Source organism: Oncorhynchus tshawytscha, linkage group LG03 (genome assembly GCF_018296145.1).
Source record: "Oncorhynchus tshawytscha isolate Ot180627B linkage group LG03, Otsh_v2.0, whole genome shotgun sequence".
Taxonomy (NCBI): Eukaryota; Metazoa; Chordata; class Actinopteri; order Salmoniformes; family Salmonidae; genus Oncorhynchus; species Oncorhynchus tshawytscha.
Window position 1 is genome coordinate 6,081,761 of NC_056431.1, and position 140,039 is coordinate 6,221,799.

General features: G+C 43.4%; 11 protein-coding genes and 1 long non-coding RNA gene across 20 annotated transcripts; 4 read left to right on the forward strand and 8 right to left on the reverse strand.

Annotated features, from left to right (window-relative positions):
• Positions 1–785: 785 nt before the first annotated feature.
• LOC112243964 (transient receptor potential cation channel subfamily V member 6) lies at positions 786–11,985 on the forward strand. The gene is given in 14 exon segments (XM_042306450.1): positions 786–1,078; positions 1,252–1,321; positions 7,471–7,732; positions 9,842–9,982; positions 10,068–10,166; positions 10,259–10,376; positions 10,378–10,432; positions 10,521–10,673; positions 10,754–10,833; positions 10,933–11,068; positions 11,179–11,265; positions 11,373–11,449; positions 11,565–11,730; positions 11,875–11,985. Coding segments are annotated over 14 exon segments (1,848 nt in total).
• Positions 11,986–15,957: 3,972 nt separating this feature from the next.
• LOC112225859 (CD209 antigen-like protein E) lies at positions 15,958–21,246 on the reverse strand. The gene is made up of 6 exons (XM_024389958.2): positions 21,075–21,246; positions 18,093–18,197; positions 17,551–17,718; positions 17,180–17,331; positions 16,913–17,010; positions 15,958–16,780 (listed from the first exon to the last, which is right to left on the reverse strand). The coding sequence occupies exons 1-6, from the start codon at positions 21,178–21,180 to the stop codon at positions 16,654–16,656; spliced, it is 756 nt and encodes a 251-aa protein (XP_024245726.1). The 5' UTR covers positions 21,181–21,246; the 3' UTR covers positions 15,958–16,653.
• Positions 21,247–24,311: 3,065 nt separating this feature from the next.
• LOC112225868 (gamma-aminobutyric acid receptor-associated protein-like 1) lies at positions 24,312–27,044 on the reverse strand. The gene is made up of 5 exons (XM_024389970.2): positions 26,834–27,044; positions 25,740–25,829; positions 25,343–25,421; positions 25,001–25,119; positions 24,312–24,763 (listed from the first exon to the last, which is right to left on the reverse strand). The coding sequence occupies exons 2-5, from the start codon at positions 25,827–25,829 to the stop codon at positions 24,698–24,700; spliced, it is 354 nt and encodes a 117-aa protein (XP_024245738.1). The 5' UTR covers positions 26,834–27,044; the 3' UTR covers positions 24,312–24,697.
• Positions 27,045–29,456: 2,412 nt separating this feature from the next.
• On the reverse strand, positions 29,457–33,866 carry LOC112243977 (rho guanine nucleotide exchange factor 5-like; the record flags this gene model as incomplete). The annotated part of the gene is made up of 11 exons (XM_042306456.1): positions 29,457–31,200; positions 31,368–31,472; positions 31,577–31,647; positions 31,775–31,918; positions 32,083–32,225; positions 32,352–32,441; positions 32,543–32,617; positions 32,694–32,823; positions 32,948–33,100; positions 33,242–33,402; positions 33,573–33,866. Coding segments are annotated over 11 exons (1,509 nt in total), but the record flags the coding sequence as incomplete, so codon positions are not given.
• An 18,017-nt stretch (positions 33,867–51,883) lies between these two features.
• On the reverse strand, positions 51,884–59,083 carry LOC121841294. Its single transcript, XR_006080267.1, has 2 exons — positions 58,221–59,083; positions 51,884–54,583 (listed from the first exon to the last, which is right to left on the reverse strand). It is a non-coding gene; the product is annotated as an uncharacterized LOC121841294 (long non-coding RNA).
• On the forward strand, positions 58,596–69,160 carry m6pr (mannose-6-phosphate receptor (cation dependent)). 4 transcript variants are annotated; one of them, XM_024390088.2, is made up of 7 exons: positions 58,596–58,661; positions 63,606–63,784; positions 64,142–64,308; positions 64,498–64,607; positions 64,762–64,892; positions 65,291–65,417; positions 66,805–69,160. In XM_024390088.2, exons 1-7 carry the CDS (start codon positions 58,611–58,613, stop codon positions 66,925–66,927), a joined length of 888 nt encoding a protein of 295 aa, XP_024245856.1. In that variant the 5' UTR covers positions 58,596–58,610; the 3' UTR covers positions 66,928–69,160. The 4 variants fall into 4 exon arrangements, with proteins under 4 accessions (XP_024245856.1, XP_024245879.1, XP_024245863.1 ...); XM_024390111.2 differs by lacking the exon at positions 58,596–58,661 and adding an exon at positions 60,214–60,310; XM_024390095.1 differs by lacking the exon at positions 58,596–58,661 and adding an exon at positions 61,681–62,047.
• An 896-nt stretch (positions 69,161–70,056) lies between these two features.
• On the reverse strand, positions 70,057–72,584 carry LOC121841295. Its single transcript, XM_042308432.1, has 2 exons — positions 72,405–72,584; positions 70,057–71,934 (listed from the first exon to the last, which is right to left on the reverse strand). Exon 2 carries the CDS (start codon positions 70,758–70,760, stop codon positions 70,212–70,214), a length of 549 nt encoding a protein of 182 aa, XP_042164366.1. The 5' UTR covers positions 70,761–71,934; positions 72,405–72,584; the 3' UTR covers positions 70,057–70,211.
• Positions 72,585–76,037: 3,453 nt separating this feature from the next.
• On the forward strand, positions 76,038–84,496 carry phc1 (polyhomeotic homolog 1). The gene is made up of 15 exons (XM_024389981.2): positions 76,038–76,218; positions 76,835–76,956; positions 77,369–77,482; positions 78,274–78,339; positions 78,467–78,610; positions 78,699–78,863; positions 78,998–79,079; positions 79,207–79,916; positions 80,006–80,144; positions 80,393–80,565; positions 80,707–80,773; positions 81,355–81,442; positions 81,605–81,776; positions 82,813–83,050; positions 83,457–84,496. Exons 2-15 carry the CDS (start codon positions 76,840–76,842, stop codon positions 83,606–83,608), a joined length of 2,427 nt encoding a protein of 808 aa, XP_024245749.2. The 5' UTR covers positions 76,038–76,218; positions 76,835–76,839; the 3' UTR covers positions 83,609–84,496.
• Positions 84,497–88,501: 4,005 nt separating this feature from the next.
• styk1b (serine/threonine/tyrosine kinase 1b) lies at positions 88,502–96,612 on the reverse strand. 2 transcript variants are annotated; one of them, XM_024390016.2, is made up of 10 exons: positions 96,152–96,612; positions 93,918–93,973; positions 93,352–93,537; positions 92,701–93,072; positions 91,988–92,169; positions 91,794–91,874; positions 90,367–90,575; positions 90,235–90,275; positions 89,967–90,063; positions 88,502–88,798 (listed from the first exon to the last, which is right to left on the reverse strand). In XM_024390016.2, exons 2-10 carry the CDS (start codon positions 93,970–93,972, stop codon positions 88,606–88,608), a joined length of 1,416 nt encoding a protein of 471 aa, XP_024245784.1. In that variant the 5' UTR covers position 93,973; positions 96,152–96,612; the 3' UTR covers positions 88,502–88,605. The 2 variants fall into 2 exon arrangements, with proteins under 2 accessions (XP_024245784.1, XP_024245795.1); XM_024390027.2 differs by lacking the exon at positions 96,152–96,612 and adding an exon at positions 94,357–94,381.
• A 299-nt stretch (positions 96,613–96,911) lies between these two features.
• Positions 96,912–100,805, reverse strand: LOC112225920 (glutathione S-transferase kappa 1). 3 transcript variants are annotated; one of them, XM_024390059.2, is made up of 9 exons: positions 100,679–100,805; positions 100,189–100,213; positions 99,847–99,910; positions 99,674–99,755; positions 99,386–99,514; positions 98,608–98,753; positions 98,192–98,308; positions 97,924–98,017; positions 96,912–97,030 (listed from the first exon to the last, which is right to left on the reverse strand). In XM_024390059.2, the coding sequence occupies exons 1-9, from the start codon at positions 100,788–100,790 to the stop codon at positions 96,987–96,989; spliced, it is 813 nt and encodes a 270-aa protein (XP_024245827.2). In that variant the 5' UTR covers positions 100,791–100,805; the 3' UTR covers positions 96,912–96,986. The 3 variants fall into 3 exon arrangements, with proteins under 3 accessions (XP_024245827.2, XP_024245834.2, XP_024245843.2); XM_024390066.2 differs by lacking the exon at positions 100,679–100,805 and adding an exon at positions 100,335–100,487 and having other exon boundaries at positions 99,847–99,942; XM_024390075.2 differs by lacking the exon at positions 100,679–100,805 and adding an exon at positions 100,335–100,487 and having other exon boundaries at positions 99,847–99,942; positions 100,088–100,213.
• Positions 100,806–107,727: 6,922 nt separating this feature from the next.
• On the reverse strand, positions 107,728–112,457 carry LOC112244008 (rap1 GTPase-activating protein 2). Its single transcript, XM_024411782.2, has 19 exons — positions 112,284–112,457; positions 112,100–112,132; positions 111,841–111,934; positions 111,287–111,322; positions 111,126–111,173; positions 110,647–110,844; positions 110,427–110,524; positions 110,251–110,329; positions 110,082–110,135; positions 109,800–109,883; positions 109,602–109,702; positions 109,313–109,442; positions 109,071–109,211; positions 108,865–108,936; positions 108,694–108,780; positions 108,318–108,473; positions 108,142–108,228; positions 108,008–108,033; positions 107,728–107,925 (listed from the first exon to the last, which is right to left on the reverse strand). Exons 1-19 carry the CDS (start codon positions 112,352–112,354, stop codon positions 107,826–107,828), a joined length of 1,695 nt encoding a protein of 564 aa, XP_024267550.2. The 5' UTR covers positions 112,355–112,457; the 3' UTR covers positions 107,728–107,825.
• A 13,379-nt stretch (positions 112,458–125,836) lies between these two features.
• On the forward strand, positions 125,837–135,533 carry casp2 (caspase 2, apoptosis-related cysteine peptidase). Of its 3 annotated transcripts, none has more exons than XM_042308467.1 (12): positions 125,837–125,919; positions 126,622–126,778; positions 127,199–127,360; positions 127,485–127,625; positions 129,485–129,557; positions 130,083–130,174; positions 131,395–131,577; positions 132,878–133,006; positions 133,090–133,180; positions 133,289–133,477; positions 134,244–134,353; positions 134,460–135,532. In XM_042308467.1, exons 2-12 carry the CDS (start codon positions 126,626–126,628, stop codon positions 134,592–134,594), a joined length of 1,458 nt encoding a protein of 485 aa, XP_042164401.1. In that variant the 5' UTR covers positions 125,837–125,919; positions 126,622–126,625; the 3' UTR covers positions 134,595–135,532. The 3 variants fall into 3 exon arrangements, with proteins under 3 accessions (XP_042164401.1, XP_042164398.1, XP_024245802.2); XM_042308464.1 differs by having other exon boundaries at positions 125,865–125,919; positions 126,625–126,778; XM_024390034.2 differs by lacking the exon at positions 127,485–127,625 and having other exon boundaries at positions 125,865–125,919; positions 126,625–126,778; positions 134,460–135,533.
• The last annotated feature ends 4,506 nt before the right edge of the window (positions 135,534–140,039 follow it).

The following is a 140,039-nucleotide window of genomic DNA, read 5'->3' on the forward strand; positions in this document are numbered from 1 at the left end:
TCCTCATCTTCTCGAAGGAGCTTTCTAGCCACGTTCAGCATGTCAAGCAGGTCCTGCAGCGGTTATTGGAGAACCGTCTGTTCGTGAAGGCTGAGAAGTGCGATTTTCACGCCCACACGACGTCCTTCCTCGGGTACATCATCTCCAGGGGAGAGATCAAGATGGACCAAGAGAAGGTTCGGGCGGTTCGGGATTAGGTCCAGCCCGGTACGAGATTGCAGCTCCAGAGATTCCTGGGGTTTGCACATTTTTATCGGAGGTTTATCCGTGATTACAGCCGGGTGGCCGCCCCTTTAACTGTACTGATGTCTTGCACCAGAAAGTTCTGTTGGTCTCCTGAGGCAGACCGAGCATTTCTAGATTTGAAGAGCCGATTCACCAACGCCCCGATTCTCTCTCAACCTGACACTTCCCGTCAGTTCGTTGTGGAGGTGGATGCGTCTGATGTGGGGGTGGGCGCCATCCTGTCCCAGCGTAGCTCCACTGACGGTAAACTCCATCCCTGCGCCTTCTACTCTTGTCGTCTTTCTCCAGCTGAAAGAAACTACGATGTGGGTAACCGGGAGCTTCTCGCTGTGAAGCTTGCCTTGGAGGAGTGGCGTCACTGGTTGGAGGGAGCGGAGCAACCGTTTGTGGTCTGGACTGACCACAAGAATCTGGCTTACGTGCAATCGGCTAAACGTCTCAACTCCCGTCAGGCCCGGTGGGCTTTGTTTTTGGGCTTCAATTTTTCCCTGACGTTCCGACCTGGGTCGAAGAACGGGAAGGCGGACGCCCTGTCCCGGATGTTCTCCAAGACGGAGGAGAGTGGGGCCAAGACTGAGACGATTCTTCCCCAGAACGTTGTTGTGGGAGCCGTTACATGGAGGATTGAGGAGGAGGTGATGGCGGCTCTTCGGACACAGCCCGGGCCCGATAACGGTCCACCCGGTCGGTTGTTCGTGCCTGAGTCGGTTCGTTCTGCTGTCCTTCAGTGGTCCCACGCCAGCAAGATAGCTTGTCACCCTGGTGTTGCTCGGACTATGGCGCTACTGCGCAGACGATTTTGGTGGCCTGCCATGGGAGAAGATACCCGGAGGTTTGTTGCCGCTTGTCCTGTTTGTGCGCAGAATAAGAGTACCAATCGGGCCAGCTCTGGGCTTCTTCACCCCTACCTATTCCCCGGCGACCTTGGTCGCATCTGGCCCTGGATTTTGTCACGGGGTTGCCCTCTTCTGTTGGTAACACGGTTATTCTGACCATTGTGGATAGATTCAGCAAGTTTGCCCACTTTGTTCCCCTCTCCAAGCTGCCTTCTGCCACTGAGACGTCCGAGATCCTGGTTAGGGATGTGTTCAGGGTCCACGGGTTGCCCTGTGACATTGTTTCTGACCGTGGTCCTCAGTTTACCTCTGCTGTCTGGAAGTCCTTCTGTTTGGCCATTGGAGCTACAGTCAGTCTCACATCTGGATTTCACCCCCAATCTAATGGTCAGGCGGAGAGAGCCAACCAGAAGATGGAGTCCACGCTGCACTGTCTTGTTTCCTCTGATCCCACCTCTTGGTCCTCTCAATTACCCTGGGTCGAGTATGCTCATAATACTCTCCCTTCATCTGCCACTGGGATGTCTCCCTTCCAGTGCCTGTATGGTTACCAACCTCCCTTGTTTCCTTCTCAGGAGCGGGATCTCTCGGTTCCTTCTGTCCAGACCCACATTCATCGTTGCCACCGCACCTGGCATCGGGCCAGGAAGGCCTACCTTAAGGTTTCTGACCGGTATCAGATCCAGGCGAATCGTCGCCGTATTCCTGCGCCCGCTTATACCGTCGGAGATAGGGTTTGGTTGGCTACACGGGATCTTCCTCTACGGACTGAGTCGAGGAAACTGTCACCGAAGTTCATTGGTCCGTTTGTAGTGGAGAAGATCATTAATCCTGTTGTGGTCCAACTCAAGTTGCCTGCTACACTGAGAGTACATCCCACCTTTCATGTCTCCTCAAGCCGGTTCTCCTCAGTCCTCTGTTGCCCCCTCCTCCTCGTCCTCCTCCTCCTCGGATGATCGGAGGTGGTCCTGTCTACACGGTGCACCGCATCATGGACTCCAGACGGCGGGGTCGAGGTTTCCAGTATTTAGTGGATTGGGAAGGATATGGTCCTGAGGAGAGGAGTTGGATTCCTCGGCGTCAGATCCTTGACGATGACCTGCTTCGTGACTTTTACTGCCTCCACCCTGGCGCTCCGGATAGTCCGCCCGGTGGCGTTCGTCGGAGGGGGGTACTGTCACGAATCCCGTTTCCTGAGTCTGTTTTTTTGCCTGTGTTCTGTCCTGGAGTGTTTTTTCCGGCGTCCTGGAACGCACCCTGTCTGGTTGCCGGGCAATGTAGCCAGTTGGGAGTTCTGATTACCCGCACCTGTATCCCATCAGCTATCTGCACACCTGGTCCTGATCATCATCTCTCCTCTTCATAAGCCCGGACCTGACATCCATTCCCTGCCGGATCGTTAGCCATGAACAGTATGTTGTGCCAGAGTATCAGCCTCAAGTTGGATAGAATTTGTTTTGTTGTTTTTTACGTATTGCTTGCCTTAAACTTACCTCCGTTTGTTCTGTCTTCAGTTACTCACCCGGATCATTTACCACATTCCCGCCTGGTCGTCGGAGGATTCCGCTACCCCATTGGATCCACCTATTTACTCCCATCAACTCACCACCGCTGCCTGCTACGCCACCTGGATATATCTACCCATTCACATTCACTTGTAAATAAATACTCACCTTCGTCCTACTCTCCTTGTCCTGGTCTACTTCTGGGTTCGATTTTGAAAGAACGTGACAGTTATGTTAACTTTTGAATCAACACTAGAAATGTGACACTGAACAATCAACACTAGTTAACACTGGCCAATTTGCTGTGTGCTATGAAAGGGACACATCTGCAGGTTTCCATACATTTCAAGAACCTTTTAGAATTCTGAAGAACTGTAGATGCCATGTCAAGAACCCCACACTTAACTCAAAGGTTTTTTATCGGGCAAGAGTTCTCTAAAGAATCCTTAAGAGCTAAAGAAGAACCATTTAAGAACATTTATTTGTTTCAGTGTCGATTGAACTAGATCACAGCCAGTCAAAACTAGTTTCTATAGACCTGACAGGTAAGGTGTCTATAGGATCGTACAGCTGAATCAGCAGATACTTGTCCAGGTAGACAAGCTCACCTCAATATGAGCTTTTTGATTACACACCAGCATTGAGACAATTGAAAGGTGGACGACATTCGAAACAGTTATCTGAACGGTTCACTGAGAATAAAGACCAAAAAGTGTTGACTGTCATGATGTTGACATTTTTTACATGGGGGTGATGCAGGGGCTGAAAATGAGCCAAGGGGGAGACCTGTGGACCAGTCTCAGGACATCTGCCAGGTAAACTGAGTGTGGCGGTCAAGCGCAAGGCCAGAGCACTCTTTAGTGTTCGAGGGTTTTAGCAAAATGTCAAACGGCCTTGGTATACTGCAGTAAATTATGGATCTTTCCAAAAGATAATGCTCAATTTACCTACTACTCCTTTCCACCATTTGTCCCCTCCCTCTCTCCTCCCTCCTCTCTCATCCATCCATCCTCCTCTTGACCTCGTCTCCTTTATCTCCTCCCTCTCTTATCTGTCTTGTCTGCATATATATAGATCCCCACCTGTGAATCCCCCTTCTCTTTCTCAAATCAACATGTTGTCTGTGTACCTGACTGTCAATTAGGAGTAAAGGACTAACTGTTTTCTTTCATAAAGGTAAGTAGGTCGTTCCACCAATTCGGTGCCTTTTGAGAAGTGTAACTTGATAAAAAAATATATATATTTCACAAAATGTTAACATTCTGTCATCGTATTTTTCTCCCAACTCCAACAGGGAGTTGCAATTGAATACAAGCTTCACAATAAAAGTGTAATTGTTAAAACATTTCTAGCCTGTCTACCTATGGGTAATAGTGTTGGTGTGTTGAGCTTGACCCGCTTAGTTTTCCACCACAAAACAACATAAAATAGCCAAAAAGAGTAGAACCAGGTCACCTGCTTTTATACTATGATTTGACTATTAGATGTCAAATGTTTCTTCAGAAAAAAAACATTTAAAAGGAACAGTTCACAATTTTGAATTCAGTTCACACAACAGGGTGGACCTTAAAATGAGGGACAGACATTAAATAAATAATCATTTTCAGAAATGACTTTGTCATGACTGCAGTCATGGCGAAAACGTAGAGAAATGTTTGGGTTAAGTGGGTAGCAATCTAACTAGAAGTCACAGAGGGGGCACAGAGGGATATGTCAAAAATACTGAATTTGGGCACTTTAGCAAGTCTTTATTCATATAAAAAATCTGATTTATTGAATTCTCCATGTGGTATGTATTAAAGCGATAAGAGAAGGAGAGAATGGCCTTTCTAAGGCTGTGTCCCAGATGGCACCCTATTCCCTGTTAAAGAGCACCACTTTAGACCAGGGGCCATAGGGCTCTGGTCAGGAGTCGTGTATTACATAGGCTATGGGGTGACATTGGGACACAATCTTGGATATGTGAGTGGTTGTTTTCTCGAAGTGTGTCAGTTCATTTTGTGTGTTGCTCAGTTGGTAGTACATGGCGCTTGCAACGTCAGGGTTGCTGTGGGTTCGATTCCCATGGGGGGAATTCAGTACAAAATGTACGCACCGACTACTTTAATTTGCTCTGGATAAGAGTGTCTGCTAAAACTTCCGCCTCCAGAACAGGAAGGGGTGGAAAGAGACGCTGGATGAAACTTTTTTGCTGCAGAACAAAAGGTGAGTTTCCTATTGGTGAGTTTCCTATAGGTTCCACTTCATTTCAACCCAATAAATCTATGTGATGACATTGAATCCACATGAAAAACTTATTGGATTTGGAAAAAGTCATCAACATAAGGGCATTTCGTCTTTTAACCTAACTAAATCCAATGACATGGCAACATTTCTTGTTGATTTCACAATAGTTGACAACTAAACCAAATGAAAATCTAAATTAGACGTTGAACTGATGTCTGTGCCCACTGGAATGTGACATCAGAGCTCAGCATGTAGTAATTACCAGCTGGAGGGGCGTTCAAGTGGATTTTTCCCAGTCGTATGCTGATAATTACGACATCAAATCAAATCAAATTTATTTGTCACATACACATGGTTAGCAGATGTTAATGCGAGTGTAGCGAAATGCTTGTGCTTCTAGTTCCGACAATGTAGGTAATGTAGGTATGTAAATAAAGTGGCATAGTTTAAAGTGGCTAGTGATACATGTATTACATAAAGATGCAGTAGATGATATAGAGTACAGTATATACATATACATATGAGATGAGTAATGTAGGGTATGTAAACATTATATTAAGTAGCTGTAACGCTCGTCTTCTTCCTCTGAGGAGGAGTAGGAGAGATCGGACCAATGCGCAGCGTGGTAAGTGTCCATATTGATAATTTATTATTACGAGAACACTAAACAAAATAACAAAGGAGAATGAACGAAATGAAACAGTCCTATCTGGTGTAGACACAAAACAGAAAACAATCACCCACGAAACACAATAGAAAACAGGTTACCTAAACATAGTTCTCAATCAGGGACAAAGATTGACAGCTGCCTCTGATTGAGAACCATACCAGGTCAAACACAGAAATAACAAATCATAAAAAAACTAACATAGACAACCCACCCAACTCACGCCCTGACCATACTAAAACAAAGACATCACAAAAGAACTAAGGGCAGAACGTGACAGTACCCCCCCCCAAAGGTGCAGACTCCGGCCGCAAAACCTGAACCTGTAGGGGTGGGTCTGGGTGGGTGTCTGCCCGCGGTGGCGGCTATGGCGCGAGACGTGGACCCCACTCCACCATAGTCTTTGTCCGCCTCCTCAACCGCCTCCGTGGCCTCTTTCAAGCCGGACTGGGGACCCTAGGAATGGGTCCCAAATGAACGCGAGATTCCAGCAGCACCGAACAAACGGGAGATTCCGGCAGCACAGGCTGGAGACTCCGGTAGCTCCGGAGTGAAGGGCGGTTCCGGCAGCTCCTGGCTGACGGGCGGCTCCGGCAGCTCCTGGCTGACGGACAGCTCCGGCGGCTCCGGCAGCTCAGGACAGACGGGCGACTCTGGAAGCTCAGGACAGACTGGAGACTCTGGCTGCTCAGGACAGACGGAAGACTCTGACAGCTCAGGACAGACGGGAGACTCTGGCAGCTCAGGACAGACGGGAGACTCTGGCAGCTCAGGACAGATGGGAGACTCTGGCAGCTCAGGACAGACGGGAGACTCTGGCAGCTCAGGACAGATGGGAGACTCTGGCAGCGCTGGGCAGGAGGAAGACTCTGGCAGCGCTAGATAGGCGGGAGCACCTGTAGGAAGCCTGGTGCGGGGGGCTGCCACTGGAGGGCTGGTGCGTGGAGATGGCACCGGATAGACCGGACCGTGAAGGCGCACTGGAGGTCTCGAGCACTGAGCCTGCCCAACCCTACCTGGCTTGATGCTCCCCGTAGCCAGGCCAGTGCGGCGAGGTGGAATAGCCCGCAACCGGACTGTGCTGGCGAAACGGGGACACCATGCGTAGGGCTGGTGCCATGTACCCTGGCCCGAGGAGACGCACTGGAGACCAGATGCGCTGAGCCGGCTTCATGGCACCTGGCTCGATGCCCACTCTAGCCTGGCCAATACGAGGTACCGGGCTATGCCTGCGCACCGGGGACACCGTGCACCTCACGGCATAACACGGTGCCTGCCCGGTCCCCCTCTCTCCATGGTAAGCACGGGGGAGTTGGCTCAGGTCTCCTACCTGACTTAGCCACACTTCCCGTGTGCCCCCCTCAAGAAATGTTTGGGCTGCCTCTCGGGCTTCCAACCGCGCTGCCGTGCTGCCTCCTCATACCACCGCCTCTCGGCTTTCGCTGCCTCCAGCGGCGATATTCTCCCAGCTGTGCCCAGGGTCCCTTGCCATCCAAGATCTCCTCCCATGTCCAGGAGTCTGGAGATCGCTGCTGCTGCTGCTACTTGGTCCTTTGGTGGTGGGTGATTCTGTAATGCTCGTCTTCTTCCTCTGAGGAGGAGTAGGAGAGATCGGACCAATGTGCAGCGTGGTAAGTGTCCATAATTTATTATCACGAGAACACTAAACAAAATAACAAAGGAGAATGAACGAAACGAAACAGTCCTATCTGGTGTAGACACAAAACAGAAAACAATCACCCACGAAACACAATAGAAAACAGGCTACCTAAATATGGTTCTCAATCAGGGAACACGATTGACAGCTGCCTCTGATTGAGAACCATACCAGGCCAAACACAGAAATAGCTAATCATATAAAAACTGACATAGACAACCCACCCAACACACACCCTGACCATACTAAAACAAAGACATAACAAAAGAACTAAGGTCAGAACGTGACAGTAGCATTGTTTAAAGTGGCTAGTGATATATTTTATGAATGCAGTGTTTGAATTCTAACTTGCAAACACACTCTCTCTCCCATAGGACAAATGACATCCCTCTCTTCTTTGCCACCAAAGAGAACAGTGCAGGTTGCATTAAGAAACTTCTGGACTGTGCATCCACTAACATCTTTGAGAGAGGTGCTCTGGGGGAGACAGCGCTGCATGTGGCAGTTCTGAATGATAACATGGATGCTGCCATAGCTCTGATGGACGGAGCACCTGAACTCATCAATGAGCCCATGACCTCTGACCTCTTCCTTGGTACATATTAGAGGTCGACCGATTAGGATTTTTCAACGCTGATACCGATACTGATTATTGGAGGACAAAAAAAGCCAATACCGATTAATCGGCCGATTTTTACCATTTATTTGTAATAATGACAATTACAACAATACTGAATGAACACTTATTTTAACTTAATATAATACATCAATAAAATCAATTTAGCCTCAAATAAATAATGAATCATGAAAACAAAGTGTTGGAGAACAAAGTAAAGTGCAATATGTGCCATGTAAGAAAGCTAACGTTTCAGTTCCTTGCTCAGAACATGAGAACATATGAAAGCTGGTGGTTCCTTTAAACATGAGTCTACAATATTTCCAGGTAGGAAGTTTTAGGTTGTAATTATTATAGGAATTACAGGACTATTTCCCTCTATACCATTTGTATTTCATATACCTTTGACTACTGGATGTTCTTATAGGCACTTTACTATTGCCAGTGTAACAGTATAGCTTCCGTCCCTCCCTCGCTCCTCCCTGGGCTCGAAACAGGAACACAACGACAACAGCCACCCTCGAAGCAGCGTTACCCATGCAGAGCAAGGGGAACAACTACTCCTAAGTCTCAGAGCGAGTGACGTTTGAAACGCTATTAGCGCGCACCCCGCTAACTAGCTAGCCATTTCACATCGCATCGTTACACCAGCCTAATCTCGGGAGTTGATAGGCTTGAAGTCATAAACAGCAGAGCTGCTGGCGAAACGCACGAAAGTGCTGTTTGAATGAATGCTTATGAGCCTGCTGGTGCCTACCATCGCTCAGTCAGACTGCTCTATCAAATCATAGACTTAATTATAACATAATAACACACAGAAATGCGAGCCTTGGGTCATTAATATGGTCGAATCCGGAAACTATCATCTCGAAAACAAGACGTTTCATAATTATGTAAAATTCTGGCAAATTAATTCGCAATGAGCCAGACAGCCCAAACTGTTTGTAAGGGATTTCTTCCATCGACGGAGAGGCAGACCAAAGCGCAGCGTGGTTATTTTGATTCATGTTTTAATAAATCACTTCACATGAACAAACTAACAAACTAACAAAAACAAGAAACGTGAAAACCCAAAACAGCCCTATCTGGTGCAAAACACAGAGACAGGAACAATCATCCACCAACACACAGTGACACCCAGGCTACCTAAGTATGATTCTCAATCAGAGACAACTAATGACACCTGCCTCTGATTGAGAACCATACTAGGCCGAAACATAGAAATACCCAAATCATAGAAAAACAAACATAGACTGCCCACCCAACTCACGCCCTGACCATACTAAATAATGACAAAACAAAGGAAATAAAGGTCAGAACGTGACACTGTTGCATATAACCTGACTCTGCGTGCAATGAACGCAAGAGAAGTGACACAATTTCACCTGGTTAATATTGCCTGCTAACCTGGATTTCTTTAAGCTAAATATGCAGGTTTAAAAATATATACTTCTGTGTATTTAAGAACGGCATTGGTGTTTATGGTTAGGTACACGTTGGAGCAACGACTGTCCTTTTTCGCGAATGCGCACTGCATCAATTATATGCAACGCAGGACACGTTAGATAAACTAGTAATATCCTCAACCATGTGTAACTAGTGATTATGATTGATTAAGTTTAATGCTAGCTAGCAACTTACCTTGGCTTCTTACTGCATTCGCGTAACAGGCAGGCTCCTCGTGAGGCAGGTGGTTAGATCATTGGACTAGTTAACCGTAAGGTTGCAAGATTGAATCCCTGAGCTGACAAGGTAAAAATCTGTCGTTCTGCCCCTGAACAAGGCAGTTAACCCACCGTTCCTAGGCCGTCATTGAAAATAAGAATGTGTTCTTAACTGACTTGCCTAGTTAAATAAAGATTTAAAAAATATATAAAAATTGGCAAAATCGGCGTCCAAAATTACCGATTTCCAAATGTTATGAAAACTTGAAATCGTCCCTAATTAATCGGCCATTCCGATTAATCGGTCGACCTCTAGTACATATACTCTCACACACAATGGACAAATACACTATAATATCATAAAACTCACACAGATATTTAATCACACAATAATATATTCTCTCTCTTACTCACTCTCAATCAGGCATGACACCTCTCCACATTGCTGTGGTGAATCAGAACATTAACCTGGTCCGCAGTCTGATTGGTAAAGGGGCGGATGTGGTCACGCCCAGAGTCACAGGCCTGTACTTCAGGAAGAGAAGAGGAGGGCTGCTCTACTATGGTAAGATGACTGTTTGTGGTCTGTAAGGAGTAGAAAAATGCATTCTGGGAAATGTGGGTATTTTATTCCGTTTGCTTTACTTTAGGTGAGCACATCCTGGCATTTGCGGCCTGTGTGGGGAATCAGGACATCATCTCCATGGTGATCAACGCAGGAGCCAGCACCAGGGCCCAGGACTCCATTGGTATGAAACATTCCTCTTTCATCTCCTCCCCCTCCCCCTCTTCTCTCTTCTCCCATTTTCAACAGTTTAATATCTCCATCTCTCCCCCCTAGGTAACACAGTGCTCCATATTCTGGTCCTGCAGCCCAATAAGACTTTAGCATGCCTGGCGTTGGATCTGTTGTTGGCCCACGACGTTGAGCTGGACCAGACTGTGCCACTGGACATGGTGGCACAGTCATGGTGGCATGCCCTTCAAACTAGCTGCCAAGGAGGGCAACCTTGTGGTGAGGATGGATAGAGGGATAGAAAGAAGGGGACAGTGGGAGACATGGGAACAGTAAAAAATAAATAATAATAATCTGTCCCTCCCAGGCCTTTCAGCATCTGGTCAACCAGAGGCGAGTCGTCCAGTGGAACCTGGGACCACTGACCTCTAACCTCTATGACCTCACAGAGATCGACTCATTGGTCGCCGACGACGACCTCTCTGTGCTGGAGCTCATCGTGGGCAGCCAGAGGAGAGAGGTACATTACAGAACCCAAACATGATACGGTCTAATATACACTACAGGGAAACTGATGATGAGGGTGATCTCTTCCCTCAGGCAAGAAGGATACTGGAAGTGACTCCTGTTAGGCAATTGGTCAGTCTCAAGTGGAACCTCTATGGAAAACACTACTTTAGGTAACCACACATACAGTGGATCATGTTCTGATGTTGTGTTTGAGATGCTGTTATTTGTTTATGTCTACTATTGTAATTTTATTATTGTGTTGTGTACAGGTTGTTGCTGCTGCTGTACCTCCTGTACATTGGGACCTTCACACTGTGTTGTGTGTATCGCCCTCTAAAGGACGCTCCAGAGAATTACACTGTATCTGACATGGACAAAACCATCCGCGTGCAGAAAACTCTGAAGGTGGGGGAGACATGAAGGCATCTTCATATGACAGCCTGTGTGCAAACCTCAATCAGAGGTGTTCATATGAACCCTTTGTGATCCACGTGCCCTGTTCTCTGTCACTGTAGGAAAGTTATATGACCTATGGGGACAACTTGCGTCTGGCAGGAATTATGATCAGTGTCCTGGGTGCCCTGGTTATTCTGCTACTGGAGGTAAAACATACATCACCCAATAGTTTTACATGTCACTTATATTTACACTGTAGATTAGATCACATTATTGGCTGTCAATATAATCTGTGTTCTTCCCAATCCCTAAGATCCCAGATATGCTGAGAGTGGGGGCCAAGCAGTACTTTGGACAGACGGCTCTGGGGGGACCCTTCCATGTCATTCTGTAAGTCAACCTTGGTGCCTATGTAGCCTTTATTACCTGTCTAGTGATGTTGTTGTGTTATGGCATGTCTATGAAGCATTCATAACCTGTGTAATAATCTGTGTTTCCTCCCCAGTATTGCCTATGCGTTCCTGGTGGTGCTGCTGTGTGTGTTCAGGGTCAGTGGGGTGCAGGGGGAGGCAGTTGTCATGGCTGTGTGTCTGGTGCTGGGCTGGAGCAACGTGATGTTCTTCGCCCGAGGCTTTCAGATGCTGGGACCTTACGTCATCATGATACAGAAGATATGTAAGGGAAGCAGACACACACATGTGAATGCACACACACACACACACACGCATTAGCATGACGTTACTGTAGAATGTATGGTTTTGCTGTTTTGATTCCCATGTTAAACTGTTGTGGTGTTTTGTCTAATTTCCTCCTAGATTATATTTGGAGACCTGACCAAGTTCATGTGGCTGAGCTTCATCGTGCTCATGGGGTTTTCCACCTGTAAGTACATTCTGTTTAAGAGAAACTGCATTAGCAGATCTTGACGTTTCAAATAAGCAAATTGCCAACAAGTGTATAAATAAAAATCCTATTTTTATAACCTGGTTGTTGTTGTTAGGGTCAGGCCTCCTGGGACAGCCCTTTTTCGGCCCTTCCGAATAAAACCCCCACTCGGGTTTTCGATCAGCAGATGGAGCTTACCTCAGTTACGAGATGGCTAAAGGTTGCAGACCATGTTTTTCTCCATTAGGGGAGACAAAGGTTGTAGACCATTGCTGAATCTTTTAACCATACCACGTGGTTAAACTCTTAGACTATCGATACCAACAGAATAAGAATAAGTCTTTGATATTAATTACTAGTCTGTAGCTAGGAATTCGGTATCATTGAACGCGAAGAACGACAACCGCCGAAACATCCATCCATAACGAAACAAATTAATGTCACTCTGAACTATCCACTATAACCACGACACAGAGAGAGAGAGAGAGAGAGAGAGAGAGAGAGAGAGACGGACAACTCTACAAAAGAAACAAACTTTTCACCAACGATCAAGACGACACACTGAACGTAAATATATATATTGATTGCAATTGTTCCTGAATGAGTGAGCGTTCATGTGCAAAGGATTAGCATTTCAATTGTTATAATTATCACTCTGTAGTGACTTCTTAGTCGACCCCCACTTCCCTTTTGTCTAACAAGCCGCCATGCTGGTTTAGCCCACTAGGGCACATTCTCCTATCATTTCTTGTAACCATATTTACTGTTTGTTTATGCATTTCTGTGAATTACTTAGTTAATAATAAATAAATGATTTAAGACAATTGATGTATGGATGACTCATAGTGAAGACTGGGTTCGTGCAGATTTATGACGTTTTGAATGAGACTAACGTGAGGTAAAGTAAATAATTAATTAATCAGAAGACTATGGATCAGATATGAAAATATCTGAAAAGTTATTTTAGGAAATGATAACTTTGTAATCTGAAAAATATCAGAAAAATACCAGGTCAGAGAATGCCACCTTTTCCAACAAGTCAGTTCATCAAATGTCTGCCCTGCTAGAGCTGCCATGGTCAATTGGAAGTGGTGTTATTGTGAAGTGGGAACGTCTAGGAGCAACAATTGCTCAGCTGCGAAGTGATAGGCCACACAAGCTCACAGAACAGGACCGCTGAGTGCTGAAGCACGTAGCATGTAAAAATGGTCTTTCCTCGGTTGCAACACTCAATACCGAGTTCCAAACTGCCTCTGGAAGAAACATCATCACGATAACTGTTCGTCGGGAGCTTCATGAAATGGGTTTCCATGGCCGAGCAGCCGCACACAAGCCTAAGATCACCATGCACAGTAACAAGTGTCAGCTGGACTGGTGTAAAGTTCGCTGCCATTTGACTCTGGAGAAGTAGAAATGTGTTCTCTGGAGTGATAAATCATGCGTCACCATCTGGCAGTCTGACGGACGAATCTGGGTTTAGCGGATGCCAGGAGAACGCTACCTGCCCGAATGCATAGTGCCAACTGTAAAGTTGGTGGTCTGGGGCTGTTTTTCATGGTTCGGGCTAGGGCCCTTAGTTCCAGTGAAGGGAAATCTTAACACTACAGCATTCAATGACATTCTAGATGATTCTGTGCTTCCAACTTTGTGGCAACAGTTTGGGGAAGGCCCTTTCTTGTTTCCGCATGACAATGACCCTGTGCACAAAGCGAGGTTCATACAGAAATGGTTTGTCGAGATGGTGTAGAAGAACTTGACTGGCCTCCACAGAGCCCTGACCTCAACCCCATCGAACATCTTTGGGATGAATTGGAAAGCCGACTGCGAGCCAGACCTAATCGCCCAACATCAGTGCACGACCTCACTAAAGCGCTTGTGGCTGAATGGAAGCAAGTCCCTGCAGCAATGTTCCAACTTCTACTGGAAAACCTTCCCAGAAGAGTGGAGGCTGTTATAGCAGCAAAGGAGGGACCAACTTTAAATTAATGCCCCTGATTTTGGAATGAGATGTTCGACGAGCAGGTGTCCACATATTTTAGGTCATGTAGTGTACCAGTGTAGCAGTTGTACTAAACTCCTTAAGCATAAAAGTTTTTAAAGAATTAATGTGCATCATTAATTAAAATGTCAATTGAACAGGTAAAGAGGCATAATAACTATGGCTCTAGATCGCAGGAAAGCACTGTTTCAGGTGTAAAAAAAAAACGACATTCTCCGACTTCCGAAGGGGGGCTGACCCCCCACCCCTGCATCCTCACGTACTTCTTGTCCCTTCTAAAATAATGGGTGCATGGCGTCACTGCATGTAGAGTACCATTCAAAGGTTTGGATACACCTACTCATTCAAGGGTTTTTCTTTATTTTTACTATTTTCTACATTGTATAATGATAGTGAAGACATCAAAAATATGAAATAACACATATGGAATCATGTAGTAACCAAAAAGGTGTTCAAATCAAAATATCTGTTTGAGATTTTTCAAGTATTCACCCTTTGCCTTGATGACAGCATTGCACTCTTGTCATTTTCTCATCCAGCTTCATGGGATAGTCACCTGGAATGCATTTCAATTAACAGATGTGCCTTGTTGAAAATTTGAATTTGGAATTTCTTTACTTCTTAATGCGTATGAGCCTATCAGTTGTGTTGTGTTAAGGTAGGGGTGGTATACAGAAGATAGCCCTATTTGGTAAAAGACCAAGTCCATATTATGGCAAGAACAGCTCAAATAAGCAAAGAGAAACGACAGTCCATCATTAGTTGAAGATATGAAGGTTGGTCAATACGGAACATTTCAAGAACTTTGAAAGCTTCTTCAAGTGCCGTCGCAAAAACCATCAAGCGCTATATGAAACTGTCTCTCATGAGGACCGCCACAAGAAATGAAGACCAAGAGTTAGCACTGCTGCAAAGGATAAGGTCATTAGAGTTACCAGCCTCAGAAATTGCAGCCCAAATAAATGCTTCACAGGGTTCAAGTAACAGACACATCTCAACATCAACTGATCAGAGGAGACTGCATGCCTTCATTGTCGAATTGCTGCCAAGAAATCACTGCTAAAGGACACCAATAAGAAGAAGAGACTTGCTTGGGCCAAGAAACACAAACAGGAGGAAATCTGTCCTTGGTCTGATGAGTCCATATTTGAGATTATTGGTTCCAACCGCCTTGTCTTTGTGAGACGCAGAGTAGGTGAACAGATGATCTCCACATGTGTGGTTCCCATCGTGAAGCATGGAGATGGTGTGATGGTGCTTTGCTGGTGACACTGTATGTGATTTATTTTGAATTCAAGGCACACTTAACCAGCATGGCTACCACAGCATTCTGCAGCGATATGCCATTCCATCTGGTTTGCGCTTAGTGGGACTATCATTTGTTTTTCAACAGGACAATGACCCAACACACCTCCAGGCTGTGTAAGGGCTATTTGACCAAGGAGGAAAGTGATGGAGTACTGCATCGCATGATCTCGGCTCCACAATCACCCGACCTCAACCCAATTGAGATGGTTTGGGATGATTTGGACCGCAGGTGAAAGAAAAGCAGCCAACAAGTGCTCAGCATATGTGGGAAGTCATTCGAGACAGTTGGAAAAGCATTCCTCATGTTGCTGGTTGAGAAATGCCAAGAGTGTGCAAAGCTGTCATAAAGGCAAAGGGTGGCTACTTTGAAGAATATAAAATCTATTTTGATTTGTTTAACACTTTTTAGGTTACTACATGATTCCATATGTGTTATTTCATAGTTTTGATGTCTTCTCTACTATTCTACAATGTAGAAAAGAGTAAGAATAAAGAAAAACCCTTGGATGAGTAGGTGTGTCCAAACTTTTGACAGGTACTGTGTTTATGCAGTTTTACATGTCAAAAACAAAATATTTGTACAAGGGTATGACTGGGTTGAAATGTAGACTAGATCCATTTTCAATTTTCTTGGACCATATATGTTACTTTATCATTCCAAGTAAAGCACATGAGCACTTTTTATGAAAGATTTGATGAGACAGTATAATAACTGATTCTTTATTACATGGACAAATGATATTAAACATTTGTTTCTTTCAGGATTGTGAATCAGTACTTAAAACCTAATGATTGGTTAATGCACATAATCATGTCGGTCATTATCACATTCAAAGGCATTGAGAACACATATAGAAAACATCTCAGCAGAACAAGCAAAGGAGTGCAATATACAGTGTTAATCTTTTACATTTAGTGCAGACTCTAACTGAAACTGGCAGGCTGACTTGATTGTTCTTCACAAGGCATAACTAACTGTAATGTGATTATATTTACCATCATTGGTTATACCTGGATGTCTAATGAATTATGACATAGACTTAGGTCATACAGTGTATAATCAAGGTTTAAAAGGCTGTTGATAGAGATGTGTAATCATGGGATAAAAGGCTATGGAATAGCCTGAATGGAATAGGACTGAATGATAGGCTATGGTATAGGACTGAATGATAGAAGTCTAAAGAGAATCCGTATTGACAGGTTTCTTAGTTGGAATATGGCAGTGGCCACTAACCCTGCTGACCTACATGGTGTACAACACTTAAATGATTCAGCTAATCAAGGTGATTCATTGACTAGCTAAATCATGTGTCTTACTGCTGGGCTGGAACAAAAGCCTGTACATCGTATAGCTCTCCAGGACCAGGGTTGGTGACTGCTGGCAGATGGTGAAGTCTGTCCTTTAGCGCCCCCTCTGGCAGATGTAAAAGCTGTACTGGTCACATGATGTGGAGCTCCAGCTTCTCTCAGGAGGATCCCTTCCTGTCAGTAACCCACAATCCCCTTGTCTGTTGGATCCTGACCAGTAACTACCAATGAGAGGAAAGGGAACAACAGCTCAGTACTGTCCATACTAAAATATTACACTTGTTTTCATTTCTGTATAACAAAGTCTGTTTGCCATCTTGAAGGCCAATAAACATCATCATCGGTTGTCTCACCTCTGTCCCAGTGCAGTGTTGTTGACCCAAACCCAGTTCCTGGTTCTCTGTCTCAGGCCGATCCAGTACATCAGGTTTCCCTTCTTCGTTAGAAAGGTCTGGGAGAATACACCATTTTTATTGGACTATTTGTAACCTTCGTCAATCCAACTGTTATGTATGGTTGTCATACAATCACTGTTGCGTTGCTATCATCATTGTATGGTCACTGTTATACAAAGAAGAGAAACAAGAGGTAGAGAGGAGTAACAATTGTAGTAGAACCACCTGCACTGTTTTGTTTGTTATGACAGCCAGATCTGCCCCTCTCTTCTTACACTCGTCCCTGCTCTCGTCCCAGTTCATTCTGTCTCTGGAGAGGAAGTAGCAGGAGCTCTCAAAGTGCAGCCAGCCTTCATCACACATGTGGCAGGCAGGGACTGGAGGAAAGGAGGGAAATTGCTCTTCAAGTACAACATGTAGTTCAGTTAATATATGTAGGTTCAATTATTATTATTAGCATTATTATTAGCATTATTATTAGCATGGTATGAAGTCAAAGAGAAAACATTGTAGTGGTACAATACATCTCAAAGCATTAGATCGATACATCGACAATATGTAGAGCGATATAGTTTAACAGGTTACATTGGACTCACCCTGGCTCTGTTGTTGGAAGTATTGTGCTTGGCATGTCTGCAGGCTGCACACCTCAGTGGACTGGAACCTCTCCTCTTTAGCCTCAATCCCTTTTTCAGTCACACTCCCCTTCTCTTTAGCCTCAACCCCTTTTTCAGTCCCATGACAGACTTGAGGCTGGAATGGAACTAGAGAATAATGAAGAAAGAAAGAATAAGAGAATGGAATCATATTACACATTTGTTTTGTTCTTTCTTGCATAGAAGGCTGTTTAAACCAACATGCTGGATATTCTATCAAAATAAAATAAAACAATTTTATTTAACCAGGCAAGTCAGTTAAGAACAAATTCTTATTTACAATGACGGCCTAGGAACAGTGGTTTAACTGCCTTGTTCAAGGGCAGAACAACAGATTTTTACCTTGTCAGCTCAGGGAATTGATCTAGCAACTTTTTGGTTACTGGCCCAACGCTCTAACCACTAGGCTACCTGCCACCCCTAAAAGGAGTATTGCCTGTTTCTAAATCACTATTCTAGAATAGAATATCTATGATACTCACATTTGACACAGAGGATGATGATGACGAGCAGTAGAACCAGACAGATGACAGACAGTAGTAAACACACTGTGCGGTACAGACCGACGTTCCCCAGGACCTGCAGGTCTAGACAAGGAAAGAATAGTCTTAAGGGCCATCCACACCAAAGACGATAACTATAACGATAACAATAACATTATACACTGAGTGTACAAAGCATTAGGAACACCTTCCTAATATTGAGTTGGACCCCCTTTAAGCCCCCCTTTGTGAAGGGCCTGAATTCGTCGGGACATGGACTCTACAAGGTGTTGAAAACATTCCACTGGGATGCTGGCCCATGTTGACTCCAATGCTTCCCACAGTTGTGTCAAGTTGCCTGGATGTCCTTTGGGTGCTGGACCATTCTTGACACACAAAGGAAACTGTTGAGTGTGAAAAACCCAGCAGCGTTACAGTTCCAGACACACTCAAACTGGGACGCCTGGCATCTACTACCTACCATACCCCGATCAAAGACACTTAATAAATGTTTTGACTTGCCCATTCACCCTCTGAATGGCACACATACACAATCCATGTCTCAATTGTCTCAAAGCTTAAAAACCTTTCAAAGCTGACAGCCGTTCTGCACTGTTTCACTGTGGTTTTAGTCATCAATCTAGCAAGAGGTCAATATTTTTTTAATGTAGTAGTGTTTCCCCCCCTAGAAATCTATGACCTTTGGCTTTCACCTGGAATTGTTTATTTATGTCTGAGAAAATAACACTTTTCAACCCATAACATCTAGTACACACTACAAGTATAACAAAACATATACAAATATGATAATATGATTTATTTATTTTTTGTGAATGAATAAGCCTTTTATATTTTATAATATGTCAATATATAGTTATAATCTGTTTTAGGAACATCTACCCAAAATATTTCACCTTCTTTATTACATTAATGATAGTCTAAATCTGTTAAATTTGTGAACGTCTAAATCAACATTTGAGCCATTTAAACAGCTTGCATCTATCCTATAGACAAGGGGAGAAGAGCCATGTAAAGGGCTCGATTTGTCATTCTGAACATATGCAATGTGTCTGCCTCCAATGCAAAATGTTTGACTTCCACACAAAATTACTTCTTTACTTATTTTAGGTTTAAGGAAGTGTGTAGGTTGCAATCTTTATCATAAAGCTATGAAAGTTATGTATTTAGATCCGCCTACTCGAGACAAATTCAGCAATTGCTTTGCCATGTCTGTGCCATGAAGCAGTCAAGCTGGATAAATGTTTTCCTAAGGACCGCCCCTTTGACCTAATGTTGCAGCGTAGTGATATAAATTGATGTAATGATGCAGCCGAACACCAGAGGGAGGCAAATAGCAGTTTATTCGACAGACGATGTTGACAAGGTCATATGAAGCTTTGTCTTCTGACTTATAAAACGATGGGAAATCAATCAAATAAGTAATGTAAGCATACATATGTTTTAAGTAATTCTAGTGCCCGATTTGGAAAGAGCAGGTGTTCCTAATGTTTTGTACACTGTGTATAAAAATGTATATATAACTTCAATAACCGCTAATAAGCCTTGCATTTTGAATGCCAGTTTCATTTTGAAATAATAATAATCTACTCTAGGCCATTTCGATCAGTAATGGATATTTTCTCGACAGTTTACAAGGTTCCCAAAAGGCACATTAGCAGGCCAGTCAGAGTGTTTATTTGTCCGGATGTATTGGCATTAACATATACAGTACCTGTCAAAAGTTTGGACACACCTACTCATTCAAGGGTTTTTCTTTATTTGTACTATTTTCCACATTTTAGAATAGTGACCCAACACACCTCCAGCCAAAAAGTGCTCAGCATATGTGGGAACTCCTTCAAAACTGTTGGAAAAGCATTCCTCATGAAGCTGGCTGAGAGAATGCCAAGAGTGTGCAAAGCTGTCATCAAGGCAAAGGGTGGCTACTTTGAAGAATCTCAAATATCAAATATATTTAGATTTTTTGAAACCTTTTTTGGTTACTACATGATTCCATATGTGTTATTTCATAGTTGATGTCTTCACTATTATTCTACAATATAGAAAATAGTAAAACATAAAGAAAAACCCTTGAATGAGAAGGTGTGTCCAAACTTTTGACTGGTACTGTACCATCGGAAAATATTGCCTTATAATGAGATGGGCTGTTTGTCATGGATCATCATTCTCCCAAGTCGTCCTATATCAGCAGTGGTGAAAAAAGTACTGAAATATCATACTTGAGTAAAAGTAAAGATACCTTAATAGAAAATGACTTAAATTAAAAGTGAAAGTTAATCCAGTAAAATACTACCTGAGTAAAAGTCAAATAGTATTTGGTTATAAACGTACTTAAGTATCAAATTACAAGTATTAATAATGTCTAATTCCTTAAATTAATCAAACCAGACGGCACAATTTGTATTACATTTTTTATTTACGGATAGCCAGAGGCACACACCAACATGAATTTACAAATTAAGCATTTGTGTTTAGGTAGTCCGCCAGATCAGAGGCAGTAGGGATGACCAGGGATGTTCTCTTGATAAGTGCTTGACTTGGACCATTTTCCTGTCAAAATGTAACGAGTACTTTTGGGTGTCACGAAAATGTACGAAGTAAAAAGTTAATTATTTTCTTAAGGCAAGTTTACTGTTCCCTCCTCTATGAGCAGCCTCACGCAGCTAGAACCAAGAACGCATTTTGAATTGTTTGTTGATGTTTTTATCGTCAGAGGGACAGGGGAAAATCGCTCTGAAAGTGACCGCAAACGATAGATAGATCTCGTTATCCACTAATTTTGTAGTTATCGTTGTAGTGTGAACGCTCCTGTTCACTTGAATTCGAACGATTTTAATTGTTTGACGTTATAGTTCGTTATAGGTATCGTTCTTGGATGGCCCTGGCTTTGTTATGTGGCATATGGCACAATCAGACATTTTATAAGCAATCACTACGAGCAACAATTGAAATCCTGCTTACCTTTCCCTTGCTGCTTCTTCACTTCAACCGAAAACTTTGCGTTTGCCTCATCTGGTAATTTGTCATTCCCTCCACTTCCTACAATACGGCAAAACTTGATATACATTGCTGCTGTTCCTGACCCACCGACTGCGACTGTAAAGTACTGTGAAGGCTAAATGCACTGTGGTTTTAAAAAACCTCCCTCTCCGTCTCCATAGCAACGTGCCCTTTTTAGATTTATAATTAATTCCTGTAACACAATACTCAGTCTGTCCCCAAATCAGTTTGCTGCTGCTGCTCTCTATCTCTGCTGTGTGTGTGATAAGACAGAGTTCTGAACAACTGTCTGGAGAGATATCTAGTCCTTGGAGAGATATCTAGTCCTTGGAGAGATATCTAGTCCTTGGAGAGATATCTAGTCCTTGGAGAGATATCCATTCAGCCGTGCTGTGTTTCTCAACAATAGATTGGGCTTCTGCTTGGAGGTCTGCTATTATCATGTCTCAGCCTTGATTGTGAGACAGACAAACAGGTCCTTCCCTGCCAGATGGCTTTCATTATGTTACAAGCTAGATAATATTCTCCCCTAAAACGAGACATTTTGGAACATTGACATTCGGTTTTTGTTATAACAACCTCACATGTAACATGCAAACTGCACTCCACACACATCATTAATAGTAGGCTAGACCAAGGAAATGTGTTATAATCACAATTCGGAAATGGGAAAACTGTACTTTCACTGTAGTACTGACCACTATTTTTCTCACTCACACACAATCTTTCAGTCTCTCTATATTCCTCTTGTTCCTCTATTCTTCCTCTCTTGCGTATTAAAAGTAGAAATATGGAATTTCACTTTAATAGGACATTTTAGACCTCCATTTATTTAGGATTAGTTCAGACATATGTAATAATCATGTAATAATATTATAATTATAATAATATTTGGGGTTTAGGCCAGGCATCTGTAAAGCACTTTGTGACATTTGCTTATGTAAAAAAGGGATTTATAAAATGTATTTAATTGATCAAATTTGATGAATAATATAATAACTGTGCTGTAGCCACCTGTATCTGATGTACCTGGTCTGTCTTTGGCACAGGGCTGGCCAGGAGAAACTTCAGCATAAATGTCCTCAGATGAACTCTTCAGTTTGGAGTAGACTGTAGATTCAGCTTCCTCGACTGACAGACATGCAGACACACAAATATGTGGAAGCTTAGGACCAAATTAATCATCTCAGTGTAACGGCTTTCTTCTATCTCCTCCTCTGACGAAGAGGTGTAGCAAGGATCGGACCAAAATCCAGCGTGGCTATTGCAATCCATGTTTATTAAATAATAAAGAAACACGAACTTACAAAAACAATAAACGTAATGTGAAAACCGAAACAGCCCTATCTGGTGCAAACACAAAGACAGGAACAATCACCCACAAAATACACAGTAAAACCCAGGCTACCTAAATATGGTTCCCAATCAGAGACAACTAGAATCACCTGACTCTGATTGAGAACCGCCTCAGGCAGCCAAGCCTATGCTAGACACACCCCTAATCAGCCACAATCCCAATGCCTACAAAACCCCCAATACGACAACACAATAAACCCATCTTTGGGGCGTCGATATTCACCAGGCTGAGCCCAGGGTCCTTTACCGTCCAATATCTCTTCCCAAGTCCAGAAGTCCTTTGATCGCTGCTCCTCACGATTAACAGGGAGAGTTGGCTCAGGTCTGACTCCTGACTCTGCCACTCTCTCCCTGAGCCCCCCCCCCCAATAAATTCTTGGGGCTGACTTTCGGGTTTCTTTCTGCGCCGCCGTGTCTTTCTCTTCGACTCCATTCTCCTATAGCCCTCTTCGCACTGCTCCAGCGAATCCCAGGCGGGCTCCGGCACTCTCTCTGGGTCGACCGCCCACCTGTCTATTTCCTCCCAAGTCGTATACTCCATACTCCTGCTGTCCATAACGTCCTCCCATGTCCATTCCTCCTTTCGCTGCTCCTGCTGTCGCTGCCTGTTACCACGCCGCTCGGTCCGGGTGTGGTGGGTGATTCTGTAACGGCTTTCTTCTATCTCCTCCTCTGACGAAGAGGTGTAGCAAGGATCGGACCAAAATCCAGCGTGGCTATTGCAATCCATGTTTATTAAATAATAAAGAAACACGAACTTACAAAAAAACAATAAACGTAATGTGAAAACCTAAACAGCCCTATCTGGTGCAAACACAAAGACAGGAGCAATCACCCACAAAATACACAGTAAAACCCAGGCTACCTAAATATGGTTCCCAATCAGAGACAACGAGAATCACCTGACTCTGATTGAGAACCGCCTCAGGCAGCCAAGCCTATGCTAGACACACCCCTAATCAGCCACAATCCCAATGCCTACAAAAAACCCAATACAACAACACAATAAACCCATGTCACACCCTGGCCTGAACAAATAATTAAAGAAAACACAAAATACTAAGACCAAGGCGTGACACTCAGAACACAACAAAAAATTGCATATAGCCTAAGACATTTTTTTTAAGGATTAAACCTACAGTAAGAGAAATGAAAATATGCTGATGTATTCCGAGGAAAGTGGTGCAAATTTACCCCAGTAGCTGAAGTTTGGTGATGAAGATGTTCTCTTTCTTTACCTGAGGTCTCCAGCATTCTCTGACTCTCGTCCACTTCCACGACTCTTTCCTCCTCTCGGGGGTTTCTTGTATCTCCATGATTCTCTCGTTTTCTGTCTGGGTCTCGAACTTTCTATTTCCCTGGAAAGCCTATAAGCCTGTTCAGCAAAAACTCCAGAAGGTTACCTGTGTAGCAAGTCTCCCACACACAAACCAAATATGTCTATTTAAATTATCCCCCTTAGTCTCTGTAGCTAGTGTCACTTGAATACAAAATAACCATGTGCAAAGTGATCCCTCCTGTCATTTACAAGTTACACTTCCTCACTGATTTATATTTGGCTCACTCACTCTTTTTTTTAAATAAAAGATGATTCGTCATTCCCATTCGCCAAATTGTCAGCAATTTATTTGAAAAATGAGATTTTGACAAAATGAATTGCACAGTATATCCAAATGTAACATCTTAGAACTTCTGTAAAAGACAATTACATGTCTTACGTTCACAACTTGAGATGGGATGAGATGGGGACAGTTTGTGAAGTGATATTATGATGTGAAAACACATATGCACAAACAAACTTGCTTGAATAAAATAAAAAAATTCAATGACAAACTGCAGAACTAACAAACCATGCATTTTTTATTTTATTTTCCACAAAAACTCATGATATTAATTTACAAAAAAATACAATTTGCATTAAATACAGATGACTGGCTGAGAAAAAATATGGAAATCAAGAGCTTTCCACTTAACACTATTCTTTTACTGAAATCTCTTTTTCACTCCCCCTATTTCCAACTACCCCGTTATTTTTCAAATTCAGAATGGCTTACCATGGTTTAGAGTATACTGACACAGAATATAATCACCCCAAAAATACTGACAAAATTTACAAAAACCTTACCCACTAACTGTCCTCCCCACAGCCATCTCCTAAATAGTGAAATATTACAAAGAGCTCTCTTCATCTCCTGTCTTTCTCTCTCTTTCCTCCTTTTTGTCCCGTCTCAGGCACCGTAGACACTCTCGTTACTGTAAGTCATGTATAGGAACAGGTCCTCTTCATGGTGCTCCTGTGAGGGACCGGGGGACAGGGAGGGAAATAAGGATTTAAAATGGAAAAAGCAGAACTGTTGATAATAACTGAATAAAACATGATATTGTAATTGTTTATAACATAGGCAAAACCCACGTAACACAATCTCAATGTAATGGAGTTGTGTCACTGATAGTGAGGGAATGCCTGGCATCTGGATCTGGCGTTAGGGGGTCACGGGGGTAGGATACAAGGTGTGTCAGTGTGTGTTTACCTCATAGACAGCAGAGAGAGGAGAACTGGATGGGGGAAGGGAGTTGTTGACGAAAAAGAAGAGAGCCTCCTCAGGTCTCATAGACACACGCTGTCGGATCAGGAAGCACAGTTGACCCACTGAGAGAGAAAAATAGAGAGATGCTCAGGCAGAGACTTACAGAACAAAACTAACACATTATATAGACTTTCATTTCAAAAGAAGAGGAAGAGTGGCGCTATAGTGGAGAAAATAGGGAAGGTGGAGAGAAGGAAGAGAGGGAAGGGAAGAGGGTGAGAACAAGGTCATGAGTTGGGAGAGAGTTAATAATTGTGAGAAAGACAGACATCTCGTCAGTTTCACCTGTGAGGTCAGAGGGTACGAGGTACTTCTTCTTGTCCAGGTCAGGAGCTCTTGACCTGGCAGCCCTCTCCACAATGATCTGGTTTAGGAGGGAACACAGTACTTGGTCAGTAATTACACACTGCACCATCATGTCCCATTCAACTGGAGCCAAGAATCTTGGCATGTAACCTATCTGACCTTAATAATACCTTACTAGCTTCCTTTCCCTTCATCCTATGCCAGGATCACTTATCAGCTGATAAAAAGGATGGACAGGGTTTTTAGGCCCTGAAAATGAATTCACAATCACATGAGTGTGATGTCCTTTCAGATCAGTGGCCAATGGTCATAAGAGAAAGGAGTTAAGGAGAGGAAGCTATTCAACACTACTGGCATTTATTCTGTTCACACTCACCGGTATCTTGTCAGGATGCTTGGCTCGCACCCTCTCACCCTCTGCCCTCCTCACCTCCAGTGGTACAGAGCGCTGGTACTGACTGTCCATCTACAGAGACACACAGGGACGGGTCAACAGTGGTTAACATTTGATAATACATCATATGTACCGTTATCATTGCAACACCACTGTATGTGTATATTGTTGTTATTTGCAGTTGTGCATATAATAATGCCATATAAAATATGTTAATTGATGTTCTTAAAACAACACCTATTCTAATGTGTATAGTCAATTTAAAAGTAAAATATAGCCTAGCCAGCTCTGACTGTATGTGTGAAGACTGGAGACACTTATCAGCTGTAATCACCACCCTGTCTTGATATGAAGGTACACATGACCATGATGACATAATGGATCAGGTACACAAAAGCAAACTCGTCAGGGAGAGTCATAGGCTATTTTATTAGGTCTTGACAACTCAATCATTTAAATAATGTATTGTATGTAGACGGGCCTACAATGTTTATAACGTTTCTCTATTTTCTTTCAACTTTATAAATGTGATATCCATATATAGTCTTATATTTGCTCTTGTTGGTAAACTAAATATTGAGATTAGATATGAAATTGTACAATTTAGTCTACATTACGTGAACACACTGGCTTGCTTTCTAGTGGATACATTAATTAGCTACATAGCTTATTTACAAACATCATGTGATTGCCAAGGTAACGTTAGCTAAAAATGTATTATCATAATAGCTACAGGTTGAATTCTGCATAGTCCTGTTTCTATCACAGCCAACTACAGTAGCCTACTGTTGTGGTTTTTCAGACAATGGCAAGGTAGCCACGTCATTATTTACAGTTTTGGGCTTGGTCAGCGGAATAGGCGAAGGTTAACGTCAGCTGCCTCCAATAGCTAGTTTATGTTGCAAGCGGATGTTATGGCGAATCCTTATCGCTGGATGAAAAACGTATTCACAATGGCATCCAAAAGAGAGCCAATACCTGCCAACGAAGCCAATGAGATATTTTTGCGAGATTGAGGAATATGCTGCACGATGTCAAAGCGAAGACAAGGAATATTAAACAGTCAAGACACTCACCTTCTTTGGAAAAACGTAATAAAAACAAATACAAGTGAAAATTCCACACCGATCTTTCCCACCGACTCTTCACGTAACCAACGCTATCATATAATGAGCACGACGAACAGTTATTTTGGCTTAAATTATTTAAACGAAATATATTCTTAAATAGCCGACTGTTCTAACCAGCTAGCTACTTCTTGCCCCAGAAACAACAACAAATACCGTCACGCCCAATTTGAGTTATTTAGACCAACGAACGTCCTTCGCGTTGATGGACAACGTTTTTAACCACTGGGGCAGAGTTGGGGGACGGCGTTCATGTTTGTTTACAATGCTCCCATTGGAGTAATAGTGCTGTTTCCCACCTCCCTGACTCGGTTTTTGCTTGAATTACGTTTTAGTCAACCAATTAAATTGTTGGAAAACTGGGCCAGGCGCTGTTTCCTCTACGTGCCAGACGATGCATTCTGTCCTGTAAAAAGTACACCCTAAGTCAGAGCTGTAAACGGATCGAAGCGAACTCTTTCAGTGGAAATGGAGTCCCTAGAGAAAGCAAGAACAACATGGTTGTCAGGAGTAGTGCAGTATTATCATAAGGAGACGTATACTTGGAATACGGCGGAGGAATGGAGGGAAAAAGAGAGGGAGAGGAGGGTGAGCTTGAGTCGGATAAAAATGGTGGGGAAAAGGGAGATTGTTTGTTAAAGAATGGTAGAAAGTGTAAGCAGAGGGAGCTGAAAACTGGAGGAGAAATGGAAGGGAATGAGGGTGAAGTATCGGAGGTTGTAAGTGTGGTGAAGTTATCAGAGACCGAAGTATGCACAAAGGATCAGGAAAAATAGGAGTTTGGGACAGGAGTGAAGTTTATGGAAAAAGTGGACTCTTTCCTTTTGGCAGATCCATTTGTGGTTTAACAGTGGTTGAAAAAAAGAGTTGGGTAATGTGGAATCGGTGAGGGTAACCAGAAGTGGTCTAGTGATAATTGTTTGTGTTTCTGTTGGTCAGAGGGGAAATGCGCTCGGAATAAAACAAATGAGAGCAAGAAAAGTGAATTGTTTAACTCTCAAGAAAAGGGCACCAATGAAAGGAGTGATTCCTGGGGTAGCAGTAAATGTAAAAGTTGACCAGCTTGAGGGGAAAGATTTCCGGTGTATGGGATGCTCGTCATTTGATGCGACGCAGACAGGTTGGCAAGAGTGGGGAAACAGAGTCATTGTCTGTTCCTTTGAGTTTTGAAGACGAGTCTTTGCTCGAAATGGTGAAGTTAGTTATCCTGTGCAAGCGTATGTGCATAATACATTACAATGTTACAGGTGTCAAGCTTATGGGCATGTGGCAGCAGTGTGTAGGAGGGAGGGTCCAAGGTGTGGAAAAATGAGCTGAAGGGCATGAGACAAAGGAATGTGTAGCATTGGGGAAAGTAGTGGTATGTGTTAATTGTAGGGGTGCCCATTGGGCTGGGGATCAGAAATGTCCCATTTGATAGAGGCAGGTTGAGGTTTCCAGGGTTAGAGTAGTGCAGAAGTTGTTATATGCTGAGGCAGTGAAGAAAGTAGAGGAAGATGGGTTAAGGGGGAGGAGTGGTGAGAGTACTAGAGATATACCAGTACAGGGGGATAGGCCAACAAGTTAAATACATTTCAGTAAGATTGGATTTTTAGCATTTATAGCAATGGTTATCAACTGTACTGCAGGGATGGAATGTAAGTCCCAGAAAATTGAGGTTGTGGTGGCAGCTGCAGAGAGGTAATTGGGTGTGCAAGGTTTGACATCAGAAGAGTTACAGGATGTGTTAAGTGGTAATGCCCCATCCTTTCATGACGATGGCATGAGGTAGGAATTAATAAATGTAATTAGTGGAGTAGGTGGGTGTCAATTTTATTTGATATAATTTTGAAATTAGTGAACTGTTAGTGAGTGTAGTGTTGGGGAAAAAAGCAACACAATAAGACTGAGGTATGGAGATGTTGTGTATTCCCACAACCAATCAGGAAGTGGGTGGTTCTGTCTTCCTTACCGTCGCGGCTCTGCTGGTGGACGATAATGACCTCAGGCTTCTCCAGGGACAGCTCATCTGGTTGGTGGGCAACGAAGGCTCGGATACACTGCGTCTGTGTGAAGTCTGAGTGGGAGAGAGGGTCAGAGGTCAAATACAGCAGGGTCAAGATGTCCCCATTGTCTGGCCATGCTAGGCTGGATGGCAATATAGCAATTTTCAACCCACCTTGTTCTGCAGAGTAGTCAATAACAGGATGGGGCCTGGAGACAGCTGAGATCCAACACAATTTATCATTTTGAAATGAGTGAGTTGTTAGTGAGTGTAGTGTTAGATTTAATTAGTACATTTTTATTTTTCAAGCAAAGTATAAGGGAGTTGTACTCCAGTCTAGTAGGTGGCGGTAATGCAACAAATTGGATGCCACCCGCCGTTAAGCCTCATAGAAGAAGAAGGGCTGTAAACGTAGTGTTCAGTCCTTTGACCAGGGTCTACGATTGATTTTAGCCCTAAAGTCCGTGGCGTAGGCCAAGTTCTCCTGCTGTTCCAATTTCACTATTTGCTATCAAAAACAAAAGTCAGAAAGGGAAAAATGTATTTCACATAAGCCTACATTGATTTACAGGTGGAGGACAAGTAATATTCATGAGTATCGTCATTTATTTCCAAAGCATACTTTCTCCGTCTCCTCAACACAGACAGAACTGCTTATTTTGATCATTGCACCTCTTTTTCATAAAATCAAATTGTGTAGGCTACATGCACAGTCCTGGAAATGTATTCCACTTACAGCCCTTTCAACATTCTTAACAATGTGCATGCAAACTCTCTTTATCTCATAGTCTTCTGTATCTCAAATGGGATTAAGTATCCTTGCCTGGCTACTCAAACTCTTTGCTCCAGCCAAATGCTACGCCATGTCCACAGACATTAGTGTCTTCTCCGGATCTGAATCTGAGTACCTCCCTGACAATTTCTAGAAAGCAAACACATTCTAACCGTTCTGATTGGTCCCAGAAACCAATGGGTTGGGCCAGATCCAGAGCACACGTAAAGCGGCGTTTAAAACATTTGTCATTGTCTTTGATACTCTGATTGGTTAAAGATGATCAAGTCGCTGATTAATTTGTTTTGTACAACACCCCTCATTTAAACATCACCACAAACGACGGCAGTCTTATACTGAAGTATGTAGTGAACATAGAGCAGCGGAACTATTCAATTTGAGCCGTCAGCAAATAAGTACCCCCCATAAAAGTGATTTATGAAAATCTTTGTAATATACACAAATGATACATTTCCCTGAATATGTAGAAACATTTTGTTCAAATACAATAACCTCTATTGCAAAACACTGCCATGGTGTATCATACCATGTCTTATTTTTGTACTTTTTACCCCTTTTTCATGATATCCAATTGGTAGTTACAGTCTTGTCTCATCGCTGCAACTCCTGTACGGACTCGGGAGAGGTGAAGGTCGAGAGCCAGGCGTCTTCCAAAACTGCTTGCTTAACCCAGAAGCCAGCCAATGTGGAGGAAACACTGTACAATTGGCAAACGAAGTCAGCGTGCAAGAGTCACTAGAGCACAATGGGACGAGGACATCCCAGCCGGCCAAACCTTCCCCTAACCCGGACGACGCTGGGCCAATTGTATGCCGCCTCATGGGTCTCCTGGGTCGTGGCCGGCTGTGACAGAGCCTGGGATCGAACCCAGGTCTGTAGTGACCTGTAGTGGCCTTAGACCGCTGTGCCACTCGGGAGGCCCCATACCATGTCTTTTTAAAGTCCCCAAGTAAAGTAGTTATGGAGAAACTTCTGTCCTTCTCCGGGGCCACAGGTCCTCAATCCACTGATGTTCTTAGATGGCTGACTTCCAATAGATCCTGTAACAGTCAATCGGCATTCATTCGCAAGGTTTGATTTACAAGGCTACCCTAGACACTCACAGATACCTCCAAAACTCTTCCAATAATTTACGTTGACACTCCTGTAAGTGTTAAAGGTATTCATGTCAGTCCAGTGCCTCTCTCTAAGGCACCCCCATCTAAGGCACCCCCTCTAAAGCCATTCATCCCCTTGCCGTTCATCCCCAATAAGCAGGCTGAGGCCGGGAAGGACAACTCCAGTCTGAAACACTATGTTTCATCCACTGTCCAAATCCACAGGTCCACAGTAACTCCACCACATTGATACACAGTGACTAGGATTCCCCCAGCGCAGTCAGACAGTGGATGGTTTGTCATACTGCAGCCGTGGCTGTGGTAATCTTTAGAGCATCCAGCAGGTTGCGCTGTCGGACCCTGAGGCTGGCTATGGTTTCCAAATGGGACTCAGGAGTCCATCCTCTGTGTCTGTCTGACAGCCTGGTCCCCTCCACCCAACCTGAGGAATGACAGATAGGGGGAGAGGAAAGAGGAGGGACAGAAGGGAAAGAGATTTAACAAAAAGCAACTAAAAAAGCAACACATTTTAAGCACTCAATAATGCTGAGGTATGGAGATGTGTATTGCCACAACCAATCAGGAAGTGAGTGGTTCTGTCTTCCTTACCGTCGCTGCTCTGCTGGTGGACGAGAATGACCTCAGCCTTCTCCAGGGACAGCTCATCTGGTTGGTGGGCAACGAAGGCTCGGACGCACTGCATCTGTGTGAAGTCTGTGAGTGGGAGAGAGGGTCAGAGGTCAAATACAACAGGGTCAAGATGTCCCCATTGTCTGGCCATGCTAGGCTCGATGGCAATATAGCAATTTTCAACCCACCTTGTTCTGCAGAGTAGTCAATAACAGGATGGGGTCTGGAGACCGCTGAGATCCAACGCAGTTTATCACCTCTGAAAGATCACAAGAAAACACACTTTTTTACACACAATAACACACACCTGTGGATTAAATTACTCTCATTATTTGTAACACACACACAGGCACACTCTCACACACACACAACCCTCTCTGTCTTACTGTGTGTCGGTGCTAAGTAGCAGGGCTTTCTTGTTAAGGTGGAGGCGGAAAAGGTTCTTCTCTAGAGAGTGCAGTTTGACCCGACAGTTCTCAGCTCGCAGTTCTGACACTGGAGCATGGTCTATCACCGTGAACCTGCCCCCTCTAGAGCGAGGGAGGAGCAGAGGAGAGGAGTGGAGAGTAAATAATGCCCAATGATGAGAACATTAAAAACTTCAACGTCAATAGAAAGTCCTATCAGTCTAGATTTCCTAATGCTTGGTTTGCTTTGTTTTTTTGTGTGAGTGTGTTTGTCTGAAGGGACTCACTCTTTGTTCAGCGACAGCAGCAGGTAGTCATTGAAGAGGTGAAGGTAGACACTCCTCTCTGTCTCCTTCAGAGAGAAATCCATCATCTCAGTCACCGGCCCCTCTCTCACCAGCCTACGAGACTGACTGACCAGGGGGAGAGTCTACAACACACACACATAGGTTAAACTTGTACTTGTATTGTAACTTTTTATTGTGATCAGTTCAACACATGTTCAAGGGACAGCATGTAAAGCAGGGGATCGTGGGAGATGTAGTTTATTACACACCCTGCATTCAAAGTCCACTCTGGCACTGAGAGAGACAAGCGACTCAATGCTCTTCATCTGAGTAATACTGTCATTGCTCTCCTGGATCAACTGAAGGACAGAGGGAGAGAAGAGAGATGGTTAACAGTTATCTCTTGGCTACATCATGTAACAGTGCACCACCAGAAGGAGGGGGGGGGGGTGTAACATACCCTCTCCAGTAGCTTCATAGCTTTGATGGCCTGGACCTCCTCCTCTGTGCCTTGGGCTGTTCTCTTCACAATGTTCTGGGGCAAAAAAGGAGTATGGAGTCACATACTTCGATTGTGCACTTAAAACATACACACAGTCACACAAACACACCTGCACAAGGAGTTTGATTCGTGTGATCCTCTGGAAGGGGAGGATGAGGAAGGAGCGAAGAGGAAGACGCTGACACACTGGACTGCGTTCCAACTTCTCCACTACCCGCCTGAACCCTTGGTTCTCATCCCTGCAAGGCAGACAGAGAGAAAGAAGGTGCTGTTTGTAAGTCAACGTAAACACATATAAATGTGCAGTAATACAAAGTGTCGGAAAGAGTCTGTCCAGTCAGTGAACCCTGGGGGAGGACTCACATGAGTCTCTGGTAAGTGGCATCCTGATATGATTGGTTGGTGAGGTAGGGCACGTAGACCTTCTTGAAGCGTTGACAGTGGCGAACGATGATGTCACACACGGTGAAGTGCATCATATCAGATTCTACCCTCTCTTCCAGCTTCGACAGAAAACTACGAGAACAACAAATACAGAGAAAGACTACGAGGTAAACGTTGACAGAAACAAGATAAAGAGGCATAGAGAGGCCAATGACATTCAGCCTGTGGGTTTGCTAGTTTGAGGAACAAACAAATAAGTCCCAGTCCTCTCACCTGTGGCTGATGGCTCGGACATCAGCCAGCCTGGAGAACAGCCAGCTCCTGTCCTGAGTAGTCAACAGCTCCCCGAGCTGCTTAGACTTGACAAAGTGATCCACCACAATATCCAGACTACGACAGTACGACGCTTCTGAAGTTACAACCTCAAACTGCACCTGACAGGAAGAAGAAAGGAAGAGGAGAGGGGGAGATTACAGGCACTGTACCAACTACCCCAAGGACCCATAGATCCAGGCTCTAGGAAATCAACATTAGCTACTAGGCCCCTGGCAAATGTCATCATCCACATCGCTGGTTGAAGGGTCAACTGTTTGTTTTTGTTTACCTCCTGCAGGCGTCTCTGGTCGTTAGTCAGCTCCCCAAACACAGCACTGTTCCTGACCTCAGGGATCTCTTGCCACAGGCTGGGGGACTGGGTGAGGGAGATGGAGAGGCGGGGAGAGGAAGGCCTGGCCGGGGGCTGGGGTGGCTGTGGTACGGGTAGGAACTTGGCACTGGTGCCACTGGAGGTAGAGCCAGAGTGGGACAGAGAGTGGGGGTGGATGACTGGGGGAGACAGGGTAAGGGCCTGCGAGCCGGAGGGAGCGAGGGGGTCAGGGGGACAGGGAGCCCCTCGTAGATGGAGAGGGCGTCAGAGCAAGACTGACTGAGGATCTCCCTGTTCTGAGCTGTCTCACTGTACTCCTGGTAGAGCTGGGAATCTGAGAGGGGGGGAGGGAGAGGAGGGGAGAGGGAAGAGAGAGAAAGGAGGGGAGGCAAAGAGAGGTGACGAGAGTAAGAGAGAGAGAAAAGTTAGACAGGGACAGAATGGGTGTTGATGAAGAAGACAAGTGAGAGAGAGGCAGAGAAAGAAAGCAAAGGAGAAAGTGGAAGACAGTAAGAAGAAAAACAGAGTTAGGGGGAGAAATATCAAGAGAGGGAAAGGTAGAGAGAGACAGAGAAGTGGGTTAGCCAGAGTGTATGGTTTGCATTTTACACTTCTTGGAATGCCATGCTGTAGCAGCAACAGTTGATATTAATTGGCGTTAAGGGATATGAATACCTGCACAAACCTGCCTGTGGCCCTGGAGCGCACGCACACACGCACGCACACACGCACACACGCACACACACACACACACACGACTTCCCCATTTCATGCAATTTCACCATGACTCATAGACCTGCAAACCTGCTGCCATGTTGGTATGTTTAAACGATTGGGTTGGAAAGTAGAACTGAAAATGAAATCCTACAGTTTAGGTTCCATGGAAGAAACCTACGACATGTTTGAGCTGGAAAAACAATCTGGGAAAATACAGAAAGGGATCAAGCACACACTGTATACATGATTAAGCCATTCACAGGAAGAAGTCTGTCTTGGGACTCATAGTACACTGCTATACAGTCATATCTAGTCTCAGATTCAATCTGTCTGTGGACACGTTTGTTTAACAGTACCTTCACTGGCAGAGGATATCTGTCTGTGGACACGTTTGTTTAACAGTACCTTCACTGGCAGAGGATATCTGTCTGTGGACACGTTTGTTTAACAGTACCTTCACTGGCAGAGGATATCTGTCTGTGGACACGTTTGTTTAGCAGTACCTTCACTGGCAGAGGATATCTGTCTGTGGACACGTTTGTTTAACAGTACCTTCACTGGCAGAGGATATCTGTCTGTGGACACGTTTGTTTACCTTCACTGGCAGAGGATATCTGTCTGTGGACACTTTGTTTAGCAGACCTTCACTGGCAGATGATATCTGTCTGTGAACACGTATCTGTCTGTCTGGACACGTTTGTTTAGCAGTACCTTCACTGGCAGATGATATCTGTCTGTGGACACGTTTGTTTAGCAGTTTCACTGGCAGATGATATCTGTCTGTGGACACGCAGTACCTTCACTGGCAGATGATATCTGTCTGTGGACACGTTTGTTTAACAGTACCTTCACTGGCAGATGATATCTGTCTGTGGACACGTTTGTTTAGCAGTACCTTCACTGGCAGAGGATATCTGTCTGTGGACACGTTTGTTTAACAGTACCTTCACTGGCAGAGGATATCTGTCTGTGGACACGTTTGTTTAACAGTACCTTCACTGGCAGAGGATATCTGTCTGTGGACACGTTTGTTTAACAGTACCTTCACTGGCAGAGGATATCTGTCTGTGGACACGTTTGTTTAACAGTACCTTCACTGGCAGATGATATCTGTCTGTGGACACGTTTGTTTAACAGTACCTTCACTGGCAGAGGATATCTGTCTGTGGACACGTTTGTTTAGCAGTACCTTCACTGGCAGAGGATATCTGTCTGTGGACACGTTTGTTTAACAGTACCTTCACTGGCAGAGGATATCTGTCTGTGGACACGTTTGTTTAACAGTACCTTCACTGGCAGAGGATATCTGTCTGTGGACACGTTTGTTTAACAGTACCTTCACTGGCAGATGATATCTGTCTGTGGACACGTTTGTTTAGCAGTACCTTCACTGGCAGATGATATCTGTCTGTGGACACATTTGTTTAGCAGTACCTTCACTGGCAGAGGATATCTGTCTGTGGACACGTTTGTTTAGCAGTACCTTCACTGGCAGAGGATATCTGTCTGTGGACACGTTTGTTTAGCAGTACCTTCACTGGCAGATGATATCTGTCTGTGGACACATTTGTTTAGCAGTACCTTCACTGGCAGAGGATATCTGTCTGTGGACACGTTTGTTTAGCAGTACCTTCACTGGCAGAGGATATCTGTCTGTGGACACGTTTGTTTAGCAGTACCTTCACTGGCAGATGATATCTGTCTGTAGAAATATCTTGTTTGATTTTACTGACTTTTCCATTTCAAATTACAAGGAGCGTAGTCAACCTAGAAATGCATGTGCCTTCACAGATTCCATACCTACATAGCCATAAACACAAGACTAGCTCCCTCTGCTCATTGTAGCATAAAAGGTGCTATTGAACTAACATTACTATCATATTATTACATATAAAATACATTTCAGAGAAGTGGATGTGTGAAGGTGGATGTGAGTGCCTCAGGGATGAAGGAGAGAAAAGAGAGGCAGAGCAGTAGAGGAAGAGGCAGAGCAGTAGAAGAAGTGCAGTAGAGGTAGTGCAGTAGAAGTAGAGGTAGAGCCGTAGAAGTAGTACAGTAGAGGAAGAGGTAGTGCAGTAGAGGAAGAGGTGGAGCAGTAGAGGAAGAGGTAGAGCAGTAGAAGTAGAGGAAGAGGTAGTGCAGTAGAGGAAGAGGTAGTGCAGTAGAAGTAGAGGTAGAGCCGTAGAAGTAGTACAGTAGAGGAAGAGGTAGAGCAGTAGAAGTAGAGGAAGAGGCAGAGCAGTAGAAGAAGTGCAGTAGAGGTAGTGCAGTAGAAGTAGAGGTAGAGCCGTAGAAGTAGTACAGTAGAGGAAGAGGTAGAGGAAGAGGTGGAGCAGTAGAGGAAGAGGTAGAGCAGTAGAAGTAGAGGAAGAGGTAGTGCAGTAGAGGAAGAGGTAGTGCAGTAGAGGAGTAGAGCAGTAGAGGAAGAGGTAGTGCAGTAGAGGAAGAGGTAGTGCAGTAGAAGAAGTGCAGTAGAAGTAGAGGTAGAGCCGTAGAAGTAGTACAGTAGAGGAAGAGGTAGTGCAGTAGAGGAAGAGGTAGTGCAGTAGAATAGTGCGGCAGAGGTAGAGCAGTAGAGGAAGAGGTGGAGCAGTAGAGGAAGAGGTAGAGCAGTAGAGGAAGAGGTAGTGCAGTAGAGGAAGAGGTAGTGCAGTAGAGGTAGAGGTAGAGCCGTAGAAGTAGTACAGTAGAGGAAGAGGTAGTGCAGTAGAGGAAGAGGTGGAGCAGTAGAGGAAGAGGTAGAGCAGTAGAAGTAGAGGAAGAGGTAGTGCAGTAGAGGAAGAGGTAGTGCAGTAGAGCAGTAGAGGAAGAGGTAGTGCAGTAGAGGAAGAGGTAGTGCAGTAGAGGAAGAGGCAGAGCAGTAGAAGAAGTGCAGTAGAGGTAGTGCAGTAGAAGTAGAGGTAGAGCCGTAGAAGTAGTACAGTAGAGGAAGAGGTAGTGCAGTAGAGGAAGAGGTAGTGCAGTAGAATAGTGCGGCAGAGGTAGAGCAGTAGAGGAAGAGGTGGAGCAGTAGAGGAAGAGGTAGAGCAGTAGAAGTAGTGCAGTAGAGGAAGAGGTAGAGCAGTAGAGGAAGAGGTAGAGCAGTAGAGGAAGAGGTAGTGCAGTAGAGGAAGAGGTAGTGCAGTAGAGGAAGAGGTAGCGCAGTAGAAGTAGTGCAGTAGAGGAAGAGGTAGAGCAGTAGAGGAAGAGGTGGAGCAGTAGAGGAAGAGGTAGAGCAGTAGAAGTAGTGCAGTAGAGGAAGAGGTAGAGCAGTAGAGGAAGAGGTAGTGCAGTAGAGGAAGAGGTAGTGCAGTAGAGGAAGAGGTAGAGCAGTAGTGCAGTAGAGGAAGAGGTAGAGCAGTAAAAGTAGTGTGGTAGAGCAGTAGAGGTAGGGCAGTAGAGGAAGAGGTAGAGCAGTAGAGGAAGAGGTAGTGCAGTAGAGGAAGATGTAGAGGTAGTGCAGTAGAGGTAGAGCAGTAGAGGTAGTGCAGTAGAGGCAGTGCAGTAGAAGTAGTGCAGTAGAAGTAGTGCAGTAGAGGAAGAGGTAGAGCAGTAGAGGAAGAGGTAATGCAGTAGAGGTAGAGCAGTAGAAGTAGTACAGTAGAGGAAGAGGTAGTGCAGTAGAGGAAGAGGTGGAGCAGTAGATGAAGAGGTAGAGCAGTAGAAGTAGAGGAAGAGGTGGAGCAGTAGAGGAAGAGGTAGAGCAGTAGAGGAAGAGGTGGAGCAGTAGAGGAAGAGGTAGAGCAGTAGAGGAAGAGGTAGTGCAGTAGAGGAAGAGGTAGTGCAGTAGAGGAAGAGGTAGAGCAGTAGAAGTAGTGCAGTAGAGGAGGAGGTAGAGCAGTAGAGGTAGAGCAGTAAAAGTAGTGCGGTAGAGCAGTAGAGGAAGAGGTAGAGGTAGTGCAGTAGAGGAAGATGTAGAGGTAGTGCAGTAGAGGTAGAGCAGTAGAGGTAGTGCAGTAGAAGTAGTGCAGTAGAGGCAGTGCAGTAGAAGTAGTGCAGTAGAAGTAGTGCAGTAGAGGAAGAGGTAGAGCAGTAGAGGAAGAGGTAATGCAGTAGAGGTAGAGCAGTAGAAGTAATGCAGTAGAGGTAGTGCAGTAGAAGTAGAGCAGTACAAGTAGTGCAGTAAAGGTAGTGCAGTAGAGGTAGAGCAGTAGAAGTAGTGTAGTAGAGGTAGTGCAGTAGAGGTAGAGCAGTAGAGGAAGAGGTAGAGCAGTAGAGGAAGAGGTAGTGCAGTAGAGGAAGACATAGAGGTAGTGCAGTAGAGGAAGAGGTAGAGCAGTAGAGGAAGAGGTAGTGCAGTAGAGGTAGAGCAGTAGAGGTAGTGCAGTAGAAGTAGAGCAGTAGAAGTAATGCAGTAGAAGTAGTGCAGTAGAAGTAGAACAGTACAAGTAGGTAGTGCAGTAGAAGTAGAGCAGTAGAAGTAGAGCAGTAGAAGTAGTGTAGTAGAGGTAGTGCAGTAGAGGTAGAGCAGTAGAGGAAGAGGTAGAGCAGTAGAGGAAGAGGTAGTGCAGTAGAGGAAGACATAGAGGTAGTGCAGTAGAGGAAGAGGTAGAGCAGTAGAGGAAGAGGTAGTGCAGTAGAGGTAGAGCAGTAGAGGTAGTGCAGTAGAAGTAGAGCAGTAGAAGTAATGCAGTAGAGGTAGTGCAGTAGAAGTAGAACAGTACAAGTAGGTAGTGCAGTAGATGTAGAGCAGTAGAAGTAGTGCAGTAGAAGTAGTGCAGTAGAGGTAGTGCAGTAGAAGTAGTGCAGTAGAGGTAGTGCAGTGGAGGTAGTGCAGTAGAAGTAGAGCAGTAGAAGTAGTGCAGTAGAGGTAGAGCAGTAGAAGTAGTGCAGTAGAGGTAGTGCAGTAGAAGTAGAGCAGTAGAGGTAGTGCAGTAGAAGTAGAGCAGTAGAAGTAGAGCAGTAGAAGTAGAGCAGTAGAGGTAGTGCAGTAGAAGTAGAGCAGTAGAAGTAGAGCAGTAGAGGTAGTGCAGTAGAGGCAGAGCAGTAGAAGTAGAGCAGTAGAGGTAGTGCAGTAGAAGTAGAGCAGTAGAAGTAGAGCAGTAGAAGTAGTGCAGTAGAAGTAGAGCAGTAGAGGTAGTGCAGTAGAAGTAGTGCAGTAGAGGTGGAGCAGTAGAAGTAGTGCAGTAGAGGTAGTGCAGTAGAGGCAGAGCAGTAGAAGTAGAGCAGTAGAAGTAGTGCAGTAGAAGTAGTGCAGTAGAGGTAGTGCAGTAGAGGCAGAGCAGTAGAAGTAGAGCAGTAGAAGTAGTGCAGTAGAGGTAGTGCAGTAGAAGTAGAGCAGTAGAAGTAGAGGTAGTGCAGTAGAGGCAGAGCAGTAGAAGTAGAGCAGTAGAGGTAGTGCAGTAGAAGTAGAGCAGTAGAGGTAGAGCAGTAGAAGTAGTGCAGTAGAAGTAGTGCAGTAGAAGTAGAGCAGTAGAAGTAGAGGTAGTGCAGTAGAGGCAGAGCAGTAGAAGTAGTGCAGTAGAAGTAGAGCAGTAGAAGTAGAGGTAGTGCAGTAGAGGCAGAGCAGTAGAAGTAGAGCAGTAGAGGTAGTGCAGTAGAAGTAGAGCAGTAGAGGTAGAGCAGTAGAAGTAGTGCAGTAGAAGTAGTGCAGTAGAAGTAGAGCAGTAGAAGTAGAGCAGTAGAGGTAGTGCAGTAGAAGTAGAGCAGTAGAAGTAGAGCAGTAGAAGCAGAGCAGTAGAGGCAGAGCAGTAGAAGTAGAGCAGTAGAAGTAGAGCAGTAGAAGTAGTGCAGTAGAAGTAGAGCAGTAGAAGTAGAGCAGTAGAGGTAGAGCAGTAGAAGCAGAGCAGTAGAGGCAGAGCAGTAGAAGTAGTGCAGAAGAGGTAGTGCAGTAGAAGTAGAGCAGTAGAAGTAGAGCAGTAGAGGTAGTGCAGTAGAAGTAGAGCAGTAGAAGTAGTGCAGTAGACGCAGAGCAGTAGAGGCAGAGCAGTAGAAGTAGTGCAGAAGAGGTAGAGCAGAGATACTCACTGTAAAATTTGGAGTTCCTCCTAGCCATTCTGATGGTATCCGTGACATTCCTGGACAGAGTGAGAGACAGGAGTCAAGTCAGGGAATCGTTCCCACTTCATCTACAGAAGTAGTGTGGTACATTTATCTCTACTATTTTTACTCAGGCACTAACTAACACAGCCTAGTGTTAGGGTTAAATTGCAGGCAACAGATCTAACTGTACATATTGCATGCATGACATCAAAAGACTGACTCTATACATGGCAAGTGGTCATAAAATATGACAATGTAATAAAAACACACAGTCACTGTGGTAGCCCAGTGCACCTACATTACATGTGCCCCCTCCCTCCCCCTGCTATCTTCTACTCACCTCAGGTCCACGTCTCCCCAGTGGAAGCTCACCTCCTCCTCCTCCTCATCTGGAAGCAGAACATATTGGTTCCAGTGTAGTCCAGAGAGGTAGAGCAACATAACCCAATAATGTAATATACTGTGGCTGAGAACAGCTCAGCCCAATATGGCCTACAGAACAGGCAGAGCTGTTTTGGTTACATAAACAAGGATGGGTTTGTTTGCAGAACTCCCCTGGCTGTGCTCCACTCTAGGTGGTGTGCTCTAAACAGAACTACTGAACTGACAACAGAGCTGGGATAGAATGGCTAGAAGAGTCATGGAGGAAGAATGAGTTCTGGTTCCAGACAGTCTAACCCTGCCTATTTATTGCGAGATTTTGGGATTGCCACCCTGTCCCCACCTCTACTGTCATCCTCCATTTCCCCCACCTCCTTCCCCCATTTCAGTGACTCAGCTGATGGCAGTTTCTTGTAAGTCTCCGCATAAAATCACTTCAATGAACTGATGATGAAATTCACACCTCAAGATAAGGAAATTTAAACAGCAAAACAGAATTCCACAGTTGTGGTAAGGTTGGGTTAGTTAGCATCAGAGGTTGGATCTCATTAAGATTTTTGTGAGATCCCATATGAAAAAAATACTACAGTAACTACTACAGTAATGACCACAAAAACACTACAGTCAGCAAAAACACTCTAGTAAATACTACAGTATATTACAATTCGCAAAAACACTACATTAATTACTTTTGTATATACTACAGTTATTTTACTACAGTATTTATACTATAGTTAACTGTAAATACTACAGTATACTACCGTAAATATTCCAGTATTCTGCAAAAACACTACAGCGAATACTTAAGCAAATAGGCCCGATGGGTAGTGGTATATGGCTAATATTCCACGGCTAAGGGCTGTTCTTATGTACGACGCATCGAGGAGTGCCTGGATACAGCCCTTAGCTGTGGTATATTGGCCATATACCACAAACCCCTGAGGTACCTTATTGCTATTATAAACTGGTAACCAACGTAATTAGAACAGTAAAAAGTACTGTTTTGTCATACCAGTGTTAGACAGTCTGTTATACCACGTCTTTCAGACAATCAGCGTTCAGGGCTCGAAACACCTGGTTTATAATATAGTATTTATACAATAGTATACTATAGTATTTTTTCATGTGGGTATCAATAACTAATAATTAACATTTGTTTATATAACTGTCTGGCGTTCTAAAAGGTTTGGTTAGGTTGACAAAATGAGATGATTTGAGATGATCATGAAATGAGTTGAGTAATAAGATCATAATTAGGATATTCTAATGTTAATCTGTGTGAGGTGTTGAGTATTAAGATCATAATTAGGATGTTCTAATGTTAATCTGTGTGAGGTGTTGAGTATTAAGATCATAATTAGGATGTTCTAATGTTAATCTGTGTGAGGTGTTGAGTATTAAGATCATAATTAGGATGTTCTAATGTTAATCTGTGTGAGGTGTTGAGTATTAAGATCATAATTAGGATGTTCTAATGTTAATCTGTGTGAGGTGTTGAGTATTAAGATCATAATTAGGATGTTCTAATGTTAATCTGTGTGAGGTGTTGAGTATTAAGATCATAATTAGGATGTTCTAATGTTAATCTGTGTGAGGTGTTGAGTATTAAGATCATAATTAGGATGTTCTAATGTTAATCTGTGTGAGGTGTTGAGTATTAAGATCATAATTAGGATGTTCTAATGTTAATCTGTGTGAGGTGTTGAGTATTAAGATCATAATTAGGATGTTCTAATGTTAATCTGTGTGAGGTGTTGAGCTGCTTTTCTCTTGATTTATTCCTCCTCCTCTTTCTGTCTGTCTCACCTGACTCCTGGAATATTCTTGTTCTGCGATCCCTTGCATCTCCTCTTCCTTCTTCTTCTTCCTCGTTTCTTCTTTCTGTTGTCTTGCGGAACCCCCGCCTCCTATACCGAACATCGGTGCCCAAATCTTGGAAGCTACAAGTGCTCTTCACCCCCCCTCCTCCCGTTTTTTTACTCTCTTCCTTGCCCTCCCTCACCCTCTCCTCTTCCCCTCCTACCCTCTTCTCCTCCTCCCTTTCCACTTTCCTCTCCTCAGTCGCCTCTCCCACTTTCCCCCTGTCCTCGGTCCCATCCTCTATCCTCCTTTCCTGCTTCCTCTCTACCACACTATTCTCTTCCCCATCTCCCACAGTCCTCTCTTTCTCCCCTTCTTCCTCCATCTTTTCCTCTATGGTGGTGATAGGTTGTTTTGAATCAGGGTTGTATATAAGGCTGGGGCAGCTGGTTGGTTTGTACAGGGTGTTGCTCACAGAGAGAAACAGATCTTCCTCTTTCTGGGCATTCACTTCTTTCTCTGCATCCAGTATATGAACCTCGTCCCCAACTTCGATCCCTTTCTCCATCTCACCCTCATCCTCTGTCACCATCTCTACCTGGATATGTATATGACTGTCTGTTTGTCTGTCTGCACACACATTGTTACCCTCCACCTCCTCTCCCTGTGTGTCTGTAGGTGTGTCACCATGAGTATTGTGTAGGGTCAGGGCAGCATGCATGTCTATGGGTTTGCCATCACCAAGCATAGCTGTGAAAGCCTCAGCATGCACGTCTGTTAGTTTCTCCCCTGTACCTCTCTCATCCTCCAGCTTCCCTGGCTCTGCCTCCTGTTCAGCCAGCCTCTCCTCCACCGACTTCCTCCCACGCTTCTTCCTCTTCTGAACCGTGGCGTAGATGGGTGAGGCTCCTCCCCCCTCTAGCGTCTCATCCTTTTCTTCCTCTAGCTCCTCTTCTACCCTCTCGGTCCCTCTCGTAGTCTGGCTGACCTCTTGACTTCCCTGTGACTCTGGCTGGGGGTTGCCGAGGGCTGGTTCCTCCGAGCTGCCAAGGATCTCGCTCAATACGTTCTTGGCCCACTTCATGTGTGAGGCCTGGGAGTGGCGCTTGGCCTCCTCTTCTGTGCTCCAGGCTCCCCTTATACAGATCTGGATGGCCACAGCTTCCTCTGGGCTCATCACTCCAGGGTCATTCTGGTCAGAGGTGGCTTGGTCAACTACAGGGATCCCATGGTGGTGGTACTCTCCACTGGGATGTGAAGATGGACCTATCTCTGGTTCTGTCCTCCTCCTGTCTGTTGGGTCCCTCTCTCTTGTTTCTGTGTACTCTTCATGTCTTTCTCTCCACTCTTTGAGGAGTTTTTCGGTCTCAGAGTTCCTCCTTCGCTCTATCTCAGCGTAAGGGTTCTCCTCCATGACCTTCAGTCGTTCTCCGCTCTCTCGTTCTAGGGTGGTGTGACTGACGTCCACTATGGAGCTCTCTTCTGTGTCTGTTCTCTCCTCCTTTGGCACATGGATCTCATCCCTCACTATTTTTCTCTCATCCTCTGCCCCTTGGTCTCCATCTCTGGAAGGGTTCTCATGAGGGAGGTGTGTGATGTCATCACTGTCCCTATGACCATATCCAGGATTTTGATTGGTCCACTCTGATTCCATGTCACCCAAGACTGCTGTCTGATTGGGTTTTGACCTGGGCAGTGTTTGTCCAATCACACAGAATACATAGGTGGGTTGCTTCTTCCCCTTTCCATCATTCACCTCTCCCTCCACTGCATCATCCTTTTGCTCTGTCCTCTCTTCTGTTCTTTCTCTCTCTCTTTCATGTCTTCTCCCTCCACCAATCTTCATCTCTCCCTCGCTCCCCTGAAAGCTAACAGGTTGCCTGGTAACATGAATAGCAACCCCAACTTCCAAGAATTCCTTGCAGTCCTCAAACTCCTCTTCTCCACCACTGGACACAGTGATAAAGCCGTCCTCAGAGGAAGGGATTCTATCCCTCCTTCCTTCCCACTCTCTATCACTTCCTCCATCGCTCTCGAAGAGTGTATATCTATCACTTCCTCCTTCTTCCTCTCTGTCACCCTCTGTGTTATCTGTCACATTCTCTCTCTCCGTCTCCCTGTCCCTCTGCCAGCGTTCCTCTCTCTCCGTCTCCCTGTCCCTCTGCCAGCGTTCCTCTCTCTCCGTCTCCCTGTCCCTCTGCCAGCGTTCCTCTCTCTCCGTCTCCCTGTCCCTCTGCCAGCGTTCCTCTCTCTCTCCATCGCTGTAAGTCTGGTGTTCCTCTCCTCTGCTATAACTCCTCCAGGCTTCTGTCTCATCGTCTTCATCTACATTTAACCCTCTCTCCAAAAACCTCTCCCTCCCTCCCTCCCTCTCAGCTTCTCTCTCTTCGTCTATGGACTTTCTTTGTTCCACCGACCTATCCTCTTGTCCTTCTCCCTCTGTCTTCCTCTCTTTATCTCTGCCTGTCCATTGTTCCACGGATCTGTCCTCTTCTTCACTTCTCTCTCTCCATCTGTTAGTGTGCCTATCTCTTTCTCGCTCTATAACCTCATCCTCTAAAGAGGAGTCTTTGTTAAATCTGACCCTCTGTGGTAATAACCACATCCTCCTCTGCTCAGGGCGCTTTGGTATCGTCTCTTCCTTTCCTTCTTCTCTCCCCCTCACTCTATCTGGTCTCTCTCTTTCACTACAGTCTCTCTGCCCCTTGTCCACATCCTTCTCTCCCTCTGACTCCTTCTCTTCATGACTTTCTCTTCCTCTTCTCCATTTTCTTTCCCTCTCTATGTCACTGCTCCATTCTCCGCTGCTCTGGACTCGTGGTGGCACCCTTGGGGCTGTCTCGCTCAGCGATCGACTAGCTCCGTCTGCTTCTCCCTCCCTTTTGGGATCTGTCTCTCTGTCCCTCTTCTCCCTGCACCTCCTCTCTTCATCCTCCTCCTTGGAATATCTCTCCCTCTCTCTGAATCTCTCTCCATCCATCTGCTTCCCTCTCTCTCCAGTTACATTGGGCTGTGTTCCCACCCTCACTTTGTCTAGGTCCCTCCTTTCCCTTGGTCTGTCCTCTCGCCTGCCCCCTTCTCTCACCTCATCCCTCTCTCTCTCCACTTCCCTCACTTTTCTCCTGTCCCTCTCTCTGTATCTCTCCATGTCACTCTTTCCATCCCTGTCCCCTTCCCTAACTCTCTGTCTATAAGCATCTCTCCTTCCATCCCTCTCTCTGTACATCTCCCCCCCTCTCCATTTCTGTCTCTCCTTCTCTTTCTCCCTCACTCTATCCCATGCTGCGTTCCCCTCAGTGCCCCCCTCACTTTTACTGTGCAGATGTTTCAGTTCTCTTCTGTTGTCATCTCTCACTCTCTCTTTCTTTTTCTCTCCATCACTGTCTCCCTCACTCCTGGTGTCCCTCTGTCCCTCGGTATTTCCTTCCCTCCTTCCATCCCTGCCCTCTCTATCCGAATAGTTCTGTGAATCTCCCTCTCTTCTTCCATCCTCTCTTTCTCCCTGCCGTAGTTTTGACCTCTCTCTCTCTCCATCCATATACCTCTCTCTTTTGCTCCATAGGTCATTACCCTTTGAATCCCTCTCTCTTCTCCTCTCTCTGAAATCTGGCTCCGCTTCCCTCGCTCTCTCCCTCCGTCTCACGGTATTATCCTCCATGGGCCTCCCTCCATTTTTCTCTCCGTCCTCCTGTGCCCTGATTCTCTCCCTCTCCCTCTCTCTGTGCCTTTGGAAGTCCCTCTCCCTCTCCCTGTGCCTTTGGAAGTCCCTCTCTGCATCTCGATACCGCTGTATCTTTGCTGCTGTCTCTCGTTCTCTCTCCCAGTTGTCCATCTCTGTTCCCTTCGGTCTCTCCAATTGTCTCATTCCTTCTTTCCCCACATCTTCCTCCACAAATGCACTCATTCTTCTGTCTCTCTCTTTGCTATGTTTTACCATTCTAGGAAACGTGTCTCCTTTCTTTCTCTCCTTTTCTCTGTCTCTGTGGTTCCTGATCTCCAGATTTGAAGTAGGTCTTCCATTGGCACGTCTCTCTCCCGCTCCCCCCCTTTCTTTCTCTCTCCCTTCCCTTTCCTCCTCCCCCCCTCTGGATATGAGGGCACACTCCTTCTCTCTGTTCCTCTCTCTTGGTCCGGGTTCCATCTCTTTTCTTCTATTTCTTGTCTTGTCCTTCAATCTCTCCATTTCTCTTTCTCTCCTCCATTCCTCCTCTCGGATCCTCTCCCTCTCTCTGTCTGTCCGGGCCACAGTTCCAGGTCTGGGACTTGTTTCGCGGTAGATCTGGCTGATTGGCTGAGGGTTCCGGTAGGAAGCGCTTTGATTGGATGGATCAAATGTATCAAAGGGAGTCAGACTGGGACGTTTGGTCCCCATGGTAACATACTGTTTTTAGAACCTGAAAGACGGTAATATTCATTAATGTATAATTGATCACAATCTGGACATTCTGCAAGGATACTGCTGCAACCAATAGAATCACTTGAAGTAGAAACACTTTCAATCACTAAATGGAGATAAAGGAATGTTGAGATCAATGAAAATGGAAGGTTAACAACAGCATTAGGCCTATTGTGGTCCTCAAACACTGAAGCTGAATAGTGGCCTAGTGTCTTTACCAGCCCTGACCAATGCTTCACTATTCATTTATTCAAATAGGTAGTACAAAAAATGTAAATTACAAAAAGGTGAAAATACTAACTATAATACAACACAAGTCCAATGTGTTATAACTGTAGGTGTTATGATGATAAGAATCACAGGCAACAATGTGTTTATGCGATCAGTTTGAGACCACAGAATCACAACCTTTAGTCAGACAACAATTAATAGCCAACCCTGTAATTCAATACACTTTAACTCAATGGATTCTACTGCTAACTGCTTGAGTTAATTTAAAGGGAAAATCCACTCAAAAACTATCTTTTCCCTTTAATAAGCACCAAGTATATATACAACAATAGAGCCAACAGCAAAGTGTTGTAGATAATGACAGAAACAGCCTAGCAGATTATGTGACACCTAGGAACACTGATTTACTGAACACAGCACAGCAGACGTCTGTATAGCACAGTCCACATAACAACGCTCAGCACACGTCTGCATAGCACAGTCCACATAACATCGCTCAACACACCAACTAACCCTAAAACAGGACTCTCTTACACACAATGAAAACACATGTAACACATAAACCACTAGACAAATTAGCCATGAATCAATGTTAGAACTGTAGAATGACTGGTAGATCAGTAGAGAAACACAGTAAAGAGATCTGAGGGACTCACCTGAGTTTAGTACGCAAGAGATGTCCAGTCTCCCTTCTCTCTGCAGCTCTCAGTTAGTTCAGTAGTGTGAACTAACAACGATTGCACAACACAAGCAATCCTCCTTCCTCTCCAGATCTGCTGGGGGGGGCGTCAGAATGGCGAACAAAGTTCTATTTCAACTTTAATCCAATCCTGACCCTCTGTCTCTCTCCGCATCTGTTTCCTTCTCGGTCTGTCTGTCAACCTCTCCCCTCTGCTCTTCTCCTTCTTGCTGTTTCACCCCTCCTCCCTCCTTCCCTGCTCAAATTCCCAAACAAGTCTGAACAGATTGACACTTATCTTCCCCCTCCTCTTTTTGTCTCTGTCTTGTCTTCACAGCCGCTGTTAATGAACAGAGGAATCTGGACAAAGCAAATGAAAGGCCGCGGACTGTATCTCACAAATCAATCTGTTCTCCTTCCTCCAACACTGACGTGATCAGTTACTGTTGACCCCGAGATAAAGCTCGATGACTCACTATCTCTCTCTCACTCTTTCACTCTCTCTCCTGCTCCATTCCTCTCTCACCAAATACAGGAAGTACACCTCCTGGGTGTCTCTCCCTTGTCTGTGATTGGTTGATGCAGGATTGCCGGGTGTGTCTGCATAGCACACTTAAGGCAGGTAAGGGTTGTAGATTCTAGAATCAAGGAAGGGGGAGGGGAGGCAAAGAGGAGTGAGAACACACTCACACTGTGACTCAGCAAACAAACCACCAACACAGCCTACACCAGGCTTATAAAAACTTCCCTAACAATTCATGGAGAAGTAGTAAATTGGGAAAGGAAAGCTAGTTCTTCAGATCACAGTGACAGGATTGGGCAATGACAGAAAAGGAAGAAGGACTTATATTTATGTCAGCTGTACTGTCAGCACTGCTAGGGCCAGGAGTTTACCCTGACCACGTGACCTAATTAGGAAACCTTGGAGCCCGAGTCATTACAAATACCAATGATTTCAGTATGTAAACAGAGTATTTTTATTAACCATGAGGAATTACTGGAATCTATAAGATCACTAAATAATGTAAATCCATAAGATAACGTGTCAGATAGATGTATTGTAATGCTCCTTTCCTCTGGTATTTTCAGGCCTGGGGTTCAATGAGGGTGGGGTGTCAGAGTGGAGGGAAGCTACACCCCCTCAGGATGGGAGACAGCAATCAATGGCAATTGAATGATGAAAATAATTTTGGGGGGAAAGAAACTAATCATCGAGTCTGTCGAAAAATATTTGTGGAGAAGAAACTGTATTTTCACATCTGTCCGTTCCACCTGTAGATAATCCTATTGTACCCTCATCCCAAGATCAAACATACCTGGAGTGCATGCACTCTGTTTAAACCAATAAATGAAGTGGTGGGCTACCTCTAATCCTTTCATGTAAATGCATGAAGGAGGATGCCAATTAGGTTAGTGACAATCAGACAGAGAAAACAGGTTTGGACTATATCACCATCACCACTCCACACAGTGATCAGTGAAGAAACACTGTTGATCCTGGAACATACTTTTGTCTATTCCATTGTGAGCTTGACGTAGTTATTTCACTGTCAGCTGAGTTGAGGTTCCTCGGAAGAGTGGGAAGAATGGTCATCATGATGAATTTAGTGACACATTCAGCCATGGTAGACATCCATGTGACTTCCACCCACATCAAACATCTCTCCTGTTTTAAACTGTGTGTATGGTATCAGACCTCTGATCTGTGTGATGATGCACATGACTGGTCCATTCAGGCCTTAAACATATTATTTATAAAGAAAGACAGACAGCCTTATTGTATTTTAGATCCTATATCAACTATATCATCCTAAACCTATATCATCTTTTAAGCTTCTGCTACTCTGTTTATTATCTATGCTTGGTCACTTTAACTCTACCTACATGTAAATATTACCTCAATTACCTCGACTAACCGGTGCCCCCCACATTGACTCTGTGCAAGTGCCCCTTGAACATTGCCTCGCTATTGTTATTTTACTGCTGCTCTTTAATTATTTGCTACCTTTATTTTTTACTTATCTATTTTTTTACTTAACACCTATTCTTCTTAAAACGGCATTGTTGGTGAAGGGCTTGTAAGTAAGCATTTCACTGTAAGGTCTGTATTCGGGGCATTTGACAAATACAATGTGATTTGAATTGAAGCTGTGCATTGCTGAAGCCATCAATGTCGTTTCACTGATTTACACTGGCTAAAGTCATGGGAAAACACGAGAGAATGGCGAGGGTTTCAATTCAGAACATCACTTACTGTGTGATGTTTGTTCGTTCTTGCCACCCTTACCAAGCACTTCCCAACTACAAATTCCCAAATCAGCTGACAGGGTTGTGAAGCCGTCAAGGGAGGAACATGACCACTACTGTGCTGTTTCACAGCAAGCGAAACAAGGAATCGGGAGAAAGAGAGCGCGCTTGTTTGAAATGGAAAAGCGTTGCGGTAGCTTTGATAAAGAAGAACATCAAGACAGAACAGCTGCTTTTACAAGCGGGATGCACTGTTGAGTGCTACATCCAGAGGGGTTTGTGCTGAATGTTCAGAGATTGTTACAGACAGTTAAATGGCGTACCTTGACAAGGCAAGAACAAGATGTATGTCAGAAGTGTAGAAGTGATCATCATCAGAAGTGATCATCTCCTTTGTTTTGCTCACATTGAGGAAGAGGTTGTTGTCCTGGCATCACACTGCCAGGCCTCTGACCTCCTCCCTATAGGCTGTCTCATCATTGTTGGTGATCAGGTCTACTGTTGTGTCGTCAGCAAACTTAATGATGGTGTTGGAGTTGTGCTTGGCCACGCAGTCGTGGGTGCACAGGGAGTACAGGAGGGGCCTAAGCACCCACCCCTAAGGGGCCCCGGTGTTGAGGATCAGTGTGGCAGATGTGTTGTTGCGTACCCTTACCACCTGGGGGTGGCCTGTCAGGAACTCCAGGATCCAGTTGCAGAGAGAGGTGTTTAGCCCCAGGGTACTTAGCTTAGTGATGAGCTTTGTGGGCCCTATGGTGTTGAACGCTGAGATGTAGTCATGAACAGTATTCTCACATAGGTGTTCCTTTTGTCCAGGTGGGAAAGGGCAGCGTGGAGTGCGATTGAGATTGCGTCACCGTAAGGAGACTTATACTTGGAATACAGAGGAGGAATGGAGGGAAAAAGAGAGGTAGAGGAGGTCTAAGAGAGGGAGGAAGATGGTGAGCTTGAGTCGGTTAAAAATGGTGTAAACTTCTTTTGTTTTGATGTTGAGTCTTTGCTCGACAAAGTGACGTTAGGATATATAAGTTATCCTGTACGAGCTTTTATTTGGAATACATTACGTTGTTACAGGTGTCAAGCTTATGGGCATGTGGCAACATTGTGTAGGAGGAGGTTCCTAGGTGTGAGAAGTGTGCAGAAGGGCATGAGACAAAGGAATGTGTAACATTGGGGAAAGTAGTGGTATGTGTTAATTGTAGGGGTGCCCATGGGGCTGGGGATGAGAAATGCCCCGTGCGGTAGAGGCAGGTTGAGGTTTCCAGGGTTAGAGTAGTGTAGAAGTTGTTGTTGTTATATGCTGAGGCAGTGAAGAAAGTACTGTAGAGGAAGATGGGTCAAGTGGGAGGGATCCTAAGAGGAGTGGTTCTGAGTAGAAGATCTGTGCCTGTACAGAGGGATAAACCAACAAGTGATATGTTTCAGTAAGATTGGATGTTGGTGATTTTATAGCAATGGTTATCAACTGTACTGCAGGGATGGAATGTAAATCGCAGAAAATTGAGGTTGTGGTGGAAGCTGCAGAGAGCTATTTGGGTGTGCAAGGTTTGATGTCAGAATAGTTACAGGGTGTGTTAAGTTTTGGTGTCCCATCCTTTCAGGCTGTTTGCTTGAAGTAGGACTAAATATATTTAAATAGTGGAGAATGGAATTTTTAGAAAAAAAATGTAGTACTTTTTTTTTGTGAGTTTAATGTTAGATGGTAGGGTATTTGTTTTTTTTTCCCAGGCAAAGTATAAAGGAGTTTGTTAATATAATTTAATTATGCCAATGTGCTTTCATCAATTGAAAGCCCTTAATCTATTTTATGAGAATTTGTAAGATTTCTTGTTTGCATAAAATAGACGCAGACCAGTCTTTCAATAATAGGTAATAGAATTTATTCTCGGAGCGCGCTACCACTCAACCACATGCATCAGTTTAAATACAGATCATGACGTCATTTCACTGCCTTAACCGAACCCCCTCCTCTCGACAGGACAAAGTAAGGTGAAAAGTTCATTCTAACTTACTAACACACTCCCAGATAACTTTTGACCCCTCAACATTATCGATCACCACTGAACTGAGTTTTAATTAACAGAAACCCTAGGAATGCACTCACTGCCTAATCTAAAAACCCCAGAGCTAAGTTTCAGGTTGGGTCAACCATAGGCTAACGACCTTATGTGTTTACACAGTCCCCAACCCATTTGTTCCTGCCCAGTTGGAATGGTGTTCTTTAACATTTTATTACTCCTTTCTCCTGTCACACAATTTCTTCTTATGAACTCATATAGTCTATTAAACATAATATAACAGAGTATAAGTTTACTTACAGTTCCATTTAAAATGATTTGTTCAGTCATATTAATCATAATTTCCTAACAATCCACCCTCAAAATGACTTAACTCATACCAACATTAAACACTACATGGAAATATCAATGATATACTAAAAGAAGACAACCAATACATGTATGTACATAATCAACTTCCATGACTGTTCTATCCTACATCAGAATCTTAATTCTACTTATCAGGATTTTCTGTTAATCTCCATGAAAAAACAGTCTATACATTGAAATAAGAAAACATCTAAATTTCCTAAACATCAAATATGGTCTCCTCGCGAGTGAAAGGATCCGGATTCTTCTATTACGTCCAAGCCATGTATTTTGTATTCCACTGGTCAGAGCTTAGGATTGGTCCATATATCTCCATCTGAAGTGTCATCGATTTCTCCAGAGTCCTGGAAATGATAACTTTCATACATACACGCAATCAACCACGTCCGTACAAAACTAACATAGTCACACAGGTGAAGGTAGCCCATAACACAGTAATCATAACATTTTTCCATCTTTCAAACACACAGTCAACCCAATTAGCCAAAGAAGTATCCACCCCTGAGTTTATTTCCAACTCGTGAACTAGGGTGTGTAAACCAGACAAGGCCTTGGTCACTGATCCATCCTAACTGTATATCCCGGAGTCAAATTACCTATACACACCCACCCTCTTCAGCCAGCAAACATCCAAGACTATTCTATTCTGCCAAGTCATTCATTACATCTCTAAAATAATTGGTGAAGCACTGTGGATTTTTAATAGATATAATCGATCCAATCCACATTCTCATTGAGAGTGGACCACCAAAAAATACTTGACTCTAATCCTGCCAGGATCTAATTTATAGCTTTGATCTCATCTGCCACCCTTGGATCCACAATGTTATTAATACAAACCCTATCATCAAAAGACCCAGTCGGAGTACTTCTTTTCTCCCGTTCAGTCAACACCATGTCATGGTGTTGAATGAGCGTAAAAGGCATTCTCAAAATGTTTCAGTACACATACCTCTGTTCAATTAGCCAGTAATACTCCGCCATCATGTCATTCTCCCACACATTCAACAGATGTGAGCCCTGAGCCTCCTTATCTTACTGAAATCCCCAGATCTCAACCAGTCTGCCAAATCACTCATTGGTCGCATCAGAAGTAACATTATCTGTCCTATTGCAGTACTGATTTTACCTCACATATTTCTCAGGAGTACTATACTGAATTAAACAATAAACAGTCTCCCGTTGCCTCTGTGAAAGGAGGAAGCTCAGATTTCAGAGGAACATGTGGATATAAATAGTGCAAATCCATACAACTTATTATCTGGCTTTCCTGCTTCCATGAATAGCTTTACCATACAGGCTGTTCCCTTAGGTGAATAATTCCATTTCTGAACTATCCACACCGGCTCTTGGCTCTGGACAACTCCACAGTCAGTATCTGCTTTGTCAGGGACCATGCTTGTATTCTGCTGCCTATAGAGCAACCAGCTGCTCTTAACTTTTTCTACCTGGAATGCACTAGGTTATCAACTGAAACCCTTACTTTCACTACACTCCATCTCCTTCCATGCTGGGTATGTAGATTTATGTAGCCTTCTCACATGGTGTGAGCTATAACTTGTTTCCATGAACTACACAGAGACTTGCATATATGTCTTCCATGATAGCTACTCTTAGTCCTGTACTGCCAAGGAGTCAGACACCACTTGGTTTACATAGAACTCCACTGAGACATCCCTCCCTATCCTACTCTCACTTCCTGTTTATCCAGATCAAGTAATCTCTTATGCTTGGTTAATACTAATTTCTCGTTTAATTATGTCAATATTACCCTCTGGCCTTCTCGGGTTCATGTTGTAGGAATAAGATCTCCAACCATACAGCTTAGGATGGACAGCTCACCTATAAAGCCCCACCCTCTTCCAGAAAACACATCATTAGCAAGAGTCAGACACATTTTCACTTCTATGAACAAGAACAGTGAGGAAAGGACAGGTAAGGTATTTTTCATTCGAGAGATGGCCCCAAGAATTCTGTTAATTCCAGTTCTCCTCTCGAACTCTGTTATTGTTCGACAGTGTCAGAGTGTCTTAACCTCCCGCAATGTGATATGAATCCGGGTAGTTCTTTCTGCTAGCTGTCACCAGGAGTCCTTGGTATGGTCCCCCCAACAGGCCTCAGGGACTGGATTGAGTGACTTCACCTGTAATTCACCTGTAGTGCATAAAATCTTGGACATACAGGTTTGGTTAACAAACAGTTTCTCATTTGTTATATTATTAGCTAAAAAAAAAAAATTATCAGTTAATTATCCCGTAGGTCACATCCTATCCTAGAACACAATTTACCCATCCCCCCTTTGTTACCTGGCTCTGCCATCATCATGTAGGAGCCCCTTTCAATTTTCCACATGTCCAATTCTCCCTTGGGCATCCATTCATGTCAATCCTGTACCAATACTCTGTCAAGTTTCTTATCTACTTTAAAGAAGTATGTGCTACTTATATATTTTCTTAAATATATATATTTACAGATTTAAACCGTAACACCTTTCTCTCATATCTCTCAAATACCACTAAGCTTCTAACTGTTTGACTTGATCTAAAATCATTGATTTTAGAAAAAACATATCTGAGTGGCAATCTCTAAAGTCCTTACATTTCCTTAATAAATCTATCTTAATCCTAACAATAATCCTAAATCATCACAGATGTCCTATATTCCTGTTAAATTTAATACTACTTATAAAAACTCCTAATAGTCAAACAAATTCAAAAAAATGCTAATCATATCGAAATCCTTCCTACACTAACAAGCTCTTTCCTTCAGGGACCCTCAGTATTCTGATAATAACATGAATTTAATATATGTTGCAAAGTGTGGAATATCTTATCTACAGTAATTTATCACCCCTAAGAACTGAAACTTATTTTTCTATGTAATTCCCTGCCCTATTGGCTTAACATATCTCCTATCCAAACCTCAATGTATCTTATCTTCCCCTATTTATTCTCAATGATAAATAGGATTTTTTTTCTCCATTACAATACCAAATCATTAATAGCCCATTCAAAAACTTCACAGCTAATATTGTAAATCAGAATCCTGAAACACTTTCTCTTCAGTGATTCAAACAATAATTCCAAACCCCTAACTAAAACTCCATTATAATGAATTTACCTTAAAACTAGTAACTCAATATGACCACATTCATTATACAAATGACTCTCCCCTGAGGCTGATCAGACCTCAGAAGACAGTCATGACAAGGTCAATCGGTCATTAAAAAAAAAATCACTTGTATAATTAAAACTCATAAAATAAAAACTCATAAAGTTCCATATTTGAGCGTGCCTCTTTAAAATACCTTTGCACCAAAACGAATAGTCCTAACAAAACACCATCTGCGTGTTCCTCAAGGAAAAACAACTTGCCCCTGTTACAGATGTCTACTTAACAAGGGAAAAGCTCAAATAACCAAATTCAACCTAGCTAGTTTCCCGAAACATATACAATTATGTTTTACTATAGAGGTTGCTTTTCAACATTAATACCCTAACATTGTTCCACATAATGGAAACAGTGCTCAAATTCACTGGTGTTACATAAACCATCAAATCAGGAATCAATAACCATCAGAATCCATTATCACGATGTTTTACGATTCAGACATTCAATCTCCCTTCTCATGGCCTAATTACAGTCCAGATAAACGCCACAAATCAATGATACCCACCTAGCGAATCAGCTGCTAGTTTTTAGCATCTTTCCTGGCGACTTACATACTCCTTTTAAAAATGTATTTCGACATTTTTATCAACTTCTGAAAAGTGACTCAACAATAATGCACGCATTTTCCTTCTAAAAGACACGAACCATTTTCTCCGTTACCCCCAGACACGACATCATTTCCGTGGCGACGAAAGCCTCGCGAGTGATGTCATCAACAAGCGCTCAACCTCGACTCAATTCGCAACGATTTTCAATTAATTGTAAATAATGGTTGGTATTTCGGGTTCGATAAACCAAACCTAATTTATCACATCTGTTGAATCCTGAATTAGAGTTTACAACATCAATCAACATCTCTCAATTCGCTAATTTTATAAAAACATTTCGATGGACACAAATCTATCTTAATTGTTCCCCCGATATTATTCAGAATTAATTTGATTTAAGTTACTGTCTCGTCTTTGATTTAGCATTTTAATTACGACTCTATTCCCAATGTATTATTCCCAACAGATCATTTAGTGAACAGACATCGTCTTGCATCAAAATTCGCTTCGTTCTTATTTTAAGTTGAATGAATTAGTCTTTCAATTTGAACCAAACAAACTATTTAAAACGTTCAGTTTATATCTTATTCCAATACTAGTGACTATAACTTTCTCCGCAAAACAATTAGTTTAATTACAACCAAAAACTCAGATATATATTTTTACGCCTCAGCTGGGAACCGAATCCTGGACTGCAGGTTGTGAGACTGCTACGCTCACCACTATACCATCAATGCTATCAATGCTATGAAACTGAGATTCTCCGCAAATAGACCCAATTTACAGTTATCTGTATTTGTTACTCCGGCATCTGAACAACAGAAAATAGCACTAATTTAAACACCCAAAGTTTTCCCTCAGTTATGATTCTCATTAATCTCGCTCCCTTTGTATCTAACCCTTCTTTTTCTTTTCCCGATTGTCGCCTCTGACCTTTCCCTCAGTTAAACTACAATATTGGTGGTGACGTCTTTTGCAGGGAGTGTTACACTCCCGGGCGAAATGTCCAATTTCGTTACAATTAAAACATTTTCCCTTTTTCTTTTGACTCACCTTATCCACTTTTCTCGACTAGATTACCTCTGTATTTTTTGCTTATTCGAGAAGGACATAGTTTGATACCCTCACCTACACCCAATTGGTTAACCTTTTTTTTTAATCTGCGGGAGCGGAGAGCAGCCCATCTTTGCTCCTTTTAGGCTCAGTCATATAACGCTCGTCTCCCGTTACTTCCGGCACCTCCTTTGAGGAATTTATACATCTTTATACATCTTTAATCCTTACCGTTATGTAGCTATGGTATTTAATCACTTACCTATGTGCGTGTTTTCTATGAATCTGCTATTTACCGTTACTTAGTTACTTATGTTGCTTCTCTGTCTGACTATGTGTGTGACTCTTTAATGATAATCAGTATGTATTCTCCTTCCTGGAAACCTCATCTATAGCTGACTTTTGATTTGGACATTACATTTCACCCGTATACAATAATAAGCTCATTATAAACTATTGTTCCTTGGGACTTTCAACGTTAATTAATATCTCATATCTCACTACTCTAGAATTAGCTTCCCTCTCCTCCCTGGATATTAATCTCTTTCAGTATTGAATGGGTTCAGTGATTATGTTCGCCTAGAATTGCCCTGCCTTCTCACCAAGCCTAATTTATCCTCACCTGTTTTAATATATCTATCTGCTACTTTTCATAGTCAGACTACTTCCCATATACAGATAGACTATTAGGTAACAACTTTATTTAGGTATGTTTATTGAATTAATGGCTATCCTATTTGTACAGAATGACCGTCCCATCTAACAATACTTACTATATCCCACCCTTAAAAAATATTTTGGTTTGCAAGGCCAAGATTGATTAAGTCCTAGTTTACTTTCGGTAGTGCACCTTACCACGAGTCATTTCAGACTCGCTTCCTTCCTATCGATTTTGGTTACCCACAAAGTAGAAACCCATTGTATTTGTTCAAAATATTCAAGCAACTATCATTGATTAAATCCAAACTCCTTTAGCACCTTCAATCAAAAATATCTAAATAATTCCTCCCAAATTCGAGAATAAATACCATTTACCTTCGTCCTGTAGACTGGGAAAAGCAATGCCGGTTCGATTCCGTCACGTTCTCTGTCGACCTAAGATATATATACCGGCCTGTTATTAAACCTCTGGTGGAGGCCAGGACTTTTAAACGAGTTCAGCCTCGTCCGTGCGCACGGTTTTCGGCTTTTCCCTTCGGACGACAGAGAAGTTTGTGGAATCCACTCGAAGGACCAATTGTTAATATAATTTAATTATGCCAATGTGCTTTCATCAATTGAAAGCCCTTAATCTATTTTATGAGAATTTGTAAGATTTCTTGTTTGCATAAAATAGACGCAGACCAGTCTTTCAATAATAGGTAATAGAATTTATTCTCGGAGCGCGCTACCACTCAAACACATGCATCAGTTTAAATACAGATCATGACGTCATTTCACTGCCTTAACCGAACCCCCTCCTCTCGACAGGACAAAGTAAGGTGAAAAGTTCGTTCTACCTTACTAACACACTCTCCAGATAACTTTTGACCCCTCAACATTATCGATCACCACTGAACTGACAGTTTTAATTAACAGAAACCCTAGGAATGCACTCACTGCCTAATCTAAAAACCCCAGAGCTAAGTTTCAGGTTGGGTCAACCATAGGCTAACGACCTTATGTGTTTACACAGTCCCCAACCCATTTGTTCCTGCCCAGTTGGAATGGTGTTCTTTAACATTTTATTACTCCTTTCTCCTGTCACACAATTTCTTCTTATGAACTCATATTGTCTATTAAACATAATATAACAGAGTATAAGTTTACTTACAGTTCCATTTAAAATGATTTGTTCAGTCATATTAATCATAATTTCCTAACAGAGTTATACTCCAGTCTAGTAGATGGCGGTAATGCAACATTTATTGGATGCTGTTAAACTTAATCGATGACGAACATGGTAGTGAAGAATCAACTAGTTCCTCTCGTTACAACTACAGTTACTTGCTTTGGCAATGTTAACTTATGTTTCCCATGCCGAAGGAGGCCAAGATGGCGGCTTGAATAGATGCTTTTTTACCGAGCTCCGCACCAGACTTCAGAAAGATTGTAAAAAAAAACAAGTTTACAGTCACTACTATTACTGTTTTTATTTGATCAAGATCACAAACTTTCCTGTGACTGGAATAAGAATTGGATCATTTATTTTGGCATGTACATGTGAAATCGTGACAAAAAAAATAAAGGAAGAAGTTAGCCGTTCTATTGCTAATCAACAAGAGAGAAACGTGCTTATAGACAACTGCCATAACTACGCTTGGCCTATGGATAATATCATGCTGTTGAAGATGGCGAATTCCCCTGTTTACCGGTTACTCCATGCAAACCTCCACCCTCCAAAAAACCCAACATGAACTCTGACATCGTGGCTACCCTCTCCTTACTCATCAACTCCAGGTCTGATGCCATTGAGGAAATGGTAGGCGCAAACACCATGGTTATCGAAGGCTTGAAAAAGACTGGAGTTTGCATGTGGTGAAATCAAGGATGTGAAAACGAGAGTGGCAAAAGTTGAAAAAAGTGTAGAAAAGAATAACAATGTCTACCATAGACGTCTCACTGATCTGGAACAATACACAAGAAGATGGAACCTGAGACTCTACGGCTTGCCAGAGGTGGAGAATGAAGATGTGAGAGGAGAGGCTATCCGCATCTGCCAAGAAGTTATGCCTGCAGAGAAGAACAAAGTTGTTGATTCCATCAACGTTGTGCATCGCCTCGCCAAGAAGCAACAGCAAAACGATTCAAGACCTAGGGGTATCATCATCCTCTTCACTGCCAGATTCTACAGGGATGCTGTCTGGAAAGCTGCTAGGAAGAACGCCTTCCATCAGAGCCATGGTATGTGTTTCGCCGAGCATCTCAGCCCGGAGGACATAGAAAGAAGGAACAGGTTGTGGCCAACGATCAAGATGGCACAAAATGAGGGAAAGGCTGCTTACTTCGTCGGAGGACGAGGCTTCATCAACGGTTCAGAAATCCATATTCCTCCCTAGAATCTCACCAGAAGGAACAGATTGATGGTTTCGGACATGATATTCTCATTTTCCTTGTATTGATTGACGTTACCTAACAAGCATCAGGTGACTATTTTTATTAGTTTGTTCTTGTATGACCAGAAGACCTATTTTGTTTAGTAACTTACGAAGAAGACTGAAAGTTGTATTTATTTTTGATGTATACAGTAACTAAGATACTGTTTTAAAGGGCATACAGGTCTGCTCTGACTTTACACGGTTATTGTTCTATTTAGTTATTAATAGTCTCACTCGATTTCGGCTGATGCCAACTTCTGGAGGACACAGTGGGGCAACGATATTTGGCTTTCCCATGGATCTGAACGCTCCGCTGGTGTCACTACAATGAAAAATACCTTTTGGTGGTAATATTCTACACTCGGAATGTGACCCCTTTGGTCACTTTATTTGTCTTGTGATCAGTCACAATGACATTACGCTCATTACTGTAAACTTCTACGGGTACAACACCAAACATGAGAATGATGAGTTACAATGACATTACGCTCATTACTGTAAACTTCTACAACACCAAACATGAGAATGATCAGTTACAATGACATTACGCTCATTACTGTAAACTTCTACTGGTACAACACCAAACATGAGAATGATGAGTTGCTTGGATCTATAGAGAAACATATACTTCATTGGTTATCTACATGTCTGAATTCGTTATTATTGATAGGAGGGGACTTTAACATTACTATAGATAATTCAACTGATAGATGGCCCCCAGGTAGGCCAACCAATCAGAATTTGGGTTTAATTATTTTTATGGAAAAGTTTGATCTCACTGATATACGGAGAGAGAGGTTTCCGGCCGACAGATCATTCACTTGGAGTAACAAAACAGGTTCCAGACAATCCAGAATAGATTTTTGGCTTATATCCAAATGTATTGATAGTGAGTGTGTTACTAGAAATATTTGTACTACTCCCCTCAGAGACCATAGGGCCATTTACATTGATATAAAAATATTTACCCCTGATACTAACCTTGGTAGAGCATCCTACTGGAAGCTAAATAGCTTGTTATTAAATAATGATATAGTTAAGTTTGAGGTTAACGATCTGCATTCACACTTTTGGTGTGAAGATGGAACAATATGGATTTTTGCCGAGATCCTGCAAATATTATCATCAATTAAACATTTGATCTCAATACATTTTTCTGTTCCCAAAACTAGAATCTGTTATGAACAGAATGGACTAAGTTTTGTAGACTATGTCATAAATTGTTTTTTTTTTAATCGCGCTGTTTAGGAGTGCAAATGAGAATTTAGTTATTGCACACACTTCACAGAGTAGGCGTGCCCTAACGTAAATATGCAGATGTATACTCGAACGCGCCAATAGGATATCGCTAGCGCGTGCTTAGTTCTGCCCTCTACGACTTATTTGATACCATTGGAAACGACAAGCTTGTGGTGTGTCTTGATTTAGTTAAATCTTTGCTACAGTCAAATGCGTTTCCTTGTTTTAATTCCACTTCCGCATCTGACATAAAGTAACGCTAGACCCTGTATAATGATTTTATAGCATAAATAGTTTGTATTAAAGTACATTTTATAGCGGACTGTTAACGAACATGGTTTTGTAATTGTGCGTGATCGAAATTGATTACCAGGTGTTAGTCTGTCGCATTTGCATGACAAAACAGGGGACACGGAGTGCCATTTAGCTAGCTTAGCTTGCTTTTGCTAGCTACTTGACCAGACCAGCTAGATTGTAGCCACTTCAACCTACACTATTCATTGGCTACGCTAACGGAATTGCTGGCTACATCTTTTCAGAATGAAGGTATGTCTAAAAGTTGTTTGTGTTACAGTATCAGCCGAGGTTAGGGGTGTATTCAGGATGCGTAACGTTCTACAACGTTTCAAAAGTTGCATGACAGCTGCTTTGTTAATTACGGCCTTATCTATTTCGCAATGATATACGACATCTACCACGGTGTTCATGTCAAGCTCGTTTCTGTAATTGAACGTTCAATTCAACACAGTTTATGTTCGACAGTTTTGCCTTGAGCGCTCACGGAATGCTGCAGCAACCATCCTGAATGCACCTTAGGTCAGGGGTGTGCAAGTCAAGATGGCGGGATAGTTTCATTTCCTCCTGCGAACAGAGATGTTATGCCGCGTACAAAACAACTGATCTCAGAAATCTCGGCAGCGTAGCCTAGTGGTTAGAGCGTTGGACTAGTAACCGAAAGGTTGCAAGTTCATATCCCCGAGCTGAGATTGTAGACATCTGTCGTTCTGCCCTTGAACCGGCAGTTAACCCACTGTTCCTAGGTCGTCATTGAAAATAAGAATTTGTTCTTAACTGACTTGCCTAGTTAAATAAAGGTTAAAAAAAAAAAAAACTTCCGAGCGTTCAAGACAACAGGAAACTCGAAGAAACGAGCTCCGATCATTAAAACATGTCCTACTCCTAATTCCAACGCGGGCCTCTAGAGCTCCGACTTTCCGAGCTATAAATCAGTGACGTCATGATTTGACCTCGTATTTTTCTGAGTTCTCTTGAACGCACCATTCTTGTAAACCGCTTTCCTGCGTAATTTTACTTTCATATGGTCTGACTCGCTGTTGTAGCAGAGTTTTGTCTTGGTAGGCCTACTTGCACATGATATGTATCTCATGTCTTGGGAATCACAGAAATGGTGAGTGCACAAAACATTAGGAACACCTTCCTAATATTGAGTTGCACCCTGCTTCCCCCTCAGAACAGCCTCAATTCTTTGGGGCATGGACTGGAAAGATTTCCACAGGGATGCTGGCCCATGTTGACTTCAATGCTTCCTGCAGTTGTGTCAAGTTGGCTGGATGTCCTTTTGGGTGATGGACCATTCATGATACACACAGGAAACTGTTGAGCTTGGAAAAAGCCAGCAGCGTTGCAGTTGTTGACACTCAAACCGTTGCGCCTGGGCACCTACTACCATACCTCCTTCAAAGGCACTTAAACCTTTTGTCTTGCCCATTTACTCTCTGAATGGCGCACACATACAATCCATGTGCTTAAATCCTTCTTTAACCTGTCTTATCCCCTTCATCTATATTAATTGAAGTGGATTTAACAGGTGACATCAATAAGGGATCATAGCTTTCACCTGGTCAGTATGTAATGGAAAGAGCACGTGTTCCTAATGTTTTGTACAATCATTGTACAAGGCAGGTGTTTTTTCTCAGTAGTCCTACTACAGCGTTAAAAGTGCAGCACTCGTTTACTGCTTTTATCGGTGTCATTGTGTCCGAATGAATTGGTTAGGCAATGAATCAGTCATGCAGTGAAACAGACCAAATAAGCCTTACAAAGTATATTATTTTAATCGTTTTCCATTATATATTTTCCCCAGGTGTCCATGTCCACCCCACACACAGCGACGTCTGTGCGGCTGTTAGTTCTGGCTGTTCAGCTGGTCCTGTTGGTGTGTGGAAGCCAGGCCAGTAACGACACCAAGAGGTGTAAGCTGTTCTCTGAGTCCCCGGCAGAACGGAAGGTCCTCAGTCTTCTAGAACCGCTCACTAACAAGACGTAAGGAATTACCGTTTTAGAAATGGAAAACATATCCGTGGTATATCCTATTGCTTTACCAGGTGAGGGGTATCAAAGCAAGGGTTATCAGCAAAAAGTAAGACCACACACACTGACGTCCATTGCTTGGGGAGGTGAAATTATACTTTGTCAGCTGTCACAGAAATTAGCTTTGCATGATGGTATAAAAAGGTTATTGTTAGCAGTCAGGAGGCCACATTAAGCTTGGAAACTCCCTTAGTTTTAGTTTTCCAGAGATTGTTCATTTTAGTCTACATCACTCATGTAACATCACACGTAACACTTATACAAGGTAACGTTACCACAGTTTTTTTTCCACGGTTCCCTTGGTTACAGTTTCTCTGTGGCGACGACAAGCGGCAAGGAGAGCTACACGTACCAGTTCCAGGTGTGTGGGGATGCGGGGAAAACGGTAGGAGCGGGACTCGTTCAGATCGACCATACGGAAAAAGAAAGTGAGACAGTGCTTGGCCTGTACACTGCAACACAGGCTATCGGAGGAAGTAAGAATGTCCGGTTCTTTATCTTTTCCTTTGGAAAAGTCATGTGCCGGTCTTATCAGTGTGTTTACGGTATATTATAGTATCTCTGTAAGTCAGCTCTAGCATGACCAGATATAATGATGCCCTTTCTCTCTCCCCTTCCATCTCTCTCTTTCTCTCTCGCTCTCTGCTACCCATCACCCCCTACAGGTGACTGGGTGATGTTGATCTACAGCAACGGCACCAAGTATGACGGCCACTGTTCCAAGGAGATGAGGAAAGCCATTGTCATGATCTCCTGCAACAGAGGAGTGGAAATGGTGAGAGAGGGAAGGGAGGGTTTGGATCACTGTGGTGTGGTGATTTGACATGCCTCTCTCCCTGTCACACATTGATGCACACCTCTCTACATCCCGTCCTATCGTCCTCCCTCTTGCTCAAACCTTTCTTTCTCTCTCCCCATGTATCTCTTAGGGGAAGCTGGAAGTGGTGTTGGAGGAGAGGGAGAGGGACAGGGACTGTTTCTATCTGTTTGAACTGGACTCCAGTGCGGTCTGTCCCGCTCTGCCATCCCAGCTCAGTGCAGGCTCCATAATACTCATCATGTTAGTACTAAGATTATGCATCCTTCCTGATTACACACATTCCGGCGACTACAGAAATACTCAGACTTATCCCCAACCCGCTGGCTGGCACGCAGGGTAGCAACCAAAGCTCTCCATTTCTCTCTCCAACAAATACTCAATACCCTATGAAATGGACTTGTCATTTGCTCACAACAAACAAAGCTACAAGACTAAGCAAAACAGATCATATTTACATATTTATTGGATTTCATTATGATAATGGTCTCTTTATTTCCTCAACGCTTAACAAAACAGAACACCAGAATAATTATCACTGTGAATCATTGTGATGTTTGTTCATGTGTTAATTAATGGGATGGGTTTCCAACTGGGGATTCGACACCTTTTTAAAATGTTTATTCATTCCTCTGTCCCAGTGGGTTCGTCCTCTTGTCAGTGTACCTCATTTGTGGATTCCTCTACCAGCGTTTGATTGTCGGGGCCAAAGGGGTGCAGCAGTTCCCCAACTATGTCTTCTGGACACAGGTTGGCAACCTCGCAGCGGTGAGTGTTTGTAGAAGTCACATCACTGTCTCACGTCAGGCGGTGTCACTACTACGTGAAGCTCGTCCCTCAACCATTCTGTCTTGTAGGACGAGGAACTAATCAGGGAAAAAAATCTAGTTTTTGTTCATCCGCCTAACACTAATTCTGATAATCGCTCCTCTTGGTAGCTATGACGTACTGGCTACTACGGCAAATTATGCTCGCTCAGTTGAGCAAACTTGCTCCAGCTAGCTGCCCAGTGCAAGGTGTTTGAATGGCCATACAGTGGCTAGTTTGCCAGCTTATTGATGAGGTACGGCAGCAAAGTTCTGGGACTGTTCTCAGAAATCAGCATGTATCTGACTCGGACAGATAGCACTGTGCCTCGCTACTTTGGAACATTTGGCCAACGCGATAATGTCCCAGAGAGCAGTCATCTGTGCCTTAGAACTCTGCGTGCTAATCACTGCAGAACAGATATCATAAACTCATTTATCCATTAGCTGGAACTTCACTACACTAGCTAGAGGGAGTATTCAGCATGGAGTGTGTGAACTGGCATTATTAACATTCCTGCCTTTCATTTCATATGGATTGATTTGAGACTGGTTCAGTAAGCAGACAGCTAGCAAATTTCTGTGCACATTTCGAATTTCATAAATACTGATTCTACCACCACAAAATACCTAGCTAGAGAATTAGCTAGTGAAGACTTGCTCATGAAAAAACATCAATATTAGCTACAGGTTTATTGTTTTTGGTAATATTAACTGACTCTTTTGAAGGTGAAAGGGAGTTTAGTGGACGATGTCACCTTGGTAACATTTCTGAGCTTCTTTCTAGCTGTGCCATGAGTGTTAGCGAGTTATCAGATAGCACAACGGCCATCTGCACTGAACTATCTGACGTGAGACTATGGACGTCACATATCTCTCTGGTACAATCCCAAACCCTATCCCCTACGAGTGTTTTAGGTTGGAAGAGGTTATATGGGTTGATTTGGGATTCAGGGTCTGTTGAAGGAGGGTATATGGGTTGATTTGGTATTTTAGTGTCTATGTTTGGGGTGGCAGGTAGCCTAGTGGTTAGAGCATTGGGCCAGTAACCGAAAGGTTGCTGGCTCGAATCCCTGAGCTGACACGATAAAAAAATCTGTCGTTCTGCTCCTGAACAAGGCAGTTCCTAGGCCGTCATTGTAAGTAAGAATTAGTTCTTAACTGACTTGCCTAGTTAAATACATTTGAAATAAAAATAAAATGTTGGAGGGTATATTGGGTTGATTTGGGATTGTGTCTATGTTGAAGGCCCCATTTATGCATTACTTGAGGGCACTTAGCTGTTCTTTTGAGGGCTGGGAATGGCTGGTCAGTCATAACTCTTCTCACTCTCTCTCCCTCACCCTCAGGATGGATGTAATTTTGTGTGTAGGACACAGGGCCCCGAAGAGGAACCTCCCACATACAGGGGTGTGTCCACAGAGCCAGAGGAGCAGCCAGAAGAGAGGGATGACCACTTGCTTCCCATGTGATCTGATGTCAGTAGTGGGAGGGATCTATCCCGTGTGACGCTTTTGACACTTCGGATAGATATTGCCCTTAGGCACAGATCTAGGATCATCACTTACTCTCTCCAAGTCCGGAGAAACATAAAACTGACCTCAGTTCAGTGTCTAGGCGCAACTTCATCCTAGTTCATTTTGACAGTTTCAGGGATGAGTTTAGAGGTGGGCACACTAGTTTGTGGAAGGCTGGAGGATCTATGACTCCTAAACACTTAGTTTGTTATATTAGATGGTAAGTCACCTGCCCTGGTTTGCATGGCCCAGGCGTCATTATTTTGAGGTGGCAACAAAAACGTGGATACACTTTTTTTTTTTAATGAACTGGAGTGGCCACCTCTGGATGGAGAGTGACGTCTCAGACAGACTCTGTTACATCTGGGTGTCGTTACTAGTTAACACTGCCACAAAGTCATGAATCCCGTCTATTTCTACAATTTAAAATCAGATTTTTAAACATAACTAACCTTAACCACACTGATAACCTGATGCCTAAGCCTGACTTAAATTAAATTTCATTAATTTTCATGATAGAGCCAATTTTGACTTTGTGGCTGTCTAATCTAGTGGAAACCGTAAGGCCTTTCTGACATGTTAGTGCTGACACAATGCAACCATAGGAATAGCTTCTAACATGTGACTCCCATCCAGTTTGTTTCAGTAGCTGATGGCTGTGTACTGACTCGTAGGTCACACTTTATTTGAAGGTCTGCTTATACACTGCTTAGAATAATTTTTACATGGTAATATTACAGTAAGTGAATACGCAGGCTTTTGTTCATGATTTATATGCTTACAGGTCATTGTAATTAAATGGTTTATACATTTAAGATGGTTAGATATATTTACGATTGTTAAGAAATAATAAACACTTAGCCTAAAGTTTTCGAATGGGTAAAAATATTTAATAACGACCTTCAAATTAAGTTGGACCACAATATAGTACAGAGCCATTCCAACCAATGCACTGCTAGACACACACATTTAGTCTGTGTTGCTATTTTAGAGTAGGATGCTGACTGGGCCTTGACCAAAATGTACTTCTGATACGTTATACCTTTTCCTTAGCTATTTGAAGAGTAGGGTTGGAACCTATTCCATTTGAATTCTGTTCCCATCAGTTCACTTCCTATGTTGACAAAATTGAAATGGCATTGACCCAAACCATGGTACTGAATAGTAGCCTAATGTTATGCTGTGTTTTTAACCAAGTGGGAAGGTGGTAATTACCAGTTGTGAAGTTGTTAATACCAGTTGGATGCATTTTACGTTCTTTGAAATCGTTGAAAAACACTGATTGGTTAATGGCCAACAAGCAGTGTCAACTGTAAATTAAAAGTACAGCTTTCACACTTGTAAACAAATTATAGTGTTAAAAAAACATGGATTTTTATAAATTGTTTTGTTGCATTTAACAGCCAAAAATGTTGTTATCAAGGTAATTTTCTTATAGGTGAGGTCCCCATGAGGGAGAAGTCGGAGCACAGGGATCATAGACAATTTTCCCACTAGTAATTACCAGTTGGAAGGGTGTTCAAGTGGATAAATCCCAGTCGTATGTGGTAAATGCCACCTTCCCACTTGGTTATGAATGCAGCATTAATGATACTGAGGACATTGATGATGCTTTTGTAATATAATGCTGTGATTGAACAGGTCCTTCATAAGGCAACAGAAGGCACTTTGTGTTCAACAGTAAAATGGAGGAACTTAAGTCATTTATATAATCATGAAAAATACACATGTGCTATCTGTGACATGTGGGTGAATGTTGTTTTTAAATTTTGTTTTTGCTTCTTTGTGGTGTTTTTAAAACAAAAAAAACTTGGCCCATGGCACTCGCTTAGTTCAATCAAGACCTGAAAGATGGCATTAGTTAGACCCGGCCCAGGACAACAGGCCCCAATGAGATGTGGCGAAATGGATCAGAACCAAACCAGGTCTGGGTTCAATGGATTTGGCCAGTTCGGACTTTGGCTTTAGTTTGTGATGCTATTTGTACTTGCAGATGAGGGGCAGAGTAAAAGAGAATTTGTTTAGTTTGTTTTGCGCTTTTGCATCAAAATTAAATATGAATAAAGTGTTTGATTACAGTTCTGAATCTGTCATGTATGACACGTTTTAGTGTGCTGGCGTGTTAGCAGGGGCAATTAACTCTCTAAGCAACACAATGTAAAACATAATAAATATATTTTTAAAACTGCTCTGTATGTACTGATAAAATATGATTCATATTTAACCAATATACAACTGGTAAGGGCTGTTCTAATGCACGGCGTGAAGCGGAGTGCCTGAATACAGCCCTTAGCCGTGGCTGAGAGGCTGGACTGAGGGCTTGTATGCCTGTTGTAAGGCAGGTCCTCACCAGACATCACAGACAACAACCCACTGTCGCTGGACCAGACGACTGGTAAAAAGTGCTCTTCACTGATGAGTCGCAGTTTTGTCTCACCAGGGGTGATGGTTGGATTCGCGTCTTGTCGAAGGAATGAGCGTTAAACCAATGCCTGTACTCTGGAAGGGAATCGATTTGGGGGTGGAGGGTCCGTCATGGTCTGGGGCGGTGTGTCACTGCATCATTGGACTAAACTTGTCATTGCAGGCAATCTCAACGCTGTGCGTTACAGGGAAGACATCCTCCTCCCTCATGTGGTACCCTTCCTGCAGGCTCATCCTGACATGACCCTCCAGCATGACAATGCCACCAGCCATACTGCTCGTTCTGTGCGTGATTTCCTGCAAGACAGGAATGTCAGTGTTCTGCCATGGCCAGTGAAGAGCCAGGATCTCAATCCTTTTGAGCACGTCTGGGACCTGTTGCATCAGAGGGTGAGGGCTAGATTCCCCCAAGAAATGTCCGGGAACTTGAAGGTGCCTTGGTGGAAGAGAGGGGTAACATCTCACAGCAATAACTAGCAAAGCTGGTGCAGTCCATGAGGAGGAGATGCACTGCAGTAGTTAATGCTGCTGGTGGCCACACCAGATACTGACTTACTTTTGATTTTGACCCCCCCTTTTGTTCAGGGACACATTATTCCATTTCTGTTCGTCACATGTCTGTGGAACTTGTTCAGTTTATGTCTCAGTTGTTGAATTGTATGTTCATACAAATATTTACACATGTTAAGTTTGCTGAAAATAAATGCAGTTCACAGTGAGAGGACATTAGTTTTTTTGCTGAGTTTAGATAAAAATCAATTCTGATTTTCTTTCCAGTTTAATAAGTCATAGACTAGACTATCATACTACCACAGTTATTGAGGTTGAGTTTCCCTCTGGAATATGAGGTTGTGGTGGGCTAAGTAGCAAGCCAACACCTCCACCTGGAGTAGGGCCCTCAGCTTGTCTATCTCAGCCGGGACAGAGGGCTCTATCTGCAGGTAACTCCAGCGGAAGTCCCTGGGAGGGTCCCCTCCCTGGTGGTAGTGTCTCACAATCATCACTGCTCTCTTCATCTGAGAACACTTTTCTACCTCCCCCTCCCTATTCAGAATGTACATGTAGGTCTGGACCTGGTAGCTGTACTGGTTACTGTTGGGGATTTTAGTGACCAGTTTCCCAACCATGTTGCCGGCAGTACATTTGCATTCGATCACGAGCCGCTCATGTTTCTTCTTTTCAGTCGCCTTTCTGTTTTTTCCAGAATTGCCCGCCTGGATTTGGGGCGGGAAGTCCAACCTCCCGCTGAGGAATCCATACTCCACCTTGTTGCCTTTGGTGTATGATGCTGTCCTGGTTCCACCTGACCCGCCCTCTCCCAGCTCATGAAAGAACTTGAGCATTTTCCAACTCATCTGCTTCATTCTGGAAGAACATACCGAACCTCCGAGGCCCGGGTGACACTCCGTTCCTCCAAAACACTGACTTGTCACAATACTCTTTGCTCACAATGTCTTTCACATTCACTCTGGTTCCTTTAGTCACTATCGAAGACACCTCCCCCACCTCCAACCTAGCCCAACTCCTGGTGGCACTGGTGTACATAGCCGGTGTTGAGACAGCCGTATCACTATTCCTCAGCCTGAACCCTCGGCCTGTGTTGGTCTTGTTCTCCCTCCAGTGTTTCCTACTCTGCTCTTTATCATCCTCTTGGTCAAAGAAGAGGAGTTTTATGACCAGAAAGTTTTTAACCTCCCGGCAGCCCAGTCGAGGAACGGCTTTGAACCGGATGTTAAAGTGTTCCAGGTTTGGGATGATGGCCTGGACATCCTGGATTCTGCTCTCCATGTTAGCCAGCTCAATCATCTGTGGGGTTAGGACACCTTCGGGGAGCCTGATGCTCAGTGATTTCATCAGCTGGAGGTAGTCCTGCTGGGTTAGATGTGAGTCTTCTCCTGGTCTTCCACCAACCACAGCGCTATCTCCTGCTTCAACATCTCCTCTCTGTCCTACCTCAACCTCACCCCTCCTCCCAATCCAGCTCCCCCTTCACCTCTTACACCCAAACTTCCATTACCTCTCCCACCCACCCCTCTGTTCACTCTTCCTCTTTTCTCTATCTTCAGTTCTACTGGTTCTACATCTACCTGGCCTAGACCGTCTCTATTTGCAGCCCCTTCCTCTCCCTGGACCTCCGTCCCTTACTTTGAGTTCTTCGCCATTTTCTATCCCTTCGAACTTTCCATTCTCTCTAATATTCCCCTTTCCATTTGTTCCTTTGACATTTGTGACACTTACAACTGATTTGATTACTAGCTCTGTACTTCCGCCTGCAACCCCCCCCTTCCTCTGTATTTACTCCATGCTGCTCCTACTCTGCCTCCCCCCTTTCCAACACTGGTCTTTGCAACCTTCCTCCAATATTTTCCTGACCTAGAGCTGGAGGTCTTAATTCCTCACCTCCTTCGGCACTACCTCCTTTTCCCCTTGTCTATCGCTCCTTCACTCCTCTGTTTCCCGTTCTTCCTCCTCTGCCAAAGCTACGATCTCATGTGGAAGCCTGTCATGTTGGCCAGAGTTGTGGTCAGAGACTAGCCTCTGTAGTGGATGGAAATGGAAAAGTGAAAAGAAAGACCGGTTTGGTGCTTTGTTGAAGTGACTCACAATCAGACATGCCTCAAAGTAGAAAAGACTGGAATCTGCCAGCCCACTATTTCACAATATCCTCTCTCATTCTTGTCAGTTTCTTTTCTCCATGATAGTGGTGTAATCATTGGCATATGCCTAAAAGAGGCAACTGTTAAAGATATTGAAAAGGCCCCAAAGCAGTAACAAATTAGCAACATGTTGTAGAAATTGGTATTTGTAACATTACACAAATTGCAGGAAAATATATTTTTGCAGGACGTAAAATATCATACAAAATGGATGAAGTTATACACAATTGTGCACAATTTTCGGGGACCTGTTTTGGCTCGTGAGCTCTACCATCAAAACTACTGGCTGAAATTATACAAAATCTTTATTACGCATCTGTTATTCTACAACAAATAATTAGATGGGCTTACTGTCGTTTTCAAGTGGCTTCATTCAAGTCTTCCAGGCCTTTTATTTGGACCCTTGCTGAGAACAGTAGCCTTTCTGAAATGTACTACTGTTGATAGGTCGTTGTGATATGTTGTACTGTACAATTTAGCCTTTGTCAATGGCAGATACTGTTGTTGCTTGAGTCTCCACCTTAGTTTCCACTGCTGTGTGTCATCCTGAACTGGATTGTCCTGTTTGGTGTGAGAGCACGTCACACACTCTCTCTCTCTCTCTCTGTGTCTCTCTCTCTGTGTCTGTGTCTCTGTGTCTCTCTGTCTCTGTCTCTGTCATGTCAGCCTTGTATTTGGAGTTGTGTCTTCAGGTGTGCATGAACTTTATAGCATGTGAGTCCTCTTACTCTCCCCCTGTTTCTTTAAATTATGAAGATTACACATTTTTCCCTTCTATTTTGTATAAAATAGCAATAGGAAACAAATAGTAGACATTCTTCTAAATCCCTGAAATAGGTAGGCAAAGCAAACTTTAATGACACACCAGTTTCAAAAGTATTGGGACAGTGATAAAAAAAAAAAATTGGGCGCTCTTCACTCCAGCACTTTGGATTTGAAATGATACAATAAAGTGCCGACTGTCCGCTTTAATTTGAAGGTATTTTCATCCATATCGGGTGAACAGTTTAGAAATTACCACACTTTTTGTTCATAGTCCCCTCCATTTTAGGAGACCTAAAGTATTGGGACAAATTCACTTATATGTGTATTAAAGTAGTCAAAAGTGTAGTATTTGTTCCCATATTCCTAGCATGCAATGATTACATCAAGCTTGTGACTCTTCAAACTTGTTGGATGCATTTGCTGTTTGTTTTGGTTGTGTTTCTGATCATTTTGTGCCCAATTGAAATGAATGCTAAATAATGTATTGTGTCATTTTGGAGTCACTTTTATTGTAAATAATTATATAATATGTCTCTAAACACTTCTACATTAATGTGGATACTACCATGATTCAGGATAGTCCTGAATGAATCGTGAATAAGGATGATTTAGAAAGTTAGACGCACAAATATCATACCCCCCAAAAAATGCTAACCTCCCCCTTATTGTCATGATGTGAGAAGTTAGCATGTCTTGGGGGTATGCTATTTGTGCGTCTGTAACTTCTTACTCATCATTATTCACGATTCATTCAAGACTATCCTGGTAGCATCCACCTTATTAATGTATAAGAGAGAATGAATAACTCTACCTCGACTATCAGAGGGCAATGTGGAGCTATTGCCATATTACTAACACCTGTCAAATTGTCTTAAATCTCCGCAAGTGCATGGGGTGTAGGGTCTAGGGGTCGATTTTAGATTGGGCTACTTTTTTTAAATATATATTTTTTAAATTAATTTCAAATCAATACATAAAGCACATGAGGGAACACAAGCATACATAGATTACAAACAATAGACAATCGAGCTAGGGGCGGGGCTGGGGGCGGGGCTAGGGGGTACAATATCACATTACAATTACACAAGGACCTTAAGGGACATGCATATACTTACAATTCTAACAGCTTTTTTGTTAGTAGAGCATTTAACCGTCTTAAAATACAGTTCAATTTCTTTTTGTAGGGTACGAAAATTTGGTTTTCTGTTTGTAAATTTCCATTTGTGTATATGAAATTTGGCCAAAAGAATAATGAAATTAATTACATAAAAATTATTCTGCTTATTTCTATTGTATGTAAAGAATCCAAACAGTACATCTCTCCACAATAATGTAAAATCTTCATAAATGTGTTCAATTATAAACCTACTGATGTCTTGCCACAGTTTTCTTACATGCATACAATGCCAAAAAAGATGCACAACTGTTTCTGGGTGGTCATTACAAAAGGAGCAATTTGAGTTGATGTTTTCCTTAAACTTCTTCATATAGTGGTTGGCAGGATAATATTTATGAATAATTTTAAAGGAAACTTCCTTAATTTTGTTAACAAGTAGGTATGTGTGTGGCAACATCCAAACTTTTTCCAACAGATATTATCAATAAATCCATTCCAATAAGGCATGACATAAGGTATAGATACAACATCCTGCTGAAACAAGGATCGTATCGCTCTGTTGTTGAATGGACCAAAAGAGAAACAAATCTTTCCTACTGATGAGTCAACAGGGTCAACAGAAGGTAGGCTCTGAGGGTCAGCTCTTGACATGTTCCTGAATAACATAGCAACACCTGAGGGAATGGCATCTAAAACAATTGCAAAATCTTTAGGTGTTACAGGGACCTTGTAAAGTGATAAGAATTCTTTATAACTGATTAAAAGACCCTCTGCATTTACCAGTTGGCTCACCAATAGGATATTATTTCGGAACCAATATTCTAGAAACAGAGAGGTATTTTTATACAATATATCCCGATTATTCCATATACAATATCTGTGCGGAGAAAAATTGTGTTTATAAATTAAGGACCATGACAAGAAAACCTGCCGATGAAAAGCAGAAAGTTTCACTGGAACTTTGTCAATATTATAATTGCAAAACAACATGAAGTTAAGGCCACCAAAAGTAGAGAAGACATGATGAGAAATAAAATTCCAGATAGTAGTGGGTCTTCTTAGGAATTGTTTTTTCCAATTGATCTTAAAAGTATTATTTAAAGTAGTAAAATCCAGAAAATTCAGTCCTCCATTCTCATAAGTGTTCATTACAACAGTTTTCCTAATGTAATGGGTACGGTTTCTCCAAAGAAAGTTGAAAAGCATCTGGTCTATCTCCTTGCTTATTTTACGGTCAAGGTATAAAGATAGCGCACCATATGTTAGTCTAGAGATACCTTCAGCCTTGGTTATTAGGACTCTACCTTTTAAAGATAGGTCCCTCTGTAGCCATTGATTTAGTTTCTTCTGGGTTTTTTTAATAAGAGGGTTCAAATTTAGTAAGCCTCTAGACTTCTGATCCTTTGTAATGGTTATGCCTAAATATGTAAGTTCTTCTTTTACTGGAATACCATAATATGAGGGTGTCACACAATCTTTGACAGCCATGAGATCACATTTCTTAATGTTAAGATATAGACCAGACGCTTTGGAAAAGGATTGTATCACATTGATCGATATGGGAATTTGGTTAGCGTCTTTCAGAAAAAGTGTAGTATCGTCAGCCAGCTGGCTTATAATAATTTCTTTACCAGCTATGGAGATACCTTGTACAGGACTATTATTTAAAGAATTTGCAATAAGTTGGATGATTAATAAAAACAGGTATGGAGAGATAGGACAACCTTGCCTAATTCCTCTCTTTAACTCAAATCTAGGTGAGGTGCCATATTTCAATTTGATAGAGCTGTTACCATTTGCATAGAGAGTCTTAATAGCCTTACAGAAAAAATCCCCAAAGCCAAGTCTCTCAAGGGAGTGGAAGAGAAACTGATGCTCTACTGTGTCAAATGCTTTATAAAAATCTAAAAATAATATGAAGCTATCCTCAGTTATTAGGTCTGAGTAGTCAAGTATGTCTAATACTAGTCTGACATTGTTAGAAATATGTCTGTTCCTCATGAAGCCAGACTGTGTTTCATCAATGATTGCATCCAGGACCTAATTGGGCCACTGTTCCCTCTCTGATGCATCTCAATGACGTATTTTTTGGCGCCGGAAAAGGAATGGTAAAGAATGAGAGGGGGCGGGATTTCTCTCATCTGGCTCACCGTTGTTTGCTTCACACAATAATCAGAAAAACATCAAAGATTTCTTCCTAAAGCAAATGCGTAAAACGTTTACGGATATAAGCTGGATTTTATATTTAAAAGGTTAAAAAAAATAAAGGTCCAGGAGATTGAGGTAAGAGAAACATTTCACAAAGCCTTGCAATTAACTTATGATCTAGCTCTAGCTTGATAGCTAGCTAGCTATGCTAACGTTAGCCAGATGCACTATTGCTGCAATGATCTCGCCTAGGTTTTGTTCTAATTCAACATTGCCAGTCATTGAAAGTCAATTGTATAGCTATCTAATATTAAACGCAATTGTCTGTCCTTAATTTTGAATGTCTAATTTAACGTTTTAAACGTTTGGAAGAGCACACTTGTCCGTCCATGTTCCCTCCTGGCTGCTTCCCTTTCCGTCATCGATCATGTTGTTGACAGCCAGCCGGCCTCCTACCGCCAATGACAATTTCACCCATTGTATTCGCTAGCTAAGAACTGCAACAACATACAGCAAGATATAGCTTTAGCAGTTATGGCCAGTTAATTTGTAGATTAGATTAGAACGTGATAACTGGGTAGGGGTCTATTGAGGTCAAATGTCTGCTACTGAGAAGAGAAATTTCTAGGTAATAAAATAGCTTTGCAATTGTTATGGTATATATTTTCATATAAGAAAGAAAAAAGTATTATTTGACAGTACTGTAAGATATTACAGTCCATGATTTGATTGATATCTGTGTTTTGTGCAGAGAGCATGGATGCAGGTGATGACCAGAACACGGGCTCTACCAATGGGAATGCGCCGTCTGCTGGGAACTCCCGCCCTCCCCAGATAGCCCACATGTCTCTGTATGAGAGGCAAGCTGTGCAGGTGATTATTTTATTATTATTTTTAAGCCTGCTGCATGAATCATTATTTTTGACAATAGGGCGAATGTCTGCACTGAATGTTGAACTACTAGCCTTGCCTAGGAATGACCAGTCAAGAAGAGCATGTGCATACTGGAGGGTTGCTGGTATCAAATCCTAGATGCCATTGCCTGCAGTTGTGCCCTGGAGCAAGGCACTTAACACCCCCCACCCCACAACAATAGCTCCCCGGGTGCCCAGTGTCGCAGCCTCCCGCACCTCTCCAGAAAATACCTGTATGTGTGTCTTTCGTAGTGGTTGGGTTAAAAGCGGAAGTCAGATTTAGCTTGGACCTTGTGTATTTGAACAATGAAGTGATGTTAATCTTAATGAATATGATGTTGAGGATGATGGTGGTGATTTGTACTCTCTAGGCCCTTCAGGCGCTGCAGAGACAGCCGAACGCAGCCCAGTACTTCCAGCAGCTCATGCTGCAGCAGCAAATCAACAGTGCCCAGCAGCTTCACAACCTGGCTGCCGTGCAACAGGTAATAATAACGGGTAGCACAACAGCTAATAACACAATGAAAGGTAACAGAACAGGTAATAACACAATAACAGGTAACACAACAGGTAATTACACTAATGAGTAACGCAACATCTAATAACGCAATAATAACAGGCAATAACACAATTGCAGGTGACACAACAAGTAATAACACTATTATACCATGGCATTATTGAATACTTGTTTCTGATGGGCTTGAATGAATGGCATTCTAGAGCATGCATTATATCCCTATAACACACGGTAGAATTCAATGGCTATAGTTCATTCTTGCGTGTTCTGTTTGAGCTTCTTTTGAAAGAAAAAGTTGAATTGAAAACATTGGTATTGTTGAATTCGATGTTCATAGCAGCAAGCTAGGTATGACGTTTTGGTTAGCTAAACTAGCAAGTCTGTTTCTTTACTAAGACAACTGTAGCTATCTAGTAAACTTGCTAGCCACTTCAGTAGATGTTGAACACATTTCTAGCGGCAAATGTGTTCAATTATAGCCATGTTACAAAAGGGATAATCAACTCGGCACTTTGCGTTCTCTGGAAAATAATGCAACCCCGTGGAACGTCACTTCGCTAGCGCGTCGTGGAACACACCTTGCACGCCATTCATTATTTTCCATAGAACACATAGCCCCTCGTTAATTATCCCTTACATAACAGGTAATAACACAATAACAGGTAATAATAACACTAAGCAGAGGAATACACTGCACTGCCACAACGTTCAAAGTTTTTACTTTCTCTTGACCTCTTTCATTTTGTGTTTCTCTCTCAGGCCACCCTCGCTGCTAGTCGCCAGTCCAACTCTCCCAACCACAGTGTCTCCCAAGCAACCACCACTGTAAGTTTCACAGTCAATAATTCAAATAAAACGTGGCAAGCGCTGTTATCCTTAATTGCAGTTTCTTAGCTTATTTCTTTGAGATTCCTGACATATGGCAGCGTCAACATTTTCCCTCTTGTCACAGGTCAATCTGAGCACCACCTCTGGGGGAGGGACCATGACCAATCCCCGCCCCCTCGGCCCTGCCACATCAGTGACATCATCAGCTCTCAGCCAATCAGTGCTGCTGGGTGGGAACTCAGCCGGACAGGGTCAGATGTACCTGAGAGTGAGTTGAATGAGGAGAAGACTGGTGTTTTTGTCAATTGAGAAGGAGCCTCTTTATATTCAATAACCTCTGACCTATGAACCCACAGGTCAACCGCTCCCTCAGAGCACCCCTCGCAGCCTCCCAGCTCATCTTCATGCCTGGTGGCACAGCAACGGCTGCTGTAGCGACAGTTGCACAGCAACAGCCTCAGCAACAACAGCAGCAACAGGAAGTCCATCCCACCTCCAATGCCCAATCCGACAATGACCAGGTAGTGACCACTTCCTGTTGTGAGAAGCATTTTTTTTTCAGTCAACAGTTGTCTCTGCAATTAAGATTTTGCACAAATAATATTGTTTCTAATTGTTTGCCTTATTTTCTCTCTCCCTCTACTTACTCTCTCAGGTGCAGAACCTGGCTCTCCACTGTATCTCCACTCCCAGAGTGGCCGCAGTGAAGACAGAGTTTCCAGACAGGAGAGATGCAGGTGAAAGGACTTATCTTTGCCTCCAATATGCATACACAATTCTATATCAATTTGTGTGCCACTAAGATGCAAAGAACCATCTCTCATTCCAACTTTAAACATGCATTAAACTCTCTCCCTTTATCAGCCAACTATTCTCTAAGTCAACAACAACAACAGCATCCTCAGCAGCAACAGCAGCAGTTCTCTCAGAACACCCAGCAGCAACAGCAACAAATGGCCAACAAACTGACTAGCTACACTCATCCCACTGCTCTCCCCAGTATAAATGTCAAGACTGGAAACCAGCTGAATATGGCCCCAACCGCTGCCAGCTCAGTTCCTGCTTCCTCCTCCCCCTCTCCCACGCTCCCTCTCTCCCAGCTCCTCATCTCCCCCTCAGGCCTATGTCAGGCCCGGGCGGTAACCACGGTTACCCCTGCTGCCACGGTGACGCACATCCTAGTCCCCACCTCCAACGTTCCTACCTCCTCTCAGGGCTACCCCATAGGTTCAGTCGCTCCCAAAACTAACGTCAACACCCAGACCTTGGTGGTGCAGCCACTGCAGCAGTCCAACACTAACTTGGACAAGGTGAGCCACAGCTCTGGCCCTGTGCACATACAGCCCAAAACCTCACAGGGTCACCGCTTACCTGTCCAGCTTTCCCCACGCCACCCTCCACCTATCCTCCCGGCTCCGCCCAACACGGGGGGCCACCACCCGCCCCATGTCCCAGTCCAGCTGGTGGGAGCTAGGCAGGGCTCAGTAGGAAACTCCCAGGCTTTGGCACAGGCCCGAAGCTGCTGCCCCCAGGACAACGGCATCGCTATAGCCTCTACTGGAGGGAACACCACGGTAATCCTCTTAGAAACTGAAAGCGTGTGGTGTGTGTGTGTGTGTGTGTGTGTGTGTTAATCAAAACTAGTCTCTTCCTGTTGCATTAGGCAAAGCCTGCAATTGGCTCATTGAAGAGGAAGTCGGAAACTGATGCAACCAATGAGATGGCAGTCGAACCTTCCCAACTTTGCTGTCCACCAATGAGAGATTCTGCCCCTCTATCTCCCGCCCCCACGATGGACTCCGGTAAGATGTCTGAAGACATAATGTATGTTCTTGTTTAGTTGAATCCTATCTAAGGTTGGCGATCGCTTGATACAAGGATTTAAGGTTAAGTTGTAAAACATATTTGGTTAAGTCATGTTTTTTTTGAATGAGTAGTGTAAATTCATGTTTGTTTTTTGAATCAATAGTGTAAATTCCCAAACTCTGACATTTCACCTACATTCTTTTCTACCCTGGTTCCCTCACTTGCTCTCGCTCTCTTTCTCCAGCTCCTAAAGTGGTGCCAGCCTTCTCCTCTCCCCCCACCCTGTCTCTACCCCTGTCTTGGGGGGTGGGGGGTCAGGGAGACAGAGCCCCTCTGCCCCAGGCGGTGGTCAAACCTCAGGTCCTCACCCACCTCATAGAGGGTTTTGTCATCCAGGAGGGAGCTGAGCCTTTCCCTGTGAGTTCACATATCTGGCTAGCACCTAGCTATCTGCTTACCATGGATCAGGAGAGAAGATGTGGTTTTGTTTGCACAGAACTTTGCTTTAGGGCCAGAACATATCCTTCTCTAACACCCAAACCTGACATTGATTGACAGGTGACTGGGCCAGTGAAGGAGCCACTAGCCATGGGTGTTCAACAGGCTGACAATGGAGGCCCTGCAGGTTAGTGGGTGGTATATTTTCTACCTTCCTTAAAGAATACACTCCATACCAGCAGACTGATGCACTAGCCTTTCATTTTTTTTTTTCTGATCCAGTTGCCTGGGAGAGGTTGCAGTACTATAGCTTGATTCTGCCTCTGATCCAGTTGCCTGGGAGAGGTTGCAGTACTATAGCTTGATTCTGCCTCTAATCCAGTTGCCTGGGAGAGGTTGCAGTACTATAGCTTGATTCTGCCTCTGATCCATTTGTCTGTGAGATGTTGCAGTAGTATAGCTTGATTCTGCCTCTGATCCATTTGTCTGTGAGATGTTGCAGTAGTATAGCTTGATTCTGCCTCTGATCCAGTTGTCTGTGAGATGTTGCAGTAGTATAGCTTGATTCTGTACAGTAGTTGTCATCCCTAGCATAGGAGGCTGGTGGGAGGCGCTATAGGAGGACGGAATCATTGTAATGTGTTTGACAACGTTATATTTATTCCATTCCAGCCATTACAATGAGCCCGTCCTCCTATAGCTCCTCCCACCAGCCTCCTCTGACCCCTAGTCATCTCTGTACTAACAGTCTGACTCTCTCCTCACCAGTGTTGAAGTGTGAGTACTGTGAGAGCTTGGCTCCAGCCAGCCAGTTCAGGGGCTCCAAGAGGTTCTGCTCCAAGACCTGCGCTAAGAGGTACCCTAGCTACCTCACCTGTCTTCTCACTATATCACACACCTCTCTGACCAGAACAGGTTTACACTTTAAAGTCAGCACTGTTGACATCACATTTTTGTCCTGGGTGCAGCCAACACTATTGACTCTTTGTTATTACCTGCTTTGGTCACTCTCCTCCAGATACAATGTGAGCTGCAGTCATCACTTCCAGGTCAGTAGGGGGCGAGCTTCTGCACGGCCGCCTGGTCCTCCCGTTCCCCCAGACAACATCGTCAGACGCAGGGGTCCTCGTAGGAGTAGCTCGGAGATCGCCTGCGCTAAAATAGCCGGCAGACATTTGCCTGTCAAGGAGGTAAAGTGGATGTTTCTGATCCATGAAATAGAAATGTTGTTGTTTACTCTCCTCCTGTTTCAAGTTTGAATGTCACATACACAAGTACAATAAAATGAGTATCTTACCATCTCTAAACCCAACACTACAGTAATCAATAACAATGTAATACCAAAAATAACAAGGTAGAACTGAAACACACCAGATAGAAGAACATGATAAAGTAAGTAAGCATACTATACTGAACAAAAATATAAACCCAACATGTAAAGTGTTGGTCCCATGTTTCATGAGCTGAAAAAAAAAGATCTCAGATAATTTCCATACCCTCAAAAAGCTTATTTCTCAAAATTTGTCCACACATTTGTTTATATCCCTGTTAGTGAGCATTTCTCCTTTGCTAAGATAATCCATCCATCTGACAGGTGTGGCATATCAAGAAGCTGATATGATCATACCACAGGTGCACCTTGTGCTTGGGACAATAAAAAGCCAATCTAAATGTGCAGTTTTGTCACACAACACAATAGATGTCACATGTTTTGAGGGAGTGTGCAATTGGCATGCTGATTGCAGAAATGTCCACCAGAACTGTTGCCAGAGAATTTAATATTCATTTTTCTACCATAAATGGCCTCCAACGTTGTTTTAGAGAATTTGGCAGTACGTCCAACCGGCCTCACAACTGCAGTCCATATGGTGTCAAGTGGGCGAGCGGTTAGCTGATGCCAACGTTGTGAACAGAGTGCCCCATGGTGGCGGTGGGGTTATGGTATGGGAAGGTATAAGCTACGGACAATAAACACAATTGCAATTTAACGATGGCAATTTGAATTCACAAAAATACAGTGACGAGATAGAGACCCTTTTTTTAAAAGTTATTTCAGTTGACTGATTTCCTCATATGAACTGTAACTCAGTAAAATCAATGAAATTGTTGCATGTTGTGTTATTTTGTTCAGTGATTATGTATAATACATACATACAGGATCAGCTCCAGTACCATTAAACTGCAGGCCTACATGTATGACGCTCTTCTCTCTATGATTGGCTGTAGTGTCGTTCTGAGTCCAGTCGCTCAGAGGATGTGTCCAGTTGTGACGAGGAGGAGGAAGAAGATTCCCCATCACTCTCCCCTAGCTCCTCCCTCTCCTGCCCTAGGCCCGCCCACTGCGATCCCCATTTGGACGACTCAGCTCAAGGCAGCCTCCCATTGGATGAGGCCAACTTCCTGTCTGGGAGCCCCGCCCATTGGGGTGTGGAGGAGGTCTGCAGGTTCATCTCTTCACTGCAAGGTCAGTACTCATTCATTAACAGTCAATGAAGTAAACAATGAATTAAGAGTCTTCATAGTAGGGGAATCTGTAAAAATGGAACCCATGGCCAACTGGTCAATTAGTTCAGGGTTTCCCAAACTGGGTCCTGGGGGCACGTTTTGGGTTTCCCCTCGCACTACACAGCTGATTCAAATGTTCAAGCCTGAGATGATGAGTTGCTTATTTGAATCAGCTTTGTAGTGCTAGGGCAAAAAACAAAATGTGCACCCAGGGGAGGCCCAAGGACCCAGTTTGGGTAACCCTGAAATGGATCAAAGAAATCCAACAGTTTGTCCATAACCCACGCCAATGTGTATTTTAGGTGTATGTTCATTGCTAGTGAGCAGTCCCTTTTCATAGCGTATTCACTCTCCTCCCCTCCCAGGTTGTGAGGAGCTGGCAGCCCAGTTCCTGTCCCAGGAGATTGACGGACAGGCCCTGCTGCTACTCAGAGAAGAACACCTCATCTCCACCATGAACATCAAACTAGGACCCGCCCTCAAGATCTGTGCCTTCATCAACAGCCTACGAGACTGACGGGGGAAGGAGGGAGGGATGAGGAAGAGGGGTTCCAATGAACTTCAAACTGGGACCCACACTAAAGACTTGTATTAGTGACATTCAAGCCTGAGACCAAGACTGGAAGGGAGGGGAAAATGGGGGTTGATTTTAATCATAAACCTCAATCATTTTAGAAACTAGATAAAGAGAAGGGGGTTGAATTTAGGTAAGAGGAGAAATAATTAGGATATGCTTAGACTTTCTGTGCAAAAAAATCTGATAGTCTAACTTTAGAGTTCATGTTTGTGAGGTAAACTGACAAAGTATGGGTGAGTTCATGTGTGTGTCTGTCAGGAGAAACATATACTCATTTGACACTGCAAACGTGGTCACCTACAGTAACCGTGGCTAGCTAGCTAGGACAGTTCAAGTTGCCTTTTTCTACATTTCAACGGTGCTATAACCATAGTGATATTATTGAAAATGGTCCATTTCACTTTTCTTTTTACAAAGTGGATTTGTAATGTTAATGTAGATGCCAGGCTCTAATTAAGTGTATGAAAGGACATTAAAGAGCTTTAACTTTTTTTTTTTTTTTTTTTTTTTTTTACCAGATATGACCCTGTTTTAAAGATTTGATCTTTTGTACTACAATCAAAGCTATTATTTTGGTGTGGAAGTTTTCATGAAGGGGGATGTAGTGAGTATTAGTAACTGACTGAACTACCTGAAAATGGGTATTGTTACTGGAACTATGCTCTTTAGCTCTGAGTGTTGTTTGTATATGGCTGCTACAGATTCAGGGCTATTCAATGCCGGTCCTGGAGGGTGGAAACACTTCTGTTTTTTGTTTCTACTTGGTCGTTAATCGCACTCACCTGGTGTCCCAGGTCTGAACCAGTCCCTTATTAGGAGAAGATGAAAGTTAGAAATGTTTCAGCGCTCCGGGACCGGAATTACACTGATCGAAAATATAAACACAACATGTAAAGTCTTGGTCCCATGTTTCATGAGCTGAAATAAAAGATCCCAGAAATGTTCCGTAGGAACAAAAAGCTTATTTCTCTCAAATTTTGTGGACAAATTTGTTTATTTCCCTGTTAGTGAGCATTTCTCCTTTGCCAAGATAATCCATCCACCTGACAGGTGAGGCATATCAAGAAGCTCATTAAAGAGCATGATTGTTACACAGGTTTGCCTTGTGCTGGGGACAATAAAAATCCACTCTAAAATGTGCAGTTTTGTAACACAACACAATGCTACAGACGTCTCAAGTTTTGAGGGAGCGTGCAATTGGCATGCTGACTGCAGGAATGTCCACCAGAGCTATTAGCATATAATTGTATGTTAATTTCTGTACCATAAACAGCCTCCAATGTCGTTTTAGAGAATTTGGCAGTACATCCATCCGGCCTCACAACCGCAGACCATGTGTATGGTATTGTGTGGGCGTGCGGTCTCCTCATGTCAACATTGTGGCGGTGGGGTTATGGTATGAGCAGGCATAAACTATGGTCAACAAACCCAATTGCATTTTATCGATTGGCAATTTGAATGCACAAAAATACAGCGATGAGATCCTGAGGCCCATTGTTTTTAAGGTATCTGTAACCAATAAATCCATATCTGTATTCCCCCTCAATTGAATTCCATAAATTAGGGCCTAATGAATTTATTTAAATTGACTGATTTCCTCATATGAACTGTTTTTGTTCAGTATAATTAGCCCTGACTCTATAGTGGCATTTCAATGACTTGTAGGGTTCTCACTGTGCAATGTTACAATCATTCAAGGCCAAACTCCTATAACACCTGGCTTGTGGAAAAGCATTAGTAGAAGTAGAAAAAAATGAGTAAAGAATTCAAAAGACAAAAAGGTTTGGGAGCCACTGAAACAGAGTACTGCTGACCAATTCAGATGAGAAAAGCATCAGTGTGAACGGTTTTAATTGACATTGGTAAACTTCTACATTGATTCACATTGTGGAGAGTGTGCAAATAATGTCAGTTCAGTTTGTGCTCATTTACAGTAGAACATCAACCACTGAACTCTGACCTTCCATATAGCTTGTACCAAATATCCCACTTAGGTCATTTACCATAAAACAAAAATTGCCACAGTTCCGGTCTCCATGGATTTAGCAGCTGGGTCTGGTCTGCTTCATTTCATTAACTGTTTATGAACCAGAAAAAAGGAGTGACAGATTTCGCTTCCTCTTCCGGGAGGTTTCATGATCACATGACCTGACCAGAACAAACTTGAGGCGCAACCAGGGTCCTGAGTTTTTCCACAGGAGAATTCAACTCTGGCCCTACTTATGAGACAGCCATATTTAAAGCTAGAATCATTAGTTGCTACATACATTTTTGGACTTAAAATGATAAATGAAGTGTCACAAAACAACTTATAAACACCTTATAAACCTCTAATGAAGCCTGGTGTCTCCACCCATGTGTTCTTTCAGTCCCTCAAATCACAACAAAAAGAATGATTTCTAGTCATATATTATTACTCCTATTACACAATCATTTTGAAGACAAGATTTGTGAACCTTCATAAACAGCAGTGATGGGCAACTCAAGTCCTCGGGAGCCGGAGTGGTGTCACACTTTTCTCCATCCCTAGCAAATGCAGGTGATTAAACTAAATGTATTCTAAACTGAAAATCATGATTAGTTGATTATTGGAGTCAGGTACGTTAGCTGGGGCTAGGACACAAGTGTGGCAGCAATCAAGCCCCTGAGGACTGGAGTTGCCCATCCCTGATATACAATATATACACTACCGTTCAAAAGTTTGGGGTCACTTAGAAATGTCCTTGTTTTTTTGTCCATTAAAATAACATCAAATTGATCATAAATACAGTTTAGACATTGTTAATGTTGTAAATTACTATTGTAGCTGGAAACAACAGGTTTTTAATGGAATATCTACGTAGGCGTACAGAGGCCTATTATCAGCAACCATCACTCCTGTGTTCCAATGGCACGTTGTGTTAGCTAATCCAAGTTTATCATTTTAAAAGGCTAATTGATTATTAGAAAACTCTTTTGCAATTATGTTAGCACAGCAGAAAACTGTTGTACTTATTTAAGAAGCAATGAAACTGGCCTTCTTTAGACTAGTTGGGTATCTGGAGCATTAGCATTTGTTGGTTCGATTACAGGCTCAAAATGGCCAGAAACAAATAACTTTCTTCTGAAACTTGTCAGTCTATTCTTGTTCTGAGAAATTAAGGCTATTCCATGCAAGAAATTGGCAAGAAACTGAAGATCTTGTACAACGCTGTGTACTACTCCCTTCACAGAACAGCGCAAACTCGGCGCAAACCAGAATAGAAAAAGGAGTGGGAGGCCCCGTTGCACAACTGAGCAAGGGGACAAGTACATTAGAGTGTCTAGTCCTCAACTGGCAGCTTCATTAAATAGTACCCGCAAAACACCAGTCTCAACATCAACAGTGAAGAGGCGATTCTGGGATGCTGGCCTTCTAGGCAGAGTTGCAAAGAAAAAGCCATATCTCAGACTGGCCAATAAAAATAAAAGATTAAGATGGGCAAAATAATACTGGACAGAGGAAGATTGGAATAAGTGACAGACGAATCTAAGTTTGAGGTGTTTGGATCACAAAGAAGAACATTCGTGGGATGCAGAAAAAAAAATATGCTGGAGGAGTGCTTGACCACATCTGTCAAGCATGGTGGAGGCAATGTGATGGTCTGGGGCTGCTTTGGTGGTGGTAAAGTGGGAGATATGTACAGGGTAAAAGGGATCTTGAAGAAGGAAAGCTATAAGTCCATTTTGCAATGCCATGCCATACTGTCATGCCCTGACCTTAGAGCTTTTTATGTCTCCATTTTGGTTTGGTCAGGGTGTGATTTGGGTGGGCATTCTATGTTCCTTTTTCTATGTTTTGTATTTCTTTGTTTTGGCCGGGTATGGTTCTCCATCAGGGACAGCTGACTATCGTTGTCTCTGATTGGGAACCATACTTAGGTAGCTTTTTCCCACCTATGTTTTGTGGGTAGTTATTTTCTGTTTAGTGTTTTCTGCACCTGACAGGACTGTTTCGGTTTCGTTTATTCTCTTTGTTATTTTGTTATAGTGTTCAGTTTAAATAACAAGCATGAACACTTACCACGCTTTGGTCCGATTATTCCTCATCCAATGACGACACCCGTTACACATACCCTGTGGATGGTGCTTAAAAATGGAGCCAATTTCCACCTACAACAGGACAATGACCCAAAGCTCAGCTCCAAACTATGCAATAACTATTTAGGGAAGAAGCAGTCAGCTGGTATTCTGTCTATAATGGAGTGGCCAGCACAGTCACCGGATCTCAACCCTATTGAGCTGTTGTAGGTGCAACTTGACCGCATGGTACGTAAGAAGGGCCCATCAAGCCAAACCAACTTGTGGGAGGTGCATCAGAAAGCATGGGGTGAAATCTCTTCAGATTACCTCAACAAATTGACAACTAGAATGCCAAAGGTCTGCAAGGCTGTAATTGCTGCAAATGGAGGATTCTTTGAAGAAAGCAAAGTTTGAAGGACACAATTATTATTTCAATGAAAAATCATTATTTATAACCATGTCAACGTCTTGACTATATTTCCTATTCACTTTGCAACTCATCTCATGTATGTTTTCATGGAAGACAAGGAAATGTTTAAGTGACCCCAAACTTTTGAACGGTAGTGTACATCAGTGGAGGCTGCTGAGGGGAGGACATCTCATAATAATGACTGGAATGGAGTGGAACAGCTGGAATTGAGAGAATGGAATGGTATCAAACACATGAAATTGATACCATTCCATTCACTCCATTCTGGCCATTATTATGAGCCGTCCTCCCCTCAGCAGCCTCCACTGATATACACAATCATCTACAAACTGAAGTCCCCATGAAGGGGACTGAAAAAGAGCAGAAGGAAGTGAATATATTTCTGTAATGAATGGAGGCATACATATATAAACATCCACCGTCGTCCCTCAGCATAGTGCATTTCATTGGACGGCACAGCCGCCACTCAGAAAACAGTGTAGCTGTTGGACTCCCCATATCCAGCCTCTTGCAGGTACTGCTCAATGTTGATTGGCTCAGGCACCTTGAGGACTTTGTTGTTGGCACTCTTCTCTCCTGATTGGAGCTTGCGGTCGACCTCAGCCAACGTGGCGCGATCCTGCTCCTTCCATTGGCAGCAGGCCTTGATGATGGAGTACCTGTGAGAAGGGTGGGCGTGGTTACGGGGGAATAGAGGCATATCTCCATCATAAAGACAGAGGACAGAGAACAGTGTATCTGTCTGTCCCATTATGGCATCTGTGAGAGCATGGGCAGTGTCATTGAGGCCATCTCCATTTTGAACTAGTCAATTTTCTTCTTCTACTACTTCTATGAGTTGGTAAACAAACTGAAAGGGTGCATACTGCCACCTAGAGCGTGTTGTTTGAACAGGTATAAAGCCAAGGTTTGTGATTTACTGCCACCTGCAGTTATGGAATGTTTGCTCACAAGCACGGGTGAAAGTAGAATTCATTTCTTCCTGGTACGGGACCTCCTATAAGCGTGTGCATAAATAATTTTATGTATGGGCTTAATCATTAATTACATATAGAATCCCCTATTCATTCATTAGGATCTCCGTGGGCCTAGTACCAAAGGTTTGTCAATTAACTTTTACAATGTATTACCTTCTACTGTAGCATAAACACAACCTGTCATGATGTTTTCATCTGATTGCCAAACTATCACTTCAAAGGGCTCCTTTACTAGGCTATCCAGGCACGTGAATCTGTTACACCAAACCCCACTAAGTGTAATGACATTAGTCAATAAATTATGCGTCCACTGCTGTCCTCGCTCGTCTCGGTGTCGGACATTCATCGCTGCCTTGCCAAATTTCAGTGTTCTCGTCGAACAACATTGAATTTTGGAGCGTAGGCTATAACACCCGTTTTCAAGTCAGTTCACTCATTTTTCATGCCTCTGACTTTCGGTAATGATACAAAGTGGTGGAATAGCCTTCAGTTTTGTCATTTTGCTTGAATTATTGTTATAGGCTCATTCGTGTTTTGCCGGTATGGTGTACCTCAACTATTTATCTTGCCGGGACGCTGTACCGCCTTACTTTCACTCCTGCTCACAGGTATATTTCATTTGCCGATCTCTCCTGAAGACCTGGATGGAATTATGTGACCCTTCCTTAACCCATAGGAAGTCCCATCCATTTGACTACTACAAAATGATGAAATTCCTCAAAGTTGCTGCCCATACTAAAACAGGCTTTTAGGCACTAGATTCCTCTATCTTCTCTTTGATCTCGGTCTAAAGAAGCTCCTTCTCCTGGCAATAACGCAATAATAATAGTGCAGTATAATGGATAGTTACAGTGAGTTGGAGCAGTTGGCTGGCTTTCTCAGTGTTTTCCCTCTCTGGTGAAACTGTAGAAGCTCGTTGACGGAGATATCTGAAAACGGAGCATCACCTGAGAGAGGGAGAAAGAGAGAAAGAGGGGAGAGAAGGAAGGGTTAATGACACAAATTAGAGATTGTAGCTCAGAGAAAGAGATTATATCAGAATAAATGAGTGGTTGTTATGTGTATCATTGGCCAAAAGGGGCACTCAAAGTCAGAAGAATAGATTTCATGTAACTCACCCAAGGTCGCCATTTCAAACAACAAGATGCCAAACGACCAGCTAGTGAGAGAAAGACAAACATGTATCAGTGTATTTTGCATACCTTGAGAATTGATTGAAATGTCAGCATAGACTAAGTAGGGTAACTCACACGTCACTGCTATGATTGGCAGGCCTCCTAGCCAATAGCTCAGGGGCCTGCCATTTCTTCAAGCTGGGAACTTCAGTCTTAGTAGCTCCCTGGGTATTCCTGGTGTAGACCCCGCCCAGCCCCCACAGCTTGGCCGTCAGCTCCCGGCTGACCAATACACTGTGAGCACAGACGTTGCCATGAAGAAGGTCTCGGCTGTGGAGGAACTCCTGATTGGATGACAGGGGATAACGTGAGGTCAAAGGTCAGAGGTTAAAGCTGTGAGACAGTGTCAGATCTCAACATTCGTAAATTATACCCTTTCATTCAATTAGTCTCTAAAGTCCACAGTGACTTCGTCCTCTTGTTTCCTTTCCCTCTTCTGTACATAATACACAGGACAGGTGCAGTACACTGACATACAGGAAACCTGCCATGGAATTCAACTGACCAAATCAATGCAGAGAAGGAAAATACATAAGCACAGGAAGCCACTGTGGAAAATACATAAGCACAGGAAGCCACTGTGGAAAATACAAACGCACAGGAAGCCACTGTGGAAAATACATGAACACAGGAAGCCACTGTGGAAAATACATAAGCACAGGAAGCCACTGTGGAAAATACATAAGCACAGGAAGCCACTGTGGAAAATACAAACGCACAGGAAGCCACTGTGGAAAATACATGAACACAGGAAGCCACTGTGGAAAATACATAAGCACAGGAAGCCACTGTGGAGAATACATAAACACAGGAAGCCACTGTTGAGAATACATAAGCACAGGAAGCCACTGTGGAGAATACATAAACACAGGAAGCCACTGTTGAGAATACATAAGCACAGGAAGCCACTGTGGAGAATACATAAACACAGGAAGCCACTGTGGAGAATACATAAACACAGGAAGCCACTGTGGAAAATACATAAGCACAGGAAGCCACTGTGGAATATACATAAACACAGGAAGCCACTGTGGAGAATACATAAGCACAGGAAGCCACTGTGGACTTTTGAGACACAGCACACACATCTTTCAAGATCCTTTCAGATCCTAATTATGGAAAAGCAAACAAGGTAAAGAGATAATGTTAGTAGTAGACAATGAGGATGTCAGGATGGGGCATGTTCATGGTTTGATGGTTTGACCATGGGGCAGGTTCATGGTTTGATGGTTTGACCATGGGGCAGGTTCATGGTTTGATGGTTTGACCATGGGGCAGGTTCATGGTTTGATGGTTTGACCATGGGGCAGGTTCATGGTTTGATGGTTTGACCATGGGGCAGGTTCATGGTTTGACCATGGGGCAGGTTCATGGTTTGATGGTTTGAACACGGGGCAGGTTCATGGTTTGATGGTTTGAACATGGGGCATTATCATGGTTTAAACATGTTGATTTCTGTGGCAGAAACACATTAAGCCAACATATTCCCATAGTTTACTCACCAGAGCAGAGGCTACTTGTTTGGCCATGGTAAATATACGTCTCTCTGTGATCTCACATGGAGGTTCCCCGCCCACACCATCCTGACATAACACACAAAGAGAATCAATTTATATGCAAATCACAAACAGCTCCTAATTTTAGTATAAATAATGGGCTTGTAGAGACAATGCCTCATGGGTAATGTGGTTCCTACCTGTCTGCACCGCCACAGGAAGCTGAGCAGATCTCTGTTCTCTAGCTCCTCAACAACTGTAACTAGGGGCACACGCAGGGAGACCACGCCCAGAAGCTCCGGTAGGAAGGGGTGTGGCCCCAACTGAGACAAGAAGGAAGCAAAGCCCAGGAAGTTGTGCCTCTCTGTGGCGCTCGCAGAGTCTGAGGGAGAGTAGGAGGAGAAGAAAATGAAATTGCCTGCAACATGCTGTGCGAAAACGGCCTTCCAAAGCCTTTGGCTGAACATATTTTGTCTTTATCTCAAAGCCTTGAAGCAGACTTGCTGTACCAGTTGGTAATTACATTTCTGAAAGGGAGGTCAGAGAAACAGGTTGTAGAGAGACCAGTTTTACAAAGTAAACAGTTGCTGCAATTATGGTGGTGATTGTCTAACAATCCACAAGCACCAGCCACACCTATTGAAACTAGGGAAGAAACTGCCTAATGACGCTGTGCCCCCATTCAATGGCTCTTTACGGTGGTTGTTTCCTCACTTCTTGACCATGCTGGAAAAGATTGAAGTACCATGCTTTGACCACAAATTCTACCTTACACTAATGTCAACCCTAACTTTAACCCTTATCCTAACCCTAAGTAGTTCTGACTATATCATCACTTTGGTATGCTAATACACTGCTTATAAGCCATTATTAAATAGCTTGTTTCAGTAGTAGCTGCTTTTCATCCTCTCACCGTTGAGCACTCGGAGCACAGCGTTCCTGTTGTCCATGCGGGCCCTGTAGAGAGAGACAGCCTTGTCAGAGCGCAGGGAGAAGGCTGTGGGCAGCGAGGCCACTAGGTTGAAGGACTCTGGCAGCCTCTGGCGAGGCAGCTCCCTGGGCTGGACCATGGGGGTGAAGGAAGGTGTCAACGCCTGGGGCAGGGGGCTGGACAGGGAGGATGAGATGAAGGTCTTGGGTGGGGGGATAGGGGGGAGAGAGGGAGTCCTCATGGAGAAGGAGAGACGGTTGGAGGAGGGGTGGGAGTGAGTTGATGAGAAGGTAGAGTAGGAGGGGGTATCGAGAGCAATAGTCTCATGTTCCAGCGGGTTGATACCGAGAGGAGCTGCGGAGCGGGAGGGGAGGATGAATAGAGAGAGGAGGGGGAGAGGACAGAGAGGGAAGAGAGAGGAAGAGGTTATTGCCTGAAGTTTAAAGTAGATAGCTACAGTATAATAACAGGTTTGATTCCGTTCATTACTAGCCTGTGCAAATAGAATAAGAGCCTATGTTGTTGACATAGACAGAAACATACACACGCATTACCTCAAATTACCTACAGTATTTCCCTATGAAAACAGTCTTTCAAAGTCACATCCTTGAGCACAAATATACACACACTCACCATCAATGCCGTGCAGTTGTCTTCTGGAGCGCTGTGATCTGGACGTGGCCACAGTGTTCTGTGGTTGGATGCGGTCCACCTTCTCAGGACAGTACCGTAGCAGGATGATGAAGACCAGCACGACCAGGAAGCTAGCCAATAGGAGGATGGGCACGATGATCACTTCTTGCTCGTACACACGGATATCTGAGGAACAGACGCGAGCATTAAGACAACGAAAGATAACTGTGTGTGTGTGTGTGTGTAGTGTGTGTGTGTGGTGTGTGTGGTGTGTGCGGTGTGTGCGGTGTGTGTGTGTGTGTGTGTGTGTGTGTGTGGTGTGTGAGGTGTGTGTGCGGTGTGTGTGTGTGTGTGTGTGTGTGTGTGTGTGTGTGTGTGTGTGTGTGTGTGTGTGTGTGTGTGCGTGCGTGCGTGGTGTGTGTGTGTGTGTGTTTGTTGTGTGTGTGTGTGTGTGTGTGTGTGTGTGTGTGTGTGTGTGTGTGTGTGTGTGTGTGTGTGTGTGTGTGTGTGTGTGTGTGTGTGTGTGGTGTGTGCGTGTGTGCGTGGTGTGTGTGTGTAACACTTACTACAGATGGTGTCTCCTGGTTGACAGCGGGAGTCTGCTTCTGACATTGAAGACATTCTAACAACAAAGCAAGGCAAAGTGGGTAAAACATGAAGCCTTGTAGGTTACAACATTGTATAGTACAGGTCAAAAGTTTGGACACCTACTCATTCAAGGGTTTTCCTTTATTTTACTATTTTCTACAGTGTAGAATAATAGCAAAGACTTCAAAACTATGAAATAACATATGGAATCATGTAGAAACCAAAAAAGTCAAATCAAAATATATTTTATATTTGAGATTCTTCAAAGTAGCCACCCTTTGCCTTGGGGACAGCTTTGCACACCCTTGGCATTCTTTCAACCAGCTTCAAGAACAACAGTCCATCATTACTTTAAGACATGAAGGTCAGTCAATCCTGAAAATTGAAAGTTTCTTCAAGTGCAGTTGCAAAACCCACCTAGCGCTATGATGAAACTGGCTCTCATGAGGACCACTGCAGGAAAGGAAGACCCAGAGTTACCTCTGCTGCAGAGGATAAGTTCATTAGAGTTCAGAAATTGCAGCCCAAGTAAATGCTTCACAGAGTTTAAGTAACAGACACATCTCAACATCAACTATTCAGAGGAGACAGCGTGAATCAGGCCTTCATAGTTGAATTGCTACTAAACCACTACTAAAGGACACCAATAAGAAGAAGAGACTTGCTTGGCCCAAGAATCACGAGCAATGGACATTAGACCGGTGGAAATCTGTCCTGTGGTCTCATGAGTCCAAATTTGAGATTTTTGGTTCTAACCGCCGTGTCTTTGTGAAATGCAGAGTGGGTGAACGGATGATCTCCGCATGTGTGGTTCCCACCATGAAGCATGGAGGAGGAGGTGTGATAGTGCTTTGCTGGTGACACTGTCAGTGATTCATTTAGAATTCAAGGCACACTTAACCAGTATGTGTACCACAGCATTCTGCAGCGATACACCATCCCATCTGGTTTGCGCTTAGTGGGACTATCATTTGTTTTTGAACAGGACAATGACCTAAAACACACCACCAGGCTGTGTAAGGGCTATTGGACCATGAAAGAGAGTGATGGAGTGCTATATCCGAAAACCTGTCCTCCACAATCACCCGACCACAACCCAGTTGAGATGGTTTGGAATGAGTTGGACTGCAGAGTGAAGTAAAAGCAGCCAACAAGTGCTCAGCATGTGGGAACTCCTTCAAGACTGTTGGAAAAGCATTCCTCATGAAGTTGGTTGTGAGAATGCCAAGAGTGTGCAAGGCTGTCATCAAGGCAAAGGGTGACAACTTTGAAGAATCTCAAACATAAAACATATTTTGATTTGTTTAACAGTTTTTTGGTTACTACATGATTCCATGTGTGATTTCAACCTTTTTTTGTCTTCACTATTATTTTACAATGTAGAAAATAGTAAAAATAAAGAAAATCCCTTGAATGAGTAGGTGTGTCCAAACTGGTACCGTATGTCAAGAGGTGACATTACATTTCTTGATCACAGTGCATAACCAACGTAATTGATGAAATGGTTGACATTGAGTCCTTTTTTTAGCCCTTCCCAGGGGAACTCTGCTGAGATTTCCCACATTTACTTTGTCTTGAACTTTCACATTTCAACCGAGTCATGTTGCTTCTGAAATCCTGTACGAATCACTGGTTCAATCAGGTTTAAAACAAGGTTTCAATGGCAGGTGGCTCAGTGCCTGGGAGAGGAATATTCATGTAACACATCCTCTGTTTCTTTTTTTCCCATGATGAAAGGTCACACTTACACACATAACCTGCTTAAACATTAAAACACAAGAACGGATGAATCACATGAATGATGAACAACATCGTCCTCACATGATGGCCAGTAATAGTGAGTTTCAGATCCTCTGTTTATAGTGGACTAACTAGATCAGATCCTGTGATCTGAATTAAGACTGAAATTGGACTTCTGTTTTATCCCAACACCTCCTCCAAAAGACAAACGAACAAGGAAAATAAATCTCCCTAATCACATGTTTGTGTCAGTGCAGTGATTATTTAACTTGTCCAGCTGCATTTTTTTCAACCAGGTAAAGCACAATGACACACACCCATAGACAAACCGGTAAAACACACTCAGCAGAGGAACACAAACAACCTCTATCTCGTATATACAGTATACAGTAATGGAACCAATATCTAGTTCAGAGAAATCATTATAAAACAATCACATAGACAAAGTAAACACACAGTGTAGTCATCTTACCTCTCTCCCTCTGTGTGTGTGTGCCTCAGATCTTGAGAAATAAACCTTAACAATCCAGTAATACAATCCTTGGCCCTTTCCGTCACAGAAACCAACACATTTCATACATTTTCCCTGTTGTGTCAGTGTGTGTAGTCCAGGGTTAGTGTCGTGGTTTCTCTCCCATTCTCTCTCCTCTCAGGGGGATTGTGAGGCTCCAGGGATAACTGTGTTGTGTGTCAGTGTGTGTAGTCCAGGGATAACTGTGTTGTGTAGCTCTGTGTTTGTCTAAGTCACACATTCAGTGTCGTCTCAACTCCGCCCTCTTCACCTGCACTACATCCATCTTTCTCTCCCATCGTTTCTCACTCCATTTCCTCCCCCTCTCCCCCTTTTCCTCATCCAGGGAGTCTATCGTAATGTTGTTACACCAGTTTAGTGGATTTATTTCTCTCCCTCTGTATAAGTTATTTCCCTCATTCTGTCTTGACCTGTCAAACTCTTGTTGTGTTTGCTAACCCTTCGCCATCTCTCTTTTGACCTGGGGAAACAGGTTCTTCCACTTCTTTCCAGTCTATTCTCTGTCCTCTTTCTTTTACTTCGCATATCAGGCATTTTCTCTCACCCTAGCTGGCAACTAATGTTCCTAAAGCCTTGCTTGTCCTTAAATATGAATGGCAGGTTTCTTTCTGTGGCAGTAAAAATTATTAGTGAAAAGACAGTCATCTATCTATTTCAAATAATCATTTTCAGTCCGATTTAGAAAATAGACAACTTCAAATCATATCGATTATATTTATTCATCTTAATGAATTCCATATGTGACAGGTTTCACGTCCCAGTTTCATGTTTCAAGTCACAGTTTGGCAGCAGCAGGCTGGGGTCCCATCCACTTCTCTCCTAGAAGACACAAGGATATGATTGGATAAGGTCTGCACTGAGGTGAATCTTGATGGGCTCAAAGAGATGACAGTAATGATATAGGAACCAATATTCTAAACAATAGAATCTACCATATCTAGCAACCAGGAAGCAATAATGCAATAATGATAACTGTCTCGAGTTGAGTGATTACATAACTAGATAAATCTATCAAAAGGTTGTGAGGTGCATGACATAAAACGTGTACAATGACATGTGACGTATTACAATAAGATGTACAGTATTGATTGCAGTCCCGTGTAGATCAGTTGGTAGAAAATGGTGCCAGGACTGTGGGTTCCATTCCCAAGGAGACCAGTACAAAAAAAGTATTCAAATGTATGCACTCACTACTGTAAGTTGCTCTGGATAAGAGCGTCTGCTAAATGATGTAAAATACCAAATTGCTGTAAGTATATAGCCTACAGTAATTGTTATCATCTTAAAGGTTGACTTTGGACACAAAACGGTCAAACTCCGCCCCTTTCTCAATTTGGGGTGTGACTTTGGTGGTTCGTCGATGTGTCATTCTGGTCATGCGCGCCCCGCGACCAACTTGGCTAGTTCGTTACCTAAGCTAGCCACTGTAGCTAGCCAGTAACTCCTCCAGTATGTGTTGACGTAATATCACAGGATTCATTTTTGGACAGAAGCTATAGAGATCGGTAAAAAATGGCACTTCTGTAGCTAAATATTGTATTCATCCAATTTGTTTTTAAGCATTACATGCCCTGGTATGATGGTGGATTGATAAGTCATATTGGTTAAAGTAAATTCTATAATATGCTATTTGTGAATATTCTGATGCATCCAAAGTGGGAGTTTATGCAGGAACATAACACCTTATGATGCCAGAGGAAGTGTGGGCTCACCTATGCAGTGGGCAATGAGCTCAAACCGGTCAGAGCCAAAGAACACCTCCGCCTTTCCATTCACATGACACACAGCCAGAGGAAAACCAAAGGCCTGAGGTAGAGAGTACAGAGACAAGGTGAGATAGTGAAAGAAGTGAATGTACTGATACTGATGTCCACTCCCACACTGATGGCTGCTATTGTCATTAACAGCCATCTAAACCATCTACATGTATGGGGTGGGGTAGGTTGGGAGGGAACAGGGAGAGGAGGGGGAGACACTGACCCTATGGTCCAGTGCTTCCTGGGTGGATCTCTTCAGCTTGTCTTTGATTTCCTTAGAGGTGGACAGTTTCAGCAGCTCTTCCACCTCACTGGCTGAGAGCCCTGCCTTCATGGCTGCCTGGAAAAAACATGAATCACATTAAAAACAAACAACCTGCAATGTTCAAATCCACGACGCCACTATCTACCCAGACCCAATCTCAAAATGCTCTAGGAGGATTATGCCCTCCAGCACTCAGGGATTGTGATCTTGAGAACAATGGCATTAGTGTTGGAAGATAACACATGTTTAACACTTTAGTAAAATGCACATTTTTCAGATATTATGTGAAAGGCACATGGGAAAAACACTAGACAGATGATGAATGGAGAGAAGCCTTGAATTCAAGCTACAGTGACTTGAGTACATCCTGGTACCTCAGAGAGTGATGCAGGCTGGGTAATGTCTTTGTCTTGGCTCCAGATCCTCATCCACAGCTCCCGTGACACCTGCTCTACCTGCTTATCTCCTCCCACCTCCCTCTCCTGTACCGCCGCCACAAAGCGCATGGCAGACAGCGAGCCTGGGACAGACAAATACATGGTTGCAAGAGAATAATGTGGTGACCGTGAGGTCAGCAAGGAGTTTATTTTGCTTGACGGCGAGGCACAAAAAGGTTAATAGAGACCATAATAGAGCAGTGTATTAGGTTCATAGGGATAAAGGTCATTGATAATATAGAACAGACATGTTGAAAGCACAGATGTTTTTCTCCTTGAGTGTCCCCAACAGACAGCAGTACTCAATGGAATGTTGAGCTACCAAATCTTGAGTGTCCCCAACAGACAGCAGTACTCAATGGAATGTTGAGCTACCAAATCTTGAGTGTCCCCAACAGACAGCAGTACTCAATGGAATGTTGAGCTACCAAATCTTGAGTGTCCCCAACAGACAGCAGTACTCAATGGAATGTTGAGCTACCAAATCTTGCTCTACTACACTGAGGCCAAGACCTGTTAAAGATGCTGTTTGATCTACATTAGGAAACCTTCATTGATCTTTAAGATATGTTAAGATACATTCTATATAAGAAACAGTACTGGCATATTAGTGCTGTTCCCACCCTATGTGAACATATATCCAATAGCGTTGTTATAAGCTTGGCAAAATAGGCTACTGGCATATTTACATAAAGAAGATGCAGGGGGGTTGCACCTTTTTCGAACATGGCCTCAAAGGGGTCAGCAGGGGGGCTGATGGGGACCTGGAAGTACTGGGCTAGACGGTGCAGGTCTGTGGTCATATACAGGAACTTGTTTGGGACCAGACCTGGGGGCTTATTACCTGGAATACAGGATAAAAGTACAGACTTTACGTCACAATGCAGATGACTCATCATAATGACTTAATGGCTGACTGACAACATGTGCAATGTAGACATAACAATCCATCCATAGCCTATTGTGAAGCCTGGTTTGTGTAATGTTGATCTTAGCTACTTACCTGATCCTTGCATGATGCCACCCAAGAACGCAGGACGTAGTTTAAGGTCAATGTTCCACACATTTCTGTAACGGCACATGACCTAAAGATCGGATACATGCATGCACAATGATTAATCAATGCATATAACTCTACCTCTGAAATGAAAACATGTACAATCTAAAGACACTAACCTCAAAGCCAAGCCATGAGTAGGGAGAGACCACGTCATAAAACAGTTCAATCACTTTCCTGGAACTTGCCATTTGAAGGATTTTATTTTTTTATTACTTCAAAAAAATAGAAGATTATTATGATAATATTATGATATGATTATGATACACACACACACACACACACACACACACAATTTAAAAAGGATAATAATTCAGGACATCATTAATGTGTGGATACAGTTAGCTAGTTGTAACATACCTGTAACATTGTCATTGCACTGCAAGTAAAAACGTTCCTGTAGCCACAAACACTTAGTTATAACGTTATTTTGTGGAGTAAATTAATTATTTGCACGTTACCTTTGACCACCAGCTAGCTGCCGGTCTGTAAAAAGAAAAAACTGTGTCAAAGTTCAACCATTGAAAACAATCAAATACACTTTACACTCGGATTGTTTTCAAGTTTAGAAATGTGCACATATGCACCAAGAGTCCATTGAAATTACCCGTGCAAAAGTCAAACCAGTTGTTAACTTTGTTCTTTCGTTTATTATTTCAAGGGTACATGTAACCTAACGTTAAAGACACTCAACTGGAGCTAATTTAAATAACCCGGATATAATAACTTGCAGTCTAGGGCCCAGTGCTTCTGGGTCATGGCTAGAAGGGATACATTGTGTTAAATTACATCTAAAGTAGTTTTTTCCATAGCTAATCTTAATCCTTTTCCTAATTTTAACCTAATTCTCCCAACCTGTTGCGTAAGATCTCTTTCCCTGCTACGAAAAGTAAATTCTTGTCAATTGTGACATAAACTGTTTTATATCTAGTCAAAACCGTGTAGGCTTACTTTCTATATTCTTCTTCTTAAATCTTGAATGATAGGTGCATACAACGCCCCCTACTGTATTGGATGGAGTGTGAGGCCAGTCACGACCCACCGTACCTATACCACAAGACATTCTTCTCCCGCTCTGCTTGTTTTGATTAAAAAAACACTGACCTAATAATAGTTTGCAGCCATCCACGAAAAAATATAAACGCGGCATGTTAAATGCTGGTCCCATGTTTCATGAGCTGTGTTAGTGAGTATTTTACCCTTTGTCAAGATAATCAATTCACTTTTCGCAGTTGCTAGCTGTGCTACTAGAGATCCTGGTTCGATTCCAGTCTCTTTCGCAGACAGTCGCTACTGGGAGACCATGGGGAGGCGCATAATTGGCCCATCGTCGCCCGGGTTAGGGGAGGGTTTGCACGCTGACGGGCGTATATGCACGCTGACGGGCGTATATGCACGCTGACACAGTCGCCAGGAGTACTGTGTTTACTCCAACATATTGATCTTCAACTAGTAGTCATAAACCAACTGAATATTGATCTTCAACTAGTAGTCATAAACCAACTGAATATTGATCTTCAACTAGTAGTCATAAACCAACTGAATATTGATCTTCAACTAGTCATAAACCAACTGAATATTGATCTTCAACTAGTCATAAACCAACTGAATATTGATCTTCAACTAGTTGTCATAAACCACCTGAATATTGATCTTCAACTAGTTGTCATAAACCACCTGAATACTGATCTTCAACTAGTAGTCATAAACCAACTGAATATTGATCTTCAACTAGTAGTCATAAACCAACTGAATATTGATCTTCAACTAGTTGTCATAAACCACCTGAATATTGATCTTCAACTAGTTGTCATAAACCACCTGAATACTGATCTTCAACTAGTAGTCATAAACCAACTGAATATTGATCTTCAACTAGTAGTCATAAACCAACTGAATATTGATCTTCAACTAGTTGTCATAAACCACCTGAATATTGATCTTCAACTAGTTGTCATAAACCACCTGAATACTGATCTTCAACTAGTAGTCATAAACCACCTGAATATTGATCTTCAACTAGTTGTCATAAACCACCTGAATACTGATCTTCAACTAGTAGTCATAAACCACCTGAATATTGATCTTCAACTAGTAGTCATAAACCACCTGAATACTGATCTTCAACTAGTTGTCATAAACTAAATTTAATTATGATCTTCAACTAGTTGTCATAAATCACCTGAATACTGATCTTCAACTAGTTGTCATAAACCACCTGAAAATTGATCTTCAACTAGTTGTCATAAACCACCTGAATATTGATCTTCATCTAGTTGTCATAAACCACCTGAATATTGATCTTCATCTAGTTGTCATAAACCACCTGAATATTGATCTTCATCTAGTTGTCATAAACCACCTGAATATTGATCTTCATCTAGTTGTCATAAACCACCTGAATATTGATCTTCATCTAGTTGTCATAAACCACCTGAATATTGATCTTCATCTAGTTGTCATAAACCACCTGAATATTGATCTTCATCTAGTTGTCATAAACCACCTGAATATTGATCTTCATCTAGTTGTCATAAACCACCTGAATATTGATCTTCATCTAGTTGTCATAAACCACCTGAATATTGATCTTCATCTAGTTGTCATAAACCACCTGAATATTGATCTTCATCTAGTTGTCATAAACCACCTGAATATTGATCTTCATCTAGTTGTCATAAACCACCTGAATATTGATCTTCATCTAGTTGTCATAAACCACCTGAATATTGATCTTCATCTAGTTGTGTAACGGTTTTCTAGGTGTGAAGGAGAGTCGGACCAAAATGCAGCGTGTAGATTGCGATCCATGTTTAATCAAACGTAAAACACGAATCAATACAAAAAAACAACAAATGTGGAAACGTAACGAAAACAGCCCTATCTGGTGAAAACACAGAGACAGGAACAATCACCCACAAACACAGTGAAACCCAGGCTACCTAAATATGGTTCCCAATCAGAGACAATGACTAACACCTGCCTCTGATTGAGAACCATATCAGGCCAGACATAGAAATAGACAAACTAGACATGAAACATAGAATGCCCACTCAGCTCACACCCTGACCAACCAAAACATAGAAATATACAAAGTAAACTATGGTCAAGGTGTGACAGTACCCCCCTGTTGCGGACTCCGGCCGCAAAACCTGAACCTATAGGGGAGGGTCTGGGTGGGCATCTGTCCGTGGTGGCGGCTCTGGTGCTGGACGTGGCCCCCACTTCACCGTAGTCTTCCTCCACCTTGTCCGCTTCCGTGACCTCCTAGCCACGGCAACCCTACTTAATAACACGGGACAGAGGGGAAGCTCGGGAGTGAGGGGAAGCTCGGGAGTGAGGGGAAGCTCGGGAGTGAGAGGAAGCTCAGGCAGGTTGATGGATCTACCAGATCCTGGCTGGCTGGTGGTTTCGGCAGATCCTGGCTGACTGGCAGATCCTGGCTGACTGGCAGATCCTGGCTGATCCTGGCTGACTGGCGGATCCCGGCCGACTGGCGGATCTGGAAGAGTCTGGTTGACTGGCGGATCTGGAAGAGTCTGGCAGATCTGGAAGAGTCTGGCTGACTGGCAGATCTGGAAGAGTCTGGCTGACTGGCGGATCTGGAAGAGTCTGGTTGACTGGCGGATCTGGAAGAGTCTGGCAGATCTGGAAGAGTCTGGCTGACTGGCAGATCTGGAAGAGTCTGGTTGACTGGCAGATCTGGAAGAGTCTGGTTAACTGGCGGATCTGGAAGAGTCTGGTTGATTGGCAGATCTGGAAGAGTCTGGTTGACTGGCAGATCTGGAAGAGTCTGGTTGACTGGCGGATCTGGAAGAGTCTGGCTGACTGGCGGATCTGAAAGAGTCTGGCTGACCTGGAAGAGTCTGGCTGACTGGCAGATCTGGAAGAGTCTGGCTGACTGGCAGATCTGGAAGAGTCTGGCTGACTGGCAGATCTGGAAGAGTCTGGCTGACTGGCAGATCTGGAAGAGTCTGGCAGATCTGGAAGAGTCTGGCAGATCTGGAAGAGTCTGGCTGACTGGCAGATCTGGAAGAGTCTGGCAGATCTGGAAGAGTCTGGCTGACTGACAGATCTGGAAGAGTCTGGCTGACTGGCAGATCTGGAAGAGTCTGGCTGACTGGCGGATCTGGAAGAGTCTGGCTGACTGGCGGAACCTGGCAGACTCAAAGATCTGGCTGCTCCACGCTGACTGGCGGCTCCACGCTGACTGGCGGCTCTGGCTGCTCCATGTAGGCTGACAGCTCTGGCGGCTTCTTACAGACTGACAGCTCTGGCGGCTCCGTGCAGACTGGCAGCTCCTTGCAGACTGACAGCTCCTTGCAGACTGGCAGCTCCTTGCAGACTGGCAGCTCCTTGCAGACTGGCAGCTCTGGCTGCTCCATGCAGACTGACATCTCTGGCTGCTTCATGCAGACTGACATCTCTGGCTGCTTCGTGCAGACTGACAGCTCTGGCTACTTCGTGCAGACTGACAGCTCTGGCTGCTTCGTGCAGACTGACAGCTCTGGCTGCTTCGTGCAGACTGACAGCTCTGAACAGGCAGGAGACTCCAGCAGCGCTGTAGAGGAAGAAGGCTCTAGCTGCGCTGAACAGGCGGGAGACTCCGGCAGCGCAGGAGAGGAGAAAGGCTCCGACAGCGCTGGAGAGGCGGGAGACTCCGACAGCGTAGGAGAGGCGAGGCGCACTGTAGGCCTGATGCGTGGTGCTGGTACTGGTGGTACTGGACCGAGGACACGCAGAGGAAGCCTGGTGCGGGGAGCTGCTACCGGAGGCCTGGGGTGTGGAGGTGGTACTGGATAGACCGGACCGTGCAGGCGCACTGGAGCTCTTGAGCACCGAGCCTGCCCAACCTTACCTGGCTCGATGCCCACTCTAGCCCGGCCGATACGGGCTATGCACCTGCACTGGGGACACCGTGCGCACCACTGCATAACACGGTGCCTGCCCGGTCTCTCTAGCCCCCTGGTAAGCACAGGGAGTTTGCGCCGATCTCCTACCTGGCATAGCCATACTCCCTGTGAGCCCCCCCCAAGAAATTTTTGGGGCTGACTCTTGGGCTTCCATCCTCTCTGCCGTGCTAGCTCCTCATAATGCCACCTCTCTGCTTTTGCTGCCTCCAGCTCGGCTTTGGGGCGACAATAATCTCCAGGCTGTTCCCAGGGTCCTTTCCCGTCTAGAATCTCCTCCCAAGTCCATTTCTCCAAGTAGTGCAGCCTCTCCCACTGTAGTTGCTGCTGCTCCTGCTGCTGCTCCTGCTGCTGCTGCTGCCTCTGTTGCCTCTCCTGCGGCTCCTGCCTGTTGACACGCTGCTTGGTCCGGTTGTGGTGGGCGATTCTGTAACGGTTTTCTAGGTGTGAAGGAGAGTCGGACCAAAATGCAGCGTGTAGATTGCGATCCATGTTTAATCAACAAACGTAAAACACGAATCAATACAAAAACTACCAAAAAAAACAACAAACGTGGAAACGTAACGAAAACCGAAACAGCCCTATCTGGTGAAAACACAGAGACAGGAACAATCACCCACAAACACACAGTGAAACCCAGGCTACCTAAATATGGTTCCCAATCAGAGACAATGACTAACACCTGCCTCTGATTGAGAACCATATATCAGGCCAGACATAGAAATAGACAAACTAGACATGAAACATAGAATGCCCACTCAGCTCACACCCTGACCAACCAAAACATAGAAATATACAAAGTAAACTATGGTCAGGGTGTGACAAGTTGTCATAAACCACCTTAATATTGATCTCATTTGTTTTTTCTTGAAGGTTGTGTCATCTTTAAAAATGTATTTTTATGTCAAGAACATGTTCAACCATCCAGCACAGATCCAAGTCTCCTGGAGAGAAAGCAGGATTTTCTTTCCATCCCTATTTTAAAGAGATTGATCCCAAATGACAAAATATTAAACGTTTGTGTCCTTACCTTGTCTTTGGACAAGCAGATTCCAATCTATGATTTGGTTACCCACTACCATCAACCATTAATAGTAACATTTCCTGTGCAGAGCCTTGATGTAGTGTTAACACTCCTCTCCATGTGTCTCATAAAACTTTCCACCTGATAACATGGATCAATCCCAGCTTCTAACCGTCCCACTGTTTTTAGTATTTGCCTGTCTCTCTACCTCATTTAATTACTGTGTCAAAGTGTCAAACTACCTAAAAAAATAGCAAAGAAAACATGTTAGCATTCTTCACATTACCCCAAAAAAGTAACAAAGTAGTCAAATTTGGAGTGTTCATTTAATGTTCAAAGCATCCTGAATAAACCTAATTTTCCACCCTGGTAATAAGCCTAAGCCATGTCAAAATACATAGAATTTCAGGATATTCACTTTAAAACAGTAAACCCCCAGTCCCTCGTCTATGGATTGGCCAGGGGGCAATGACATTTACATAGCAAATCTCACTCCAAACTTTCTTCAAATGTTGGTAGCCCTGAATTGTTACAATGCTCTAAAATAGTAAAATAGTAATAATATATTGCATGACTTCGTTATCATACATTTACTACAATGATGTACACATATTAACATTGAAAATATTCTAAAATAATATATCTGTATTACTTGCTATGAAAGCATCAATTTCAACATTTTACAGCTTGTACAGTGCATTTGGAAAGTATTCAGACCCCTTTACTTTTTTCACATTTTGTTATATTACAGCCTTATTCTAAAATGGATTAAATATTTGTTTTCCTCATCAATCTAAGCACAATATCCCATGATGATGAAGTGAAAACGGGTTTTTAGAAATACCTTATTTATATTTGTATTCAGACCCTTTGCTATGAGACGCGAAATTGAGCTCAAGTGCATCCTGTTTCCATTGATCATCTTTAAGATGTTTTTTACAACTTGATTGGAGTCCACCTGTGGTAAATTCAATTGATTGGACATGATTTGGAAAGACACCTGTCTATATAAGGTCCCACAGTTGACAGTGCATGTCAGAGCAAAAACCAAGCCATGAGGTCGAAGGGATTGTCCGTAGAGCTCCGAGACAGGATTGTGTCGAGGGACAGATCTGGGGAAGGGTACCAAAACATTTCTGCAGCATTGAAGGTCCCCCAAGAACACAGTGACCTGCATCTTTCTCAAATGGAAGAAGTTTGGAACCAATAAGACTCTTCCAAGAGCTGGCTGCCTGGCCAAACTGAGCGATCAGGGGAGAAGGGCCTTGGTCATGGAGGTGACCCTGAACCCAATGGTCCCTCTGTGACAGAGCTCCAGAGTTCCTCTGTGGAGATGGGACAACCTTCCAGAAGGACAACTGTCTCTGCAATACTCCACCTAGAAGGCCTTTGTGGTAGAGTGGCCAAACAGAACTCCTCAGTAAAAAGCACATGACAGCCCGCTTGGAGTTTGCCAAAAGGCACCTAAAGGACTCTTAGACCATGAAAAAACAAGATTCTCTGGTCTGCTGAAACCAAGATTGAACTATTTGGCCTGAATGCCAAGCGTCACATCTGGAGGAAACCTGGCACCCTCCCTACGGTGAAGCATGGTGGTGCCAGCATCATGCTGTGGGGATGTTTTTCAGCGACAGGGACAGGGAGACTAGTCAGGATCGAGGGAAAGATGAACAGAGTAAAGTACAGAGAGATCCTTGATGAAAACCTGCTCCAGAGTGCTCAGGACCTCAGACTGGGGTGAAGGTTCACCTTCTAACAGGACAATGACCCTTAGCACACAGCCAAGACAAAGCATGAGTGGCTTCAGGACAAGTCTCTGAATGTCCTTGAGTTGTCCAGCCAGAGCCCGGACTTGAACCCGATTGAACATCTCTGCAGAGACCTGAAAATAACAGCTGTAATGGCTGTCAAAGGTGCTTCAACAAAGTACTGAATTTGCAAAAATATCTAAAAACCTGTTTTTACTTTGTCATTATGGGGTACTGTGTGTAGATTGATGAGGGGGAAAAACTTTTTCATCCATTTTAGAATAATCAATTTTAGAATAAGGCTGTAACGTAACAAAACGTGGAAAAAGTCAAGGGGTCTGAATACTTTCTGAATGCACTGTACATACAAAGTATCCACTCGGTTATTACTCAAATATACACATAATTCTGTCTGCCTACGTATTCTCCTGGGGACTGGAGTGGTCTTTGACCTCTGTGGAGCCCAGGTTGTCTGTGGGCGGAAAGCTGGGTTCAGGGGGCTTGTAGGCCAACTCACTGAAAGAAAAAAAAAACATCTGTCTGTCTGTCTGTCTGTCCATCCATCTGTCTGATTTGTCCGTTCTCTGTAGTGTCTTACCTCTCTCCATCTCTCTCTGTAGCAGCCTGGAGAGGGAGACAAAACCAACAGGGGTGATCAGTATTTCCCACAAATATATCAATTAGATATTCAGTGAAAAAAGAGAAAGTGCTTCCATCTTCAGTATGGGTTACCTTGGGCTTCTGTGGGAGTGGCACCCCGCCCATCTTTCTAGGCCCCCCAAGAGTGTCAAAAGAATTACTGCGTACCCTAATGGCTCTCTGCAACAAAGACAGGAAATATGGATGCCAAGTCCAAAGCCCACCCTTTCCCCACACTGTAGTGAAAAGTCAAGGATTTCTGACCTCACCTTAAAGTTTTCGATAAACCCTCCACTCCCCTCAGTTACACCCCTCATCCCCTCAGAAGTCGAGAGGGTGGACACAGGCGCATCTCCCATCATGCACTGGGAGCGGGTGGACAGTTCCGCCTGCAGACCCTCCAGGAGGGACGAACGAGTGCGCAGCTTGAAAAGATAGGATGAGAGGAAAGAGGGAGGCAGAGATAGAGGAGAGAAGGAGGCAGCATAGAGGAGTTAAGTAAGAAATGGGGAGCAGAAGAGGTTTCTGTTCCACTTAAAAAGATACCAGATTTGCATCTAGAAAGTCTTTGCCTGTGTGAATGTAATGCCTCAAGCATTACTGTATACATTTATAATGGTGTTAGTGTTGTTCTTCTGTGGTTACCTCCAGTCTACTGAACCTCTCAGCCTTATAACAGGAGATCTCTGCATTGATAAGCTTGGTCAGAAGGAACTCTCTCAACAGGGAGCTCTGGAAGATAGGCCAATAGAGACACACTGAGAATGCATCAGGGCCTTTACCATGTAACCAAGTTCAGATGTGAATTCTGCTCACCTCTGTGAATATGGGAGGATCAGGGAGGGAGGGACCAAAGGGAGGTACATCCTCTCTGGCTGTGACTGACACCTGCAAACAGACCACTTCCAGGTTTGAAAAAGGCTTTCCATTCAGTGATAAAAGATCAATGTGTCTCTCATTTTGTTTTATCTTCTTACCTGGAACACCCCTCCTCCTCCTGCCTCCTCCCCCTCCCCCTCGTCCCCCACTCTCTTCCTCACCCTCCTGACCACTAGGAAACAGTGCAGGAAGTGTGAGCCGATGACATCAGACAGAAAAGGGGTGTGGCCCTCCTGGTAAACAACAGCAACGATGTCGTTGCCTATGTGTCTCTTCCTCTGTAGCTGTAAGAAGTAATGAGCAGAGGGTAAGCGGGAGCCACTGGAGCTGGGTTGAAGTGATTGACTGTGGGTGAGGATGATTTGGTGTCGTTATTCAGGCTAACCTGTTGTGTATCGCCCTCTGTGAAGGGCAATTTGGTGGACACATGGAACATGATCTCTCTGCCGTGGAAGGAAGTGAAAACCGCATCATTTCCTGTCTGGCCGTGATACACATCCAAACCCCCTCGGAACCTGGAAGAGAGGGAGGGAGAGAAAGAGGGAAGAGGCAGTCGGGGAGAGGGAGTAACAGTAAGCTGCTGATGTCTTCTTATTCATCTCTTCCTGTTACAATGTCATATTTCTGTAATTTCTCCATAAGGCCATGTCACCATGTAGGTTACTGTACATTACCCAGTGAACCCTTGAAGTGCGACTGTAGCTCCCAAAATAGAGAGGAATTCTTGAAACTCTTCACTTTCCTCATTGTTACAGAGTATGTCCTCCTCTGTCAACTGTAAAAGATAGAGAGAAAATATGAGAGGTAATGTACAGTAGACAAGTGCTACTATTTAATGCTTCCAAGCTTCTGCCTACATTCCAGTTATTTACCTGTCCCTCTCTCTGATACAAGACACCAAACTTGAAATTCGGAGACACTCTGTGTTCATCAAATGCTGTTATAAGATCTGGTGCCTGAAAGACAGAGAGGGGAAGAGGGAAAGAAAGAAAGAAGCAAAGAGAGGGAGCGAGAGATAGAGAGATAAAGGGGAAGGAGAGAGCACACATTTTTTGTCAAAATGTTCTCAGGGTTTAGAGGTCATTTGAAGAGTACATTCTGTGTAACATGAAGGCCTAAAGCATTTGGGAATGTGTACAGTGAAAAAGAAGTACCTTGAGGTAACTGATCACATCAAATCTGGACACAGTCACACTGTCGCATAGCATCTGAAAAGGACATGGTCAGTTTGGGTTTTTTCAATGATGGTAAATGTTTTCAGTAAAAGCACAGTAAAGGTTAATCTAAAATACACACGTCTGTTGGAGAGACTAGTAATGGTACCTTGGCCAGCTCCACAGCAGACGGGATGTTTGGGAACAGAGACACAGAGAAAACCCCATGCATAGAGCATTCCCTCATCCTGGAAAGGAAAGACAGACGAAATAACTGTTGCTCATGGAATTCACCAGGGTGTTTCATTACATGAATTGAATAAATTATATTATTTCTGATATAACCTCAGTATTACTCTCAGCCTCTTCTCTTCTTCCTCCAAACAGACAGAGAGAAGGAGGGGTCCCAGGGAGGGGTCCACTGCTGTGAACGAGTGATGATACTGACATAGGAGAGAAAGTCACACAGCTACTATGTATGTATTTCATCATCTTGGATCATAGTCCATCTCTACCATAAAATGGAACAGAATAAGAGTAGTCCTATGGGCGGTACTCTACTAACTCGTGAGCGGAAGAACTCCTGGTAGTATGTGGCCTCGCTGTCTCTCTCCATGATGTCATAGGTCTCTGGGTCTAGGCCATAATGAGAGGATGTCGGACTGGTCTCAGCAAACTTCTGTAGCGGGGGGTCTATCCAGTAACCACCCAGCTTTGGAGGCAGGATCAGAGGAAGGTCACGACCTATCTTCAAAAGCTGAGACTTTCAAAAGGGTGAGATGATAATTAAACGTCTGGTGTATCCAATTAAATGTAGATCTAGCAGTATCCGTAGGATGATGTTTGAACTGACATGCTCATGGTTACATCAGCAAACCTAATAATGAGTTTTATGTATGCTGGTATGAGTGTTATAACTATTGTGATATCAGTGTTTTAGGGAACAAAAACGTCTGTATCATTGAGAATATTGATAGGTCAATGTCAACACACACACACGTGTGCACACAAATCTTGACATTATATTTTAAGAGAAAGACTCACCCTCAAAGGCAGAGGGAATTCACAGCGCTGTTCATCTAGCCTGCTGCTCTGATGAAGGAGAGTGAAGGTAACAGTGACTGACTGATTGACTAACTGGGGAGAGAACTGTTGTAAACACAGAGACTACACAAAACAGAGAGGGAATGATGCTGTACACTCACCTGCAACTTCTCAATGATCTCAAACAGCTCTGTCACCTTACATGGAAAACACAGACAGACAGAGTCAGACAGACAGACCAACATACAGAGTCAGACAGACAGACCAACATACAGAGTCAGACAGACAGACCAACATACAGTCAGACAGACAGACCAGCATACAGAGTCAGACAGACAGACCAACATACAGTCAGACAGACAGACCAACATACAGAGTCAGACAGACAGACAAACATACAGAGTCAGAGAGACAGACAGACAGACAGACAGACAGACAGACAGACAGACAGACAGACAGACAGACAGACAGACCAACATACAGTCAGACAGACAGACCAACATACAGAGTCAGACAGACAGACAAACATACAGAGTCAGAGAGACAGACAGACAGACACATGGGAGGTTGAGGGAGAAACAGGAAGAGAAAGAGAAACAACGTTAGACAAACACAGATTAAGGGAAATGCAGGGAGACTAAATTAGTGACGATGTGATCAACAAATGCAAAAAGGATATGATGAAAGACACATTATCACAATTAAGTCATTTTACCTTCTGGTTGCTGCCAGCAGAAAGGAACGGTTTGGTCTCGCTGGTAGGGGAGTCCAAAATATCCAGAATGCTGTGTTCTAAAGGTTCTGGTCTGCTGCAACAGGTGGAATGACAGAGCAAAGCAATGCAACCCATCACTTTTCCTATTCGTCAACTGCAAGTTTATCAAGCTTTAAATCCAGTGTAAAATGACCAGCGAGAAATAAACTACATCTAATGTGGATAAAGGTAAATAAAGGTATTTTTAAGTTTTTCTCACCTAGTCTCATTTTCACATATGAACTTGTCCACACTGTGAATAGGGAAAGTGGTAACTCCTTAGACAATGTGCCGCATGACATTAAGAACTACTTCTATTATCAACTATTTGAAGATTTTATTCAGATTCTGACACTAGATCCAAAGCATTTTAATTTGTTCTCAATACTGTGACTGTTACTCACCCTCCATATGCCCCAAAAGTGAAACTTCTCTTTCTGGAGAAGAACTTCTCATTTCTGCTGTCTCTCTCCATCGTTCTGTGTGGGTGTTAGTGCTTGTGAGTGCCAGTGTGCTAGCTATAGTCAATCAGTACTGCCTAGGGATGAATTAAATCACTCCCCTCCCTCTCTCTCTCTCTCTCTCTCTCTTTCTCTCCTCTCTGCCCCCTGCCTCTCACTCATTTAATCTCTATACTTCCTTCCCTATATCCTGCTGTCAGCCAGACGAGCAATATTAACCCCATCTTGGCCGCAGGGACACGCACTGATGGATAACAAACCCCCATGAGCCTGCCCTGACATGCAGTACATGTATGGACACAGAGACAGAGGAGTCGCTGGGTATCGATCGCCATGCTCTAAGAAACACAGATAGTGGTCTCACTGACTTGGTGTGTGTAAAGATAGGAATGGTAAATAAATAAATAAACGCATGAGCGATTGCCTCTTTAGACCTGTTACCCTTTGAGTCTGTAGAACCATCAATTATTGACAGCACATACTGAGAGAGGTGCAAGGCAGCGGGAGAGGAGAGGAGAGAGGAGGGGAATGGGGAGGGGGTAGTGGAGGGGAGGGTGTTGAGGCACACTGCTAAAGGGGGAATACAAAAGAGGAAGGGAGGTTAGAAATACTGTATCTATGAACACAACATTAGGCTTCATTTGTGCAATAAGGTTAATTATGTTGTGGCATTGGTAGTATTTAAACAAATCTTTGTTATCAAGGAAGATTTTTCATATCAATCAAAATACCCTTTTCTGTGTTTGCAAATATTTCTGCAGGGGGGTGATGCGCGCCATATTGGAAGTTCTCATAGACGGTCAGCTAAGAAAGCCTCCATTTACATGTTACTTATGAGTAGATTTATAATAATAATAATAATAATAATTAGTTGGGTGCTTACATTTGTCCTATTTCTCACATGTACAAGTGTGTGTTATACACATTTGTGAATTGTACATTTGTTCGGTTACCGCCTAATTTCACATTACTTAGGGATTATAATTGGATTTTCTCATTCTAGCTAACAACTGCTACATCCAAAATATGTTTTTTTAAGATCACAAACAAATATAATCTTTGCGACTATTCAAGCAATAATCAAAACATTTTAAGTGTAGAAACCAAAAAAAGTGTTCGCCCAGCAAAACGTCAATCAAAATTCCCTGAACTGTCATTGGCTATAATCCTAAATTTATTCTGCAGAGGTGCGGAAGTTGTTTGTTAGTAGGGTACGTTGTTTAACCTCTGATTTAAAGTCCCTTATCTAGGGGACTAGTAGCGGTTCTGGACTGGTTCAGAGTGACCAAAATGTTTGTGTACAGAACGTCTATGAACAGTGCAACGTCAATTGCTTTAAATTCAGCAAAACAGCTCTCCACATTCAGATGGCACCGTTCGCAAGGAGCTGAGATGTAGGCTTTGTAATCTTGCACCTCATTTGCATATGAGTGACGTGTCAAATTTTTGGTCCTATCCAGACAAAGGACCTATTCCTCTGGCTGTGAGCATAGGAGCCCCACTTGCTTTTGAGCCGGGCTGAAACTCAATGAAACTCAAGATTCTCAAATGGAGATAACGTTTGTGGTATTAAGTTTTAGCTATGTTGGATGAACAGATTGCTATACTTCTATATGAAAACCCTTCAGTTGGCATGCTGAATGGCAGTCAATAAACATGATATTTCTGTCACGACTTCCGCCGAAGTCGGCTCCCCTCCTTGTTCGGGCGGCGTTCGACGTCACCGGCCTTCTAGCCATCTCCGCTCCATTTTTCATTGTTCTGTTTGTTTTGTCTTGTTCCCCGCACACCTGGTTTACATCAAATCAAATCAAATGTATTTATATAGCCCGTCGTACATCAGCTGATATCTCAAAGTGCTGTACAGAAACCCAGCCTAAAACCCCAAACAGCAAGCAATGCAGGTGTAGAAGCACGGTGGATAGGAAAAACTCCCTAGAAAGGCCAAAACCTAGGAAGAAACCTAGAGAGGAACCAAGCTATGTGGGGTGGACAGTCTTCTTCTGGCTGTGCCGGGTGGAGATTATAACAGAACATGGCCAAGATGTTCAAATGTTCATAAATGACCAGCATGGTCAAATAATAATAATCACAGGCAGAACAGTTGAAACTGGAGCAGCAGCACAGCCAGGTGGACTGGGGACAGCAAGGAGTCATCATGTCAGGTAGTCCTGAGGCATGGTCCTAGTGCTCAGGTCCTCCGAGAGAAAGAAAGAAAGAGAGAATTTGAGAGAGCATATGTGGGGTGGCCAGTCCTCTTCTGGCTTTGCCGGGTGGAGATTATAACAGGAGAATTAGAGAGAGCATACTTAAATTCACACAGGACACCGGATAGGACAGGAGAAGTACTCCAGATATAACAAACTGACCCTAGCCCCACAACACATAAACTACTGCAGCATAAATACTGGAGGCTGAGACAGGAGGGGTCAGGAGACACTGTGGCCCCATCCGATGACACCCCCGGACAGGGCCAAACAGGAAGGATATAATCCCACCCACTTTGCCAAAGCACAGCCCCCACACCACTAGAGGGATATCTTCAACTACCAACGTACCATCCTGAGACAAGGCCAAGTATAGCCCACAAAGATCTCCGCCACGGCACAACCCAAGGTGGGGCGCCAACATTCCCTAATCAACTGCATATACAGTATATATTCCTCTGTTCCCCCCATGTCTTTGTGTGGGATTGTTTTGTTACTTGTTTTGTATTGACGCGCCTAGCTGGTTTTTCCCCGGATACTATGTTTCAACCCGGAGTATGTTTAATTGTTAAATATTTTTGCTTATTTGTGACTTTGTCGCGCTTTGCACTTTTGCCTTTGGCTGGAGGTTTGTTGGACACTGTTGCATCCGTGTGTTGTTGCTTCTACCGAATAAAGTGTGCGCCTGATCATAACTCTCTGCTCTCCTGCACCTGACTTCAACACCAGTAGCGCACAACTCTCTGCTCTCCTGCACCTGACTTCAACACCAGTAGATCACAACTCTCTGCTCTCCTGCACCTGACTTCAACACCAGTAGATCACAACTCTCTGCTCTCCTGCACAACTCACAACTCTCTGCTCCTGCACCTGACTTCAACACCAGTAGATCACAACTCTCTGCTCTCCTGCACCTGACTTCAACACCAGTAGATCACAACTCTCTGCTCTCCTGCACCTGACTTCAACACCAGTAGATCACAACTCTCTGCTCTCCTGCACCTGACTTCAACACCAGTAGATCACAACTCTCTGCTCTCCTGCACCTGACTTCAACACCAGTAGATCACAACTCTCTGCTCTCCTGCACCTGACTTCAACACCAGTAGATCACAACTCTCTGCTCTCCTGCACCTGACTTCAACACCAGTAGATCACAACTCTCTGCTCTCCTGCACCTGACTTCAACACCAGTAGATCACAACTCTCTGCTCTCCTGCACCTGACTTCAACACCAGTAGATCACAACTCTCTGCTCTCCTGCACCTGACTTCAACACCAGTTGATCACAGTAGATCACAACTCTCTGCTCTCCTGCACCTGACTTCAACACCAGTAGCGCACAACTCACAACTCTGCTCTCTCCTGCACCTGATCACAACTCTCTGCTCTCCTGCACCTGACTTCAACACCAGTAGATCACAACTCTCTGCTCTCCTGCACCTGACTTCAACACCAGTAGATCACAACTCTCTGCTCTCCTGCACCTGACTTCAACACCAGTAGATCACAACTCTCTGCTCTCCTGCACCTGACTTCAACACCAGTAGCGCACAACTCTCTGCTCTCCTGCACCTGACTTCAACACCAGTAGCACATACTCTGACAATCCCCCCAGTTTGACTGATAAATCAAATGTATCAGGAACATATTATACATGTTATTGTATTCATGAACATTGAAGGGAAGAAGTCTGAATTTGCTCAATCTAGTTCTGTTAATCCACCACAAATATTGATTTTGATGGAGACCAAAGTTCACAACTGGTTCCATAGTGGCAACATTCTTATTGATTTCAGGCAGCTCCTTCCGAGAGATCAAACACAACTCATGGTAACATTGCAGAATCATCCGTATCAGTGAGCTGTTGTGAAGCTCCTTCTAAGAATCGACCTTACAAAAAAAATGACATTTTAAAATCACATGTAACAGATTCTGAAGGGGTTGGGGAAGTTTTCCACTTGAACTTCAAGCCAGCAAAGTCTAGATACCTGGTGCTGAAAAGGGGGAAGACTGTGGACAAGTTCCGCTTCATCATTCAAGACACAGAGAAACCGGTAAAGAGTCTGGGCAAGATGTTTGACAGCAGCCTGAGGGATACAGCATCCATCAAGACATCCAACCAGGAGCTGGGAGTGTGGTTGGCTACAGTGGACAAGTCAGGTTTACCCGGCAAGTTCAAGGCCTGGATATACCAACATGGTGTCCTCCCACGGAACCTCTGGCCCCTCCTGGTATACAAGGTCCCGATTTCTATAGTCGAGCTAATGGATGGGATTACCACGAAGCCTGAGCAGCACTGCCCTGTACAGTCAGAAGAACAAACTGAAACTACCCATCAGCATGAATGAGGAATTAATGGTGACTCGTACAAAGGAGGTGCTGCAATACAGGGAGTCAAGCATCCCGAAAGTCTCCTAGACAGGTATAGAGGTGAGGACAGGAAGGAAGTGGAGGGCTCAGGATGCAGTAGTGTCACGCCCTGGTCTAGTATTTTGTGTTTTTCTTCATGTATTGGGTCAGGCCAGGGTGTGGCATGGGGTTTTTGTATTGTGGTGTGTTTTGTCTTGGGGTTTTGGTGTGTATGTATTGGGATTGTAGCTAGTGGGGTTATCTAGCAAAGTCTATGGCTGTCTGGAGTGGTTCTCAATCAGAGGCAGGTGTTTATCGTTGTCTCTGATTGGGAACCATATTTAGGCAGCCATATTCTTTGAGTTTGTTGTGGGTGATTGTCCTTAGTATCTTTGTTCCTATCTTTGTTCCTATCTTTGTTCCTATCTTTGTTCCTATCTTTGTTCCTATCTTTGTTCCTATCTTTGTTCCTATCTTTGTTCCTATCTTTGTTCCTATCTTTGTTCCTATCTTTGTTCCTATCTTTGTTCCTATCTTTGTTCCTATCTTTGTTCCTATCTTTGTTCCTATCTTTGTTCCTATCTTTGTTCCTATCTTTGTTCCTATCTTTGTTCCTATCTTTGTTCCTATCTTTGTTCCTATCTTTGTTCCTATCTTTGTTCCTATCTTTGTTCCTATCTTTGTTCCTATCTTTGTTCCTATCTTTGTTCCTATCTTTGTTCCTATCTTTGTTAGTTTTCACAAGTATAGGCTGTTTCGGTTTTCGTTTCGTTATTTACGTTCTTTGTTTTGTAGTGTTTGTGTTACTTCGTGTTTACGTTATTCATTAAACATGGATCGCAATCTACACGCTGCATTTTGGTCCGACTCTCCTTCACACCTAGAAACCCGTAACAAGTAGAGCATGCTGAGGCACGGCTACGGCACAGTGTGCTGGTGGGTAATGTGACTCCGGGAAGAGCTGACCTTGGTAGCATTACTGGTGGTGCAGGAGGAAGTGTGAGCAACAGTTGAGGAGGAGGGAGCCAGCAGGATGGTAGGAATGCAGCAACAAGATGGGAGAAAATGGTGGAAAGTACATGGTCCGAGCTAGGGCTGGGCGATATGGCCAAAATCTCATATCCCGATAAAGGTAATTTCATATAACGATACATATAACGATATAGCACATTTTCTGTAAATTCAATGAATAAATAGTTTATATAAAATTACCATAAGTAAAGGCCTATTTCTTATTACATTTTGAATTATACTCAACAAATAAAGGTACTTACTCATATTTGATTATTTCTCATTTTATTTAGAACCTTTGCAAGTTTTCAATTAAGCGTTTAACAAAATGTAAAATATTAATGTATCAAATCTAAAAAGGTAAATAGAAAACACTTCAACTATAGTTGCAAACAAAATAAATATAGGCCTTATATATATGTATTTTTTTAAATTTTTTGGGGGGGGGGCTTGCCTGTTTGTATGTTATTTTGGTATTAATACGTGTCACATACCAATTTGCATTTGATACCTTGGGTCGAGTGTTAGCACCAACTCACGAAACCCCTGTTTCTCGACCGTGCAAATTGGGGCCTTGTCTTTGCAGATGTAAGTTGTAATGGCAACTGTTGTCTCCTTCCATCTTCGTGATTTTTGTTATATGGTGTGCCGCGGGCAAAAGCCTCTTGCAACGCCTGAGTCGGGGGGTTGTTTTGAGCACTCAACTGGGTGTCATCCGGTCTACGTACTGTTTCACATGATTCTTGCGCAGGTGGTAAAAGAGGTTAGTGGTGTTTAAGCCTGTTGTCGGGCCGGTTTTCTGGTCCGTGTCAGACTTTTCATACCCAAACCACGCCCATGCGACCAAAGTAGCCCCTCTTTTAGGTACGAGCTCTGTGTCTCCGTGCTCTGTGTCACGTTCACTCTCCTCCATGTTTGTTTGTGTTGCACATTTTCTTCCACACAACTCAAAGCGACGTCCAATTAACAAAAAATATTGGCGTAAAGAGTGTGATTTGCGACATAACAAAATAAATGATAGAAAAACATTGATCGTTTCATATTATGCTCTATCGTCACACGATATACATCGTCATATCGCCCAGCCCTTTTCCGAAGGCCTAGCATCATCGCATCAAGTTCTTGATCCAGGTAGTCTACAATGTCCTGAAAAAGAAAAGGAGAGCCACACACTCGGAGCTCAGATGCAATAATTCAATAAACAGCCAAGCTGTCTTCATCAGGGTATAGTCTACAACGTCTTACCAAGCTCATCTAACCTGTTCTGCTGTGGCAGGGTCGATTCACAATCATGCTCTCTGCCTAAAGAGAGGAGTACATCCATTCTCAACTGCTGCTCAAAAGCCCAAGGTGAGGGTCACTACCGCTGGTGCCACAACCTGGTGCCTAAAGCCATTGTGGAAATCATCTGTCAGAATGCAGGTATTATGGTTTAAGACAAAAACACATCTTCAGTGGGATCAGCCACTGCAAGCGCCTCGGACAAGCTAAGTAGGCCATTGCAATCGTCAGAGCCGGGGAAAAGCCAACACCAGCTACCAGAACCTCCACAGGTCTTTTCACAACAGCTCAAGACTGGGGGCTGAAAGTTGACCTACGAAAGCAGTTCAAGTTCCCAGACATCATCACAGCGACAACACTGAGGCCAGACATTGTGCTGTTTTCCAAAACCTCCAAACAGGTCATCTTAACGGAGCTCACTATCCCTTGGGAGGACCGCATTGAGGAGGAGAATGAAAGAAAATAGGCCGAAGTACGAGGACCTGGTGGAGCAGTACTGAAGACCAAGGTCTGAGTCTGTCGAAGTGGGATGCAGAAGGTTCGTAGGTCAATTCTTCTACAGGGCATTATGACTACTAGGCACCACAGAGAGGAAGGCCATCAAGACAGTGGAAGCTATGCTTTGGCTGTTAATTGTTAATTAACCATGTTAAATTTCAGAAATGTCAACTTCAATGGGGTAGGGACGTCCCAAGGATTTTGGATAGCACAGATCCAAGTGCACATTGAGCTGTGCTAGTGTTCAGGTGTTATCTGCTCTGTTAAACCAAATCTAAAAAGAGGGCAATAAACACAGGTTTTGCCTAGATGGTTAGTTTGTCAGAAATGACGTTTCGTAGCAGGTTAGGAGAACTTACACTGCAGGCTCGGATAATAAACGTAGCATGTTTGAAGAATTAGGTTAGATTTGGGAAAAAGGTTAGGGATAGCTAAAATGAAACATTTCTCAACTTTTGACATCAATTTGATAAACTGTATCCGATCTAGTAACGACCATGCAAAAGTGAGTAGTTTATTTTGAAAACAACGGGCATCCATCTTGGATGTTGTCTCTAGTTCATTTATAAGCTAAGTGCATTCTTCTCCTAAAATGAATACCAACTTTATCCTCTTCATGTAAAAATGAAAAACTGCTGTTGGGTAAACTATACATCAATACCTGAAAATATATCTACTATGTACAAAATGTATTAGCTAAAACGATTATAACTATTATTGTTTGTAGTTCATGATTAGCCAAAATTGTATAATATTTTGTCTATAATTGTCGTTTATACGGCCAGCTATATGTTTATTGTGCCAGCCCGACTTCTGCAGCTGTTTATTAACAAATAGGCAATACCAGTTGCTTCTATGATTTCCTAAAAGTTACGTCACTGTTTTAGCCGTATATTACCAAAGTTCTCTAATGTACAGTACACCGGGACTAAACCTTGCACTGGGTAGGTTATCCTTTGGAACCAGGATTGATCCTCACCGGTTGTTAAAAGGAAAGTTCACCGTAATAAAAAAATGACATGTTGATTTACTTATCCTGTAAGCAGTCTATGGGAAAGGTATGAAAGCAATCCATGATTTGGTTTAGTTTTCCTAGCAGTTTGCACATGAAAACGTTAGCATTTGTGGCGCAAATCCAATAAAAGCCATGTGCAATGTTCACTCACATTTTTTGGGACACAGCAAATTTCAGGTCTGCAGTGTGCAAACTTGAAAAGTCAGTGAAAGGTTAGTGCAACTTCCAGCACATGTTTTCTGTGAACACAGAGGCTGTACACGCTTTAAGTTACAGTTTTAACAGTGGCCAAGTAGGCTTCTGTGGCTATTTGTAGACCTACTAGAGTGGGCTACCATCAAAAACAATGGAGAAAATGCAACCCATAACATTGTTACATAGAAATAGCTATTCTTTCATTAAGCCTACAGCAGCAGCCAATGAGTGGTGTTCAATGTAGGCCTACATTCCATGAGACTTATGTTGTTGTGTTGTTTGATGCAAGAAAGCACTTTACAAAATAAAATGCATTATTATTCCCATACCATTATTACAGAGAATCAGACAAATTATGCTACCCTCTGCCTATTGGCTACTTAGCTTATTCAACTCTGTCTCAAAACTCAACACTGGCCCTTTAAGACAAAAAAAAGCTCTACCTGACTCGCTTTGCAAAGATGCCTAGGAATGTGCACGTTTGTCCTCTTGTAGGAAGCAATCACTCCCCTATTGCTGACTACAAATGATCTAACAGGGATAAAAACTCACTAACTAGAGAAGGATATGAACTAAATGTGCACACGTGGCTACATGTAGCTCTTGTTTTGATCTCATCCACTGAAGAGGGTTAAACCAAGGCCTTATACCTTTTAAAGGGTTAATAAATGATGTTATGATAAACTGTAAGGTTTCCTCTTCAGGAGACCTCTGTGTGTGTGTTAAAACCTGTTTTGTGTGTTGTGACCTTCAGACACTATCAGAAGGATCCAGACTCCTCCTGTCTGGATCCCACTGTGGTTATCTGGTTTTCTGAGAACACAAGGCTGCCACAGACCTGATGAAACCAGCCACCTGTCAGAAGATGCTTACACTTGTTCACATTGTTATGACTCTATACTTGTGATGAAAGGTCAAGTTTCGGTCAAACCCACTTCTGAGCTTTTAATTGCTGATAAGATGGTTTCTGCTGACAGGAGGATGTTAGATTTATTAAAATGTTGTTGCCAGGGAAACTCACGCAAGGAGGACTAGGAGAGGCTATATGAGTTACAGGATGTCTTAGACATTTTGCAGAACTTGGGGAGAACTATCATATACTGTTATATTGTCCTCTGTACCAACTTCTGCCTAAAATTGTATTACTACAGGAGAATTTTAAAACTTAAAGAGTCTGTGTTTCCTTTCCGTTACTAATGTATGTTTGATAATTATATAGACCTGATCATTTGTTGAAGAAATTGACCAACACTGCTCATGACCACTCATGCTATCTGTCACGCCCTGACCTTAGAGATCCTTTTTATGTCTCTATTTTGGTTTGGTCAGGGTGTGAGTTGGGGTGGGTATTCTATGTTCTATGTTGTGTAGTTCTATGTTTTGGCCGGGTAGGGTTCTCAATCAGGGACAGCTGTCTATCGTTGTCTCTGATTGAGAACCATACTTAGGTTGCCCTTTTTCGCACCTGTGTTTGTGGGAAGTTGACTTTTGTTTAGGGCACATAGCTGTTTGCTTCATGGTTTGTTTTTGTAGTGTTTGTTTTGTTCGGTGTCTTTTTTCCAAATAAAGAGAATGTACGCTCACCACGCTGCACCTTGGTCCTCTTCTTTTAACGGCCGTGACACTATCAACACAGTCCAGTTCAAAGTAAATGGCACAGATCCGTATACAGTTGAAGTTGAAAGTGAACATACACCTTAGCCAAATACATTTAAACTCAGTTTTTCGCAATTCCTGACATTTAACCCTATTTTTACTATTTTTGTTTCATCAGACCAGAGGACATTTCTCCAAAAAGTACTATCTTTGTCCCCATGTTCAGTTGCAAACCGTAGTCTGACATTTTTATGGCGGTTTTGGAGCAGTGGCTTCTTCCTTGCTGAGTGGCCTTTCAGGTTTTGTCAATATAGGACTCATTTTACTGTGGATATAGATACTTTTGTACCTGTTTCCTCCAGCATCTTCCAAAGGCCTTTGCTGTTGTTCTGGGATTGATTTGCACTTTTTGCACCAAAGTACGTTCATCTCTAGGAGACAGAACGCATTTCCTTTCCTGAGTGGTATGACGGCTGCGTGGTCCAATGGTGTTTATACTTGCGTACTATTGTTTGTACAGATAAACGTGGTACCTTCAGGCATTTGGAAATTGCTCCCAAGGATGAAGCAAACTTGTGGAGGTTAACAATTGTTTTTCTGAGGTCTTGGCTGATTTCTTTAGATTTTCCCATGATGTCAAGCAAAGAGGCACTGAGTTTGAAGGTAGGCCTTGAAATACATCCACAGGTACACCTCCAATTGACTCAAATTATATTATTATCAGAAGCTTCGAAAGCCATGAGATCCTTTTCTGGATTTTTCTAAGCTGTTTAAAGGCACAGTCAACTTAGTGTATGTAAACTTCTGACCCACTGGAATTGTGATGCAGGGAATTAGAAGTGAAATAATCTGTCTGTAAACAATTGTTGGAAAAATGACTTGTGTCATGAACAAAGTAGATGTCCTAACCGACTTGCCAAAACTATAGTTTGTTAACAAGAAATTTGTGGAGTGGTTGAAAAACTAGTTTTGATGACTCCAACTCCAAGTGTATGTAAACTTCCGATTTCAACTGTACATTGCCTTCGGACCGTTTTCGGAACACATTACTTTTCCCACATTTTGTTATGTTACAGCCTTATTCTAAAATTGATTCCTTTTTCCCTCAATCTACACACAATACCCCATAATGACAAAGCAAAAACAAGTTTACACATTTCACATTGACATAAGTATTCAGACCCTTTACTCAGTACTTTGTTGAAGCACCTTTGGCAGTAATTACAGCCTTGAGTCTTATTGCGTATGATGCTACAAGCTTGGCACATTTGTATTTGGGGAGTTTCTCCCATTATTCTCTGCAGATCCCCTCAAGCTATGTCAGGGTGGATGGGGAGCATTGGTGCACAGCTATTCACAGCTATTCTAATTGGTGGAGTGCTGCAGAAATGGTTGTCCTTCTGGAAGGTTCTTCCACCTCCAAAGAGGATCTCTGAGCTCTGTCAGAGTGACCCTTGGGTTCTTGGTCACCTCCCTGACCAAGGCCCTTCTCTCCCGATTGCTCAGTTTGATCCGGGCAGCCAGCTCTAGGAAGAGTCTTGGTGGTTCCAAACTTCTTCCATTTAAGAATGACGGAGGCCATTGTGTTCGTTGGGACTGTAACAATGTGTGCTGAGAGTCGTGAAGCAAGTTCAGGGAGTGAGTGTTTTAATAAATAAACACAACATAATACAAAATAAGAAACGTGAACAACGCACAGACATGACCCAAACAATAACACCTGGGAAAGGAACCAAAGAGTGACATATTTAGGGAAGGTAATCAGGGAAGTGATGGAGTCCAGGTGAGTCTGATGACGCGCAGGAGCGCGTAATGATGGCGACAGGGGAGCCTGGAGCCAGTTGAGGCATGAGAGCCTGACGAGCCAGTGGAAGTAGTGGAGCCTGGCGATCCTGCTAAAAGGCATAAAAAAGCCTGACGAGCCGGTTGAGGCAGGGAGCCTGGCGATCCGGCTAAAGCATGAGAGCCTGACTAGCCGGCGGAAGCAGGGGAGCCTGGCGTTCTGTCTGAGGCATGAGAGGCTGTAGCGGCTCCCAGACCCAACGTCATTCCCACCGGGAAAAAAACACTCCCTGGGTGAGGCGTTATTCTATGGATCTACAGGTTCCCGTACCTTAGCAGAGGTGACCGGTCCCCTCCTGATCCCCGGGATCGTCATCTTGGTCAGCGTCCTGCAGATGGAGCCACGTGTCGGGGAGGGGGTACTGTCACTGTCACGTGTAATCCCCCTCCGACCTCTAGGTCACCAGGCTGCTCGTTAGGGTGCACACCTCTCACCAGCGTTACACACATAATGACACTCACCTGGACTCCAACTCTTTGATTACCTGCCCTTTATATGTCACTCCCTTTGGTTTCTTCCCCAGTCGTCATTGCTGCTGTTTCATGTCAGTGCGCTGTTTGTGATTCTCTTTTGTTCATTTATTAATTAAAAGTATTCACTCCCTGAACTTGCTTCCCGACTCTCAGCATACATCGTTACAGGGACCTTCAATGCTGCAGATTTTTTTTGTACCCTTCCCCATATCTGTGCCTCGACAATCCTGTCTCGTAGCTCTACGGACAAATCTTTCGACCTCATGGCTTGGTTTTTGCTCTGACATGCACTGTCAACTGTGGGACTTTTATATAGACAGGTGTGTGCCTTTCCAAATCATGTCCTATCAATTGAATTTACCACAGGTGGACTCCAATCAAATTGTCGAAACTCCTGAGCTCAATTTCGAGTCTCATAGCAAAGGGTCTGAATACTTACGTAAATAAAATGTGCAAACATTTTGAAAAACCTGTTACCGCTTTGTCATTGTGGGGTATTGTGTGTAGATTGATGAGGAAAAAATATATTTAATCCATTTTAGAATAAGGCTGTAATGTAACAAAATGTGGAAAAAATCAAGGGGTCTGAATACTTTCCGAATGCGCAGTATGTTCATAGGGTATCTATAAATACAACATATTTGGCTCCATTTGCACAATAAGGTAAATTATGTAGTGCCATTTTAAGTATCATTTCTCACATCAATCAACATTATTTGGGAAAACATGGATTTTTCACAATCAAAAATTCCTTGTGGACAGATGTGAGCTGTTTCCAGTTCATTCCTGAATCTCTGAATCTCTCACTCTCTTATTTCCTACAAATTACATGCCATCCTCTACCTCGTCTAAATATTAGATAGCTGTTTATGTTAGTCTTCCATGATATTCTTATCAATTGGTTGATTATTTACTGTAACAACAGATACAAATTCAAAATTCATTTGTTTCCAACCACGCCCTCATGGGAAAGCTGACTTGTATTCGCCCAGGAAAACGTCAATCCAAATTCTCCGACCTGCATTGGCTGTAATTCAACACAATGAATTTAGACCACTCCCACTACCATTTCCACACTTTGCAGAGGCGCGGAAGTTGGTTTTGTAGGGTACGTTATGTTGTTATATTGTGCGAAATAACTTCAAATACAGTTAGTTAAATCTGTTTTTAATGACATGTGGTTTGGGAGCAGATGAACGAATTGAAAGTGTTCTGAATGTTTGCAATTCTCGAAAAAAAAATAACATCCCAACGTTAGCATGCCGATGTAACAATGTGTTAAGCGAACCTGACTGGCTAACGTTAGTTATTTGCATATCTAAAGTTCAGTGTACATTGTTTTCTGAAATGCAACGATACTGACTGACATTTGCTTACAATTTAGTATTGTTCGGACGTCAAAGTGATGTCAACTTTTCCTTCACACATTCATTATTAGCTAGCTAACGCGTTAGCTGGAGACAGCTGGCTAACGTTACCTGACAGCCTTTGTAAGTATCTGCTGCTGAGTGTTACCGGACTTTGGAAAGAATAGGAGATATAACTACCAATTACTTTCTCGAATTCATCCAGACAGCTACTATAGCTAGCTAGTATAATGTTAGTTGTCTTACAGTAAGACACATTCAGCATCCTTACCACTCCGATTTAGAAAACAAGGTATGTTGAGCTATTATAATAGCTCGATACAATGCCAATGAGTAACGTTAATACGTTGTTGTTGAGAAGCTAGGCCTATATACCGCGCCACGGTTTTGCAAGAATGTAAGTTGACAGTAAATTAAGCGTTTTCCTGTGTCTTGTCTCGTAGCAGAATGTTGGGGGAATGCGGTATGCTGGAACGAGACAGAAGGGGGCTTCGGAAATGCTCTGTGACTCTCTGCAAAGAGATGGTGGTGGACGAGCTGTTCATTCAGTCGCTGCAGACAGACGACATTCTCACCGACAGCATGGCAGAAAGCATCCTGGTATGTTGTGTTCACCATGTTAAATTGTGTAGTTTGATACTATTACCAGGTCAGGTGACTTATGACACTATCAACGTCCAAAATATGCATGCATTCATGGCCCAAATGTCTTATTGTTGATTTATGTAATTAACTTCAATCATGTAATCAAATATGAATGTTAGTGCAGATCAGGGTTTCCCAAACTCGGTCCTTGAAACTCGTCCTTGCCCCTTGTGTGCATGTGTAAAAATGTTTTGCCATAGCACTACACAGCTGATTGAAATAATCAAAACTTGATGATGAGTTGATCATTTGAATCATGTGTAGTGCTAGGGCAAAAACCAAAATATGCACCCGGTTTCAGAAACCCTGGTGTAGATTACAATGTCTTTCACTTTCTATTTTTTGTAATCTGTGTTGATATCCGTTGTTCCCCAGGTGGAGCCGACCTCCCACAAGCGGAGCTGGCGTCTGCTGTCCCTGCTCCCCAAGCGTGGTCCCAGAGCCTTCAGCAGCTTCTGCTCAGCACTGAGAGACACAGAGCAGCATCACCTATGTGCCCTGCTCACAGAGTCACCAGAGAGGGATGGAGAGAGACAGGTGAGTGGGCTCTGGGTGCCACACAAGATGTTGATCCAGACAGATGAGCAGAAGGACAAAGATAGAAAGGGAGAGGGGTGAGCGCCACAACCAACCTAAGCCTCATACTGTGCCCCTTACACAGTGTCCCCAGACAGCTAAGGCGAAAGACAGGGCTGAGGAGGTGATATCCACAGCATACCCAATCCAAGCTTCAGACCGCAACGCCCCATTCACAAAGAACCCAGTCAAAGACAGTGAGGAAGAGGGGGATGAAGAGAAAGAGGTGAGCTCTACCCAACACCTAACCCAAGCTACAGACTAAGTTGGAATATTTTCCTGGCATTTTACAAATGTTCCATCCCAAGAATAAAACAACTTCTCTCCCGAGTAACCCTGTATTTCCCTCCAAAACTGGAAGTGTCATTCAAAAACATTATATGTAATGAAAAACATTCAAACCTAATGCTACCTGAGTCTGATACATTTACGAGGCCTACATTAAAGACATTTAATGAGCCCAAAGCCCAAATAATTGTTCCATTATCTATAGGATATAGGCTATTGCACATTACGCACGACAGGGAAGCATTTACAACCCATAGATGTAGCTAGCTATATGCTCTTGGGTAAATAAATGAAACAAGCTCCAGTAGACTAATCTTTTTGAGTGTGAACTGTATTACTGTATTGTATTATACTGTATTATATGAACTGGAATTACGCACATCGTTCAAACCATGATAAAGCAGAAGAGTGGTTATGGGTCTGAATAAATAACTGCATTAGCCTGATGCCTTAGCACGCATTCACTGTTCTTTCAAACTACCCGTGAGTTCTGTTGGCTGCTGTATTTAACATTCAGCAACAACAACAAAAAATTGCATCCCTCTTCGAATAGCCTATTGGTGTAAGAAATGCAAAAAAGATTGTCTAGCTTTTCCTGCATGGGATTCAGAGCTAAGGAGCGTTTATTTAGAGAGACCAGCGGAGCACAGGCGCTTGCGCATTGTGCAAGAGACAGAGGCTATAAGTTAGATGCTTATTATGCATTATACATCATTAATTAGCTTAATATAAGGTTAATAATGTATTACCTGAAAGGGGTAGGCTAGAACATCTATATATCTCAATTTAGAACAGGATTATCTATTTTAGATGCAATTTGAATGGGGTTGATAGAGAGTGTGTTCACTGATTTAAAGCAACGATGTTAGAGTGATAGGCTGTTTTTAAAACTCTTGAGCTGCAATAAAAATATATATATATTTACAACAACAACAAAAAGTTGACCCCTGAATGCCAGATGGAGATGGGTGAATTAGACGTGCATTCTGTCTCTATTACTGTTGCATAGGCTATGCTGCAGTCAATGTAGGCCTACCTGTCACAAGAAAAAACGTTACCATGATGAGATGAAACAGGAAGCATAGCTGCTGCTTTTGCAACAGCTAATGGGGATCCTAATAAAATACCAATACAGTGGGTATGCATTGTGAACTGCGCTCCATACTGAGATGGGCTGCCTGTCTCGCCCCTGAGCATTGATTCATCATGCAGCGGCCGTAGAGAAACCACATTTAGACATCGCATAGCATTTTAACAGTTCCATTTCACGCCATGCTGTTCATATAAATCATTTATTATAATTTACCGGTTTCTCGCAGTTATTTATCCCGGGAAAGGGGAGTGGTTTTGGACGGTAAATCTTTGAAACTGGGTTCCTGCCATTCAACCCCACTACAGACTGTCCCCCCCCAGAGTCCCCAGATAGTCACTAGAGAAAGAAGTGACCACAACACTCCCAACCCAAGCTACAGACTGCTGTAACAGGGAGAAAGAGGGGAATAAGAAAAGAGGAGGAGAGATGTAGATTGGGAGAGAGGTGAGAGTCAGCCATCACTCTCAACCCAAGCTACAGACTGCTGTAACAGGGAGAAAGAGGAGGAGAGATGTAGATTGGGAGAGAGGTGAGTCAGCCATCACTCCCAACCCAAGCCTCCTCTGGATGTTTTGCTATTCACACTGCAGGCGAGAGAGAAAAAAATCAGGAATGAACTGGTTTCACCTATAAATGTTTAGATTGTATTGATGTCGAAGGTAAGTTAAAAGATGGTTAAATTATCGATTTTCTTTGTCATTCAGAGATATATGGACTCTCCCCTCCCACTACCTTTCCAGGAGAGGATGGTTCCAGCCAAGAGAGCCAGAACACAAGGTGAGTAGAGCAGTCATCTGAGGTGGGTGCATTCAAGATCACAGTTTTACAACTGTTTCATTCACAATATTTGCACGTTTCCTAGGAGATCGTGGGAGGGGTCGTTTGTGTGGTTGTTTGGAGAGAAAAAAAATGTAATCATTCTGTTTGTTGGCTTGCAACTCGGTAAAAAGCTTATTTTTAATAAACCCAATTAAACTGTAAATGAAAATGTCCCAATTGAGTCCAGTTGTAAAATTTGATCAGTGTGGAAGCAGTGTGCTGTAGCCTTGGTATGGAGTGCCACTGCCCAGCCAGTCTCGCCACCTGCAGGCACCACGCCCGTGTGACTTGCTCACATAGCTGTAGTACAAAGGTTGTTACAACACCATTATATGTTGCTAACAGCTTCCCTTTCAAGGCAGAAACGTGACCTTGACTGGAACCCTGCTCTGATGGACATTATTGTAATTGTTTGTCTCCACTGGTGTAATTTCTGGAATGAAATACATTCAAGGTGTAATGTCATCCTAATATGTGTTTCAGAGTCAATGGAGATGTGTCTGGATGCAGACAGTCCCATCACCAGCTCTGTTCTTCCCTGTACACCAGACTTCTACTTAAAACACTGCCAACAGGTACAACGCTCACTGTTAATACAAACCAGTAAATCACCATGTCACTGTCTGTTACAAACCAGTAAATCACCTGTCATGTCTGCCAACAGGTACAGCGCTCACTGTTAATACAAACCAGTAAATCACTGTCTGTACCATGTCACTGCCAACAGGTACAGCGCTCACTGTTAATACAAACCAGTAAATCACTGTCTGTACCATGTCACTGCCAACAGGTACAACGCTCACTGTTAATACAAAATCAGTAAATCACAACGCTCACTGTTAATACAAACCAGTCTGTACCATGTCACTGCCAACAGGTACAGCGCTCACTGTTAATACAAACCAGTAAATCACTGTCTGTACCATGTCACTGCCAACAGGTACAACGCTCACTGTTAATACAAACCAGTAAATCACTGTCTGTACCATGTCAGTGCCAACAGGTACAACACAGTTTCTGTCTGGTATCTCTTACCTGAGACAATTAACGTTGTTAACTGGGTGTATTTTTGGTTCTCATATTTGTCACTGCAAATACAACTGTTATAATATAATGCAACTACATGCAGTCCCCAAGGGCAGTTAGTTTCAAGGCAGCAGCCACTGCAACGTGCACCTTTGCAACGAACACATGCATGTACTTCCTGTGTCCAGAATGTGTTTCCAGATGCTGTTTAGCTGCATTGTTCCCCAAGGTATTTCTAGGGAGCAGGAGAGCAGATCTTCCTATTCAACCACCTCAACCTGTAACAGCTGTTGAAGTGTCTCCGCTCTAAACAGACAGCTATTAGACTTCTGCGGTATAGACAGAGTTTAGACAGTACCAGGACCAAGTCCCACTGGTCCGTAGAAGACCGTGTTTGTCTAGACCACAGTCAGTTTGACAGGAAAGAGACATGGGGAGAATTCCCCCAGCCCATGTGTTGAAGTCTCTGTAAACCTGCTCAGGTTGAGGATGATTCATCACTGAGCTCCACTGGGTTGGAAAACTGTCATTTAAATACAGGGACAGAAACCACAACAAACACTACTGAGAACAGCAGCAGCGTAAGCACATTATTTTCCTTCAGGTAAACCATGTCATATTCTCATGCTGCTTTTTTGTCTCTCGTCCCTCTCTCTTTTCTCTTCCTTTCCCTTCTCTCTTTCTTTCCTCCCTTTGCATCTCTCTCTCCTCCCCTCACACTTTCTCTCTTCCCCCTCTCCTCTCTTTCTCCCTTTTCTCTCCCCTTCAGTCCTATAGTATGGTGTCCAGTCCTCGTGGCCTGGCCTTGGTGATCAGTAATGTCTCCTTTGACCCCTGTGCTGCTCCTGACCTGGACTCCAGGAAGGGAGGGGAGGTGGACGAGGAGGTCCTCAGGAAGGTGTTCACTGAGCTGGACTACATAGTCACCGTCCGGAGAGACCTCACAGCTCCGGTAACAGAGACATACAGTTGAAGTCGGAGGTTTACATACACCTTAGCCAAATACATTTACACTCAGTTTTTCATAATTCCTGACATTTATTCTAGTAAAAAATCCCTGTCTTAGGTCAGTTAGGATCACCACTTTATTTTAAGAATGTGAAATGTCAGAATAATAGTAGAGAGACTGATTTATTTCAGCTTTTATTTCTTTCATCACATTTCCAGTGGATCAGAAGTTTACATACACTCAATTAGTATTTGGTAGCATTGCCTTTAAATTGTTTAACTTGGGTCAAACGTCTCAGGTAGCCTTCCACAAGCTTCCCACAATAAGTTGGGTGAATTTTAGCCCATTCCTCCTGACAGAGCTGGTGTAACTGAGTCAGGTTTGTAGGCCTCCTTGCTCGCACACACTTTTTCAGTTCTGCCCACAAATTTTCTATAGGAAGGAGGTCAGGGCTTTGTGATGGCCACTCCAATGCCTTGACTTTGTTGTCCTTATGCCACTTTGCCACAACTTTGGAAGTGTGCTTGGGGTCATTGTCCATTTGGAAGACCCATTTGTGACCAAGCTTTGACTTTCTGACTGATGTCTGGAGATGTTGCTTCAATATATCCACATAATTTTCCATCCTCATGAAGCCATCTATTTTGTGAAGTGCACCAGTCCCCCCTGCAGCAAAGCAACCCCACAACGTGATGCTGCCACCCCCGTGCTTTGCGTGACATACTTTCTTGGATTTTCCAATCTGTTTAAAGGCACAGTCAACTTAGTGTATGTAAACTTCTGACCCACTGGAACTGTGATACAGTGAATTTTAAGTGAAATAATCTGTCTGTTGTTGGAAAATGCACAAGTAGATGTCCTAACCGACTTGCCAAAACTATAGTTTGTTAACAAGAAATTTGTGGAGTGGTTGAAAAACAAGTTTTAATGACTCCAACCTAAGTGTATGTAAATTTCCGACTTCAACTGTACACAGACACAGAGAGTCAGACAGTGGTGCCAAAGGTACAGCAGTGCTTCAACAACATGGACTGTATCAGTGGATCCCCCACTGGCTTCAATCAGTGGCACTCAGGCATTTGTTTGCCTTGATCTTCACATAGACCTGTTGCTATTAGAGTCATGGTGTTAGCTAGTGGAGACAGCTGTCTGTAGCGTTGGTCTTTCCATGACCATGTTTAATGCAAAGAACAAAGGGTGAATTTACAGCTCTACTTCCTCTCTGTATGTTCCCAAAATAATTCTAAAAGTTCTATGTAAGTAGAATATAGTTTAATACTTGATTGATCTCTCTCTATGACAGGGCATGCGGGAGTGCATTGAGCAGTTTGGCAGACGGCAGCAGCACCAGACCGTATCCAGCTGTGTGGTGTGTCTGCTGTCCCATGGAGTAGAGGGGGCTATCTACGGCACAGACGGACAGCTGCTGGAGGTGTGTGTGACCTCATTCAGTTGAGAGTGAAACCCTTTCTGATGATAATAATCATATTAATTGAATCTCTGTCTCTCTCTCAGTTGGACTGGGTGTTTGAGGCATTTGACAACGCCCACTGTCCTCTACTGCAGAATAAACCCAAGATGTTCTTCATCCAGGCCTGCAGAGGAGGTGAGCTCACACACGATCTCTCTGCCCTCACTCTCCCTCCTTCCCTTTCCCCAACCCTCCCTCCCATGTTCTCTTCTTCTAACCCGTCTTCTCTCTGTCTCACTCCAGAGGAGATGGACTGTGGGGTGGAGCAGTCAGACGGGCCAGAGAGGACCCAGTCTCCTGGCTGTGAACAGAGGGATGCAGGGAGGGAGGGAGAGGGAGATGGTGACACCAGGCAGACGGAGGAGAGAGGCAGGCTCAGAGTCAAACTGCCCCAGCGCTCTGACATGATCTGTGGCTTCGCCTCCCTCAAAGGTGTGAGTGTGTGTAGGTTATGTGTGTTGTCTGAGTCGGTTTATGATGTGAATGTTGGAGTATTTGGTGGTATTTCTTTGTTGTGTGTGTGTGTTGGGCCCTACTACATAATGTAGTGTCTGTTGGGCCCTACTGGGTAATGTAGTGTCTGTTGGGCCCTGCTAGGTAATGTGGTGTGTTGGGCCCTACTAGGTAATGTAGTATCTGTCGGGCCCTACTAGGTAATGTAGTATCTGTCGGGTCCTACTAGGTAATGTAGTGTCTCTTGGGCCGTGCTAGGTAATGTGGTGTGTTGGGCCCTACTACGTAATGTAGTGTCTCTTGGGCCGTGCTAGGTAATGTGGTGTGTTGGGCCCTACTACGTAATGTAGTGTCTGTTGGGCCCTACTGGATCATGTAGTGTCTCTTGGGCCCTGTTAAATAATTTAGTGTCTGTTGGGCCCTGCTAGGTAATGTGGTGTGTTGGGCCCTACTAGGTAATGTAGTATCTGTTGGGCCCTACTAGGTAATGTAGTATCTGTCGGGCCCTACTAGGTAATGTAGTGTCTGTTGGGCCCTACTAGGTAATGTAGTGTCTGTTGGGCCCTGCTAGGTAATGTAGTGTCTGTTGGGCCCTGCTAGGTAATATAGTGTCTTTTGGGCCCTGCTAGGTAATGTAGTGTCTGTTGGGCCCTGCTAGGTAATGTAGTGTCTGTTGGGCCCTACTAGGTAATGTAGTGTCTGTTGGGCCCTACTAGGTAATGTAGTGTCTGTTGGGCCCTACTAGGCACTGCAGCCATGAGGAATACCAAGAGAGGATCCTGGTTCATCCAAGAGGTCAACTCAGCACTCCGCTTCAGAGCCAGAGACACACACCTATCAGACATACTGGTGCAGGTAAACACACACCACATATCACAGTCAAAGTAAGTACATTTTCCCTCAATTAAAGTAGTTATCAGCAAGTTCAGTGCTAGTAACCTTTTGTAACCTCTGTCCTCAGGTGAATGGTCGTATTAAAGACAGAGAAGGCTATGCTCCTGGCACCCCCCACCATCGCTGTAAGGAGATGTCTGAATTCACCAGCTCCCTCTGCAAAGACCTCTACCTGTTCCCCAAGTACCACCCTCAGTACTGACATGCACACATTTCTGCACCCCTACAGCACCACACACATACCGCACCCACTACTGACACACACACATGCTGTTACACACACTCACAGAGGATTAATGAATTCACATTTGCTGTGCAAATTCTCTCACAGACAAACTCTTGGAAAGAAAAATGAAAGGAGTTGTTGTAAATCTATGTGCTTGGTAATGGACATGAAGTATACATGACTGGTATGCAGCTGATGTGTGTACCTACCTATCAGCTAGGCTTGCTATATGTGTATCTGTGCCAGTTAGAAATGGGATTGAAATGTTCTAGTAAATATTTTTAGCTCGCTAACACACCAGAATATATTTAAATGTATCGCTTTTAATTTCTTACTAAACAGTAACTTTTGGGTTTCAAGTTTATTCTTTTTTTAAACATGTATTTTGTATGCAGATCTATTTTTATCAATTTATTTTGTATCAAATCATTTTTAAGCTGTTTTTTTGTAAGAATTTTAAAGCCCTCGTCTCCTTTTTGTATTCCAAAATGTTTATTATAAAATGCATACCATTATAAGCATTATAATAGGAAATCCCCCCTGACCAAATGAAGGTATGTATCTGTGTCCATCTGATGGGCAGACAGGTGGTGGTGTAGTGTTATTGGCTGAGGATGCAGCATGGAGGGAGCTGCATTTCAATACCCTCCTAGTAATCTGAGTCTTCCACTGAAGGATACTGGGACAAGTAGATGTGATATTGGGAGTTTCGTGTTTGTTAGCAATGATTTGATGTGTTATTGAGGCAACAAGTGTACTGCATTCCATTTGAATAGAATGGAGTCATGACCATTTCTCTCACAAACTGTCCTCCTCCCCCTCCCATCTCTCTACCTCCATGGGGGCGTTACGGTCTAAGGCACTGCATCTCAGTGCAAGAGGCGTCACCACAGTCCCTGTTTCGAATCCAGGCTGTGTCACATCTGGTTGTGATTGGGAGTCCCATAGGGCGGCGCACAATTGGCCCAGCGTCGCGTCATCCAGGTTTGGCCAGGTTAGGCCGTCATTGTAAATAAGAATTTGTTCTTATCTGACTTGCCTAGTTAAATACAACATTAATTAACCTAAATGTTTTAACTACACTGGTAACCAGACTGTTATTACTTAGATGTGTTGAAAGACGTCAACATTTTATTTAAATGAATTACATTTATATGTTACACCAATGAATTAAATTAGAATTCTACGTAACTGCTAGTTATCTCTGGTCAACTTGAGACCTAAGTTACCTACTGTCAACGTTTCCTTGACCATTAAGATTTCAGTTCACAAGATGGATGTACATGGATGTTTTAAAGATGGATGGATTGGTTTTAAAGCAGCTACAGTATTTTCCTTTTCAATTTGATATGCAATATTCCATAGCAATGTGTGCCATGTGAAAGCTGTGTTAAGTATTGTCTTTAAAATACTTGGTTAATCATTTACATAGGACGATGCATCACATTCAAGTGTATGAGCAGCAATATTGATGTTTCTCAAAATGAGCAGCAATGTGTTTGGTTCTAACAGTGTTGTAGGGAAGAGTGGTATGACAGGAACAGTATGAATTGAGCTGTTGACCAACCAATCACAGACAATGCGTAGTGATCATCTTTATAAGGGACAGTTTTATAGAGATCCTGTTAAATTAGTATTCTAATTCTATGGACAATTCACCCCAAAATCAAAGTGCCAGATGTTAGATGTTTTCCATTCGGTTTGAAGCCTCTAGTTCGGTTTGAACTAACTTAATGTGTACAATATAGCATCTACACAACTAGTGTGGTGGAAAATCATATTTTTTTGTAATTGTAAATGTTCCGAAGGTGGATTTTGTGGTGAAGTAGGTTATCCCTTGAAAGTGAAGTACTGAGGGCTGGGGTTCACTGCCATTAAGCTAAGGAGCTGCTGGGGATGGGGGGGAGAAGATGACTGTATTTATGACTAAAACAAAGACTGCCAAATGTTCAAGAAAATAAACACCCTTTTGTTTTTTTCTATGAATTGACTTTCTGTGGGTTGTGTTAACATGCGCTGTGTGTGTGTGTGTGTGTGTGAGAGAGCACTGTACATGTGTACACTATGCATGATATTATATTTGGATCTCTCCTTGTTGCTGTTTGTTTATATCACAGTGTACACCCAGTCCCCCTCACTGTACTGGTATGGTATAACTCACATAACCCTGTAGTAAGGACTGTATGATATGTGTCATGAGTCACACACTGACCACCACCACTGTGATAATGTTCTCTGTGTATCAGGTAGTGCCTCAGCCAACTTTCTGTGGGTTGTGTTAACATGCGCTGTGTGTGTGTGTGTGTGTGTGTGTGTGTGTGTGTGAGAGAGCACTGTACATATGTACACTATGCATGATATTATATTTGGATCTCTCCTTGTTGCTGTTTGTTTATATCACAGTGTACACCCAGTCCCCCTCACTGTACTGGTATGGTATAACTCGCATAACCCTGTAGTAAGGACTGTATGATGACTGTATGATATGTGTCATGAGTCACACACTGACCACCACCACTGTGATAATGTTCTCTGTGTATCAGGTAGTGCCTCAGCCAGCTGTCCATAATCATTCTCCCTGACACACATCACACACTCGCCTGCGGTCGGAGTGACACATTTCTCTCTGGCCACCACCACCACCCCCCGTGGCGTGGGGTCTCCAAAGCAGAGAAGGGTTAAGGGATTGGTGGGGCCGGGCCATTCTCTCTCTCGCTCTCTTTAGGTGGGCCATGTGCCATGCTGTCTCATCCTGCTGAAATGGAAACGGGTGATTTCAGATCAGTAAACATGAGTGAGTGAGAACCACTTCAGACTTTTGAGATACACGCCTACAACCCAGATGGAAAACCATTATATCAGATGGGATAGATGGCCATGTGCGTTATGGTGACTGCTACATCTGGCCTAGGGAAGAGGTATGTTGATACAGCAGGGGGAATGAGGGCTTGGAGCATGTGAGGGGTTCGAAGGGATAGCCTTGCATCATTGGCTGATGAGTTGATACCTGTCACGGGGGTGTTATGTGCACCCACCCTCACGTTGCAGGGGCATCACACTCACCCCTGACTGTCCAAACAAGAACACTCCATCCAAAAACAAATATAATGGCCCACGGGTCTAGCTGGCCTGCTCACAGGGACAAGAGGTGTGTATGCCAGTATCGGTGTCGTTAACGTGAGCCCTGACGTGTGTGTGATTAGGTGTCTGCTGTTCTAATAAAGGAAAGCGCTGCGTCTGTCTCTGCCTCATATCACTACCAGGAGTCTCTGTACAGACGTCTTTCTGTTGACTGTCTTACAGGACAGGTGGAGGGAACACCGTCTGGATCAACCAGACGAGATTGGATCTGAACAAGTATCAATCTCAAGTGTGTGTGTGCGCACTGAACTGCTGTGTGTGTTCGAATGCATATGTAAGAAAGTGTGTACACTTGATGTGTGTGTTTAGCTGAGAGTGTGCGGGTGGAAATGCTGAAGTGACCATCAGGGCTATTTTTGAGTCTGTGTCAGTGGCTGCAGATGTGTCGCAAAGGAAGGCTCTGAGATACCAACAGACCCCGTAAGTCTCTGTCTGTCTGTCCATTTCTCACTCTCTACCTGTCCGAGTGTCCGTCCGTCGCAGTCCATCTCTGTCTCTGCCCGTCTGTACACCTCTCACTCTCTGCCCGTCTGTCCATTTCTCACTCTCTACCTGTCCGAGTGTCCGTCCGTCGCAGTCCATCTCTGTCTCTGCCCGTCTGTACACCTCTCACTCTCTGCCCGTCTGTCCACCTCTCACTCTCTGCCCGTCCACTTCTCTCATTTTCAAATCAGATGTTATTTGTCACATGCGCTGAATACAACTGGTGTAGACTTTACCATGAAATGTTTGCTTATTAGCCCTTCCCAACGATGCAGAGTAAAAAACTGAATAATAGTAACACAAGGAATCAAATAAAATACAAGAATGGATCTATATCCAGGGAGTACCAGTACCAGATCAATGTGCAGAGGTACGAGGTATTTGAGGTAGATACAGTTGAAGTCAGAAGTTTACATACACCTTAGCCAAATACATTTAAACTCAGTTTACACAATTCCTGACATTTAATCCTTGTAAAAATTCCTTGTCTTAGGTCAGTTAGGATCACCACTGTTTCAAGAATGTGAAATGTCAGAATAACAGTAGAGAGAATGATTTCTTTTGATTTTCCCATGATGTCAAACAAAGAGGCACTGAGTTTGAAGGTAGGCCTTGAAATACATCTACAGATACACCTCCAATTGACTCAAATTATGTCAATTAGCTTATCAGAAGCTTCTAAAACCATGACATAATTTTCTGGAATTTTCCAAGCTGTTTAAAGGCACAGTCAACTTAGTGTATGTACACTTCTGACCCACTGGAATTGTGATACAGTGAATTATAAGTGAAATAATCTGTAAACAATTGTTGGGAAAATTACTTGTGTCATACACAAAGTAGATGTCCTAACTGACTTGCCAAATCTATAGTTTGTTAACAAGAGATTTGTGGAGTGGTTGACAAATGAGTTTTAATGACTCCAACCTCAGTGTATGTAAACGTCCAACTGAATGTACATGAAGGCGGGGTAAAGTGACGACATCAGAATAGATAAGTGTAAACTAAAGAAGAGTAGTAGCAGCAAATGCCTTGTAACGGTGTGTGTAATGTGTATGTATGTGTTTTTGTGTTGTGTTGGTCTGCGTGTATGTGTGGGACTGTCAATGTAATGTGTGTGGGTTAGTGTGTGCATATGTTTTGTATACAGTATATCACCTAGTGAGTGTGCGTAGGGTCAGTGCAAGATAGTCATTGCAGATAGTTTGGGTACTATTCACTGACTATTTAGTAGTCTGGCTATTTAGCAGTCTTATGGCTCACGGGTAGAAGCTGTCTCAAAGCCTATTGGTCCAAGAGCCAATGCTCCAGTACCATTTGCCGGACGGTAGCAGAGTGAACAGTGGAATTGTTTCAGTTCTTCCTCTGACACCGCCTGATATAGAGGTCCTGGATGGCAGGGAGCTCGGCCACAGTGATGTACTGGACTGACCACACCACTCTTTTCCTGAGGCTGTGATGTGGGTGCCAAGGAAGCTCTCGACCTGCTCCACTACAGCCCTGTAAATGTGGATGGGGGCATGCTCTCCCCTTTTCCCCTGTAGTCCACATTCAGCTAATTGGTCTTTTTCCTCTGTACGTCTCGTTGTCTGTCTCTCCATCTGTCTCTTCCTTCCTCCCTCTCTCTCTATCTCTCTCGCTCTCTCTCTCTCTCTAACCTCAATAGTGTTCTGTGTTCAGGTGTTATGTGCTTGTCTGACCTGCTGGTGTGATGACATAAATATGTGACGCTGTAGAGAACCTAGTCCTCCCTCGTTCTCTCCTTTATTCATCAAGAGAATCTGAATGCTCGTTGCT

What these genes read in the sequence shown, in the direction of transcription:
- LOC112225920 (XM_024390059.2), bottom strand. Translation starts at nt 100,790, where the DNA reads ATGTCTTGTGGTATAGGTACGGTGGGTCGTGACTGGCCTCACACTCCA. An exon ending in TGAGGCCATGTTCGAAAAAG is followed by an intron (nt 98,754 to 99,385) that starts GTGCAACCCCCC and finishes TGTCTGTCCCAG; the next exon opens with GCTCGCTGTCTGCCATGCGC. An exon ending in AGGAAGCACTGGACCATAGG is followed by an intron (nt 98,018 to 98,191) that starts GTCAGTGTCTCC and finishes TCTCTACCTCAG; the next exon opens with GCCTTTGGTTTTCCTCTGGC.
- LOC112225868 (XM_024389970.2), bottom strand. Translation starts at nt 25,829, where the DNA reads ATGGACAGTCAGTACCAGCGCTCTGTACCACTGGAGGTGAGGAGGGCA. An exon ending in CGTACCCTCTGACCTCACAG is followed by an intron (nt 25,120 to 25,342) that starts GTGAAACTGACG and finishes TTTCTCTCTCAG; the next exon opens with TGGGTCAACTGTGCTTCCTG. An exon ending in CTCTCTCTGCTGTCTATGAG is followed by an intron (nt 24,764 to 25,000) that starts GTAAACACACAC and finishes GGTCCCTCACAG; the next exon opens with GAGCACCATGAAGAGGACCT.
- LOC112244008 (XM_024411782.2), bottom strand. Translation starts at nt 112,354, where the DNA reads ATGGAGAGAGACAGCAGAAATGAGAAGTTCTTCTCCAGAAAGAGAAGT. An exon ending in AGATCATTGAGAAGTTGCAG is followed by an intron (nt 111,174 to 111,286) that starts GTGAGTGTACAG and finishes CTCCTTCATCAG; the next exon opens with AGCAGCAGGCTAGATGAACA. An exon ending in CAGAGGGCGATACACAACAG is followed by an intron (nt 109,212 to 109,312) that starts GTTAGCCTGAAT and finishes TACTTCTTACAG; the next exon opens with CTACAGAGGAAGAGACACAT.
- LOC121841295 (XM_042308432.1), bottom strand. Translation starts at nt 70,760, where the DNA reads ATGAAGCAGATGAGTTGGAAAATGCTCAAGTTCTTTCATGAGCTGGGA.
- LOC112225859 (XM_024389958.2), bottom strand. Translation starts at nt 21,180, where the DNA reads ATGTATATCAAGTTTTGCCGTATTGTAGGAAGTGGAGGGAATGACAAA. An exon ending in CATCATCCTCTGTGTCAAAT is followed by an intron (nt 17,719 to 18,092) that starts GTGAGTATCATA and finishes ATTATTCTCTAG; the next exon opens with TTCCATTCCAGCCTCAAGTC. An exon ending in CTTCCAACAACAGAGCCAGG is followed by an intron (nt 17,332 to 17,550) that starts GTGAGTCCAATG and finishes CCTTTCCTCCAG; the next exon opens with TCCCTGCCTGCCACATGTGT.
- phc1 (XM_024389981.2), top strand. Translation starts at nt 76,840, where the DNA reads ATGGATGCAGGTGATGACCAGAACACGGGCTCTACCAATGGGAATGCG. An exon ending in AGGGTCAGATGTACCTGAGA is followed by an intron (nt 78,611 to 78,698) that starts GTGAGTTGAATG and finishes ATGAACCCACAG; the next exon opens with GTCAACCGCTCCCTCAGAGC. An exon ending in CCCAATCCGACAATGACCAG is followed by an intron (nt 78,864 to 78,997) that starts GTAGTGACCACT and finishes TTACTCTCTCAG; the next exon opens with GTGCAGAACCTGGCTCTCCA.
- m6pr (XM_024390088.2), top strand. Translation starts at nt 58,611, where the DNA reads ATGACGTCATTTCACTGCCTTAACCGAACCCCCTCCTCTCGACAGGAC. An exon ending in CCTCCTCTCGACAGGACAAA is followed by an intron (nt 58,662 to 63,605) that starts GTAAGGTGAAAA and finishes TATTTTCCCCAG; the next exon opens with GTGTCCATGTCCACCCCACA. An exon ending in GGCTCCATAATACTCATCAT is followed by an intron (nt 64,893 to 65,290) that starts GTTAGTACTAAG and finishes CCTCTGTCCCAG; the next exon opens with TGGGTTCGTCCTCTTGTCAG.
- casp2 (XM_042308467.1), top strand. Translation starts at nt 126,626, where the DNA reads ATGTTGGGGGAATGCGGTATGCTGGAACGAGACAGAAGGGGGCTTCGG. An exon ending in GCATGGCAGAAAGCATCCTG is followed by an intron (nt 126,779 to 127,198) that starts GTATGTTGTGTT and finishes GTTGTTCCCCAG; the next exon opens with GTGGAGCCGACCTCCCACAA. An exon ending in AGGGGGATGAAGAGAAAGAG is followed by an intron (nt 127,626 to 129,484) that starts GTGAGCTCTACC and finishes TTTGTCATTCAG; the next exon opens with AGATATATGGACTCTCCCCT.
- styk1b (XM_024390016.2), bottom strand. Translation starts at nt 93,972, where the DNA reads ATGTCTTCAATGTCAGAAGCAGACTCCCGCTGTCAACCAGGAGACACC. An exon ending in ACCAGGAGACACCATCTGTA is followed by an intron (nt 93,538 to 93,917) that starts GTAAGTGTTACA and finishes TCTGTTCCTCAG; the next exon opens with ATATCCGTGTGTACGAGCAA. An exon ending in TCCTGTGGCGGTGCAGACAG is followed by an intron (nt 91,875 to 91,987) that starts GTAGGAACCACA and finishes GTGTTATGTCAG; the next exon opens with GATGGTGTGGGCGGGGAACC.